This window comes from Schistocerca cancellata, chromosome 7 (genome assembly GCF_023864275.1).
Source record: "Schistocerca cancellata isolate TAMUIC-IGC-003103 chromosome 7, iqSchCanc2.1, whole genome shotgun sequence".
Classification (NCBI taxonomy): Eukaryota; Metazoa; Arthropoda; class Insecta; order Orthoptera; family Acrididae; genus Schistocerca; species Schistocerca cancellata.
In genome coordinates this window covers 42827950-42972128 of record NC_064632.1, presented here as the reverse complement: position 1 = coordinate 42972128, position 144179 = coordinate 42827950, and positions in this window count along the sequence as shown.

The window sequence follows — 144179 nt, the reverse complement described above, 5'->3', positions numbered from 1 at the left end:
CTCATCGGATTAGGGAAGGACGGGGAAGGAAGTCGGCCGTGCCCTTTGAAAGGAACCATCCCGGCATTTGCCTGGAGCGATTTAGGGAAATCACGGAAAACCTAAATCAGGATGGCCGGACGCGGGATTAAACCGTTGTCCTCCCGAATGCGAGTCCAGTGTCTAACCACTGCGCCACCTAGCTCGGTCCTGACTTAAGTCTGTCGTCTTACACGAGCGGCTTTCTGGTCTAAACCTACTATTCCGTACTTGCGTGTAAATCAGCAGCTCACCAAGTCCCAAGCGTGTCTTTCACGTCAGTGATATACAGGGTGTTCCGAGTGTGGAGTTATAAATTTCTGAGTATGCTCCACAGTGCGCATGCGTAGAAACAAGGGACTGGCAGCGTCTGTTAACATCGGCAGTTTATCTATTTTTACTGAGCTCGCTCATAGTATAGGAAGCGATTTGTTGCTATCGTATCTACTTATTTTTTATTGTGTTGTTTGCTTTGTTTTATTTATTTATTTATTAGTTTTGAATGTACATTCATGGATCAGATCAAAGGAAGTATTTGCATTTTGCTTGCCACATTGAGAAGGTTCCACGAGGGCTGGTATTTTTGTTACTAGTATTCTGCTACAAGAGAGACGAAATACCTGAAAGCAAAAGGGTATTTATTTTTACATAGAAAAAGCCTACACTATGCATAAATGGGAGCGTAAGCGAATTAACATTTTTAATTAAAATATTTAATCCGCTGAAATGTCAGAATTATTTGACGTGAAAAATAATTTTCGATTATTTTTTGTCACTTGGCAAGAAAACAAGATACAAACGATAAAGTAAAAAGGCGCTGTTTACAGCTAGTGGTGACGATGATGATGATGATGATGACGACGATATGTGGTATTTAGGGAGCTCAACTGCGCGGTTGTCAACACCCGTAAAAATTCCCAATCTTTTCACTGTTGAGTCCCGTCGCTTTCCCGAATGATGATGAAATGATGAGGAAAGCACGAACATAGTCCGCGGGTGAAGACAATCCCCGACATGGCCGGGAATCGAATCCGGGACCCCGTGGACCAGAGGCAGCAGCACTGCTGTTTACAGCGTTTTAGGCATTGTTTGATGTGTATGCAAGTACTTTTTTCTGAGTAAATAAATGTGTATGTTTTGAAATTTTAGAATGACACTTTTCCTATTCTTTCAGTTCTCGGACTTGTAGAGAATTTACCCCACGACTTCTGACAAGAACAACCACTATGAGTTCTGGTTTGGACTCTAATGAACTATCATCGCCGCTTGTTCCTACATCTTGTTAGTATACCGATGTTGTATTTGTTCTTATAATAGGGATAGTCCCTCATAACCCCACTTTCACTGTTCAGATGCCAAACGGCTCAGCAAACAACTCTCAATTTCACGCAATTTCGGCTCTGATGTGTAAACGAAAATGACCGTTCGGGACAGACGAGATTCAGTACAGGATGGAACCCTTTTACATGATCGACTTTCTGGTCTCAACTGACTGCTCGAAACGCATGCGTCTGCTGCAACGCCCCTGGTGTTTTATTACGGTACTGTGTCTTATCTGTTTTGAGTGGTCATTTTCGTATACACGTCAGCGCGAAATCTGGCGGTGTTGTGAAAGGGAGGTTATGAGGGACTACCCTTTCTACGGAAAAATCGAAATATAGTAACGAAATGTAGGAACAAGGAATGCCGGTAGAGTTTAATAATGATCGGAGCAGAATTCTTAGTGGAAGTTATTCCCAACTGTCGTGTGATTGTTCACATTCCTGATGACTGAATGAGTAGGAAAATTGTCATACAAACATTTCAGAATAGATACATTTATTTGTTCGAGAAAGAATATACTTGAAAATGCGTTAGAGAATATGTACAACGCGGTAAATAGTACCTTTCTGCTTTATCCCCTGAATATTGTTTTCTTGAAGTGCCAAATAACAACGAAAATTATTTTTCTCAATTTTGACTTAATCACTATTGAAATAATTTTCATTAAACACGTTTATCTACCTACGTTCTTATTAGGAGTAGTGTAGGCGTTTTCTCTGTAAAACGTAAAAGCTTTTAAATTTACGTATTTCGTCTCTCTTGTACACTAGAAGAACAATAGTAGGAAAAAAATAACAGGACCTTTTGCAACTTTTCAATGCGTCACGAAAACAAAACTAACAACATAATAAAATTTAAGAATACATGAAAGCACAAAACCCATTTTTATAAAAGGAGTGAGCTAGACCAGAACAGGTTATAACTTCCGATGTTAGCAGACGTAGCCTTAGTCCTTGTCTCTGCACATGCTCATTGTGCAGCATACACTTGGCAAATTTTGTACACCATTGACGTCATACATACACTCGCGACGTGGTTGGTTGCTGATTTACACGCAGCCACGAAAGGCGCACACACTTCGAGTAGTTAATCAATTGTAGAATTTTTGAACATTATTATGTTAGAGTATAATGACTTTTCAGGAGACTTAAAATCTACTCTGTAGGAATCAGCAGGGTTTCGAAACAGACGATCGTGTGAAACCCAGCTCGCGCTATTCGTCCACAAGACTCAGAGGGCCATAGACTCGGGTTCCCAGGTAGATGCCGTGTTTCTTGACTTCCGCAAGGCGTTTGATACAGTTCCCCACAGTCGTTTAATGAACAAAGTAAGAGCATATGGACTACCGGACCAATTCTGTGATTGGATTGAAGAGTACCTAGATAACAGAACGCAGCATGTCATTCTCAATGGAGAGGAGTCTTCCGAAGTAAGAGTGATTTCAGGTGTGCCGCAGGGGAGTGTCGTAGGACCGTTGCTATTCACTATATACATAAATGACCTTGTTGATGACATCGGAAGTTCACTGAGGCTTTTTGCGGATCATGCTGTAGTATGTCGAGAGGTTGTAACAATGGAAAATTGTACTGAAATAGCCGGCCGCGGTGGTCTAGCGGTTCAGGCGCTCAGTCCGGAACCGCGAGACTGCTACGGTCGCAGGTTCGAATCCTGCCTCGGGCATGGATGTGTGTGATGTCCTTAGGTTAGTTAGGTTTAAGTAGTTCTAAGTTCTAGGGGACTGATGACCACAGAATTTAAGTCCCATAGTGCTCAGAGCCATTTTTTTTTTTTTTTTTTTTTTTTTGTACTGAAATACAGGAGGATCTGCAACGAATTGAGGCATGGTGCAGGGAATGGCAATTGAATCTCAATGTAGACAAGTGTAATGTGCTGCGAATACATAGAAAGAAAGATCCTTTATCATTTAGCTACAATATAGCAGGTCAGCAACTGGAAGCAGTGAATTCCATAAATTATCTGGGAGTAGGCATTAGGAGTGATTTAAAACGAAATGATCATATGAAGTTGATCGTCGGCAAAGCAGATGCCAGACTGAGATTCATTGGAAGAATCCTAAGGAAATGCAGTCCGAAAACAAAGGAAGTAGGTTACAGTACACTTGTTCGCCCACTGCTTGAATACTGCTCACCAGTGCGGAAACCGTACCAGATAGGGTTGATAGAAGAAATAGAGAAGATCCAACGGAGAGCAGCGCGCTTCGATGCCGGATCATTTAGTAATCGCGAAAGCGTTACGGAGATTATAGATAAACTCCAGTGGAAGACTCTGCAGGAGAGACGCTCAGTAGCTCGGTACGGGCTTTTGTTGAAGTTTCGAGAACATACCTTCACGGAGGTGTCAGGCAGTATATTGCACCCTCGTACGTGTATCTCGCGAAGAGACCATGAGGATAAAATCAGAGAGATTAGAGCCCACACAGAGGCATACCGACAATCTTTCTTAACAGGAAGAATACGAGACTGGAATAGAAGTGAGAACTGATAGTCAAGGTATCCTCTGCCACATACTGTCAGGTGGCTTGCGGAGTGTAGATGTAGATGTAGTCGTTTCTGATCAATCGCTCGAGTAAAACGGGCATAAAACGCCATGAGCTCACGTGTCTCGAGTAGTCAAAAAAAAGTCGATCGTATAAAAAGAGGTTCAGTGAGCAGGTAGTTCTCTGGGAGACAGGGCGCTAATGTCACAGGGCGCAGTTATCAGATATCCGTGCAGCAGTGTCTGCCGAAAATGTCTTGATTATTGTTTTCCATTTTGACAGCACCGTCGACGGCCGCGAGTGCCTTGCTTCCGCGGCGCTCAGGATGGCCATTGACGTCCAAATGCGGGTGACTGTGTACGCACCGGGCACCCCGGTGGCGGCAGCACTGTCGGCCATTTGTAAGCGCTCCGGATGGCCCCTGGCCGCCGGCCACGGAGGGTCGGCCGGGCAGAGAGCGGAGGGGTCCCCAGGCGGCCATGGGGACGCGTTATGTGCGCCGATAACCGTGCCCTTTCAGCCTCCGCACTGCGACACTCGATAAAACGCTCTATGGCCGGAATAAATTCCCAGCACTGGCATTGGCCGCCTTCCGACACACGGCTCTCCCGGGGAGGATATGTCCACCGCCCCGGCAACGGTCGCCAGTGTCATCGGTAGCTATACCGGAGTGGTTTACGATAACCGTCAGCTTTAAGACAGCTCCACAGCACAGTGTAAGTGGGCTGTTTAGTTTTTTATGTTAGTAACGCCACGTAGGGCTCTGTATGAAAATCACTGACTGTGCTGTCTAAAGCCTGTGGCTGGTTTGCATTGTTGGAATATTTGCTATTGTAGTGGTGGGCAGTTGGATATGAACAGCGCGTAGCGTCGCGCAGTTGGAGGTGAGCCGCCAGCAGTGGTGGATGTGGGGAGAGAGATGGCAGAATTTTGAGAGCGGACGATCTGGACTTGTGTCCGCCAGAAAAAGGAAATTTGTAAGACTGGATGTCATGAACTGATATATATGTTACGACTTTTGAACACAATCAAGGTAAATACATTGTTTGTTCTCTATCTAAATCTTTCATTTGCTAACTATGCCTGTTAGCAGTTAGTGCCTTCAGTAGTTAGAATCTTGTATTTAGCTGGCAGTGTTGGCGCGCGTTGTACTGCAGTAGTCCGAGTAACGAAGATTTTTGTGAGGTAAGTGATTCATGAAAGGTATAGGTTATTGTTAGTCAGAGCCATTCTATTGTAGGGCTTATTAATAGTCAGATTGCGTTGTGCTAAACATATTGTGTGTCAGTTTAGTGATGATCAGAGTAAGTAAAGAGAGAATTGTCTGAGTACGTTCAGTTTTGCTCAGCTGTTTGAAAATCGAGTAACGTAGAGCTTTACCAGCACAGTAATTCATAAATTTTTCTAAGGGGATGTTTCATAACAGGAACAGGCTACTGACTGTTCCCCAGAATCATTTCGTCCTTCTGCAGAACAAAATCCGTAAATTTTAACATTTTTTTAATTTTTAAAGAAAAAATTCTATTCCACTATAGGTGTTTTATTTTCTTCGGCAATTCAACGCTAGCCACAAGGAAATGTCCAGACCATTGAGACCTCTTTCCGTCCATTTACAGGTACCGGACACTACCCAATAGCAGGGGCGTCACGATGTCAAACTCTTCGAAGTTAGAAAGGCAGCAGCAATGTTCAACTGGTGGTAACAGCAGCTAAATTGATGCCTTAGCTGAAGATCTGAGCAAATTACACAACAACATCAAATTTAGAGTGGAGCATGAAATAAATAATAGCATCAATTATCTGGATCTCAAAATATCAAACATAAATAACAAACACCATTTTGGTATCTTTCGAAAGCCAACAACCACAGATGTTACCATCAGTAACACATCCTGCCACCCGAATCAACATAAGATGGCTAATTTCCGGTCAATGCTACATCGTATGCATAAAGTCCCCCTCACCCCCACTGAACAGCACAAAGAAATCAGCATAATCAAATCAATTGCCCAAAATAATGGCTATGATGCTTGAATAATAGACACACTCTCTCAAAAAACTAAAGTAAAAATTGCTAGCAATAAGTCCTTGCAACAAGCAACAGCCACAATAACTATGAAAAACAAAAAATCAGTAAAATATGTAGCCCTACCATATATAGGCCCACTTTCATATAAAATTTCCAACTTATTCAAGAAGAAGAATGTCAAAATTAGTTTCTCTACCAATAACAAACTCCAACAAAGAGTCATACACTCACTCCCACACAATAGCATACCCCTTAAAAGATCTGGAATTTATAAACTAAAGTGTAACAACTGTCCTAAATTCTACATAGGCCAAACAGGTAGAGATTTTGAAACAAGATTCAAGGAACACCTTGATGCCCTACGTCTGAAAAACCTAAGCAAATCTGCTTTTGCCACCCATCTTGCAGAAAACAATCATACAGTTGAGAATATAGAAAACAACCTGCAGATATTACACCTCAAAGACAAAGGTTTCACATTGAATCTCCTAGAGAAGATTGAGATTCATACACATAAAAACAGGTTCCCTGATCTCATTTTGAATGAACAGACAGAGTCAGTTAACACCCCCTTCTTAAATAACTTTGAAGAAACTTTTACTTTTTTTAAAATAACTTAAGCCCAATATCCCATCAAACACATTCAGTATACAGGCCCCAAAAACTGTTTATATGTAATTGAAAAATTGCATAATGAAAACATGTGCATTGTATATTATGTCATATATTAGAATTTATCCCCTACTATTGTAACAACTAATTAGTAACACACAGTAACTCTGTACTACATATAATCTTTGTAACCTTATTTGTATGTAATTTTATTTATTCCGTTTTAGATTAATTTCATACAATAGCAAAGAGATATTTTACTGTACCCATATCGACTATACAGCATCTGTAAGTTAACATCGTTATGACTGTAAGCTCTTTGCAAATATTGTTTTCGTTTGTAATGTGAAGCTGGGCCACGTTTTTTAAACGTTATTCGTGTGTGCTGTGTGTGTAATTAAGATGATGAGGTTAAAAGTGACATCCATAGACTGGAATAGCACTTACATAGTGCATATTGAAAAGTGTATCAAGCTTGCGTTCGAAAACATAAATGCACGAATATTTCGTCAGGCAGAACTACACAGCTCGTAAGTACACTAACCTGCAAGTTCACTAATGTTTATAAAAACCATCTCTGAGCAATTTGATCTTGTAAAAGAAGTAAATCTGTCGTAAAAATACCATTACTGATATGAAAACAAAAATATTTCTTTTCTTTCCCAGTGCAGCAAATGAATAACATAAACAAAACTGGGTCCAACTAAGAACGCTTGTAATCTGCCATCTGAAGAAGGATTTGTAAAGATAAATCCGAAACCGGTCATGGTCTGAAGATAATAAACCTTTTTAAACCATACATGTGGCTGGTAGCTGTTTTTTATATAAATTATAAACCAAATAAGAATGTCATGATAGTTTAAAGTAGGGAACAGTCTTATCCTAACAGGTATGACAACTTTGACAGCAATATAAAACCTTAAAGTTTTGATGATCACCAATTTCAATGATTCCTGAGTATCATCATCATCATCATCATCATCTTCATTTACGACTGATTATGCCTCTCAGCGTTCAGTTTGGAGCATAGTCCCCCTTATAAAATTCCTCCATGATCCCTTATTCAGTGCTAACATTGGTGCCTCTCCTGATGTTAAGCCTATTACTTCAAAATCATTCTTAACCGAACCCAGGTACCTTCTGCTTGGTCTACCCCGACTCCTCCTACCCTCTACCGCTGAACCCATGACCTTGCTTCTCCCATGCGTGTAACATGACCCCACCATCTAAGCTCGTTCGCCCTGACTGCTACATTTATAGAGTTCATTCCCAGTTTTTCTTTGATTTCCTCATTGTGGACACCCTCCAGCCATTGTACCCATCAACTAGTACCTGCAATCATCCTAGCTACTTTCATATCCGTAACCTCCACCTTATTGATAAGGTAACCTGAATCCACCCAGCTTTCACCCTATACAACAAGTTGGTCGAAAGATTGAACGGTGCACAGATAACTTACTCTTGGTACTGACTTCCTTCTTGCAGAAGAGAGTAGATCGTAGCTGAGCGCTCACTGCATTAGCTTTGCTACACCTCGCTTCCCATTCTTTAACTATGTTGTCATCCTGTGAGAATATGCCTCCTAAGTACTTGAAACCGTCCACCTGTTCTAACTTTGTTCCTCCTATTTGGCACTCAATCCGTTTATATCTCTTTCCCACTGACATTACTTTCGTTTTGGAGATGCTAATCTTCATACCATAGTCCTTACATTTCTGATCTAGCTCTGAAATATTACTTTGCAAACTTTCAATCGAATCTGCCATCACAACTAAGTCATCCGCATATGCGAGACTGATTATTTTGTGTTCACATGTCTTAATCTCACCCAGCCAGTCTATTGTTCTCAACATATGATACATAAATAATATGAACAACAGTGGAGACAGGTTGCAGCCTTGTCTTACCCCTGAAACTACTCTGAACCATGAACTTAATTTACGTAAACTCTGACTGCTGCCTGACTATCTATGTAAAGACCCTTAATTGCTTGAAAAAGTTTGCCTCCTATTCCATAATATCGTAGAACAGACAGTAACTTCCTCCTAGGAACCCGGCCATATGCCTTTTCTAGATCTATAAATTCCCTGTTCCACTCGTAACACTTCTCCATTATTTGCCGTAAGCTAAAGATCTGGTCCTGACAACCTCTAAGAGGCCTAAACCCACACTGATTTTCATCCAATTTGTCCTCAACTAATACTCGCACTTTCCTTTCAACAATACCTGCGAAGATTTTACCCACAACGCTGATTAAAGAGATACCTCTGTAGTTGTTACAATCTTTTCTGTTTCCATTTTTAAGATTGGTGTGATTACTGCTTTCGTCCAGTCTGTGTGATTACTGAGTATGTCATGATATAAAGGTAGAAAGAAAAAAAGATTATTTTTAAGTAGCTATCAAACATTTCACTAATAACTGTAAATCAGTATGACGAAAGTTAAGTCCAAAGTAATATGTCGGTCAGAGATAACATTTATTGTGAAAGACAGTTGTAAACGCGGCGAAAAGGAAATTCAATGCATCTACAATGCTCGACCATGAAAATGTTAGTCGCTTGCTAGCTTGCTTGCTTTCAAGTCTAGAGATAGCACTGTTTGTTATAGTACTACAAACGGAAAGCTACGATATTGTTTCTATTTAAAAAAAATGGTTCAAATGGCTCTGAGCACTATGGGACTCAACTGCTGTGGTCATAAGTCCCCTAGAACTTAGAACTACTTAAACCTAACTATCCTAAGGACATCACACACATCCATGCCCGAGGCAGGATTCGAACCTGCGACCGTAGTGGTCGTGCGGTTCCAGACTGTAGCGCCTGTGACCGCTCGGCCACTCCGGCCGGCGTTTCTATTTTAAAAAAAAAGTAATATTGTGTGATAGAGATGCGCGGACGTTGTTCTCAGTTATTCTGACTTGAGAACTTGAACTGAAGTGATATTCTGATAGTGTACGACAAGTTAATGAACACTTACAACGAAGAATGGGCATAGTATCGAAGACTGCAATACCTGATTAGCCTGGAGTAGGAATTAATATGAACACACGAAGATAATACAAATACACCGATTGTAACAGTAGTCGTAATTGTCACGATCACCGAATTGAAAAGAATCGTAATTGATCTGATCCATCGGTGTGCGTGTGGTGTGCTAAGAAGGAACAATAAAATTGTTCGTCAGTAATGGAAATCTCACGTGTTGGCTCCATCATTAATTGAACTGTGTGATAGTTAATAATCAAAATTAATTCACTGTGAACATTGTAATTGAAAGAGTAACTTGATGAACATTGAGCATTGAAAGGAGTGTTTTGCCGAAATAATATCACGACACCCTAAAGCAAGATAGCATTATAGATTATCTCTGGATTTGCGTCGTGCCGTAGTGAACAATTCTGCCTAGCAACGTAACAACAACTACTGATACTGAACCGAAAATGAATTTTTCCTCGCTTATACTGAACCGCAAGTGAATTTTTCCTCGCTTCAGTGGTGTGAAACGACGCAGGTGATGAATGACTCACTCAATACTGCAATAACTAACTAACCGGGCTTAGCAAATCATCATAAAACCTTAACAGACAATTAAGATCAGCAGTTCGCATCGCTGAGAAGACTGTGCGGACTCGCAAACGGACTTTCATACATTACGCGAGGAACAATTTTCTGTAGAGATTTTCAGGTGCTGTTCCACGTTATACGATGGGGATAACCATCACTGCGCGTCGCGTCTCCATTCCACCGACCGAGCTGTAGCAGCAGCGGCTCAACATCAACAGCGACAACAAAAGGGGAGAGGGGACGTCACAAATGGCAATTGGAGGAATTCTCTGGAGGTTTAATCCAGCCAAGAAGATGTAGCTTATAAAACCCTCATTCGATTTGTACGTCAGTATCATTTGTGCGTCTGGGACCCTAACCAGATAGGACTGATAGAGAAAATAGTGAAGACCTATCGAAGAGTGGTGCCGCTATGTCAGATGGTCGTTCAGTAAGCTCGAAAAAATCATGGATATATTCAAGAGACTCAAGTGGCCGAAGCTACAAGAGGGGCATCACGGTGTACTATAGTGTTCAGAGAGTGCACGTTCCTGAGAGAATCGACAAATACAGGAGGTGGACACAGATATGGAACACAACACATAACCATGCCTAAGAGTTTATTAAAACCACTGGCTTTCACAACAGCTTCCAGTCGTCTCAGAATGGATACATACGGTTCATGTATGGTTTTCGAAGGAATCTTATGACATTATTCCTGCAAAATAGTTGCAAGTACAGGTAACGATGATGGAGATTGCGCAATTAATAACAGAAATTTTAAGTGTGCCAAATAATTCGTAATTTCAAATTTACTAAAAAAATTTAATTTTAACTGGACATTTAGAGCTAGTAGGCTACTTACCGATTGTAACATCAAAAATAAAGTTATTCCTTTTCATAAATTTTAGCTTGAAATATAATATATTGTGTACACAATTATACGAAACTTTTCACAAAAGCAGCTGAGATGATACTGACCTGACCAAAATTCGATACATGATTCTGGCATCGACAACTACTGCGAGGAAAAGTAACGCTAGAGGAGAATGTCCCGTAGCAAGGTGGATAGCGATCATGTGTCCTTCTCTCCAACGTAAACCACAAAGGCTCAGTAATGTTGAGATCTGATGACAGTAATAGCCAGGGGAGATGCTACAAATGAACATGATGCTCACAAAACTAGTTCTGGACGATGCGACCTCTGTGAACAGCGACCCTCTCGCTTGGAACAGAGTGTCACCACTGGCGAACAAACACTGTACCGAGGGATACACCAGATATCAGCCAAAATGACCACATAATTTTTGGCATTAATGCGAACTTGCAGTGTAACCATAGGGCCCATGGAATATCACGTAATGGCTGCCCTAATCATCAGCGAACCTCCGCCATGCTTCACTTTGGGGACGGAAATTCGGGCTGCAGTTGGAAACTGTGTGAAGAATGGCTCACCCGACCAGATGACTTGGGTCTACTTCTCCATCGTCCAGGTTTCATGGCTACGGTACCACGTTTCCCCGTTACGGGTATTTGCATCACTGATGAGTTTATTTGGAATTCCAGTTCGTCCTGCAGTTTTCTGTTTTTAGAGACCCGTTTGTGTGGTTTTGGTGCTAACAGCGTTCGCGAGTGTGTCTTTCAGTTCTGCAATGACTTTTGCGCTGTCGTTCTATTACTTTTCTTCTCAGCCCTCCTCAATGAGCGTCCGTCACGATAACTCGACACATACTATCCTCATCTTTGTGCCTTAGCGCATTACTTTTCTCCGCTTTCCCTCTATGTAGTATAAATCTACGATACGTTGCCTCTTGAAACACCACACACTTCGGGTAACTTCGTTACGGAAGCAAGTTCCATTCGACCACCAACAATGTGCTCACGTTCGAAGTCACTGAGCTCCGACGTAAGCTTCAAATGGCTCTAAGCACTATGGGACTTAACATCTGAGGTCATCAGTCCCCTAGACTTAGAACTACTTAAACCTAACTAACCTAAGGACAGCACACACATCCATGTCCGAGGCAGGATTCGAACCTGCGACCGTAGCAGCAGCGCGGTTCCGGACTGAGGCGCCTAGAACCGCTCACCGCGGCCGGTCCGACGTAAGCGCTCATAACTGCACAGAACACTTTCTGACCACGGCTGAGACTTGCAACGTGCCGGCCGCTGTGGTCGAGCGGTTCTAGGCGCTCCAAACCGGAACCACGCAGCTGCTACGGTCGCAGGTTCAAATCCTACCTCGGGAATGGATGTGTGTGACGTCCTTAGGTTAGTTAGGTTTAAGTAGTTCTAAGTTCTAGGGGACTGATGACCTCAGATATTAAGTCCCATAGTGCTCAGAGCCATTTTGAACCATTTGATCCGAGCACTCTTATTATTCCCTCTTGGCTCTCGTACATATTGTGCATTACGCGTCATTCCCCAATAGGCTGCCCCTATTTTTCTCAGAATTTCGAACATCTTGTACCACTTTACATTGTCGAACGCCTTTTCCAGGTCGATAAATCCTATGAACGTGTCCTGATTTTTCTTCACTCTTGCTTCTATTATCAACCCCAACGGCAGACTTGCCTCTCTGGTGCTTTTACCTTTCCTAAAGCCAAACTGATCGTCATCTAACACATCCTCAATTTTCTTTTGCGTTCGTGTCTGAAACTTGGACACATCAGCTGTTAAGCTGATTGTGCGGTAATTCCCGCAGGTGTCAGCTCTTGCAGTCTTCGGAATTGTGTGGATGATATTTTTCCGAAAGTCATATGGTATGTCGCCAGACTCATACATTCTAAATACCAACATGGTCGTTTTGCTGTCACTTCCCCCAAATACTTTAGAAATTCTTATGGAATGTTATCTACCCCTTCTGCATTATTTTATCTTAAGTCCTCCAAAGCTCTTTTAAATTCTAATTCTAATACTGGATCCTCCGTCTCTTCTAAATCGACTCCTGTTTCTTCTTCTATAACACCAGACAAATCTGCCCTCTCATAGAGGCCTCCAATGTACTCTTTCCACCTATCCTTTCTCTCCTCTGCATTTAACGGTGGAATTCCCGTACAGGGTGTAAACCACAGCTCTTTACAGGGCACAACAGTAGCTTAAGAGAAGTCGAGAGGAACAATCTGATATAGGACACTTGTGGTCTGTCAATGAGAAAACAACCTCAAACAGGTCAACAAAGGCCACGTAAGTTACAGCGCATGGGCGCTGCCTGAAATATTCAGTGTCCTCTCGATCTCTTTTATCACACTGGCTTTAGTTAACATTAGTAAGTTCACCTATCCTACTATGGCAACGAAAGTGAAAGACTTTTATACAACTTTTACTGAAACTAATTACGTTGCCAGTCCGATCCAAACGTAACCCTTAAAAGCACAACTGTCTCGTAGCAGAAAGACCAGAGAAGCAAAACGATTTAATTGTTAATTTTACGCCTCTAAAATTCGTAAATTTGTGAGCTACAATATATGCAAACATCAACTTTACAATTTGTAAGGCACGACAAAGGAGACGGCGAAAGAGGGCGAGTGTTTGTTGTTGTGGTCACTAGTCCGAAGAGTGATCTTAATGTTACTCTATTCTGCGCCAAGGATCTTCACCTCTGAATAACCACTGAAACCTTCATCCTTCTGAATATGCTTACTGCTTTCATCTCTTGGCCTCCGTCTACGTTTTTTAGCCCCCACACTTCCCACCCATACGAAATTGATGATCCCTTGATCTCTCAAAATGAGTGGTATCGACCGATCGCTTCTTTTATGCGAGTTGTGCCACAAATTTCTTTTCTCTCCCATTCTGTTCAGTACCTCCTCATTTGTTACGCTATCCACCCATCTAATCGTTAGCATTCTTCTGCAGCACCACGTCTCAAAAGCTTCTATCCTCTTCGTGACTAAACTGTTTACCGTCCATGTTTCACTTTAATACATGGCTACACTTCATACAAATATTTTCAGAAAAGATTTCCTAATACTTAAATCTATATTTGGTGTTAACAAATTCCTTTTCTTCAGAAACCCATTTCTTTCCATTACTAGTTCACATTTTATATACTCTCTGCTTCGGCCATCATGAGTTACTTTCCTGTCCGCCCTCGTAGCGTAGCAGTAGCGTTATCGCCTACCATGCAGGGGGCCAGGGTTCGATTCCCGGCAGGGGACTGGGTGTTGTGTTTCCTTCAGCATCATTTTCATCATCATTGACGCGCAAATCGCCGATGTGACGTCAACTAAAAGAACTTGCAATACGGAGGCCGAACTTCCCTGAATGGGGCCTCCCGACCAACAATGCCATACGATCATTTCATTTCAGTTACTCTGCTGCCCAAATAGCAATACTGATCTACTACTTAAGTGTCTTCCCTCGGCATAATCTGTTTTAATTCGAATACATTTCATTATCTTTGTTTTGCTTTTGTTGATGTTCATCTTATATGGCCCTTTGAAGACACTGCCCATTTCGTTTAAGTGCTCCTTTAAGTCCATTGCTGTCTCTAACAGAATCACGTCACCGGAAAACTTCAAAGTTCCTATTAGGATATTAAAAACTTCATGCGGTGCACATGGGCTATAGTGTAGTTGGCTTTTAAAGGTCAATTTAATGTTTTTTTTCCGGCTTGGTAGACCAAAAGTCTCTTATGTCAAACTGTTGGTCCCGACTTTTCCTACACCACTGTGATACGTTATAAACAGTTATCGCTTACACCCTGTATAAACAGAAGGCTTGCTGAGATTAAGGTTGAAAGATAACTGTGTCTTTACTGAATATATCTGATGAATTAGGAGACGCAATGTTAGCCATAGAAACTTTCGTTAGACCGCGGCCTGCCGCTCATAAAACAGGAATCACCAATATTCAAATACTATCCGTACAAGTCTGCACTGAACGGGGTGACTTCAACAGAAACAAGGGTAACTTCAGGTGTGTCCAGGGCAGCGTAATAGGTCCTTCCCTTTTCACGATTTACGTAAACGATTTGGTTGATGGTATTGACAACGGCCTGAGGCTGTTTGCCGATGGTGCTATAGTCTACAGGAAAGTAGTATCACACGAAAGTTGTGAACAAATCAATGAGGATTTGCAGAAAATAAATGCGTGGTGTAATGACTGGCAATTACCTCCCAATATTAGTAAGAATAACCTACTTCGTATAACAAAGCGAAAATCCCAGTTAATGTACGAGTACAAAATAATTGCCCAGTCTTTGGAAGCGGTAACATCCGTCAAGTATCTGGGTGTGACTATCCGAAATGATCTCAAATGGAATGATCAAATTACACAAGTAACGGGTAAGGCGAACTCTAGATTGCGGTTTATTGGTAGAATTCTGAAGCGATGCAGTCCTTCAACAAAGAAAATAGGTTACAATACGTTAGTTCGTCCAGTCTTGGAGTACTGTTCGTCGGTATGGGACCCTTACCAGTTGGGTCTGATTCAAGAGATTTAGAAGGTCCAAAGACGAGCGGCAAGATTCGTGACTGGTACATTTAGTCATCGCGAGAGCGTTACAAACCTCATAGAAAGTTTGAATAGGGACACACGGCGCGCTAAATAGAAGGGGCTGCTCACTAAATTCCGAAATCCGATCTGCACCGAGGATGTAGAGCATATATTATTACCACCAACATTCAAATCGCGCAATGATCACCATTCAAAGATAAGGGAAATAAGAGCTCGTACTGAGGCATTCAGACAGTCGTTTTCCCCTCGCGCGATCCGCGAGTGGAACAGGGGCGGAGGATATGATTAGCGCGAACTGTGCCCTCCACCACACACCGCTTGGTGGCTAACGGAGCATACAGGGTGTTACAAAAAGGTACGGCCAAACTTTTAGTAAACATTCCTCACACACAAAGAAAAAAAAATATGTTATGTGGACATGTGTCCGGAAACGCTTACTTTCCATGTTAGAGCTCATTTTGTTACTTCTTTTCAAATCACATTAATCATGGAATGGAAGCACACAGCAACACAACGTACCAGCGTGACTTCAAACACATTGTTACAGGAAATGTTCAAAATGTCCCCCGTTAGCGAAGATACATGCATCCATCCTCCGTCGCATGGAATCCCTGATGCGCTGATGCAGCCCTGGAGAATGGCGTATTGTATCACAGCCGTCCACAATATGAGCACGAAGAGTCTCTACATTTGGTACCTGGATTGCGTAGACAAGAGCTTTCAAATGCCCCCATAAATGAAAGTCAAGAGGGTTGAGGTCAGGAGAGCGTGGAGGCCATGGAATTAGTCAGCCTCTACCAATCCATCGGTCACCGAATCTGTTGTTGAGGAGCGTACGAACACTTCGACTGAAATGTGCAGGAGCTCCATCGTGCATGAACCACATGTTGTGTAGTACTTGTAAAGGCACACGTTCTAGCAGCACAGGTAGAGTATCCCGTATGAAATCATGATAACCTGCCCCATTGAGCGTAGGTGGAAGAACGGGGCCCAATCGAGACATCACTTACAATGCCTGCCCAAACGTTCACAGAAAATCTGTGATGATGACGTGATTGCACAATTGCGTGCGGACTCTCGTCAGCCCACACACGTTGATTGTGAAAAATTACAATTTTATCACGTTGGAATGAAGCATCATTCGTAAAGAGAACATTTGCACTGAAATGAGGATTGACACATTGTTGGATGAACCATTCGCAGAAGTGTACCCGTGGAAGCCAATCAGCTGTTGATAGTGCCTGCACACGCTGTACATGGTACGGAAACAACTGGTTCTCCGGTAGCACTCTCCATACAGTGACGCTGACATTAGGGTTATCGTCAACTGCACGAAGAATTGCCTCGTCCATTGCAGGTGTCCTCGTCGTTCTAGGTCTTCCCCAGTCGCGAGTCATAGGCTGGAGTGTTGCGTGCTCCCTAAGACGCCGATCAATTGCTTCGAACGTCTTCCTGTCAGGACTCCTTCGTTCTGGAAATCTGTCTCGATACAAACGTACCGCGCCACGGCTATTGCCCCGTGCTAATCCATACATCAAATGGGCATCTGCTAACTCCGCATTTGTAAACATTGCACTGACTGCAAAACCACGTTCGTGATGAACACTAACCTGTTGATGTTACGTACTGATGTGCTTGATGCTAGAACTGTAGAGCAATGAGTCGCATGTCAACACAAGCACCGAAGTCAACATTACCTTCCTTCAATTGGGCCAACTGGCGGTGAATCGAGGAAGTACAGTACATACTGACGAAACTAAAATGAGCTCTAACATGGAAATTAAGCGTTTCCGGACACATGTCCACAAAACATCTTTTCTTTATTTGTGTGTGAGGAATGTTTCCTGAAAGTTTGGCCGTACATTTTTGTAACACCCTGTATATGTAGATGTAGAATGCCAAAATGTCCTCAGTCGTGCCTCCCTAACGACATTTCGGTTTCATCGGAACGGAATGATAATATTGGCGGCTTTCTCTACTGCATTATCTGCAGCAGCCATAAATTCCTCTAACCTCTCAAGAACATAAGCAGTTCGTCGTTTAGTCTTCGAGCCCTACTTGGTGTGTAATGCTTCGGACTGTTATTACACAGCTGCAGGTCCACTTCAATAAACCATACGGCGGCAACGAGCCTTTTTATAAATGCAGCTGTTTCAGCTGCTATTGGAGAAGGCATAATTCCGCGTCGTTGTTGAAACCTCAGTGCTACACTTGGCGCTCGCCGCGGGCGCGATTAATGACCGGGCTCCAGAAGCTGGAAACACGAACAGAATGGGAAGGGCACGTACCAGCAGCGGCGCGGCGTCTTTGGGAGGCGAACCTCCAATCAGAGCGGCCACCGTGTCACGTTTCTGAGGAATTCCACGGCGCCGACGGGCCAGTGGCCGACGCCCCACGCACGCTACCATCAGACGCCCTCGCCTCGTAGAGCCTCTCCAGTACCACTCCAGGGATTCCAGCGACTGTTACCTGGCAAGACGGACTGGAGACCTGGCAGCGCCCTCGTATTGACGCCCGAGTAAAGGAAGGGAGTATAATATTTCTCGCTCATGGAGACATTACTACTCTATTGCCATTCAAAGCGTCTTCCGTGTTGTAGCAGGCAATGACGTCACAAGGACGTATTGATTTGTGTATGCGACTGAGGAACGCTGCCTCGTGTCGGTTTGCTCGGGGAACTAACTACATTTTGATCAGTATTTAATAGAGCAACAGCATAAACATACACCGTAAAACTTATACCTACTATGGATTATTAGAACAGGAGATATCAATTGTCGAATTTACAATGCGAATACTGTGAGTATAAATGATTTTTACACATTTTGATTATTTTAGACAGATGGTCAATGATAAGACAACAAACATTCTAGAACAGCCGGCCAGAGTGGCCAAGCGGTTCTAGGTGCTTCAGTCTGGAACCGTGCTACTGCTACGGTCGCAGGTACGAATCCTGCCTCGGGCAGGGATGTGTGTGATGTCCTTAGGTTAGTTAGGTTTAAGTAGTTATAAGTTCTAGGGGACTGATGACCTCAGATGTTAAGTCCCGTAGTGCTCAGAGCCAATGATCAGCACATCTGCCCAGTAAGCAGTAGGCACGGGTTCGAATCCCGATCCAGCACAAGATTGTAACTTTTACTACTGATTTTATACAATGCCCAGTCGCAGCCAATATCTGTAACTCCCTTATATCTCGCGAAATAACCGCGACAAGAAATTTCGAGAAATTAGAACAAATGCAAAGGCTTGCCGACAATCATTTTTCCCACGTGCCATTCGCGAGTGGAGCAGTCAGGGGGAAGGGTGGCGGGGGGAGGATCGATTAGTGGTACCAGAAGTACCCTCCGTCACACACCGTTAGATAGCTTGCGGAGTATACTGTAGTTGTAGATGCACATGTGTAACCGGCGGATCAGTGGCTCGTGCGGTACTGCAACACGGCAGCTGTAAGTTAAATAAGACATCAAATAGGAATATGTCTAAAGCTTAACGGCTCTCATCAGTGTACTCATTAGAATATACTTATAAAAAATTGCCTGATTTAACCATCTGGGAAACGAGAGACGTTATTAACAGCCTGAATTATTTTGCTCGTGCTGGGTTGTCACGAACAACTTACGAAGAAAGTGATCAGTTGATGGCAGTCGTGCAGTGCGAACCTTGCCACCAGCCTGTGAGGTTTTGTGTTGGAGCAAGTCTGCAGACCATTTACAAACACGATGATTGTTGTGTCTAGACAAGACAGTCTAGACACAAGGCGAGGAAGCCGAAATGCACGCGTCAACTCACGCAGGCTTGCTTTAGGTCTGAAACAGGATACGTAATGAATGCTATAAAGAAAAGAACGTAGCTCCTGGAATACTTAACTTTAATCTATCATTTGTATACAGCATTCTTGATGATACAAGTGAGACTCTCTCTAGAAATGGTCAATGGCGCCTTGCTAGGTCGTAGCCATGGACTTAGCTGAAGGCTATTCTAACTATCTCTCGGCAAATGAGAGAAAGGCTTCGTCAGTGTAGTCGCTAGCAAAGTCGTCCGTACAACTGGGCGAGTCCTAGTACGTCTCTCTAGACCTGCCGTGTTGTGGCGCTCGGTCTGCAATTACTGACAGTGGCGACACGCGGGTCCGACATGTACTAATGGACCGCCGCCGATTTAAAGCTACCACCTAGCAAGTGTGGTGTCTGGCGGTGACACCACAATGATTCCTCTAAATGGGAAGAAACTGCAGGAAATGATCCCATAGAGGATAAAGAGGAGAAAATGTCAGATGGACATATGGCTGGAAATGCTTTCCAAGGGAGGTATACCCACTTGAACTACACATGAGAAAACACCATGCAAGTGTGAATGTTCTGCCTCTACTAGTGTTTGAGCCCGACACGCAGGAGTTTGGTAATGTTCACGACGGCGGCGTGTTCATACATCGCCACAAAGAGGTGAAGCGGATTCCGCCTACACCGACATCTACGTGATTACTCTGCAGTTCACAGTTAAGAGCCTGGCAGAGGGTTCACCGAACCACCTTCATGCTATTTTCCCACCGCTCCACTCTCGAACGGCGCATAGGAAAAACTAACACTTTGCGAGCTCAGATTCCTCTTGTTTTATTATGAAGATCATTCATCCCCATGTAAGTGGTTACCAATAAAATATTATCACACTCTCAGAACAAAGTTGGTGAGGGAAATTCCATGAGGAGATCCTGCCGCAACGATAATCGCCTTTGCTTTAATGACTGCCACCCCAATTCGCGGATTATATCCGTGGCGCTGTCTTTCTGTAGCTGCTACCGCCCTTACATGGCCACGGTATCTCTTGTGACGTCGCTGGTGTTCGCTCCTGCGCCATATGAGGCTATGTTTCTGTAACGGACCCGTCCCACCAGCTTCAGTCAACCTCCCGATGCTATGGTAGGATCCCAGGCGGTGCGCGCCGCCGCCTTTGTTGACGGTGTTGTCACACATTTTTATCTCGATCGCTTCTTTTATTACGCTATCGCAGAAACTATTAATCCGTGTAATAACAGATGCCTCTGCGAATGCAATACAATGACCATTTCCCAGAGCTTGCTCTCAGGGTACCAAAGACATTGGAAGTGGATCTGATGTTACACGGACTAATAGTTTCTGGGATAACGATTTTAAAGAAACGATCGAGGTGAAAACTTATGACAACACCCTCAGTGAGACGGGCGGCCTGCATCTAAGCACGGATGGGACCCTGCCATCGGGAGGTTGAAGCGGGCGCGGCGGGCGAGCAAAGAAAATGTTACCTTATATGGCGCTGGAGGGAGCACCACTGACATCACAAAACAAGTAGCGCGTCTATATAAAGACAGTCATCACTTGACAACGATCGAGCAATACTCAGCCGAAAGCTAGTGGATTTTAAACCACTTCAGGCGGCTGGAAGCTCTAGAGAATTTGGTCACTACTTCTTGCTGTCGTTGCGGTCTTCAGTCCGAAGACTGGTTTAATCTACATCTACATCATACTCCGCAAGCCACATAATGGAGTGTGGTGGAGGGTACTTTCGGTACCACTATCTGATCCCTCCAACCCTGTTCCACTCGCGAATAGTGCGTGGGAAGAATGATTGTCGGTATGCCTCTGTATTGGCTCTAATTTCTCGAATTTTCTCCTCGTGGTCAATACGCGAGATGTATGTGGGGGGAAGTAATATGTTGTCTGACTCCTCCTGAAAAGTGCTGTCCCGAAATTTCAATAGTAAATCTCTCCGTGATGCACAACGTCTCTCTTGTAACGTCTGCCAGTGGAGTTTGTTTAGCATCTCCGTAACGCTCTCTCGCCAGCTAAATGATCCGGTGACGAAACGCGCCGCTCTTCGTTAGATCTTCTCTATCTCCTCTATCAGCCCTGCCTGATAGAGATCATAGATAGCTAAACAATACACAAAAATCGGGCGAACAAGCGCCTTATAGGCCACTTCTTTCGTGGATGAGTTACATTTCCTTAAGATTCTTCCTATGAATCTGAGTCTTGTGTCTGCTTTTCCCACTATCTGTTTTGTATGGTCATTCCACTTAAGGTCGCTCTGGATAGTTACGCCTAGATATTTTACGGCAGACGCTGTCTCCAGCTGCTTGTCATCAATAGTATAGCTGTACAGTAATGGAATTCTTCTCCCACGTATGCGAATTATGTTACATTTATTTACGTTCAGGGTCAACTGCCAGAGTCTGCACCACTCATCAAATATCTGCAGGTCGTTCTGCAAATTCTTACTATCTTCTGGAGTTGCTACTTTCGTATAAACAACTGTATCAACCGAGAATAGCCTTAAAAAGCATCCGACGCTTTCTACTAGATCATTTATATATATTGCGAACAGCAACGGTACTATCACACTTCCCTGCGGTACTCCGGATATTACCTTTACATCTGCCGATTTATTCCGTTAAGAGCTACGTGTTGAGTTGTATCTGCAAGAAAGTCTTGAATCCAATAGCAGGTCAGCTCCGATACTCCGTAAGCTCGTATTGTTTTCATTAAATGGAAATGCTGGAGGGTGTCAAATGCCTTACTGAAATCAAGGAACACGATATCAGCCTGAGCGCTGTTCTTCACTGCCCTGTGGATCTCATGGACGAACAGAGCGAACTTAGTTTCGCAGGATCTCTGTTTGTCGAATCCATGTTGTTTTTTCATTGAGGAGCTGTTCATTTTCCAAGAACGTCATAATTCTTGAACATAAAACATGTTCCATAGTTCTACAACAGATTAACGTCAACGATATAGGTCTATAAATGTGTCGATCTGTCTTACGGCCTTTCTTAAAAACGGGAATGACCTGCGCTTTTTTTCAGTCGCTAGATACCTTTCGTTACTCAAGTGATCTACTATAAATTACTGCTAGAAGGGGAGCAAGTTCTTTCGCATAATCTTAATAGAATCTTATAGGTCCTGAAGCCTTTCCACTACTAAGCGATTGTAGCTGTTTAAAATTCCGCGATTGGTTATCTGCAATATCTGCCACGACGATTGAAAGGAGGAACAGTGTTGCGATCTTCCGCGGTGAAACAATTTCGGAAGACAGAGTTCAGTATTTCGGCTTTCTCTCTGTTATCTTCCATTTCGGTGCCGGTGTGGTCGCTGAGGGATTGAATAGAAGATTTTGACCCACTTATTGATTTCACATACGACCAAAATCTCTTAAGGTTTGTACTCATATCTTACTTTTGAAACAATTGAACGCTGCTCTCATTGTTCTCCTTATACTAATTTTCGCTTCGTTCAGCTTTTGTTTGTCAGCTGTGTTTTTACTTCTCTGGAATTTGAGAAAAGTGTTCTTTGTTTAAGTAGCTCTCCATGCTATTCTATGCTGTGCGAGGCTCTTCATCTCCGAACAGCTACTGCAACCTATCTCTTTCTGTGTCTGCTTACGGTGTTCATCTCTTGGTCTCCCTTTACTATTTTTACCTCCCACACTTCCCTTATATACTAAACTGATGATCCCTTGATTTCTCGGAGTGTGTCCTATCACCCGATGCCTTCTTTTGGTCTAGCTGTGCCACAAATCTCTTGTCTCCCCAATTTCAGCCGCGCGGGATTAGCCGAGCTGTCAAAGGCGCTGCAGTCATGGACAGTGCGGCTGGTCCTGGCGGAGGTTCGAGTCCTCCCTCGGGCATGGGTGTGTGGGTTTGTCCTTAGGATAATTTAGGTTAAGTAGTGTGTAAGCTTAGGGACTAATGACCTTAGCAGTTAAGTCCCATAAGATTTCACAAACATTTTTTCCCCAATTTCATAAGGTACTTCCTCGTTAGTTACGTAATCGACTCATCTAATCTTCAGACTTCTTCTCTGGCACCACATTTCGAAAGCTTCAATTTTCTTTCTGACTCTTGCTGTTTATCGTCATTGTCTCACTTCCATATATGGCTATACTCCACACAAATACCGTCAGAAAATACTTCTTAACACTGAGATCTACACTCGATGTTAACAGATTTCTATTCCTCAGAAATGCTTTTCCCGATATTGTCAGTATACATTTTATATTCCCGTTACTTCGGCCATCATCAGTTACATTGCAGCCCAAATAGCAAAACTCATCAACTACTTTAAGTGTCTTGTTTCCTAATCTGATTCCCTTAGCATCCCCTGATTTAATTCGACTACATTCCATTATCCTCGTTTTCCTTTTGTTGTTCATCTTTTATCCTCCTTTCAAGACACTGTCCATTCCTTTCAACTGCTCTTCCAGGTCGTTTGCTGTCTCTGACAGAATTACAGTTTCATTAGCGAACCTCAAAGTTTTTATTTCTTCTCTCTGAATTTTAATTCCTACTCCAAATTTTTTTTTGTTTCGTTTGCTGCTTGTTCAGTGTAGATTGAATAACATCGGGTATAGGCTACAACCGTGTCTCACTCACTTCTCAACCACTGCTTCCCCTTCATGTTCCTCGACTCTTATAAATGCCATCTGGTTTCTGTACAAGTTGTAAATAGCCTTTCACTCCCTGTACTTTACCCCTGCTACCTTCAGAATTTGAAAGAGAGTATTCCAGTCAACATTGTCAAAAGCTTTCTATAAGTCTACAGATGCTATAAATGTAGGTTTGCCTTTCTTTACTTTATGTTTTAAGATATGACGTAGGGTCAGTGTTGCTTGGCGTGTTCCTACATTTCCCCGCAATCGAATTTGATCTTCCCCGAGGCCGGCTTCTACCAGTTTTCCATTCTTCTGTATAAATTCGTGTTAGTATTTTGCATCCATGAGTTATTAAACTGATAGTTCTGTAACTTGCACACCTGTCAGCAACTGCTTTCTTTGGAATTGGAATTACCACATTCTTACAGAAGTCTGAAGGTATTTCGCCTGTCTGATACATCTTGCACAGCAGATGGAAGAGTCGGGTCATGGCTGGCTCGCCATAGTTCTAACGGAATGTTGTCTATTAAAAAAAAAATGGTTCAAATGCCTCTGAGCACTATGGGACTTAACATCTGTGGTCATCAGTCCCCTAGAACTTGGAACTACTTAAACCTAACTAACCTAAGGACATCACACACATCCTTGCCCGAGGCAGGATTCGAACCTGCGACCGTAGCACTCGCGCAGTTCCGGACTGAGCGCCTAGAATCGCGAGACCACCGCGGCCGGCGTTGTCTATTCCTGGAACCTTGTTTCGACTCAGATTTTTCAGAGCTTTGTCATTTTCTTCGCGCAATATCGTATTTCCCCATTTTATATTCATCTACATCGACTCACCTTTTTATTGTATTGCTTGTATAGATCCTCTATACACTCGTTCCACGTTTCGGCTTTCCATTCTTTGCTTAGGACTGATTTAGCATCTGAGTTCTTAATATTCATCCAGTTGCTTCTCTTTTCCTGAAAGGCTTCTTTCATGTGGGGTAGGCAGCGTCTACCTTTCCCGTATTGAATATGCTTCTAAAACCTTACATGTGTCTTCTAGGCATTCCTGCTTATCAGCTTTGCGCTTCCTATCGATCTCATTTTTTTGTGTTTTTATAATCCCTTTCCCCTGCTTCATTTTCTGCATTTTTAAATTTTTGCCTTTCATCAGTTAAATTCAATGTCTCTACTGTTATCAAGGATTCCTAGTAGGCCTTATCATTTTAGCTATTTGATCCTCTGCTGCCTTCACTATATCAACTCTTAAAGGTACCCATTCGTCCTCTTTCTGCATTCCTTTCCCCTGTTCGAATCAACCTTTGCCTGATGCTCCCTCTGAAGCTCTCAATAACCTCTGGTCCTTTCAACTTATACAGGGCCCACCTCCTTAAGTTACTACCGCTTTCCAATTTATTCAGTTTTAATCTACAATTCATAACTAGTAAATTACGGTCAGAGTCCATATCTTCCCCTGTGAATGCCCTACATTTTAAAATCTTGCTCCTAAATATCTGTCTAACCATTATATCATCAATCTGAAGCCTTGACGTGTCTCCAGCACATATCGTCACGAAACCATGCATTCGTATATCGCGTGACTGAGGTTGGACGTGGGAACCACCCCAGTATTCACCTAGTCGGATGTGGGAAACCACCCAAAAAACGTTCTACCATGCCGAAAATGTTTGTAAGTTATCTGTCGCAAACGTACTAAAGACCAGTGGAGGAAACGATAGTAAACTAAGGTAGGCTCGCTGCAATAATTTGAAATTAATCCTCACAGAGATGGGGCCCCTCCACGCCCGCACCAACGTGGTGTCCAGACCAAAAGTTCTACTGTCACCTACGTCAACATGTTAGTTATCTAGTAAGTGGATCACAGGATGCTGGGCTGTAATGTTATCCGTGCGTCTGGGTAAGACTACGCATTAACACGGTCCATCACGTGATAGATAGTGAACGAAACGCGAGTGAGGGTAGCGATTTGAAGAGCAGAGGGGAAAAGGTGCCAAGGCTTGTGCCGTGGGAAAAAAACCACTGCGACAGTGGGATGGGTATTAAGAGCAGTAGTGGCTTACTAGCTGCGATAGTTTATGAAAGGTTGTATTTGTTAGTATGGGAATCATGCATCATTACCGCGGCAAGCGATGGCGATGTATCCCAGTTGCTGCGGCCGCTACATTCCTGGAACAATTAAGATCGTTATACAGGGTGTTACAAAAAGGTACGGCCAAACTTTCAGGAAACATTCCTCACACACAAAGAAAGAAAATATGTTATGTGGACATGTGTCTGGAATCGCTTACTTTCCATGTTAGAGCTCATTTTATTACTTCTCTTCAAATCACATTAATCATGGAATGGAAACACACAGCAACAGAACGTACCAGAGTCACTTAAAACACTTTGTTACAGGAAATGTTCAAAATGTCCTCCGTTAGCGAGGATACATGCATCCATCCTCCGTCGCATGGAATCCCTGATGCGCTGATGCAGCCCTGGAGAATGGCGTATTGTATCACAGCCGTCCACAATACGAGCACGAAGAGTCTCTACATTTGGTACCGGGATTGCGTAGACAAGAGCTTTCAAATGCCCCCATAAATGAAAGTCAAGAGGGTTGAGGTCAGGAGAGCGTGGAGGCCATGGAATTGGTCCGCCTTTACCAAACCATCGGTCACCGAATCTGTTGATGAGGAACGTACGAACACTTCGACTGAAATGTGCATGATCTCCATCGTGCATGAACCACATGTTGTGTCGTATTTGTAAAGGCACACTTTCTAGCAGCACAGGTAGAGTATCCCGTATGAAATCATGATAACCTGCTCCATTGAGCGTAGGTGGAAGAACGGGGCCCAATCAAGACATCACCAACAATGCCTGCCCAAACTTTCACAGAAAATCTGTGTTGATGTCGTAATTGCACAATTGCGTGCGGATTCTTGTCGGCCCACACATGTTGAATGTGAAAATTTACAATTTGATCACATTGGAATGAAGCCTCATCCGTAAAGAGAGCATTTGCACTGAAATGAGGAGTGACACATTGCTGAATGAACCATTCGCAGAAGTGTACCCGTGGAGGCCAATCAGCTGCTGATAGTGCCTGCACACGCTGTACATGGTACGGAAACAACTGGTTCTCCCGTAGCACTCTCCATACAGTGACGTGGTCAACGTTACCTTGTACAGCAGCAACTTCTCTGACGCTGACATTAGGGTTATCGTCAACTGCACGAAGAATTGCCTCGTCCATTGCAGGTGTCCTCATCGTTCTAGGTCTTCCCCAGTCGCGAGTCATAGGCTGGAGTGTTCCGTGCTCCCTAAGACGCCGATCAAATGCTTCGAACGTCTTCCTGTTGGGACACCTTCGTTCTGGAAATCTGTCTCGATACAAACGTACCGCGCCACGGCTATTGCCCCGTACTAATCCATACATCAAATGGGCATCTGCCAACTCCGCATTTGTAAACATTACACTGACTGCAAAACCACGTTCGTGATGAACACTAACCTGTTGACGTTACGTACTGATGTGCTCGATGCTAGTACTGTAGAGCAATGAGTCGCATGTCAACACAAGCACCGAAGTCAACATTAACTTCCTTCAATTGGGCCAACTGGCGGTGGATCGAGGAAGTACAGTACATACTGACGAAACTAAAATGAGCTCTAACATGGAAATTAAGCGTTTGCGGACACATGTCCACATAACATATTTTCTTTATTTGTGTGTGAGGAATGTTTCCTGGAAGTTTGGTCGTACCTTTTTGTAACACCCTGTATGGTAGTGGGAGATCGGCAGTAGATCATCTCACTGTGTGGGGGATGTGTGGAGCTTGTCAGCATGCAGTGTACGGTACGGAATCTACGCGTGGTGCCAGTTATTCGGCAGTGTGTTCCAGCTGGATATCCAGTAATGGTGTCTGATTAAGAGGGGCTCACCTGTAACGTTGTGTTTGAAATTAATCCGCTTCTGATTCAAGCAGAAGACAGCGGAAGCTGTGACTGAAATCGCGCAAAATATCCGCCTCTACTAAAACAGCTCTGTGTCTGTGTCTTTCGGAGGATGAGAGTCACGAGCGCACGGTGTTGACATTTGGGACGACCCCGCACGGTGAGCTTTCAGTCAATGTTTTCCGTTTCCGGAGTGGTATATCCTGGATATCTGGCATCCTGTTTGCCCTCCCCGTGTCCGCCACGTTCCGCAGAGGTTCGCCGGCGGTGCCAGACTCCCTCGACGCGGCAGAGGGCGAGACGCACAGGTGGCGGTCGCTGCCCTCTTTGCGTTGTCGCCCGGAGACGAGCGCAAACATTTGCCGGCCGGAGCAGATCGCAGCTCGGCGCCGGCGGGCCCACGCGTGGGCGGCCATGTTTGCTCTGGCGACTCCGGGCGCCACCGGAAGCGCGTCACCGCCGACCGGCAAATGTTCGGCGGAAGCGGCCGCCAGAGACGGACACGCCGTGATGGGTTTCTCTGCGCTCTGCGCCACTAATCTCTCGTTCCCCCTCCGGTCTGTTTCTGAGCCTCTGGACAGCGCACGGCGTTTCGGACTTCTGTGAGTGATCATTTCAGTTTGGCGACGGGCTAAACCGATATTTTCCGATTGATTTCTGTTAATTTTCCTTCTCGGTAACTAGAATTTCCAGTTGTGATTTTACACAGTCTTAAATCACGTTTTATGAATTCGCTGTCTATAGCCCTTCGTACCACCTCCAACGACAAAATGTCCCTGTTGGACGGCCGGAGTGGCCGTGCGGTTCTAGGCGCTGCAGTCTGGAACCGAGCGACCGCTACGGTCGCAGGTTCGAATCCTGCCTCGGGCATAGATGTGTGTGATGTCCTTAGGTTAGTTAGGTTTAATTAGTTCTAAGTTCTAGGCGACTGATGACCTCAGAAGTTAAGTCGCATAGCGCTCAGAGCCATTTGAACCATTTTTTTTTGTCCCTGTTGTTATTTATCACCATAACCGTTACACAGTGATTAGTCACAAGTAACAACTAACAGGCACTAGCAAGTGAACTCTGTGTGTGTGTGCGTGTGCGCTTTCTTAAGCGTTCGTGTGTTCGTCTGTGCGCGCCCACCAATGTTCGTGTAAATACAGGGTGACAATTATTGAACTGTATGAAATAAAATCGTCACAACTCCAAAAATGGTTCTGAGCACTATGGGACTTAACATCTGAGGTCATCAGTCCCCTAGAACTTAGAACTACTGAAACCTAACTAACATAAGGACATCACACACACCCATGCACGAGACAGGATTCGAACCTGCAAGCGCAGCAGTCGCGCGGTTCCGGACTGAGCGCCTAGAACCGCTGGGCCACCACGGCCGGCTCGTCACAGCTTCTGAACGGCTTGCGTTAGGACGTGCAAACTGCGCGGTTGGCCGCGGGGCGTGTAGGGAATTAGTATGCACATGCATGGTTTAGTTTGGCGACGAAGTCCACTATCATTTACGGAGCGAGGTGGCGCAGTGGTTAGCACACTGGACTCACATGACGGTTCAATCCCGCGTCCGGCCATCCTGATTTAGGTTTTCCGTTCAAATGGCTCTGAGCACTGTGGGACTCAACTGCTGTGGTCATAAGTCCCCTAGAACTTAGAACTACTTAAACCTAACTACCCGAAGGACATCACACACTTCCATGCCCGAGGCAGGATTCGAACCTGCGACCGTAGCGGTCGTGCGGTTCCAGACTGTAGTGCCTTTAACCGCTCGGCCACTCCGGCCGGCAGGTTTTCCGTGATTTCCCTAAATCGCTCCAGGCAAATGCCAGGATGGTTCCTTCGAAAGGTCACGGCCGACCTTTTTTCCCGAATCCGATGACCTCGCTGTTTGGTCTCCTCCCCCAAACAACCCAACCCAACCCAATCCACCATCATTTGGATTGGTTCTTCAATAAGCAAAACTGGCGCATTTGGGGGACTGAGAATCCACATTTAGTGATCGAGGAGTCTCTTCACCCTCAGCGGGTGGCTGTGTGATGTGCACTGTCCAGTCACGGAATAATCGGTGCGACTTTCCTTGATGAAACAGTGACTACCTATCGGTACTTGAAGGATTTGGAGGATGATTTCATCCCCATTATCTAAAGTTACCCTTATTTCGGCAAGATGTGGTTCATGCAAGGCGGAACTCGACCGTAGAAGCAGGAGAGTGACTGACGTCCTGGAGGAGAACTTTGGGGACCGCATTCTGGCTCTGGGTACCCAGAGGACACTCGCACAGACCTCGATGGACCGTCATATTCTCCGGATCTGAACAAATACGACTCATCTTTGTGGGGCCATATTGAAGACAAGGTGTACAACAATAATCCCAAAACCACTGCTGAGCTGAAAACAGACATTCTGGAGGTCATCGACAGTATCGATTTTCCGACATTTCTGCGGGTCTTGCAGAATTTCGCTATGCGCCTTTGCCGCATCATCGCTAATGGTGGTAGGCATACCGAACGTGTTCTAACCTAAGTACGAATATCTGTAGTGACGTTCACATGTAGAATGAAGTTAGTATATGCCGTCGTATTTAACTAATTTTTTTTTCACGTAGTTCAATCATTGTCATCCTGTAGCCGCAATCTTCATACAGAAGGTTAGATCTGTTTTGACTGTACGTTAGTAGCTGTAATAAACGTGATTTCAGTTCTAATGTTTGTACTCCACTGACGACATTGCCTTCGCATAGGAACTTGACTGTGGTTTCGACGTTACAGTGTTGCTAATATTTGCAATTATTCTCTCTCTCGTTGTTACATGATAAACAAAATTCACGCGAGAAGTGGACACTCTTGTGTACAGAGAAAATTTCATCGTAATAAAACAGCCTGTAGTAACTAATGTTTACAATCATTCTTCCTCTGACTTCAAATTTTGTGGAGATAAAACAAGTATAAAAATTTTAATAGTAGGATGCTGCGAATGGTAATATAAATTAACACACAGTACACTACGAGTTCTTGAATAGAATACAGATTCTACCCACTTTGCTATGCTCATAGATGCCTGAACTACAGTTTGTCACTCGATGTTGAGATAATCTAAAATACCACTATCAGGAGGAATGGAGTAGTTGCCACTGATCCTTTAGATCATCCTCGTTCGAAAAAACTACAGTTTCTAAGTTTCTGAATGAGCTTGAGTGAGATTGTTTATTGCAGTTCTGAACACTTCCCCACTCAGCTGCTTTCATTATCGGAAATATTGCCTGTTGCACACTGTGAATCACGTTGTTAGTAGTCAGCAATAATAGAAAAGTTTAATAATCGTCGTAATTTTCCAAGATGCAGTTCCCACTTCGATTACTGGTTACCCACCATGTGCATCCACATCTAGCGGAGAGCATCGTGAAGATTCGAGATATACATCGATAGTATGAGGCGCAAGATTTTAAAACGAAGTACGAACAATAGTAAACGGATGGTATATGTCGTTGAATGCTATACTTTTAGTTGTTACTTGTGATTTTTTACTATTCTTGAGTACATTGGAAGTAACAAGTGACTTCCACGATAGTGTGAATACTGTAAGCTAATGGCGCGCAGTCTATAGGTAGTTGTGACTGAAATCACAGACAATATACTCATACTTGTTATTTCGAAACTGTGACTTGTCAATAATTTTTAATTTGTAACTGTCACGTAACTTCTTGCCCACCTCTATTCGATCTGACTCCTGGCTGGTACGTGCCGATGAACATAGGAAGCAGTTGTTGACAAGGGAGTGTGACAGACGCCCCCGTTGTTTCTGGTTCTTGTTAATGTTATAAGCTCAAATGGACACAGTCTACAGTTTTCAGATGGCGCAAAGTTGTTTCCTAGTGGGAAGAGCAACATGCAGATCGTACAACAAGCAGATGATCGGCGAGCCCAAGGAGTAGTAGTGATGAAAATAAATCAAAACAAAACACAGAGCATGACATATTGCCCCAGTGATAATGGAGCACTGGGATGTGTTGAAGCTGTTAAGATTCTGCGTTTCTACTCGTACATACACAGTAAATTAACTAGGAAAGAGTACGCCATACATCTGTGTGCCAAGCTCTCAAGGTTCCTCTACGTTTTGAGGGAACAAACAGAACAATATCTAGTGACGTCAGGTACGGAATCCTGCTTCGGAGCCACTCTGCAGATTGCAGGAATGCATTGCTGCTACAGTAGAAAGTAGTGACATACTATACTTGTAGCAAAAAAGTGAACACATCCTTGCCCAACTAGGAGTTACGACTACTTACTGCTAATGTGTGCTCAGCTGCCTCATACTCGTGAAGCTGAAGCACAACACACACACACCAAGAGACAACAGATTCATCGCCACAACACTCGAAATCAGGTCAGTTTAATCAGGCCAAGATGTGAACCAAGACACAATAGCTTCCTAATGGTAGCAATGAAAATGTTTGGTGTATTACCAGTCAGTGTTCGGTTCCTACTAACGGAGCTGCTTAAAGCAAAAATGTTGATTGATTTAAAAGAACGTCCATTATATTCTGTGGATAATTTTTTTTTTCATTCTGATCGAACAATGATCTCCTAACTTGCAACTAAGTGCATTAACACCAGTACCAATTCTGATATTGTACATTTAATATTTTACTATTGTATATTAATATACTCTTGACGCAGCAATACTGTCCACACAGATCAATGATGCAGAATTGGCAATAAATGGTAGTAAATGGTTGGGCTACTCAAAACGTTACTTAATGTGTAGATTGGGCAAGCTGTGAAGGAAGCCAAGGAGAAATTTGGAAACTGAATTATACAGGGTGATTCAAAAAGAATACCACAACTTTAAAAATGTGTATTTAATGAAAGAAACATAATATAACCTTCTGTTATACATCATTACAAAGAGTATTTAAAAAGGTTTTTTTTCACTCAAAAACAAGTTCAGAGATGTTCAATATGGCGCGCTCCAGACACTCGAGCAATATCAACCCAATACTCCAACTCGTTCTGCACTCTCTGTAGCATATCAGGCGTAACAGTTTGGATAGCTGCTGTTATTTCTCGTTTCAAATCATCAATGGTGGCTGGGAGAGATGGCCGAAACACCGTATCCTTAACATACCCCCATAAGAAAAAGTCGCGGGGGGTAAGATCAGGGCTTCTTGGAGACCAGTGATGAAGTGCTCTGTCACGGGCTGCCTGGCGGCCGATCCATCGCCTCGGGTAGTTGACGTTCGGGTAATTACGGACAGATAAGTGCCAATGTGGTGGCGCTCCATCCTGCTGAAATATGAATTGTTGTGCTTCTTGTTCGAGCTGAGGGAACAGCCAATTCTCTAACATCTCCAGATACTGTAGTCCAGTTACAGTAGCACCTTCGAAGAAAAAGGGACCAAAAACTTTATTGGCTGAAATGGCACAGAAAACGTTCACCTTAGGCGAGTCACGTTCATACTGAGTTGTTTACTACACCACCTATCAGGAGGTTTAACACCATACTTCGTTCGAAATGCACGCTGAACAACTGTCGTCGATTCACTTCTGCCGTACTCAATAACACAAAAAGCTTTCTGTTGAGCGGTCGTCATCTTAGCATCAACTGACGCTGATGGCTAGACAACAGCGCCTCAAGCGAACAAATGTACAACTAAATGAAACTTTATAGCTCCCTTAATTCGCCGACAGATAGTGCTTAGCTCTGCCTTTTGTCGTTGCAGAGTTTTAAATTCCTAAAGTTGTGGTATTCTTTTTGAATCACCCTGTATAGTTCACAAAAAAGACTTTGAGGTTTGCCGATGAGATTCTAGTTCGGTCAGGGACTGCAAAGGGTGTCGAAGACAATTTAAATGGAACGGATAGTGTCTCGCAAGTAGGTTATAAGGTTAACATCAACGAAAGTATGACCAGGGGAACGAAATTTAGTCGAAATAAATCATGTCATATTGAGATAATTAGATTGGGAAAAGTAGCAGACGTGTTTTCCTATTTCAGTAGCAAAATACACTGCTCAAAACAACTATAGGGACAAGAATTTGGTACCGTGTACGTAGTCTGCGATAAATATACATATTGCTGCTCTTAGTCTTTCGACGTGTTTTAATAGTGAGAACAATCATCCACAAAGGGTTTGAAAGCCATGGCTTAGTGGCAGAGTTCAGATGATTAAGAGTGAAATGAACAAGCAATGCCGCACTCTGCCATCTAGTGAGTGTAAGTAACGAGTGCGTCTCTATACCCTTTGTGTACGTCTCATCAGTCAACATGAGGCATCTGACTGAGACAGAGGGTGTTTAGACAGTGACTTCACTGCAGGAAGGTTGGACTACCCGTGCAGTGTCTACAGAGCTTGGGGTGGCTTCGTCTGTTCTTGGGTGGAAACTGGTAGCTCCACAAGAAAGCCAGGGCAAGGGAGGAACCGGAAAGCAGCGGCCAGAGACGACCAATACGTTATTAGCTGTTCTCTCCGCCGGCCCACGGTGACTGCTCGGGACCTACAAAATGATCTAAGAGCAGCAACTGGTTGCAGTGTCAGTGAGTAAACAGTACGCAACAGACTCCGAGAGACCGGTTTAAGACCAAGAGGATCTCACCACGTCCCATATAGACACTGGCAGCTGCGTCAGTGGCGCAAGTACTGTTTGCAGAGGCGTCCCACTTTCGTCTAACACGGTGCGACGGACGTGTATGCGTGTATATCGTCGTCGTGGTGAATGGTGTAAGGAAGCAGCAGCCCAGGAAATGGACAGATATGGCTGCGGCTCATGTACGGTGTGGGGTGGCATCACAACTGGTGGCCGATCATACCTTCAGAGAGCCAATGGCCAACTTAATGCTCAGAGGCACATCAACGAGATTGTCATGCTGTGCGCATTTCTATTGTAATCCGTCTCCAGTTTATCCTGAAACAAGATAATGCGAGAGTACATACAGCAGCAGCCACTATGAAAACGTTACAGGAGCTCTCGATTCAAACATTTGACTGTCCTGCTCTGAATCCTGACCTTAGTCTTATCAAGCATTAATGGGATATGCTGGACAGACAACTTATGACCCGCCTGCAGCACCTCAGACCCTTGAACAACTTGCAGAGTTCCCTATTGAGGAATGAGAAAGAATTCCACAAAAAAATGTTTGCCGAATTATCAAGAGCATGCCTCAGAGATGTGAGGCAGTAATACGAGCACATGGAGGTACTACCGGATATTGAATTTTTTGTGTGGTTTACAACATTGTATTGACTTCTGGTCATAGAACCAACATGTGTGATGAGAAGAGGACAGGATATGTACTTTTCCTTTAAATAAAGGCCAGCCGGGGTGGCCGAGCAGCTCTAGGCGCTACAGTCTGGAACCGCCCGACCGCTACGGTCACAGGTTCGAATCCTGCCTCGGGCATGGATGTGTGTGATGTCTTTAGGTTAGTTAGGTTTAAGTAGTTCTAAGTTCTAGGGGACTGATGACCTAAGATGTTAAGTCCCATAGTGCTCAGAGCCATTTTTCTATACATATAAATGTAATATAAATGTTAACAAAAAATATATGTGAAATCTTATGGGACTTAACTGCTAAGGCCATCAGTCCCTAAGCTTACACGTTACTTAACCTAAATTATCCTAAGAACAAGCGCACACACCCATGCCCGAGGGAGGACTCGAACCTCCGCCGGGACCAGCCGCACAGTCCATGACTGCAGCGTTTTAGAAATGTTAACGACCGACTGAAAATGAACCTGTCGGTTTCAAACAGGTAACCATTTGTGTAAATAAACAGCATTATAAGATGTGGATGGTTGCTGTTTCTTTGTTTGGAAGGATCAGTTTCTATTTCGTACACTGTCACGACTCGAAAATGTCAATTTTCGACAAAATAACAGGAAGAAAGTTTTTGTTCCAATTGCCATTAACAGCGAGGTGCTCTAAGTACAAGATACTCAGACTGGGTTTATATAAATTAGTACTAATAAAATAATTCCACAAAAATATCTATTTATGGCTCATCAAGGCATAGAACAGAATATAACGTACACATGCGGACTGTACCAAAACAGGGAGTTGCTCCTACTCACTAGGCAGATGCACCACACCACCCTAACACAGCTTAGGGGGAATACCAAATACGCTGAGCTGTGAATGGGAATTTTGAAACGGAAAGGGGGTGGGTGGGCAGGCGAGATATAGGGATGTGCCAAATTGGCACAGTGATTAGTGGATCTGCCTAGTGAGCGGGACAGCTGGGTTCGAATCCCGTCCTTGTTTTCTTTCATCGCTTCAGTCTGGATATGTACATCATAAATGTCTGAGGTCTCTGGTCTCTGGAACCATATAGTTTCATCTGAATAACAATATTTCACATCACATCTCATTACTAACATTCAGTCACCCTGTATCTTAGGGGGTTTATTTCACTTTTTTTAGAAATTGTATGTTTTCTTCCTTTTTACAGTTAATTGTCCATAAAAACGAAGTGTAGACGTCTGTTAATCCGCTATACACAACTTGTAAACTACCCTCCATAAGTTTGGAAACACCTAGTATTTATAGACAATGGAAAGAAAATACAGTATAAAAATTCATTTGGTTGTTTTCCAAATGTTTATTAAGCTCAAATAATACACAGAAAGATGCTACAATTAAATTTTCGATTCCTCAAAATAGCCACCATTTGCTTTCGTCACTGCCTTGCACACTCTCGGCATGCGCTGCGTCAGTTCCCGCCCCCCTCCCCCCCAAAAGGTTACAGTTGGAATTAATCTCCGTTCTTGCTACAGGACCTCCCACAATTGTGGCCCAGTCATCATTTCCCGTTTTGGGATCCTCCTCTCCAATTCGTCCCACAGCAACCCTATTGGGTTACAATCAGGGGATTGGGGTGGCCATTCCATGTTCTTCAATATCTTACGAACCTCTAGAGACTTCACATAGTTCTGATACAAGCGAGACGTGTGTTTCGGGTCGTTGTCTTGCTGCAAGGCAAACCCTTTCCCAGTCAGACGAAAACCAGATGTCTTAGCATGTCGCCGGAGAATGACATGACTTTCCTTTTGGTTCATTTTTTCATCTTTTTTCACCAAATCTCCGACTTTAAACCCTCCAAAGGATCCCCATACCATCACAGAACCCCCTCTATACTTTACAGTTGGAATTACGCACTGAGGAGTCAAGCGTTCATGGGGTAAACGGCGTGCATATTGTCGGCGTTTACTTCCAAATATTTCGAACTTGGATTCATCAGTGAATAAGACTCTTTCCTAAGCCCACGCTGTCCAATGTTGGTGTGTCTTAACCCACTGAAACCTTTTCTTCTTGGTAACAGGGCGCAACAGTGGTCTCCTTGTTGCTACATAACCTCTGAGGTGGTTGTCGGCCAGGCGTCGTCTCACTGTTGACTCACTCACCGGTGGTGTATCAATCGTTGCGTTTAGTTCAGCAGTCAATTCACGGACAGTTTTTAATCTGTTACTTTTACTGGCCACTACCAAATACTTTTCCTGGCGTTATGATATTTTCCTGGGTGCCCTGAGCGAGGATGATCTCCATAGGAGTCTGTTTCTCGATGCCGGTGTATGGCTTTGACAACTCCACTGATGGAAATCGTCAGTTTCTTGGCTATTTGATGGACGCAAAGTGATTGTCATTACCCGTGATTCATGATGAATCTGGCGCTTTGTGGCCATTTTCAATTACTTTTGCGGTGTGTTTACCTTTATGCAAACGCAACTACAAGTGAACAGAAATCTAAACAACGCACCTCTGCATAGTCGTGCGGTCTACTCGCGCCACCTGACGTGTTTAGTAGAACTGCTTGGACAGGTGACGTCGGTTTACATAAAACAGAGCAATACTAGTATGTTCCAATATGTATGTATATGTACAATAATTAAGTGTACAATACTGTACACGGTTATTACAAATGATTGAAGCGATTTCACAGCTCTACAGTAACTTTATTATTTGAGATATTTTCAAAATGCTTTGCACACACGTACAAAAACTCAAAAAGTTTTTTTTAGGCATTCACAAATGTTCGATATGTACCCCTTTAGTGATTCGGCAGAAATCAAGCCGATAATCAAGTTCCTCCCACACTCGGCGCAGCATGTCCCCATCAATGAGTTCGAAAGCATCGTTGATGCGAGCTCGCAGTTCTGACACGTTTCTTGGTAGAGGAGGTTTAAACACTGAATCTTTCACATAACTCCACAGAAAGAAATCGCATGGGGTTAAGTCGGGAGAGCGTGGAGGCCATGACATGAATTGCTGATCATGATATCCACGACGACCGATCCATCGGTTTTCCAATTTCCTGTTTAAGAAATGCCGAACATCATGATGGAAGTGCGGTGGAACACCATCCTGTTGAAAGATGAAGTCGGCGCTGTCGGTCTCCAGTTGTGGCATGAGCCAATTTTCCGCGGGCTACGCGTGAAACTTGCCCGCACGCGTTCAACCGTTTCTTCGCTCACTGCAGGCCGACCCGTTGATTTCCCATTACAGAGGCATCCAGAAGCTTTAAACTACGCATACCATCGCCGAATGGAGTTAGCAGTTGGTGGATCGTCCTGAAGTGTCGTTGCACTGTTATGACTGACTGATGTGAGTGCATTTCAAGCACGACATACGCTTTCTCGGCTCCTGTCGCCATTTTGTCTCACTGCGCTCTCGAGCGCTCTGACGGCAGAAACCTGAAGTGCGGCTTCAGCCGAACAAAACTTTATGAGTTTTTCTACGTATCTGTAGTGTGTCGTGACCATATGTCAATGAATGGAGCTACAGTGAATTTATGAAATCGCTTCAATCATTTGTAATTGCCCTGTACGTGTCATTATTAACCGTTATTTGAGCTTGCTATTCCGTATTCTCACCATTAATTCACATAACTTCCATCTCGCTCCATTGTAATACGCAGCATGGTGTTTCCAAACTTGTGGAGGGCAGTGTACATATCAAGATTTTAAATTGCAGCCAAATCATTAGTAGCCTTACTACGAAACATGAAGCAACTAATTCTACTACGATTAGCTATTATGGCTGTGACATATTCATCCACTGCACGCCTTCTGTTACCATCAATGTGCTTTAGAGAGTAAATTTTTCGTGGGGGTTTTCCACGGAGCAGAAAAAAGCTCTATTCCTCTTAAGTGTTGCTACTTAACTGCAACACAAGTTGTCTTCGGATCGGCGCAGGACGAGGGTTACGCAGCGGCAAGAACAATCACGCGAGCCATAGAGCGCCGGCGGCGTGCCGAGCGCCCACCTCCACCTGGCGGAGGCAGAAAGCAACGCACGAATGTAATTACCTCGACCGGCTCCTTCTGGGCGATTCATCAGGCGGCGTATCATTCCGAGGTGCGGCAGAAACTGGCCGGCAATATTTACGTGTCAATTACGCTCGCCGCGAAAAAAAGATTTACCACCTGAAATCCAATTAAATGCAGTCGTCCTAGAGAGGGATGTTTTCAGTGCAAGAACGGAAATAAAGCACACGTTTACTACTATCATCGTGCTGTTTGATTTATAATAATTGCTAGTAGGTGGAAGTTGCTGCGAAAAGAAATATTTCAATGACAGTATTATTTACAACGTAACTTCTTGTTTTGTGTGAGCAAGGAATTCTTAGTATGAAGACAGCTTGTGGTAAATGAGATGCTATGTATGTCAGTTATGGAGTATCTTACGCAACAGAGATATCTCAAAAAAGAAAAGTAACTCACTTAGGTATGTCTGTTACGCAGACAAGAGCAGGATAAATGCACGAAGCTATCACAAGAATCTGACAGACTGCAGGGTTAGAAATAATAATGTCACTCACCTAAGTTGGCAATGAACCAAGCAGTTCCAGGCTTACCTGTAAATAAAGAAAAAAAAACATGTAAATGACTAATTTCACAGTTAATAACAGATGAAGTGAGCAGTTTTACATAAATTCCTTTGTGGTCACTAAACGGTCAGGTCGATCTAACGAAAGCAGGTCAGGAAAACATTGAGTATTCTGCCCATTACTACTTCAGCTGTTAACTCATTTTACATCATACACAGAAACTGATGTATAAATCTCATATAATTAAGTTTTCCTTGAGACGCTGTGTACGTAATGGGATAACCCTGCCTGTACCTCAGACATAGGTCATTTAACGGTCTTATATAACATATAATACTTATAAGCAGACGTGCTATTCGAAAACGGGATAGCCGCCGGAAATACTGACGACTTAAGAAGGGGAAAATAGGATGGAGTCATGAATACAAGTTTGTGTTAGGGAGGGCACTGGACTAGGGTAGGCCGTGCAGGGCTATTGCCTATCCTGCTACGGCAGTGTAATGGTTAACACATCTGTCTACTTAGGAGAAGATCTGGGGTCAAGTGTTTCCCGTGGCACAAATTCTGCTTCTATCACTATCTAGTGAAACTTATATGCTGCCTAAGGTGAAATGATGTTCGCCGATATGTTTGTAACTAAGCAATATCCAAAATTTAACTATTCGAACCCAGGTACCCGTATCGGTTTCAGCAAAAAGAGAAGTGCAATATTTTCTACTTCACTTCCGTCCTCCTAACATCTATCTTCTCACTCTATACCTGCCGGCAGCTGTGGCCGAGCAGTTCTACGCGCTTCAGTCTGGAACCGCGTGACGGATACGGTCGCAGGTTCGAATCCTGCCTAGGGCATGGATGTTTGTGGTGTCCTTAGCTTAGTTACGTTTAAGTAGTTCTAAGTTCTGGGGGACTGATGACCTCCGATGTTAAGTCCCATAGTGCTCAGAGCCATTTGAACTCTATACCTTCCAAGCTAGCTCGCTGCGTCCACTGTGTATCAAATGAATTTATACGAGTGTATCAAAGGCGTGCATTGACGTTATGGCTTTTATTTTGTAACTTATAAAAGCGGGATTCTCATGATTACTCAATAATTGTCTTCCTCTCAGTTTCCAATTCTATCTGTACCTTGTGTGTTTCATGGCAGTATTGGTGGTCGTCACTCCTTATCATCACGCTGCGAATATGGATCACTAAGTACTTCAGGGACGATATCCCTGTGGCAGTTCAAAACATTTAAGACTCGTGTTGGACGACACCACAAATATTTACTCTCGTGGCATAGAATTATCTAAGTAAAAATTTTTCATTATAGCTATGGGAGCGATTACAAGCATAAACAGATATCTGTCGTTAATTGGGTAAGACTTCAGGACACGGACGATGGCGAAAGGACACAGTCCTTCCAAAATAATACATTTAAAAACATTTAACCCATATTTTATCCGAATAAAGTCTTCATTTAGCCACCTAATGTAACTAATACACCCAAAAGGAGTATAGTTTTTGAAGAGAGGGAGTCAATTACTCTAAATGATATTGTGATAATATTTCGGCACCTGAAGTTATGTATGTCACCCTAGTAAGTGGCTGTGCGAGCGTGTTCCAAGGTCGCAGAAAGGCAGATGCCTTATTTCGTTGTCCACAGTGTCAAGAGTGGGCCGAAAACACAGAATTTCTGTCATTTACCTCTCACCGAGGACAACGCAGAGCCGTCGGCCTTCACCTAACGACCGAGAGCAGCGGCGTTTGCGTATAGTTGTCAGTGCTAACAGACAAGCAGCACTGCGTGGAATAACTGCAGAAGTAAAATGCTGGACGCTCGACGAACTTATCCGTTAGGACAGTGCGGTGAAATTTGGCGTTAATGAATGGTGGCAGCTGACACAGACGTGAGCGACTTTCCTAACAGCACGACATCGCTTGCAGCGCCTCTCCTGGGCTCGTGACCACATCGGTTGGTCTCTAGAAGACCTACTAAGGAGACTGCTTACGCCACGCTTGTTCGTCCTCTTTTACAATACTGGTGCGCGGTGTGGGATCCTTACCATATAGGACAGAGAGAAGGCATCGAGAAAGTTCAAAGACAGGCAGCACGTTTTGTATTATGGCGAAATATAGGAGAAAGTGTCACTGAAATGATACAGGATTTGGGCTGGACATCATTTGAAGCAAGGGTTTATCGTTTCGACGGAATCTCCTCACTAAATTCCAATCACAAAACTTCTCCTCCGAATGCGAAAATATTTTGTTGACACCGACTTAGATAGGGAGGAGCAATCACCAAGATAAAATAAGGGAAATCAGAGCTCGTACGGAAAGATATATGTGTTAATTCGTTCCTCGCGCTATACGAGACTGGAATAGTAGAGAATTGTTAACGTGGTTCGATGAACCCGCTGCCAGTCACTTAAATGTGATTTGCAGAGTATCCATGTAGATGCAGGTGAGGAAAAGGGGGTCTTAACAGTGATTGAATAACATCGGGGAGAGGCTACAACCCTGTCCCAGTCCCTTCCCAACCACTGCTTCCCTTTCATGCGCCTCGACTCTTATAACTGCCATTTGCTTCCTGTACAAATTGTAAATAGCCCTTCGGTCCCTGTATTTTACCACTGCCACCTTCAGAACTTGAAAGAGAGTATTCCAATCAACATGGTCAAAAGCTTTCTCTCTAAGTCTACAAATGCTAGAAACGTAGGTTTGCCTTTCCTTAATCTTTCTTCTAAGATAAGTCGTAGGGTCAGTATTGCCTCACCTGTAGTCTTATACAGAAGTGAAACGTGAACGATAAGCGGCCATGCTCGAACCAGCGCTATACCGGCGCCTCGTTAGAAGGCGACCAAGTCGCTGGGGTCGGAATAAAGTATCGCACGCTGCCCGGCTGAGGGAGGAGTCTCTGGGTGTCCCGTCCGTGACTGTCATTGCATGGGGGCTTAATTTATATATAAATAAAATGCAAATATTTTTTTAGTAGCTGTATGTCCGATTACGCTCTATCTCGTAAACGGCTGGCCCTGACTAGTTTTAGTACGCAATCTGACTGCTTAGAATGACAACAAAGAATGTAAGAAAATTTCTGTTAGCACAATTAATTAATTAAGTCCCCAGCAACTATAAAACCTACGAAGCCAACAAAGCACAAGTGCAGCTGTTCTGTGTGTGGAGGTGTGACTCAACGTACACATCTGGCACGGTTCTTCTTCAACAAGACAAGAATTTTTAAATACCAATTATACTGACGTGATAAAAGAAAATTAGAAATACTATAATTGCGCAAGAAAACCAGAATTACACTCTAATACAAGAACACAAGCCAGATGCTTTGTTGACTGAACCTGTAATGATGCATTATTTGAGACACACAAATAATAAAAAGAAAAAAAAAAACAGGGAATTTGTTACCTTCAGATATATTGACGAAAAGCACTCTGATCATTACAATCTCACCATTAGAACAAAATCTTCTATCTCTCCCATCAAACAACTGCATAAAACATGGAACAACATGGAACATGGAACATGGAACATGGAACATGGAACATGGAACAAACACATCTCCACTCCGACTTCACGACAAACAGTGTCCACCACAACTTCTCGGCAAGAGCTGCCTGCCGCTACTTCTCAATAATCACTGCCAGTGGAGGCGGCGGAACAAAACTCTCTGGCGCGATCTCTGGCGCTGTGGCTCAGTGTAGCCACCTTTCATCATGTCTACTAGAGCCTTGACTAACAACAATGCCTTCTCTGGCTAGACAGTTGTTGTCTCCGTTCGAGAGGAGAGCTAGTGCGGGCTGTGCGGAGTCGGTCTAGCTGACGGACGCGTAGTTGTCGTTCCACGGTCGACACAGTGCGCCTTGGTGGTGACCGGCCGTAGTGTACTGTCAGCGTTTACAGATACATGCGGTTCTGGCGCTGCAGTCCGGACCCGCGGGACTGCTACGGTCGCAGGTTCGAATCCTGCCTCGGGCACGGGTGTGTGTGATGTCCTTAGGTTAGTTAGGTTTAAGTAGTTCTAAGTTCTAGGGGACTTATGACCTAAGATGTTGAGTCCCATAGTGATCAGAGCCATTTCAACCAGACAGAGAGGCGGGCAGACGGACGAACAAACAACAAAGCGATCTTATAAGGCTTCCGTTTTTACAGTCTGAGGTACGGAACAGTATAAAAAGAGCTTTCTACCGCAGGGCGGACTGTTTGCCGCGGGCTGGTGAACTGCCAGCGGGCGCGGACGACCCCGCGATAGTCGCACAAGGCCACGGCCGCGGTGCCGGAGAATGCGATGCGATGCGATGTGTATCCCCGGTATTGTCGGAGCGCCGTGCCCGAGGCGTCCCCGGCTTCCACGCTCGACCGGCCCCGCATAACGGCGGCTGCCGGGTGGTCTCCGCCCCACGTCACTCTGTGTTCCTGCCCTGCTACCGTCTCTGTGCTGACTGGCGGGTCTGCCGTTCACGTCAGCTCGTCTGTAACGAGCACAAACTCGTCCTCCCGACTGGGCCTCTTCTTCCTCTGGAACGCCAAGTCCGACGTCTGTCTAACGCAGAGCTTTCCAAATCAGGTAGTCCGACACCGCGGGGTATCGTGTGTAAGTAGGCTGTTTAGGATTTTATATTGCTAACGCCACGTAGCGCTCTGTATGAAAATCACTGACTGTGCTGTCTATGTAAGTAGGCTGTTTGTTGTTGTTGTTGTAGTGGTCTTCAGTCCTGAGACTGGTTTGATGCAGCTCTCCATGCTATTCTATCCTGTGCAAGCTTCTTCATCTCCCAGTACCTACTGCAACCTACATCCTTCTGAATCTGCTTAGTGTATTCATCTCTTGGTCACCCCCTACGATTATTACCCTCCACGCTGCCCTCCAATACTAAATTGGTGATCCCTTGATGCCTCAGAACATGTCCTACCAACCGATCCCTTCTTCTGGTAAAGTTGTGCCACAAACTTCTCTTCTCCCCAATCCTATTCAATACCTCCTCATTAGTTATGTGGTCTACCCATCTAATCTTCAGCCTTCTTCTATAGCACCACATTTCGAAAGCTTCTATTCTCTTCTTGTCTAAACTATTTACCGTCGATGTTTCACTTCCATACATGGCTACACTCCATACAAATACTTTCAGAAATGGCTTCCTGACACTTAAATCTATACTCGATGTTAACAAATTTCTCTTCTTCAGAAACGCTATCCTTGCCATTGCCAGTCTACATTTTATATCCTCTCTACTTCGACCATCATCAGTTATTTTGCTCCCCAAATAGCAAAACTCCTTTACTACTTTAAGTGTCTCATTTCCTAATCTAATACCCTCAACATCACCCGACTTAATTCGACTATATTCCATTATCCTCGTTTTGCTTTTGTTGATGTTCATCTTATATCCTCCTTTCAAAACACCATCCATTCCGTTCAACTGCTCTTCCAAGTCCTTTGCTGTCTCTGATAGAATTACAATGTAATCGGCGAACCTCAAAGTTTTTATTTCTTCTCCATGGTAGGCTGTTTAGGTTTTTATATTGGCAACGCCACATAGCACTCTGTATGAAAATCACTAACTGTGCTGTGTGCAGTCTGTGGCTGGTCGGACTCATTGTTGGAATATTCGCCATTGTAGTGTCGGGCAGTTGGATGTGAACAGCGTGTAGCGTTGCCCAGTTGGAGGTGAGCCGCCAGCAGTGGTGGATGTGGGGAGAGAGATGCCACAATTTTAAGAGCGGACGATCTCGACGTGTGTCCGCCAGAAAGAGTAAATTTTTAATATTGGATATCATGAACTGATATATATATATATATATATATATATATATATATATATATATATATATATATATATATATATATATATAATTACTTTTGAACACTATTAAGGTAAATACATTGTTTGTTCTCTATCAAAATCTAACTATGCCTATCAGTAGCTGGTGCCTTCAGTAGTTACAATCTTTTATTTAGCTGGCAGTATTGGCGCTCGCTGTTTTGCAGTAGTTCGAGCAACGACGACTTTAGGAGGTAAGTGATTCGTGAAAGGTATAGGTTATTCTCAGTCAGGGCCATTCTTTTGTAGGGTTTATTGAAAGTCAGACTGCGTTGCGATAAAAATATTGTGTGTCAGTTTAGTGTTGATCAGAGTAAGTAAAGAGCGAAATGTCTGAGCACGTTCAGTTCTGCTCGGCTGTTTAAAAACCAAATAACGTAAGGGGTTTATCAGCACAGTTATTCATAAACTTTTCTAAGGGGGCGTTTCACGTGTAGTACAGTGGCTCCCTACCTGGGAGTAATTACCCCCTGAGGGTAAAAAGAAATTTTCTGAGGGGTAGCAACTAAACGATATGATTCTGTTTCAGTCACAAAACTATTTACAAAAGATCAAATGGTTCAAATGGCTCTGAGCACTATGGGACTCAACTGCTGAGGTCATTAGTCCCCTAGAACTTAGAACTAGTTAAACCTAACTAACCGAAGGACATCACAAACATCCATGCCCGAGGCAGGATTCGAACCTGCGACCGTAGCGGTCTTGCGGTTCCAGACTGCAGCGCCTTTAACCGCACGGCCACTTCGGCCGGCTTACAAAAGATCATTACTATTATCACAATTTTGTAAGACTCTAATATTAATTATGTGAGTTATCAATAATTACTTTCTCTTAATTAGTAGCATTAATGGGGTGGAGGTTACAGGTTCCTCACATAGTCCACCCACTACACACATATGTTGTGCTTTGTCCCGTACTTCGCTGATGATAAAAGTGAGACTACACGCAACAAATGCTAACGACCTCAATAAAATGTCTTCTCCAAGTAGTAGATAGTACTTGCAATAGTCCAGAAGCTGATTCATTACTCGCTTCAAAACGGGTAAATGAATTAATTGACAGCGTGCCACAGCAGTATCTACGTAAGGGCCACTATAGTACTGCATGCAGTTTATTATTATTATTATTATTTCTTTCCTTTCTCAAACGTTATGTCTGGTTAAAAATGGAAACAGACGCGGACCTTGATCAAGCGTGACTTCCTTTTAACGGTACGGTATATGTTACATTGAATTTAGGAACTTTCGGGTAATTGAACATGTATCAATAATTACAGATTTTTGTAGTTGTATATATAGATTTGGATGTAGCTGTATTGCGTTGATGTACTGGTGAATATTGTGTGGTATGACTCCTGTAGTTGATAGTATAATTGGTATAATGTCAACTTTATCCTGATGCCACATGTCCTTGACTTCCTCAGCCAGTTGGATGTATTTTTCAATTTTTTCTCCTCTTTTCTTCGTATATTTGTTGTATTGGCTATGGATATTTCGATTAGTTGTGTTAATTTCTTCTTTTTATTGGTGAGTATGACGTCAGGTTTGTTATGTGGTGTTGTTTTATCTGTTATGATGGTTCTGTTCCAGTATAATTTGTATTCATCATTCTCCAGTACATTTTGTGGTGTATACTTGTATGTGGGAACGTGTTGTTTTATTAGTTTATGTTGCATGGCAAGTTCTTGAAGTATTATTTTTGCTACATTGTCATGTCTTCTGGTGTATTCTGTATTTTCTAGTATTGTACATCCGCTTGTGATGTTACCTACTGTTTCTATTTGTTATTTGCAAAGTCTGCATTTATCTGTTGTGGTATAATGCTGTAATACCTGGTGTTTATTGTTTGATCCTGTATTGCAATCATGAATCCTACCGTCTCACTGTATATATTGCCTTTTCTTAGCCATGTGTTGGATGCATCTTGATCGATGTGTGGCTGTGTTAGATGATACAGGTGCTTGCCATGTAGTATTTTCTTTTTCCAATTTACTTTCTTTGTATCTGTTGATGTTATGTGATCTAAAGGGTTGTAGAAGTGGTTATTATTATTATTATTATTATTATTATTATTATTATTATTATTAGAGTGATTAGACACAAAGTTTAACAGCCTTAAGTCGTCCAATTTCTTCCACTTCAGAAGTTCCAAGTTCAGAAAATCTCCAAGACGTACACAATGCGTGCTAACCGTTGTGGTGCACGCTCGATGATTTCGGTTAAGAGTTAAGGACTTTTCAGAGACGCTAAATATTCTCCCAGTAATACAAAATGCGAAAAATAAGTGCGAGAATTCTTAGGAGCAAGACTTACCAGAGAATTGCTATTAGCGGAAGAGAAGGTATGACCGAAGGTAATTCCCGCATTAGTGCCATCTAGATCTAAATCTACACACATCGCTAGCCACCGTTCGACAGCGGGAGCGCACATTTCACCACTAATAGTCATTTCCCTTTCTGTTCCACGCGCAAATAGAAATAGGGAATAACGTCTATCTATATCCCTCCTTTTTTTGTAGACTTTTGTAGACTTAGAGAAAGCTTTTGACAATGTTGACTGGAATACTCTCTCTCAAATTCTAAAGGTGGCAGGGGTAAAATACAGGGAGCGAAAGGCTATTTACAATTTGTATAGAAACCAGATGGCAGTTATAAGAGTCGAGGGGCATGAAAGAGAAGCAGTGGTTGGGAAGGGAGTAAGACAGGGTTGTAGCCTCTCCCCGATGCTATTCAATCTGTATATTGAGCAAGCAGTACAGGAAACAAAAGAAAAGTTCGGAGTAGGTATTAAAATCCATGGAGAAGAAATAAAAATGTTGAGGTTCGCCGATGACATTGTAATTCTGTCAGAGACAGCAAAGGACTTGGAAGAGCAGTTGAACGGAATGGAAAGTGTCTTGAAGGGAGGATATAAGATGAACATCAACAAAAGCAAAACGAGGATAATGGAATGTATTCGAATTAAGTCGGGTGATGCTGAGGGTATTAGATTAGGAAATGAGACATTTAAAGTAATTAAGGAGTTTTGCTATTTGGGGAGCAAAATAACTGACGATGGTCGAAGTAGAGAGGATGTAAAATGTAGACTGGCAATGGCAAGGAAAGCGTTTCTGAAGAAGAGAAATTTGTTAACATCGAGTATAGATTTAAGAGTCAGGAAGTCATTTCTGAAAGTATTTGTATGGAGTGTAGCCATGTATGGAAGTGAAACATGGACGGTAAATAGTTTGGACAAGAAGAGAATAGAAGCTTTCGAAATGTGGTGCTACAGAAGAATGCTGAAGATTAGATGGGTAGATCACATAACTAATGAGGAAGTATTGAATAAGGTTGGGGAGAAGAGAAGTTTGTGGCACAACTTTACCAGAAGAAGGGATCGGTTGGTAGGACATGTTCTGAGGCATCAAGGGATCACCAATTTAGTATTGGAGGGCAGCGTGGAGGGTAAAAATCGTAGGGGGAGACCAAGAGATGAATACACTAAGCAGATTCAGAAGGATGTAGGTTGCAGTAGGTACTGGGAGATGATGAAGCTTGCACAGGATAGAGTAGCATGGAGAGCTGCATCAAACCAGTCTCAGGACTGAAGACCACAACAACAACTACAATATCCCTCATTACGACTCATTTCTCTTGTCTTCTTGGTCCTTACGCTGGCGGCAACACACTGTCACAATAGTCAGCTGCAAATGGGCCAGAAATCAATAATTCTACACTTAAAGCGTGGTTGGCTGAATGGCCTCAATATAAAGTCAGACTTAGTTCTTGCGAAAGCTGAGAATAGGGCGGCAGGTTTCCTGGATGTAAAAGCTGAATTGTGGGCCGTCTAGGACCAACATCATATCCGAAAGTTGGAAGTTTGCCGTTATGTTTCGTCATAACACAGATATATACTCAAACTTCTGGCAGATTAAAACTATGCTCCGAATCAGGATCCTGACTTGAGAACTTCGCTTTACCCACGCAAGTGCTGTATTGCGCGAGCCACTCAAACTCTGACCCGCCCTCAGGGCTTTCTTTCCGCCACTACATCTCTCCTATGTTTCAAAATTCACAGGACTTCTCCTGTATACATTGCTGGTGTAGGATGTTTACGTCGCCGTTGCAGACGACAGATTCGATAGCCACAGGCCACTGCGTGCGTATCTCTCTATCTCCCCACTAGGTCAAATGTCTGAGCGGAGTGAAAACAAGTTTCGCTACAAATTACTCAATGGGTTTTTGTCCGAAGTTTCACTGCCGAACGAAGAGTGACAAATGAACAACCGGTGCATCAAACAGAGCAGTTTAGCTAAGACAGTATTTAATCACTCGAAAGTAAATCAGTAAATAAGAATAACTTAATTAGTGACTTCAGTGAAAATTGAAATATTTCAGGAGCAGCTGCTGCTTGTTGTGTAAATGAAGTTAAAGTTCATCTCTTCAAGACCTAGCTATTCTGAGCATACAAAGTTGTGATATTTGAGTATCAAAAGACTTTCTTCGAATCAAGCACTGAATTTAGAGCATTTCGACAAGTGCAGATATTAAGAAGGCAAATGAACTATCAAAAAGTTTATTTTTTCAAAGTCTAGCTATTTTGCTCATAAATAGTTGCATTGGTACCATATTTAACTGTCAAATGGTTTCCTCCAAATCAAGCACTAAATTCGAGACATTCCGAGAAGAGAAGAGTTTTCGAATATCATGCTTTCTGAACAAAACCTGAAAATAAAAAGTAAAAATTTTAAAAATTATAGGTTAAACGATTTGTGGACTGTATTGTGTAAAAGTAAGAAATAAAATAGATTAGAGAGACATTTTCCATGCCTTTGAATGATGCTCGAAAACATCGAATGTTTTCCAAAATGATTTTTCCTCTCCCACTCATTCTGGAGCAGTTGCTTTTAAGCTCGTCTTTGCGAAGCTGATGCAACTGCGACAAAACAAAAACAATAACAGTAAGTGTTCTCGGCGAACGATAGATTCGACCCGTTTGTGTCATTCAGCCAGTCCTTTAAAAAACAGACACACACACACACACACACACACACACACACATGGCCTACAGCATCAATTATTTCGCCTGAGATCTTGTTCAGTTCACTTCTTGATATGAATTCGCACAGTTCCAGGCCTGTCCTGACAACAGTGGAGTAGGAGCTATTGATTAAAACTTACATTGTCTGCGATCATCCAGCAACCTGTCCAGTTCAGCCACAGAAACGTCTTGTCGTTTTAAAGGGATGACACGTAATGTCCCAATTAAACCTCTTCCACGAGTTCAGATATAAATCAAGGGAGAGAGAGAGAGAGTGTGCGTGTTTGTGCGTGCAAGTGTAGCAGAAATCAATATCCAAACGAAGTCAGTTCTAGATCTCATCAGTGTATGAATCACTGGTTAATGGAAGACTACGCTGTCTTTGTCACGATACTGCACGCCGCCGAGATCTGAACCAAAATTTCGCGTAAATGTGGTTCCCCAGCAGAAATTAACAGAGTGGAAATAATATTTTATGGATATAATAACCGAATAGACTCACAAAGAATCAAAATTTTTCCACCGTGCACTCCATTTCAAATCATTTCGCTTTTTCTGTATCACTTTACAATTTCGAAATGCCCGCTGGTTAAATCAATTACTGTAGGCAATGTTTTTCAAAGCAGGCTGCTGGAAATTAATTTCGTTACTACAAGTTCTAACACGAAGAAAATTTTCCACTTTTAAAAACTTTGTTCGCTTGACTGGACTTCTAAAAAAAAATCAGAAACGACCAAAATAAAAAAGTGGTACGGCAGCGGAGGTATAACGTTTACAAAGGAACAAATTACTTTGTGTTTAGTGTACGTTCCTTTGTTTGTCTCTCGACGTTTAAAAGAATTAAATGCTTTAGCAAATTAAATGTGAACGTTAGCATAATTACGCAGAGCTCTGAGCAGTTGCACACATCACGAATTAATTAAAAACTGGCTCTGATTGTTTCAAAAAAGTGAGCCTCAGAAATTCCTGCTGAAGATGAATTGGCGAAAAAAAGCCACAGACAAATGATTATCTGTGCCAGCTCTTTGAAGGAAAACGTGTAATTCTTTAACAGACGTTTCCAGAAAAATATATATGAATGCGCAATCACTTTTCGGAGTCACTGACCTTAGAAAGAGAACTCTAGTGGTGCTGCTTTTACTCTTGTATTTCACTTATGCTGAGAAAGCTTGTACTTGAAGGACGAAAGACTTATACATTAATTGAGAAGTAGTCTGCATGGTCTATCTATGAAACCATCAAAACCGTTGAAAGTTATAGCCACGAGTTTATTAGCCTCCTGCATCGTCAGTCAAAGTAGTTGATCGTTCCAGAGTGAGTCGTGCGAATATTTCGTTCAAAATTGCAGAACAGAGAATGGTAACAGGGTGATCTCAAATTGCCGCCTGTAGACTTGAGAGCCCTGCGTTCACTGTGGAGGACAGGAATCGTGCGAGGCACGTTGTTGAAGGCATTCTGGAAACTGAATGGTCTGAATTAATTAACGTAGTAAATATGAACGTGAAGACCTGGACCATAAATCCGTCGCACTGATTACTAACGTTAGAAAACCTACCGTCGTTTTTAAATAATTTGGTAAAAGACTAAAAAAAATGGCTCTAATCACTATGGGACTTAACATCTGAGGTCATCAGTCCCCTAGACTTAGAGCTACTTAAACCTAACTAACCTAAGGACATCACACACATCCATGCCCGAGGCAGGATTCGAACCTGCGACCGTAGCAGTCGCGCGGTTCCGAACTGAGCGCCTTAGCGCAAAAGCATTCCAAAATTTATTTAAATATTTGAGCGGCTCAAGAGGCGAAGCAGAAACACAAATGGATAATAATGGTAACAACGAAACTCGAGAAATAATGCCAAATGTTATTAAGTAATCGACGTATGTAAAAAGGAAGGGAACCTAAAGGTGGTTTAATTTCACTAGAAATCGCCGAAGATCGAGAAAAAGTAATACACAAAGACAATACAAGTTTTTGCGCAATTTCTGTAGAGAAGTTAAGTCCCTCACATTAGGACAATGCTGTAGTTTCTGCTTTGCAGGAAATGAGACAGACAAGATAGAAAAATAAAAATACTGCAGAACTACCACTCTTCTTTCGATAAAGTGCAGGACATTAATTGAAATCGTTCCAACTGTATAGAAAAAATGCTGCGTTTTAATGAATCTAAGAAATAAGAAAGGTTTACAAGTAGCTACAGCAAGGGCACAATTTGCAACTAACCACGAAATATGAGAACGGAGCAAAGAATATGACTAATTACTTCGTCTGTCTGTCGATTAAATTTCAATAAATTTCTTATCGGCACCCGTTGAGAACAAAATAGTGGTTCAATCTATGCTGGTGTACTAAAAAACATGTAGTCCAATGCTGCAACCTACCTTAAATATCATCAGGATAGTGAGAGCAGACACACAAGTAGATTACATACCATCAAAACTGCTATCAATAGTCCTACATAAAGTTTCCAGCTGCTTAAACTGAGAAATTCAAGAAGGTAATCGTCTTAATGAAACATAACTGAACCATCACAGTTTCGTTGAAAGTTGTGCAATTTGTCTTTAATATAGGAAGGCCTCAACAAAGAATGGAAGAACTTTCAGAATAAATTTGGAAAATGGCCTTAATATCAATTATAAGAACTGCGAAAGAACGTGTAATCAACACAACAAACGACAAAGAAAACAATGAAGTTATAGAACCAGTTGACAAATTTTGGTATTTTTGGGAATTGAAGACAACGATTGCCTGCAGAAAAAAGAGATATGAACGTGGCAGTAAAACTATAGTGCATTAGGTAAACTAAATAGAATTTTGGAAAAAAAGAGAATAAGAAATTTTCCACTGTGGTTTAAATGGAAAATTAACGATCAGTGTATAGTAACAGGTCTGACGTATGACAGTGATATAAGGAATTTTAACGCAAAAGGATGCCAATAGTTAGAGGGTTTTTCAGCAAGTAAATGAGAAATGTATGTTGGGAATTGCTAGCACAGACAGTGAATAAAGTAATGGGTTAGGAGAGAAACTCTGGTGGAAGACGTAGCAGTGGATGTCAAAAGTACTTATGGGAAATTAAAAAGAGATCATGTTTTAAAATGTATGACAGCTTGTTTGATATTTTTAATCAGGTGCGTATTACATGGTCAATTTATTTAAAGATTTAGGGGCGTTTTGATGCAACCTACCACATTGCACCTTTTGAAGGCATGTGTGGAGCACCATTTACTTATCGCCGATGTAAGGACGTTACAAACATGCTGCAGGATATGAAAGACATCGTCAGCCCTGTGCTGGAAAATTAAAAAATACTCCAAGATAAAAATGGCGAGATAGCGTTTTTAACGTATTTCAGGCAGTTGCATATATATATATATATATATATATATATATATATATATATATATATATATATATATATATAAGAGAGAGTGTGTTAATGCTTATACTGGTATACTGGGACATTTAATTTCTGTCTGTGCTGTGTCTTTATGAAATACTCAGATTTAGTTGTTTCGGCACGCTCAAGTGAACAACAGAAAATCATTTCGCTATAAGCTCCAAATGTAATAAACAGCGCCCTGAAAGACAATAAATAAATCGAAATCAAAATAAAAAAAGGCGTTCAACTTATTTGTTCTCTAACTACAGCTGAAATACAGTTATAAAAGATCACGGTATTAATTAGGTTTCTGACCAACTACAGACATACACAGAATTTGCGTCTGATGTTTTTTTAAAGAAATGAATGATGCATTACCTGGTTATTAGCAGAATGCTGAATTCTGCCGAACAAGATGTAAATGCATTGCAAAACACTGCAAGCTTATGCGTCGCATACGATAATGGCTTGCATTGCCTGCTGCATTTGTATCGTACCACCAGTTAATTCACCAAAGTATCATTGAAACAAGCACGACCAAATACAGGAGAGTAAAAAGAAGAAATAGGCTGAGGTTTGCGCTGGCGTGAGATGCAAATCCTACGAATGATTCTGATGTTGCGCATTTTACTTCAGTGTACAACATTAGCAGTGTCGGTCTGTATTTGGATGTGGCATCTCCAGAAACAATATTCAAAATAAGTGCTACTCAGAAAGTTGTTGTGTTCTTCAGACCGAATACCGGTTTTATGCAACTCTCTATGTTAATCTGTGCTGTGTAAACCTCTTGATCTCTGCAGAACCTTGTATATCCACTTGAACCTGCTTATTGTAGTCATTCCTTTTCTCCCTTTACAATTTTCACCCCCCCCCCCACCTTCCACCCCACCCCGACCCCTCCACACACATACACATTTACATACACACACACACACACACACACACACACATATATATATACACAAACACACACGTACACACACAACACACACAAACACAAAAATAACACACTTAAGCCACCCGCGGTGACCGAGTGGTTCTAGGCGCTTCAGTCCGGAACTGCACGACTGCTACAGTCGCAGGTTCAAATCCTGCCTCAGGTTCAAAAAAATGGTTCAAATGGCTCGGAGCACTATGGGACATAACTTCTAAGGTCATAAAAAAAATGGTTCAAATGGCTCTGAGCACTATGGGACTTAACATCTATGGTTATCAGTCCCCTAGAACTTAGTACTACTTAAACCTAACTAACCTAAGGACATCACACACATCCATGTCCGAGGCAGGATTCGAACCTGCGAATGTAGCAGTCCTGCGGTTCCAGACTGTAGGGTCTAGAACCGCTCAGTCACCCCGGCCGGCCCTGCCTCGGGCATGGACATGTGTAATGTCCTTAGATTAGTTCTAAGTTCTAGGGGACTGATGGCCTCCGATGTTAAGTCCCATAGTGCTCAGAACCATTTGAACAACACACTTCTCCCCCTCACTATGAGAATTGACTATGCAATCGCACGCATCGTAGGCACCAGACTCATTGACCGTTAGGAATTGAAGCACAGATAATCACAGAGTGCGCATTATCTTATTTGTTTCTAGCTTCACTCATGAGACGCGAGGATCTTCAGACGTTCAAAACTCAGATCTCTACCATCGTCATGACGGGACTTCGTATTGACGATAGTGCAAAAGTAGATCTGGAAAACTTTAATGTGTTTCCATCGGGACAATGAAAAGATGGCCACATCTGATGAACGGAACTACACTGGTGTGCCAAACTGAACGACTAAAGTAGCTCTGGCGTCATGTGTCACTGCGAAGTAATATGGCGTGACGAAACTTGGACCATTCATGAAAAGAACTGCTAGAGAATAGTGCAGAAGACAACTGAAAGCTATAGACAAAGAGACGAAGAGAAATGACCCTTCTATTCAAAGTCAATAACTACACTGAAGTCATCGTGATTCATGATGGTCCTCTGGGCAGTACAAAAGGTGGGAGACGTTTCTTAGTAGGCTGTGTGTTCGCCATTGACGGCACAGCACGCTCTGCAACGCGCTGCCATAGCGGCCACAGGGATGGTAAGGAGTCATTGTGGCAGGGTGCGCCATTCCTCTGCTAGTGCAGAGGTCGTTCGTGCATGTGGACGTTCTGAAATATGTCTTACCTACGCATTCTACACGTGATCGACAGAACTTATTTGTTCCCACCTCTCACCATATGAGGCTACGTAATGCATCCAGGAACACTGCCGAAAGTGATCGCTTAGTGGTCCAGGTGCCATGGTGTGGGGAGGCATAGTGTTGGATGGGGGCTACTGCTCTAAATCTATGAACACAGTGCACTAACGCATCAGCGTTATTGTGACATTGTATTCCTTTCCCATGTGCATCTGCCGGCCGGTGTGGCTGAGCGGTTCTAGGCACTTCAGTCCGGAACCGCGCGACTGCTTTGGTCGCATGTTCGAATCCTGCCTCGGGCATGGATGAGTGTGATGTCCTTAGGTTAGCTAGGTTTAACTAGTTCTAGGTTCTAGGGGACTGATGAACTCACGTGTTAAGTCCCATAGTGCTCAGAGCCATTTGAACCATTTGAACTATGTGCGTCTTTTCAGGAGTGCATTCGGCCCTAGACTCATTTTTATGGGTGTCAGCGTGCGGTCGCATTGAACAGCTCAGGTGGAGCTCTTGGAACGAAAGGATATTCGGCGAATGGACTGGCTTGCCCGTTCCCCAGGCTTAAATCTCATCGATCACGTCTGGGACGCATTGGGGAGACGTACTACACCACGTCCACACGTACCAGCAACCGTGGAGCAGCTGTCAGAGGCGTTGGTGGAGGAATGGAGGGCCAGCGACAAGAACTCCTTAGCAACACCGTGGCCAGCGTGGGACCTCGTTGCAGAGGCTACATTGGCGTCCGTGGTGATCATACACCCCATTAAGAATCATGTCCCGCCTTTTCTGATGTCTATGGGACCGTCACAAATTCGCGGTGGTTCAAATGGCTCTGAGCACTGCGGGACGTAATAGCTGAGGCCATCAGTCCCCTAGACACCTAACCAACACAAGGACATCACACACATCCATGTCCGAGGCAGGATTCGAACCTGCGACCGTAGCAGCAGCGCGGTTCCGCACTGAAGCGCCTAGAACTGCTCGGCCACAGCGGCCGGCAATCGCGTTGGCTTCATTGTAATTATTGTCGTTGAATAAAAGTGTTATTTCTGTACGTCTCATTGTGTATTTATTTCAGTTACCTTCTGTACTATAAAGTAGCAGTTCTTTCTAGATATGGTCTACGTTTCATCTAGACATGTTACTTTGCAGTGAAACATCACGCGAAAGTTACTTTCGTCCTTAAGTTTTGCACAACAGTTTAGTAATGCATCGAATAATACGGATCTCTGACGCTTCACCTGGAAATGAAAGCGACCAATAAACCCTCCCCCTCCCCCCCAACTCGATGGAGCAACTCTTTATTAGCTTTTAGATCTACACATTTCATTCTCAGCATTCTTCTGTTACACCACTTCTTCTTGTCTATACTGCTTATCGTCCACGTTTCACTTCCTTATAAGTGACAACACTCCAGGCAAATACTTTCCAAAAAATCCACTTAACACTTAAATTTGTTTATTAACTTTTACCAAGGCTAGGGTTTGAACACGGGTCTGCTGCCCGGTAGGCAGATACGCTAACCACTACTCCACCCTGGCGCAGTGTCTAAGCAGAACTGCTTGGATTATCCTTGAACACCTTCTTCCTCAATCCAAATTCCGTGCCATGCGAGGTAGACGCGCGGTCTAGGCGGCCTGTCACGATTCGCGCGGCTCCTCCCGTCGGAGGTTCGAGTCCTCCCTCGGGCATGGGTGCGTGTCTTGTCCTTAGCGTAAGTTAGTTTAAGTTACATTAAGTAGTGTGTAAGCTTAGGGACCGGTAATCTCAGCAGTTTGGTCCCGTAAGATCTTACCACAAATTTCCAAATTTTTCCAAATTCCCATTCGCGTCTTAGCCCACTTAGTATTCCTCCTTAACACAAATAGAATTGGAAAGGCTCTACAACTGCATCGAGCAAAATGGGGGATCCTACCTGAAACGCAGGGATAGGTGCTTTAAACAAATGAAACTATATGATACGGAGGCCTTTTCAATATATGCAGACTAAAGCTACGAATGAAAATTTGTACCGGATTCAAACATAGGCCTCCTGCTAACTAAGCACGTGCCGTTCGAATGTAGGGGGGATACCTTGTGAGATCTTGTCTGTGGACTGAGAAGGATGGCGTGCTAAGGCTGTCCGTGCAATTCTGCGAAGCCACTGTGCGAGGGTGAAGTAGTAGTTAATACATTTGCCTACCAAATAGCAGCCGCGTGTTCGAACCCTGGCCGCGGTACCAATTTCAGTTCATCGCTTCAGTCTACGTATATATTTATATGTATATACACATCATACATGTTTGAGACTTTAAAAGATCTCTGGAACAATATAGTTTCATTTACTTAAATTTGTGTTATACAGGGTGATTCAAAAAGAATACCACAACTTTAGGAATTTAAAACTCTGCAACGACAAAAGGCAGAGCTAAGCACTATCTGTCGGCGAATTAAGGGAGCTATAAAGTTTCATTTAGTTGTACATTTGTTCACTTGAGGCGCTGTTGACTAGGCGTCAGCGTCAGTTGATGCTAAGATGGCGACCGCTGAACAGAAAGCTTTTTGTGTTATTGAGTACGGCAGAAGTGAATCGACGGCAGTTGTTCAGCGGGCACTGAGAATCCGCGGGAAACAACTCAGTATGAACGTGACTCGCCTAAGGTGAACGTTTTCTGTGCCATTTCAGGCAATAAAGTTTTTGGTCCCTTTTTCTTCGAAGGTGCTACTGTAACTGGACTACAGTATCTGGAGATGTTAGAGAATTGGCTGTTCCCTCAGCTCGAACAAGAAGCACAACAATTCATATTTCAGCAGGATGGAGCGCCACCACATTGGCACTTATCTGTCCGTAACTACCTGAACGTCAACTACCCGAGGCGATGGATCGGCCGCCAGGCAGCCCGTGACAGAGCACTTCATCACTGGCCTCCAAGAAGCCCTGATCTTACCCCCTGCGATTTTTTCTTATGGGGGTATGTTAAGGATATGGTGTTTCGGCCACCTCTCCCAGCCACCATTGATGATTTGAAACGAGAAATAACAGCAGCTATCCAAACTGTTACGCCTGATATGCTACAGAGAGTGTGGAACGAGTTGGAGTATCGGGTTGATATTGCTCGAGTGTCTGGAGGGGTCCATATTGAACATCTCTGAACTTGTTTTTGAGTGAAGAAAAACCTTTTTAAATACTCTTTGTAATGATGTATAACAGAAGGTTATATTATGTTTCTTTCATTAAATACACATTTTTAAAGTTGTGGTATTCTTTTTGAATCACCCTGTATATTAAAATATTCCTCGTTTACAGAAATGGTTTCCTTGCTGCTGCCAATCTGCATTTTCCCTTCTCTAAAACGTTTCTTTCTCCGAGCCTTGGAGCTTCCACGGCGTCATGCAGAGACACACTCGCTGCCGCGCCCAGAATCCTCAGACCCTTGAAAATGTGCAGCGTGCGAGACAAACTTCGCAACGCTCTGCTCTGCGTATTTAATCGGAGAAGTTTAGCAGTTTTACAAGAGTCACCACCCTTGCTTTGACCCGCATGACACGGTTAGACTTCTCACTACTTCAATGTCAACAATCTAAACCCTGCCACACCCACCGTGTTCTCCTGACCTGGCTCCTTCTGATGACTACCTGTTCGGCGCTACGTAGAAACTTCTGCGCGGATGTCATGTCTCAGACTTCCAGGAACTGCAAGCAGCTGTCCTGCGGTCGGTGCTATAGGCTCAAGAAGAGTGGTTTGAGGTGGGGCTCCAGAAGAGAAAGGGGCCAAGTCTGTAGAATATGGTGGATTTGGCAGTACCCAGAACCCCATTTCAGCGATGGCAGACGTGGTTTTCCGTCTCCTATTGGCATGAGCTGTTTCGTGTTTGCAAGACCACTTTTCGTGGCAGTGCACACTCTCCACACATGCCAGCTATCGCCTGTGAATATCCACGCTTTTTATACCCCCTTGCACGGAAACCACGCTGTCCAGCGCTGTCCTTGGTGGTCACACTTCAGATTGTCCGCTCACGTAATGACAGCAGTTTGCACATTGAGCTGGACTGCGTAGGGATTACGTTTCTAGTGATTGTCCAACTCACTGCCGTTAAACCAAGATAATTGCACCTATAGCGATGAGTAAACGGCGCCCTTTGAGTGGTGTACAAAAATACGGTCAAAATCAATATGACACGCCCATCATAGTAACTCCGTCCGATAATCATCAAAACAAAAAAAAACAGGATTACAAGACCTTCACTGCGCGCTAACAAGGGTGAAGTCACTGATGTCAGTGCCACTAAAGCAGAGCTATTAAGCACGATTTTCCCAAACTCCTTCACCAAAGAAGACGAAGTAAATATTCCTGAATTCCTATCAAGAACATCTGCCAAGATGAGAAACAGAGAAATAGGTATAGTCGGGTCGCAAAGCAGCTTAAATCACTTAATAAAAGCAAGGCTTCCGGTCCAGATTGTATACCAGTCAGGTTCCTCTCAAGAGTATGTTGACACTATAGCTCCAGATTTAGCAATTATATACAAGGCTCGCTCACATAAAGGTCCGTACCTAAAGACTGGAAAATTGCTCAAGTCACACCAATACCCAAAAATGGAAGTAGGAGTAATCCGTTGAATTACAGGCCCATATCACTAACGTCGATTTGCAGTAGAGTTTTGGAACGTATACTGTATTCGAACATTATGAAGTACCTCGATTTATTGACCCGTAGTCAGCACGGAGTCAGAAAATATCGTTCTTGCGAGACACAACTAGCCCTTTATTCTCATGAAGTAAAGAGTGCTATCGACAGGGGATGTCAAATTGATTCCATATTGTTAGATTTCCAGAAGGCTTTAGACACCGTTCCTCACAAGCGTCTTCTAACCAAATTGCTTGCCTACGGAATATCGCCTCAGTTGTCGACTGGATTCGTGATTTCCTGTCAGGAAGATCACAGTTCATAGTAATACACGGAAATTCATCGAGTAAAACAGAAATAATATCCGACGTTCCCCAAGGCAGTGTTATAGGCCCTCTATTGCTCCTGATCTATGTTAACGACATCGGAGACAATCTCATTAGCCGTCTTCGATTGTTTGCAGATGACGCTGTCATTTACCGTCTTCTAAAGTCATTAGATGACCAAAACCAATTGCAAAATGATTTAGATAAGATATCTATATGGTGCGAAAAGTGGCAATTGACCCTGAATAACGAAAAGTGTGAATTTATTCACATGAGTATTAAAAGAAATCCGCGAAATTTCGATTACGCGATAAGTCACACAAATCTGAAGGCTGTAAATTCAACTAAATACTTAGGGATTACAATTACAAATATCCTAAATTGAAACGATCACATAATGTTGTGGGTAGAGCCAACCAGAGATAGCGATTCATTGGCAAAAAACTTAGAAGGTGCAACAGGTTTACTAAAAAGACTGTTCACGCCACGCTTGTCCGCCCTATTCTGCTGTGCGGTGTGGGATCCGCATCAGATGGGACTGACGGATGACATCGAAAAGGTACAAAGAAGGGCAGCTCGTTTTGTATGATCGCGAAGTAGGGGAGATAGTGCCACAGACATGATACGTGAACTGAAGTGGCTATCATTAAAACAAAGGCGTTTCTCGTTGCGATGGGATCTTCTCATGAAATTTCAATCACCAATTTTCTCCTCCGATTGCGAAAACATTCTGTTGGCACCCACCTGCACAGGGCTCGCACAGAAAAACTTAAGTGCTCGTTTTCGCCGTTCGAGAGTGGAATGGTAGAAGGACAGCTTGAATGTGGTTCATTGAACCCTCTGCAAGACACTTTATTGTGAATAGCAGAGTGATCATGTAGATGTAGACAATGCAGAGTCAATAGGGCATGATGTGTCAGTAGTTGACGAGGCCAACACATTAATAAGTTCTTTTATCAGACGTACTCTTAATATTTGAGATATATATTTCCATAACTGTAGGTTCTTCTGTGGTGCTGAATTGTAAAGGTTGATTCAGCTGCCCTTACGAGGTTTTATGCAACCCACAACACCTTTAAATACCACGTGCGAGATTTTCATATTCTCTCGCTTACAACGTGTAATACATTAGTTCTAAAGAAAAAAAGGAACAGGCTTTTTGTAGAAAATTTTTACGAAGGTAAATTTTATACTGAGATACGTTTCAGCTACCGACCGTAGTTTTCGAATTATTCAAGAAAAAAGTACAGAAGTAACCTTCAATCGCGTCTTCCTCGAATAACTTGAAAATTGTGATCTCCAATGAAAACGTATCACAGTACAAAATTTAACTGCATTAAATTTCCTGATAAAGGGACGGGTTAGTGGTCATCTGTTACTGCGTAAGAAGAGTGATTCATTGGTCGCTGGAAGTAGTAGTAGGCGCTATAGACAACGACCAGAAGATGCAAACAGTTTGGCGAGGATTCGGTTACTTAGAAGTGCAAAGATTACACACGAAAAGGTAGCATCAAACAGGACTACTGGGACAAAAACAGAAGAAAGGTGTTTCACGCTTTGTAATCAATGATAGAAGCCCTATTGCTCGCAGAGAACACTGGCCACAATCTGTTGGCCAAAGAAGTGGTCTTTATTGACGCAGGGGCACTCGCTTTAATTGGTGTAGGCGTCAGCTGGCGGTCCATGTCTCATTCTCAGTAAAAAAAAAAAAGTCAGGTGTATCGCATTCAAAACAGTGCAGGCACTTCTGAAACATTTGCGTTCACATTGCTTTTACTCGGCATTGAACAAAAGTGATTTACGCCATTTGAAAGTTAGCTTCACTGCATTCACGGCTTTTATACTAACAACCCTCCCACAACAAAGATCAAAAATTAATTATGATTGTAGTGTTGCTCACGCTGCTAAATATTGCATTTTCGGGGAACAACAAAGTTATATTATGTGGCAGGTGTCATTATAGCACAGTTAATAAAGTCATTTCTTGAAATAATGGATAAACTAGGCACTCATCTTTTCGTGTTGCCCACGCTGGTCTCGTTGTGAACTCATGGCTCAATCGTCGAAAATCTAGGTAGTGATGATTCCAAGCTCGGATGCAAAGAGGCCTAGGTGTTATTCTGCGATATTCGAAAGTTTTATAGATGTGTTTCATAAACCCTTCTTGAAGATTGAAATTTTGAAAGTTAGGACAATGGAGATGTAAAAAAAGTAATCAGCATTCCAAATCTAAGTTACACTTCTTTATTACTTTTGTTGCAATATCACCTGACTCATTCCAAAACATCACTTCACAATATAAAACATACATGAAAATATCTTCCTGGCTGTTACAGTTCACATTTCATAAACTGACTACAATTTGCGTCTTTTTAACGTGACAACCAAAGCTTGACTCCCTAATAACCGCTTACGCGCCCAAAAATCAGAGTTACAAGTACGTCAAAGATCATAGTGACAAAAGAAAGAATACACATTAGAATAATATCATTGCAATATAAACATATCGATGTATCAAAGTACCTCTACATTAATGAAATCAAATCTGAATGTTGTCACAGAAATATGTTAACTGTTTTACAGAAACACAGTTGAATATTGCTGGTGTCGAGAGGTTGAGGTGAGGTGCCGTAATGGTTACGTAATTCAAGTACCATTACAACCTACATAACTGAGTAGCAGTTTCATAACACTTAACAACACGCAGTCACGCGCCCTGCCGTTAACCTCTCCCTCCGATCCTTCTCAAAGGACTGCGAAAGGCCGGTCTCCGATGAATGCGAGGGCCGTTCAATAAGTAAGGCAACAAATGTTTTTCTCGGCCAGTTCCAGTTGAAAAAATTCGGAATTTCTTGTGGGACATCGTGGAATATTCCCGATTCAGTCCCTGTAGGTTCTTGTAGTGACGGCCCTTTACATCATCTTCAAAGTGGTGACTGTTGGAGGTGCATTCCAAGCAGAGGGCTGTCACTGAGTTTCTTGTGCCGGAAAACCCGAGCATCGTAGATATCCGTAGGCACTTACAGAATGCCTTCGGAGACCTGGCAGTGAACAAAACCGCGGTGAGTCGTTGGGCGAGGCGCCCGTCATCATCGCAACAAGGTCGCGCAAGCCTGCCCGTGTCCGATCCCCCGCGTGCCGCTCTATTAGCGTCAGCAGGAAATGTCGGTGAAAACGCCTACATTCTGCTCAGTTCCGTGGGAAATCAAGGAGTTGGCTGGCATCTCTCGTGGGGTTGAGGTGACAAATCCTGTGCCCTCTGGGGCCGACTTTGTGCTTTAAAGCAGTTATCATTTCAGTTGCTAGTGCCTCATCAGTTTATCATCCAACTGTCTGCCCAACAACTTCGAGCAGCCGAAACTTTCCAGTTTGTAACGACGACGGAATAAAAGTTATAACAGCTGATGTTGCAGATTGTTGCCATTAAAAGAAATTATTTCGACTGTGGACCACGCCACATTTCAAACATTGAAAGGGCATTGATCTGAATGGGGACTGCGTAGAAAAATAAAGGCATTTTTTCACCTATATGAGAAAAGTCTTAGCTGCTACTCGGAGGAATATTCATATCGCATTTATGGATCAGGAACTACGGTTTCCAGGTGTTCGTCTGTAGCCGGACATGACCGGTTTTTTTACGCTCGTGTCTGGACAAATATATACAAGTCTGCACTGTCCGCCTTTCGTTAGGTTTTTTAGTGATGACGTACAGAAAGCACAAATAAGGCCCGTTCCAGGCCAATGACGTAAGCGCAAGGAATAAGTTCAACTGGTTGTAAGCACTATGGGACTTGACATCTGAGGTCATTAGTCCCCTAGAACTTAGAACTACTTAAACCTAACTAACCTAAGGACGGCACACACATCCATGGTTCAAATGGTTCAAATGGCTCTGAGCACTATGGGACTCAACTGCTGTGGTCATAAGTCCCCTAGAACTTAGAACTACTTAAACCTAAGTAACCTAAGGACAGCACACAACACCCAGCCATCACGAGGCAGAGAAAATCCCTGACCCCGCCGGGAATCGAACCCGGGAACCCGGGCGTGGGAAGCGAGAACGCTACCGCACGACCACGAGATGCGGGCACACATCCATGCCCGAGGCAGGATTCGAACCTGTGACCATAACAGCAGCGCGGTTCCAGACTGAAACGCCTAGCGCCGCTCGGCCACAACGGCCGGCAAGGAAAAGTATAAGGAGGAATAAGAAGATATATCACAATAATATTTAGATTTACCAAACAATTCCATTCTTAAATGTGTGTCCTACGTTTTTCTTCGAAGGCCGAATGAGTCTAAACAACGTCAAAAGCGCAGAGTGAGAGAGGTAAAGTAGAATGTCCCGATTAGCCGTTTCCAATCCGCCCCGCCCAAACACTTGGATAACAGTAAATTTTTAATTAGCAGCAAAATTAGACGAAATTCGTGCAGCAACAGAAAAAGACAACTTTACGTCTGAAAAGCTTTTGGTACATGAAAAAATGGACAGCTTATTTCATATCACCCAGCACAATGAAAAATTTTATTTGGAATTTGTGATAACGGCTTTATATTGCTTTGCAATTCCAGACTACATGGCCAACGACCAAAGGGTGTTCTCTTTCACAAGAGCCCAGTGGACAAAGAAATGTAATAAACTACAAATCGACACAATCACAGATGAAGTTTTTGTTGGGTAACTTAAATTACTCTGTCAAGCGTTCCACGAAATCATTTCCAAGAAAGAACATCGTTCTTCATAAAGTGGGTTCGAATGAGAAACTTTAATATTTAAATTAAACATTAATGTCTAACCAAAATGACCGGAGTTATTGAATATCTTTTCATTTTCCGTCCCAGAACAATAGGTAACTGTTTATTTTGCATTATGAAGAAATTTTAGTTTATTTTGACATAAGAATGTCGTATGAAGAAGACTGAGCAATGAAGAACTTGGGGCATCAGGTGCTATCATGTCAAAGTACAAGGCTGTGTACTGACTCTTTTCCTTTTCTTTTCTTTTTGTTTTGTTTTAGTTTATGCACTTTTAAGGTTGATTTGGCAAAAAACTTACTGTGATTGATTATTAATAAACGACTGAAAATATTCACCTGATGCCACTTGCATTTAAAATAGGTATTTCGGCTTTTAGTTCAAAATGTCCGACTAGCTAAATATAATGCCTAGCCCGACTTTTCTGTATTCGGTCCTGACAACTCTATATGAAATGGAAATCGTAAGTAACTTAGGGATGATGTAGCAGAGAGACTGGTTCTCAACCTTTCTGTGACCATTCCCGCTGAAAGCAATAAAATATCCCCCCCCCTTCCTTCCCTCACTAACATTAGCTCTTAAATAGACTTTGGAATGAAGAAGAATTTCTTTGAAAATTTTTATTGTTAAAACGACGAAAGATAAATGATTTTCAGTTTTTGTTTTAGTCCATAAACTAATGAGTCAGTGAGACAATTGGCATTGCTGACAACCTTTTTTCTAGAATGATGAGGCAATTCTCACTGCGTGGTGAGTGCTACCTACAACTCCTTTTCAGACTAGAAAGCTACTGACCTCTGTGAGGGTAGACAGTTGTTACAAAACATGCTTCTTTTGCACCCACCCACTGCACCCTCATTCAGAATCAACCAAATTAAAATTTGTACTACTTTGATTTCTGGACATCCTAATTCTGAACTGACGGAAATTCGAAGGCTAGAAGCAGTCAGTCCTTTGTACCTGACCACTACTACTAATAACAATAATTGTACTGTGTACGCCTTTAGCAGGACAGAGCGAGGTGGCGCTTCAGTTAGCACACTGGACTCGCACTCAGGACGACGACAGTTCAAACTCCCATCCTGATTTAGGTTTTCCGTGATTTCCCTAAATCGCTCCGGGAAATGCCGGGGTGGTTCCCTTGAAAGGGCACGGCCGATTTCCTTCCCCATCCATCCCTAATCCGATGGGACTGGTGACCTCGCTGTTTGGTCCCCTACCCCCTTACCAACCAACCAACCATTAAGCGGGATAGCAACCATTACATAGTACCGCCCGACATTGAAAATAGGTACAACATACTCCATTATTCTTGTCAGTACAAAATATTTTTTATAATAATAACTCAATTTCAATTAATACAGCGAAGCCGGATGCCAGTGTGGGAATGAATGACAATTTATTTATTTAACTGATCACATGTGCACTCCCACAAAATAAATCCCTACATCCAGTTTGGTGAGATCTGTGAAATGAATGAATGTATGGTCGTCTGCTAACCGCAGATAGTGAATGTGAATATATTATCATCTTTCAGACGTTCTTTTGGTCACCTTTGGTGGAACCAAAGAGATGAAACTTACCGGAGCTTTGAGCGCCTGAAATGTGGCTGACCAATACGGTAGCAAGGTGCTCCCCCACTTCGGCAGAGGTACGGGAGGACCTGAAGAAAGGGCATGTTTCAGCACTCTGCCGCTGGATCTAGTGTTGGTAAGACCTGTCTTGGGTGTGCTCCGTAAAGACAAAAGAGTGGAGACATGGTATGTATGTGAAATACTTAAGAGTAGTTTGGAATAATAATTTCTCTATTTCAGGAACTTTTCTGGGGAGAATTAAATGTCAGGCAGGTAATATTAAGGGGATCGTAGTAATCTTTGGAAGTGACCAACGGTCACAATGAAACCACGTGTAGCAATAAGTTGAAATACTTCCGAGTGCTTAAGTTAAGCCGAATTACTAGCGTGTGTACTATAAGTTGGAAATATTTAAGAAATGGCGTGTGCAGGACTTGAAATTAGAGACGAGTACTTCCACGTAGTGACTACTGTGTGAGTCTCAATCTGTGTATGAGACGAAGGATAAAGAGAAGTACTCGTCCATGGTATCAGTTGAGGACTCGCATGTGGGATGAATATGTCCTTAATATTACTTTGCGTGTTATGTTTCCGTGTGACGCTTGATTCAAATTATAATACTCTGAGAGAGAAGCAAGGTGAGTCAGCCGCCTATCCAACAACGCCACTTGGCTTGCATTGCACAGGAAGATGTGCATATATCCTCCAGAGTTCATAGCAGGAAAGAAAAGTTACGAAGTGGGGCAGTGTCGTGTGAAACTGGGATGAATTTTAATTGAAGTGGGAAAGCTGAAAGTGATGTGATTATAACGCTGTGACTATTCCTTGTTTTGTATTGTATGTTGCCAATGTGATGTATTTCGTGAAATTTAAGTATGTGCGGTTGGCATGGGAGAGTAACAAGATAGTTTCAGAGGCAGTGGGTTATGCATGTTCCTTTTTGTACCGCTCGGTCTGGAGGAAATTTTCGTAATGATGGGTGTGAGAGTCGAAGTGTGAGATATAGAAAAAGATCCACCATCCTATCCAGAAAGTGCACTGTAGCGTTAAATAATTACGAGACCATAAGATAGAGAATCACCAATGTAAAGCCATGCCCACTGGGCGGAATTTCTCGTGTGTTATTGTTGTAGGTTATAGAATTTGTGTGTTTAGGTTATAGAATTTATCGGAATAAATAAGATAGTGAAAAGAAAAAGATTGGTGGCCTTTCCCTTCGAATAGTATGTTGTCATGATACCCAGAATATATAATGTGTGCGCCATTCATATTCAGTGCGATGGCCACGTGTCGATCAAAGCCGTTGAATAAGAAAGAAAATGTGGTATTGCCAGTGTGTAGTGAACAGTCAGAGTTGTGTAAATTACTAATAGTCAGATGTGCGTTATCCGTTGTGTAATATTCATACAGGAGAATAGTTTGTAACTTAATTGTGAGTGCTAGAGTTCATGTTACTCGATAAATAAGAATGAATCCACTCGCTTGGCAGACCACTCATCTGGCAGGCCTGACTGCTTGATGCCACAGTATGAGCAAGGCATGCGGGTGCCTCTCAACCTTATGCTGTCAATTAGTTCGTTTATTGTTAAGAGGTGAATAATGAAGGGATTTCTGATCCATTGCGGGAATTCCCTACAGCTTTAAGAAAGGCATTTTCATCAGATATTTATGCATATGTTACTGTCAGATGCGTTGTACATGGTAGCTCTACAAACTTTGTGTTTATTGAATACACTGTGATGAATATTTTCATAAATTCTTCTCAGAAACTGTTACCTTTACCACTTTACGTCAGGCGTTAGTGATAGTATTTGAAAAACTTTTGTAATCAGTACTAAAGCCATACGAAAATGTGATAATACTAATGATCTTTTAAAAATTATGTAGTTTTGTAAGCTAAACACAGTTTACCCTTTTAGTTTTTACTCCTCGGAAAATTTTATGTCATCCCTCAGGGGTAAATACCCACACGTTGCGAAACACTGGTGTAGGAAGTCGTTTTCTTACACTACATTCAAACAGTTAAATTGTTAACTAGTTTATTTTTTATTTTTAAGCAGTTATGTAACAACACGCATAATCAACAACCTTTTCCCACTTAGTGCGCAATTTTCAGTTCCGAATGAATAAAAATCAATTGGTTTTTGAGTAAAATATCTGGAGATGACATTTTGTCATCATCCACATTTTCACTTTTTTTGCCATTTATAAAATGTAGTAGCGATCAGAATAAACGTAAATCTAATGGCGCCATGTCGGGTGCGTATGAAGGTGAGGCAATACTTCCCATCCCACTTTATTATTTTTTTCCAGGGTTAATCTTGCGCAGTGCGGTCTCGCATTATCCTCTTGCACAATAACGCCTTTATTGTTGACAATCGCTTAGCGCTTTTCAATTAAAGATTGATTTACTTGATCCAGTTGTTCAGTTACTTGATCCAACTGTTCATAGTAAAGGTCTGCAATCACAGGTATCCAGGTTTCAGCTCTTCAAAATGAACGATACCATGAATACTCCACTAAACGCACAAAAGCGACATTCTTGGGGTGTAAACATGGCTTAGCTGCAATTCGTGGCGATTTATTCGGAGAGAGCCACTGCCTTTTGCGCTTTAGATTCTCACAGTGGACACATTTTTCATCTCCAGAAATCAACCGATCGAAAAACGCTTCTGTATTGTGCCGCTGAAGCAAAGTTGCATGTGGTACAACGGTTATCTTTATTTATCTTTACCAGTGTTCTGCAAATGTTCTTGGATTGTTGACGGAGGTTGGCAGTTCCTCGGTTGTATGTCACGGATTTGCTTCCACTTCTGGGGTTAACATTTCATTGTCTGAAGTTATTGGTCGTCCTGGTCGATACGGGCCAGGAAGATCATAATTACCGGATGTGAATTTAAAAAGAACAACCTTAGGCGTTTACGGACGTCTAATGCACTTGGCCAAACATCGCAAATGTTTATGGTAACAACTGTTGCGTTATCAGGCTTACCCTTTCGAAACACAAAACGCATATGTTGCCGGATACGTATGCGAAGGCTAAGCCGATGTGCGGGCTCTTTCGATGGGCCGACTCTATTTTTTGTGGGTACTGAGAGTAGGCGCACTCTGCTGGTCATTTAGTGTACCCCTTGTTGCCAAAGATTCGACGTCTTAGTCGAGAATTATTCCACGAATACACAAAGCAAAAGCGAAGAAAGTTAGCATTTGCACTATGTTCTTGTAACTGTCTATTATTAGTGACTGAAACGTCATACTGATATGGCAATAGCGATTAAATTTCTGCAGTCGTCATTGGACGGTACGGCCTATTAACACAACTTAGCCATACTCACAATATAAAGTCGTGTGCTGTGGACTGAGAGTAGGTACTGTCAAACGTATCAGTGCGAGTTGCCTTGAATGCCTCACCTCGAATTTAGTCTGAATTTACCGCTTAGTAGGCCACTATGATCAAACTTTAAGTAATGGTTTTCGTTATATTTTTTCTAGTAGCATGTAGGTTTTTTGGTAATCAGTCAAATGACTCTTTTGGTTTTTTTTTTTTTTTTATCTTTAAGACGACATTTATACTTCTAGCCAATTTCATTTTGAATACATGTTAGTCGGTTTCAGATGAGGAAAAAACTCCTAAAATAAAAAAATTATGTATTGACGCTTATTTAGAGGTTGACAGTATTTAACAGCTATTACACTGTTGCACGTTCACGGAAACTGCCTAGCCCAATGATCGAAACATTGGCTTTATTGCCTTGATTGGTCCGACGACACATACCTTTATGTTTCGGATATTTCATTAAGGGGCTCCGGAACGCCCTATACTTGCAATGTTAAAATAACGCTTATAAATTACATCTTTCCTCACAAAGTATTTGAGGTAGGAAGTTGAACTTTTTACAGATTATTTATTGGAATATGGGCTACAACTTAACACAGGGATTTTACAAAATTTTAGTTCAGTTGTTAAAGATGATTTTTTTTTCAATTGTAATGAAAATTCACAACATTTCTTTGCAATTTTTTATTTATATATTCAAAAATATACAGTTTTTTTGGAAAAAGGCTGTGTTAAATTATGCAGCAGGTACTGTGTAACATTTACTGAAAGTTTGAAACAAATATGTTTGGAAGATCCTTAGAAAACATGTAATTAGTATGAGAAAAAAAAAGTTTTGGGAATCGAGCGACAAAGATTGGATTAACTTTTTAGTGCATTCCAGGTCCATAGGATGGATTATCTTCATCCTCTGCAAACTCCTCCTCCAGTTGCCTCTTGTTCCTCCTCCTGTTTACTCTTGCTTGTATTTCTAGACTCTTTACAGCCCTGTCTGCAGCCCGAAGGCGTTCCTGTCTAAAGCAAGCATCGCTCGTACCATGTTAGAACCTATCTTCATTCCCATATTTCTAAATACCTTGCACCTTACAATGTTGCCATCATTGAAAGTCGCAACAGCATCATACACACCAAAGTGAAGTGTTTCTATTCCAACAAATACAGTCTTGGGGATTCTCGACCATGTAACACTATTTACACTTTCATTGGGGTTTTGAGTTTTTCCGTGAATACACTTTTTCAACAGTTCAGGTGCTGCTAAGTCTCTGAAAATAGGTTTTATCACCTCCATTATTGCATGAGGCAGACTATGCTTATGAGTGTACACTTCACCAGTTAGCAATCGTTTGTTATATTTACACCAACTGTCTTCTTCTTTGGGACACAAGCTATGTTGGGGATTTTCATCGGTTGAAGAAGTATGAAAAAAAAGAGCCCAAACAGCCTTCTTCATTTCGTCGACACTTTGTGTATTTTGCCTAATAGCCATTCCATAATAGTTCTGTATTTCGTCAATTACACTGTCAGTTAACCTTCCCTTCTCATCCAACGCTTTACCATCACTGAGTTTTTGTTTTTTTTACGAAGCTTTCAGTCGCCGAAGTCTTGTTCCCATTCGCTTCTGTACGTGTCCAATACACTCAAATTTCTGCACTACAACATCATCACCATAGGGCTTCAGTCCTTGAACATATTTGAAACTTTTAGAATCACCGTCACCAACGTAATTAACATATCGCACAGCGCCACAGTGGGTCACGCCCATGTAGAACACATTTCAAAAAAAATTTAAAAATAGTTGTAGTCTTCGGAATTGAATAAATTATATATTTATTAAAAGGTAATAGTCTGCAGATTCAGAAAACGCAAAAAAGTAAAAAATGAACTTTTCATGATTTTGAGCCTTTCCGGAGCCCCTTAATGGTGAATATTAATGACTTTTGTGTATGAGGTAGCGAAATATAAAAGATAAGGTTCAATTTACACAGGAAATAAAATATTTATTATAATATCCGAGGATTTTATTACACATTTTATTTACGTAGCCCATTGATAGCAACCGTCCCCTACCCCTTATGGTATGTGGCTGTCCATTTCAACGTAAATTGCAAAAGATATTTAAGATTCAGTTATTTACGAGTGCAGAGGTCGCACTAGCCTTAAAAAGTCGTTGGTACGACTTTGAAGTACACAATGAGTTGATAAATAACAAACGAATATCGACATGGACAAAAATGACATTACTTTCAGGTCTCGCTAATAATAATAAGGGAAGAGTGTGGTATAGCGTGACTGCGTATTATCGAGAAGAAAGAAACAGCGCAATAGGAGAGCAGCTGCGCGCGCGTCTTTGTGGAGCGGGATTATGTAAGCGGCGATGCTGCGCGCGCTATGGACCGGCCTGGGCAACGTGGCAGTGCCCCTTTAAGGCCGGCTGATCGACTTCCCCCGCCCTCACGGCGGGCGTGGCCTGCGGCGCGCGGGCCACTAGCGGCCGGCCCGGGGGCAAGCGCGCCGCTCATTGGCCCGCCCGCAAGCATGGCGCGAGGAAGCGGCGCTCCTCTTTAAAGCCGGCGACGGCGCGCACATCTTTAATACACGCCACGAGCGCGCCGCCGCCGCCGCAGTCGGCACGTAATTAGATCGGCGGCCCGCGTCTGCACAAACAGACACAGCAGCCAGCACAAGCCGTAACGGGCGCACAGCTTACGTACATCAGGCCTCGCAGTTGCCGGCGCGTCGTTTCTGCGGTTGAGCTTACACACAGTTACAGGCTTCGGAGCTCCCTTTAACTCGACTGACCTGAGCAATAAATTTTGTGTCATCACTGTATCTAAACACACGCAGAAACTACCAACAAAAGCTTGTTTGTTCGCGGAATGACAGTTAAGTTTTTTATATTTATTTAGAGAGAGTGAAATCAGTCACTTTTTGGTTACAGAGGGGTTGTAAATAAATATCGCTATTTGAGCCAGTGTAGAGAGATAACTATTTACCGTATGGGCATCCAACTTCGTAGCAATGATGTTCAGACTGTGCGCTGCGTGATTTGCGTGTCACTTTCATAACTTACGCTAGGCGCCTTTAGTCCTGGAACGGCGACGTAGGGCTGAAACACAAGCATCTGTGTGCATTAGAGTCCTGCATGACCGAGTAAGCGAGCACAAAATACGAGATGGGGCGAGCACATCCTAACTGGATAGGCTGCCCGCACTAGTTCTAGTGACCGAGCATAGAGGCCGTGACCGAATACATAGCACGTAACTTCAAACACCTTACACGTGTCATTACCCAAGAGAGATTGCAGCCAGTACGGGCTTCTTATCTGTTGAGTGTCTCTCTCTGTAATCATGCATCGCGAGGAAGCCAGTGCAGTAAGGCGTAAGACTGAAACCAATGTTTACACACTGAAAAAACGGGAAGGTCTAAAAAGCCAAGTATGGAAGTACATTTCTGTTGGTTGCGGACGAAAACAGTGCGTCTACTGGGTACGTATCGTGCATAAACTGCTCCACATTATTGTGCTTCCAGTCGGGAACCACTCATTTAAAGAAACACAATTGCAAGAAACCTCACAAAGATATTGCTTCAGGGATACCGGCAATAATAAAAAATAGTATTACAGCAAAGTGTGTTGCAATGTGTGCTAATGATATGAGACCTTTTAATGCTGTTTCTGGTGAAGGTTTAAGAGAACTAGGCCAAGAATTAATACATATAGGTGCGCATTATGGAGAAGTTAACGTGGCAGATGTCATGCCACATTCCTCTACTACAGGCAGACATGACAAAGAACAAGCTGATGCAATACGAAACAGCACAATGCCTTATGTTATTGCGGAAGTTTTTATTAATACTCCAGGTAGTTATTCTTTGGTTTCACAAACTGCAACAAATTAGCAGTGTCAATGACACTGACTGTCAGGTGAGTTATTATTGCAGTTAAAAGCACTGTTTCTTTATGATACGCGATAGATTTATAATTAACTAGGGTAATTGATGTGTACTAACATATATGTACTTTTTAACAGGAGGTACAATTTATTAATAACATGTGCTGCGACAGTTGATATGTGGACTGATTCGCATAATCAGGTACACTATTTGACGCTTACAACACATTACATTAACACAGATTGGTCTCTTGTCAACAATGTTTTATTTACAACCAAATTCCCGGACGTTAAGAAGACGAGAGTAAACATTATGAAAGAAATTGAAGAGACAGTGGCTGACTGGGACATTTCGCCAGACATGTTGCACACTTTTCTTTTTGTCTCCGACCAGGGTGCCAATGTAATAAAGACTTTGGAAAATCACGAAAGAATTCCTTGTGCTGCTCATTGTATAAACACAGCACTTACCCATACTTTCGATGAAGATAGCTTCTTGTTAAATCATGCAACAAATTTGCAGTGTCAATGACACTGACTGTCAAGTAAGTAATTACTGCAGTTAAAAGCACTGTTTCATTATGATACGCGATAAATTTATAATTAACTCGGGTAATTGATGTGTAGTAACAGATACGTATTTTTTAACAGGAGGTACAAAGGATTAAAAATCGAGCCTTGACTTTCGTTTGTGAGAAGATTGTGATAACTTCCAGACATAAAATTGCTACGTATCTTTGGCCGTCTTTTCGTGATCTTAATATGCTTGAAATAAATGAAAAGCAGGAAATTCTTAGCAATGTGCGACAAATGTGCGCTACTTACGCAGGTACAACATGCAGTCATTAACATCATCGTTTTTGCATAGTTAGTGGATAGTGTATTATAGAGAAACGGGAATGTTATAATTCGTATAATATTTCATTAACGTAAAACACCTCGTTTTTACGGGAACGTCTCGATGATTTCCACATCAGTTCTGCATTACTTGTCTCTTTTGTTTATTATCATAGATCCTTCAAGTACTGCGTCATCACTGCTCAGAAAGTGAGATCGTTTCAAGGAATGGAGGAACAACAGATCATCCGCACCAGATGAAGTGGATCTCTACATTTTAATGCACCCCGGAGATGATGATGGCATCTTAAAGTGGTGGAGGAGACATGAAACAGATCTGCCAGGCCTGGCTGCAATTTCAAGACGTATTTTATGTAACCCAGCAACAAGTGCACCTAGTGAAAGGAGCTTTAGTAAAGCCGGCGTGTTACTAACAAATCGCCGCAGCCGATTAAATCTGGAACGCGTTAGGGATTTACTGCTGATCAACAATAACTATAATTTTGTTTCTGTTCCAAACAAGTGAAAAGTATAACAAGTTACGTCTGTAAATGTTTGATGTTCTTTGTAAACTTTCTTTATGAAGATGGTTGACTTCTAGATTACCGGGACAGAGCTTATTCAATGTGTCCTATTAATAAAAGGAAAAATGTATCTTCTGTTTGGAAATGAGACTCTTCTTCTATCCGCGATTGTATTGAAATATCATTACCCTTTCAAAGTGCTTTATAAATTTAGCTTTGTCACGTACCCGTTCTTGGAAACGTTACTTTGTATTAAAAGAGAGAGAGAGAGAGAGACAAATACATTGTGTGTGTGTGTGTGTGTGTGAGAGAGAGAGAGAGAGAGAGAGAGAGAGAGAGAGAGAGGCGTTGGATTTGTACAGTACAGCTGTAGAATTTTGGAACACGTATTGTGTTCGAGTATAATGACTTTTCTGGAGACTAGAAATCTACTCTGTAGGAATCAGCATGGGTTTCGAAAAAGACGGTCATGTGAAACCCAGCTCGCGCTATTCGTCCACGAGACTGAGAGGGCCATAGACACGGGTTCCCAGGTAGATGCCGTGTTTCTTGACTTCCGCAAGGCGTTCGATACAGTTCCCCACAGTCGTTTAATGATCAAAGTAAGAGCATATGGACTATCAGACCAATTGTGTGATTGAATTGAGGAGTTCCTAGATAACAGGACGCAGCATGTCATTCTCAATGGAGAGAAGTCTTCCGAAGTAAGAGTGATTTCAGGTGTGCCGCAGGGGAGTGTCATAGGACCGTTGCTATTCACAATATACATAAATGACCTGGTGGATGACATCGGAAGTTCACTGAGGCTTTTTGCAGATGATGCTGTGGTGTATCGAGAGGTTGTAACAATGGAAAATTGTACTGAAATGGAGGAGGATCTGCAGCGAATTGACGCATGGTGCAGGGAATGGCAATTGAATCTCAATGTAGAAAAGTGTAATGTGCTGAGAATACACAGAAAGATAGATCCTTTATCATTTAGCTACAAAATAGCAGGTCAGCAACTGGAAGCAGTTAATACCATAAATTATCTGGGAGTACGCATTAGGAGTGATTTAAAATGGACTGTTCATATAAAGTTGACCGTCGGTAAAGCAGATGCCAGACTGAGATTCATTGGAAGAATCCTAAGGAAATGCAATCCGAAAACAAAAGAAGTAGGTTACAGTACGCTTGTTCGCCCACTGCTTGAATACTGCTCAGCAGTGTGGGATCCGTACCACATAGGGTTGATAGAAGATATAGAGAAGATCCAACGGAGAGCAGCGCGCTTCGTTACAGGATCATTTAGTAATCGCGAAAGCGTTACGGAGATGATAGATAAACTCCAGTGGAAGACTCTGCAGGAGAGACGCTCAGTAGCTCGGTACGGGCTTTTGTCAAAGTTTCGAGAACATACCTTCACCGAAGAGTCAAGCAGTATATTGTCCCCTCCTACGTATATCTCGCGAAGAGACCATGAGGATAAAATCAGAGAGATTAGAGCCCACACAGAGGCATACCGACAATCCTTCTTTCCACGAACAATACGAGACTGGAATAGAAGGGAGAACCGATAGAGGTACTCAAGGTACCCTCCGCCACACACCGTCAGGTGGCTTGCGGAGTATGGATGTAGATGTAGATGTAGATGTAGTGCAGCGAGCCGGGCCGAGGTGGGGTGAGGTGAGGCGTCAGCGGTGACCGGTCATGCTCGGTTATCCGCGTGTCCGGAATCCGGGCAACAGACATGGGGCGAGTACGTGACCGAGCCGAGTGGTGTGGGGCCGGACACGAGCGGCTCGGTCCCCCCGCCAACAGGCGCGCCATGACCGGTCAAACATTGAGCGTTGCAGCGCTCTAGTGTGCATTACTGTTGAAAACGGTCGAAGTGGGCCTGGACAAAGTCAGCAGGGCTTTACTCGTAAACCTGTTTTATCAGAACAACACCGATATTGCTGCTGCTCTCGCGAGTATCGACGCATTATAGTAATTCGAAGAGGTCTTCTTTGTGCACCAGGATTGAAGAACGTGATTCGGAAGTCTGGATTAACTGCGATTTGGAAACAGCTCCAGGAAGACACCGACGACCAGTTGCACTGTGAATTGTTGAAAAAGTTTTGCCAAGATTGATAATGCTGGGCGCAATCTGAGATCTTCAAGCAGTGCATAAGCTGTGTCACGACAGTTGGGACATTCCATAGCCCACCGTTCTTTCGGGTAGCAGAAGAGCATTCTCTATCACGGTTCCACGCTGTCATTGATCCAGATGGTTGTCACATTAAGTAACGTTTCACCTGGAACCTAAATATGATAAACAATTAACAAATATTACCCTTTCATGTGGAAACTAAAATGTGTTTCTTTCAATGGATTACTTGTTATTTCCCTTCCGCGTGTCCTTAAAAATGTTTCCACAAAGTTTCATTGCTCTACGATCACTTGTTTTTCACGACAGCCTTCTCAATTGGCGAATGGGTCTCAATTACGAATGGTCAATATTCAGGGATATGACAAGAACCATCATTCGAAGCAGCAAACTGGACTCTAAAATGCTTTTCTTAAGAGGCATGAGCACTTCTTCGTCTTAGAAAATGTGAAACACATCTCTTCAGCTCCAAGTTCTTTCGTTCCCATATTTTGCGAAGAACAAGGAAAAATTTTCCCGTATGCATGGGCTGTAAAATCCATTCCTTAAGAACTACGAGCAATTGCTCAGTAGAAGAGGTGTGTTTCACACTAGCGAATCCGAACAAGCACTCATAGCTTACTCTTAAGGTATGCATTTTAGAGCCCATGTTTCCTAGTATTTTTTGCTTCGAGTAACCTTTGCGTTGTATCCCTAAATATTGACCATTCTTCCTGGGTCACCTTTTACAATGCTTTTACATTTAACTGTTGTACCTGGTAATAACCAATATTTATCTTTAGCTGATCTTTCGCGATATATTAAAAATGATTCACTTTTTCAACATTTACAAAGTCTGAATACTCGTTAAGTTCAGTATCACCGTCGTCCAAAGCTTTTAATTGCGGTTATTGCATTTACTGAATCATCAAGTTAATGTACAAAATACTGAAGTTCTGACACAATATAATGAATTAACTGCATTGCTCCATAAATATGTTTCGCAATTTAATTCAATATTTCTTTATCGTGAATGGTACCCTGAAGATGATGGTAGGCTCATTTTGTACCATATCGACATTAAAAGCCCGTTCTTCTAATATATAAATCATTATATCTTTAGCACATACTAAAATATCTGCATCTGCATGACCACTCTGCAGTTCCGAGTACACGATTAATCTGCACTTACGTATCTTGTAGCGGGTTCGTTGAATCACCTTGAGACTAATTCCGCTTTCGAACAACGTGCGGGAAAAACGAAAACTTAAATCTTTCCGTCTGAGCTCCCATTTCTATTTTATTCCGTTGATCATTTCTCCCTATGTAGCTGGGTTTAACAGAGTATTTTCGCTCTCGGAGGAGGAAATTGGAGATGTAAATATCATGAAAAGATCTCGCCTCTACGAAAACGCCTTTGCTTTGATTAACACCCCAACGCGCGTATCATCAGATAGGATTGATGGGGATGTCGAAAAAGTTCAAGGTAGTTCAAATGGTTCAAATGGCTCTGAGCACTATGGGACTCAACATCTTAGGTCGTAAGTCCCCTAGAACTTAGAACTACTTAAACCTAACTAACCTAAGGATATCACACACACCCATGCCCGAGGCAGGATTCGAACCTGCGACCGTAGCAGTCCCGCGGTTCCGGACTGCAGCGCCAGAACCGCACGGCCACCGCGGCCGGCCCAAAGTTCAAGGTAGGGCACCGCGTTTTGTATTATCGCGAAGTAGGGGAGAGAATGCCACAAAACGCGGTGCCCTACCTTGAACTTTTTCCACATCCCCATCAATCCTATCTGATGCGGGTCTCACACCGCGCACCAATATTCCAGAAGACGATGAACGCGCGTAGTGTAGGTAGTCTCTCTAGTACACCTGTTGCGTCTTCCAACTGTTCTGTCAATAAATCGCAGTCTTCAGTTAGCTTTTCCCGCATCGTTATCTAGTCTCTGTCATCGTTATATTTCAGTTATTCGTAATTGTAATCCCTGATTACTTATTTGAATTCACAACCTTTAGATTTGAGTAATTTATCTCGTAACCGAAGTTTCACTAATTCACTTTAGTTCTGATGTGAAAGAACTCATCCATTTTATTATTTAGGGTCAACTGCCACTTTTCGCACCATATAAACATATTGTCTAAATCATTCTGCATTTGGTTTTGGCCTTCTGATGACGTTACTAGACGGTAAACGACAGCATCGTCTGCAAACAATCAAAGAGGGCGACTCAGATTGCCTCCTATATCGTTTATTTAGATTAGAAACAAGATAGTGCCTATAACACTTTCTTGGGGAACGCATGATATCACTGCAGTTTTACTCGACGACTTCCCGAGAATTACTACGAACCTTTCTGAGAGGAAAATACTTATTACACTCGTCCTTTCTTTCTTTTCCATAGTATTTATCCCGACCAGTCCGGGACCCGCTGTTCTCAAGGATTTGGCAAACCTTATTTTATTATTGAACTTTGTGGCTGGATGCCCTTACTTAGAGCTGTAAAACTACCGTAGCCAACCGTAGACTACCATAACTACGCTTCGGTCAGTTAAGGTCGCACCCACATTACCTGTGTGTGTTGCGTACCTGTCGGTCATTACCTCATAACGATCGCTTTCTTTACGGTTACGATTAGTAGATTCGCGTAACAACCGGAAGCGGTGAACCGGCTAGAAACTGAGCGAGGATATATAAAGGGTCGGGTAACCTACAGAACACTTTTGTACTACATACCTATCGTCCTGTATATTAGTTAAGAATAAACAGTATTTATTGCAAAACTGAGATTGTCAATGTTTAATCCAGGTTTTATCCGAAAATTGGTGATTTGTAACCTGAAACAGAGGTATTTTGTAACAAAAATAAAGAAAACGATACAGATCTACCACATAGCGCTAGAAAATGCAGTTTAAAAAATGCAAAACAAAAAATAGCACACATCGTTTCAGTACTTCGTCGAAATTATTTCCAACATGTTTCTGGTATTCATAAACAACTTTCGCATTTATCAATAACAACAGGAAACTCTTGCCCTTGCTCATAACGAAGAACATTCTGTTGAGTACAAAATAACAACAGTGTTATGTAAACTGTACTTGCATCAAAAGTAACTGCTTTGTTTTCAGAAAAGAGCAGAACTTACGCTATCCAGTGATTTGTATCATTTATAAAATGCAATTTATATTACTTATGGATAAAAAATACGCAATGGACTAACATTGAATTATGTATAGTTCTAATTATGTGAAAAAAAAGAGAATTCCTCGGCCCAAATTTTGTCTCTTACGCATTCATTTATGTTTCTTTCCATACCAATACTACGGGTTAGCCCACCATTTAGTTCGTCATTTATGTAGTGTACCAAAACTATCGAACCGTAGTTTTGGTAGAGAGCAATTCTAGCCTTACGCCAAGATAACCTAAGTGAGGGAAGCAGTCGGCGCCATTTGATTGCATATCATGTAAACTGTGTTCCATGTGTTACCGTTCATAAACTGTTTTTGTATGGTATTCTCTGACGCTGAATTTGGGGTCCAGATCAGCATCTACCTAAACGAGCTTGGGAAACCACCCAAAAACCACAATCGGGCTGGTCAGTGAACCAACACACGGTCGTCAGTCCAGCACGCAGATTTGATCCAGTTCTGGATCACCTCCGGGTCTCACTGCTGCGCGTTATACTATACGAGCAGGGCAAAATACAGACCACACTGAGCAGCATTTATGTATTCCGCAAGGCAGTCCATTGTTGTTTCATCATGAACGCACTGCTAGAGTTGATTGTATGCTCTAGACAGTTGCGGCCATACATAGGACAAAAATTAATATGTACTGTGACTAACTCGACCTTTTCATACGTACTGACTAAAGCTTTTCCTAAAATTTGGCTTTCATTTACCTACCCATTATGGCAGCTCAACTCCTATATAAATATGATAAATTCCCGCCTCCTTCGACGTGACAGCTGGCCAGGCTACGAAGAAACCAGTTTATTTCTCATCAATGAACAATTGCAGTCCGCTCGGTATTGTGGTATGACGAGCGGACGAATACATAATGTAATATTTACATACGGTTTATTCTTACGATGAACGCAGCTGCCACACCGTTGGTCCGCAATGGTAGCAACAGTCGCATTGTTCAGCATCCAGCACGAATAAGATAAACTTCATGTGTGTGTGTGTGTGTGTTCTGACAGTGAGCATCTTTACTGTCCCATTGATCAAAACAAGGATCGAGATATACATGCGTTTTATAGCTATACACTACACCCTGTGGAAAGCGTCGTACTACAGACGATTATGTAAATATTTTATAACAAATTGGAGCATTCCTTACATCTTTTTCCGTCATTATTTTAAAATTATTGTATTTGTTACTGATGACTAAGACGTGGTGTATGAATGGTTATCAGTTATGTATGCCCTCATATAAATTTTTAATGAACAGCTGTGTCCCCTATGGAATAAGGTATTGTTTCCATCGTATTTGTACCGAACACTAGCAAGTAAATACAGTTTAAAAAAAATGTTAGCGACCAGTGCACGCTTATAATGACTGTATAGTTGTAGTTGAGCATACATTCTAAGCCGAGAAAAAAGAACTAAACAAATTGATTAAAATTTGTGCCATAGTTGGGACTTAAACTTGGATCTGCATGTGTTAGCCTTGCAGCACCATAGCATGATACTTAACACAGCTGCACAGTCTGCCCTGGTCCATTGCCCTCCCTAACACAAACTCCAATTCATCCATTCAGTCCATTTTCCGCTTCTTAAATCGACTCTTTGGTATTGGAATAGCATCCCAGCTTTGTACGTAATGGGAAAACCCTGCCTGTACCTCTGGTGGGTTATTCTAGGAGAGCCTTGACAATGCTAATGATTTAAGAAGGGGAAAATAGGCTGAAGGCGAGAATTGAAGTTCGTGTTAGGGCACTGCAGTAGGGTTGTCCATGTAGGTGTGTCATCTGTAGTGCTACGACAGTGTAATGGCTAGCACATCTGCGTCGTAAGCAGGACACCGGGGTTCAAGTCCCGGTTGTGGCAAAAACTTGAATTCATTTCTCCGGCTTCTTATTAAAACATTATAGTCAATATTTTACGATACTGAGTGATTGTAGCAGCAAACGGAATTCACGTGAAATTATCTTTCAAAAACGAGCTCTTTGTCCACCACGTGAAGGCTCAGGGGATGTCGATCGGCCGCCGTGTAGTCCTCTGCCTCTCGGCCCAAAGTGGATACGGTATGGAGAGTCATGTGCTCAGCGCACCGTTTCCTCCGTGCATTTTGCCATGGAGCTGCTACTGCTTCGGCAAGCAGCTTCTCGACTGACATCACGAGGCTTAGTGCATCCCATACCAGTCCTTCCAGCAGGGAAAAATTCTTGGAAATACCAGGACTCGAACCCGGATCCTTCGCGCTGCAGTCTTATACGCTGACCAGTCCGCTTCGGAGATGGCATAGATTAGCCTTGGATGGGCTCAAAATCTCGAACCTCGAGTAATAGACTACTCAGATAGAGAAGTAGAATTGTTATATAGAGGAAGCGGCGCAAATTTTGGCAAGGTTCTAAATTTGGGCTAACTAGATATTACACTCCTGGAAATGGAAAAAAGAACACATTGACACCGGTGTGTCAGACCCACCATACTTGCTCCGGACACTGCGAGAGGGCTGTACAAGCAATGATCACACGCACGGCACAGCTGACACACCAGGAACCGCGGTGTTGGCCGTCGAATGGCGCTAGCTGCGCAGCATTTGTGCACCGCCGCCGTCAGTGTCAGCCAGTTTGCCGTGGCATACGGAGCTCCATCGCAGTCTTTAACACTGATAGCATGCCGCGACAGCGTGGACGTGAACCGTATGTGCAGTTGACGGACTTTGAACGAGGGCGTATAGTGGGCATGCTGGAGGCCGGGTGGACGTACCGCCGAATTGCTCAACACGTGGGGCGTGAGGTCTCCACAGTACATCGATGTTGTCGCCAGTGGTCGGCGGAAGGTGCACGTGCCCGTCGACCTGGGACCGGACCGCAGCGACGCACGGATGCACGCCAAGACCGTAGGATCCTACGCAGTGCCGTAGCGGACCGCACCGCCACTTCCCAGCAAATTAGGGACACTGTTGCTCCTGGGGTATCGGCGAGGACCATTCGCAACCGTCTCCATGAAGCTGGGCTACGGTCCCGCACACCGTTAGGCCGTCTTCCGCTCACGCCCCAACATCGTGCAGCCCGCCTCCAGTGGTGTCGCGGCAGGCGTGAATGGAGGGACGAATGGAGACGTGTCGTCTTGAGCGATGAGAGTCGCTTCTGCCTTGGTGCCAATGATGGTCGTATGCGTGTTTGGCGCCGTGCAGGTGAGCGCCACAATCAGGACTGCATACGACCGAGGCACACAGGGCCAACACCCGGCATCATGGTGTGGGGAGCGATCTCCTACACTGGCCGTACACCACTGGTGATCGTCGAGGGGACACTGAATAGTGCACGGTACATCCAAACCGTCATCGAACCCATCGTTCTACCATTCCTAGACCGGCAAGGGAACTTGCTGTTCCAACAGGACAATGCACGTCCGCATGTATCCCGTGCCACCCAACGTGCTCTAGAAGGTGTAAGTCAACTACCCTGGCCAGCAAGATCTCCGGATCTGTCCCCCATTGAGCATGTTTGGGACTGGATGAAGCGTCGTCTCACGCGGTCTGCACGTCCAGCACGAACGCTGGTCCAACTGAGGCGCCAGGTGGAAATGGCATGGCAAGCCGTTCCACAGGACTACATCCAGCATCTCTACGATCGTCTCCATGGGAGAATAGCAGCCTGCATTGCTGCGAAAGGTGGTTATACACTGTACTAGTGCCGATATTGTGCATGCTCTGTTGCCTGTGTCTATGTGCCTGTGGTTCTGTCAATGTGATCATGTGATGTATCTGACCCCAGGAATGTGTCAATAAAGTTTCCCCTTCCTGGGACAATTAATTCACGGTGTTCTTATTTCAATTTCGAGGAGTGTAGATACTGGGACGTGCTGCAGCCTTGGGGGAACAATGTAATACAGTGATCCAGGTCGCGTCAGTTGCTCTGTAAAACTGGAACATCACTTCGTTGGCGCAAGCGATTATAAGTCAAGATAAACTTAATGTCGACCATTCTGAATCTTTTGCAGTTATGTATTCATTATATTTTCGTACAGTTTCTGTGTTTAAGTAAAAATTTTTCTCCAGTATATCAAAGATAATCTTAGCTTTCAGAATATGTTTAGTTTTAAGAGTTGCTATGTTTCGTTGTTTTGCTGTTAACCCAACAATCACGTTGTAGTAATGGTCTAAATTCGGGCTATTACGTAAGGTCTAATTTTGGGCTATAGCTAGATTTCGGACCATTCTGACAATGTGACTAACCTGTTTTCGTGCTAGGATACCTAGAGTAAAGCCAAAATATGTCCGTTAAGGAAGAGGAAGAAATGGAACGAAACAGATGTAACCAAGGCAATGAAGCTACATGGACGCTGAACGTATTGTTGACGTTGCAAGCATTTAGCAAGACGTAAGTTTCTCCTTCACGAGAAACTGAAACCTGTTTTAGGAGCAGCAACATCATAAGAAGGCCAATGGTTGATAAAGGTACTTATATTTGTGATTTTTGTCAGTAAAATAGAATGTTTCACATTAAATGACCATATTTTTTGATAAACCACAGTGATTTTAAAGGAAAAACTCACCATATTATTTTCCAAATACTTTATGCAATGTTTCTTACATATTTTCTTAAATATACTGTTTTTAATTCTTATTACAGAATTTTTCAATGATATCTCAATATTTTTAGGACTAGCCAGAATTTAGACCACATCTCTCCGTTGATTCAATCTGACAATATCTTTTTAAATCAAAAATAAGAAAAGATAATGAGAGTATGTTTCGTTTAACCATAATTGCTTAAAGCAGGACACTTGAAAGTATTGTTTACTGCAACTTTCATTAATTTATTTTCAACAGAATGTGAGTTACGTCTTAAAAAGTAAATGGTAGCCAAACTTTAGACCACTTAACTCAAATTCGACGTGTGTCACTGCGAGCGGAAAGGCATAAACGACTGTTTGAAAATAAACTATAACAACAGTGAAATTCAGTGTTAAAACTGGCTTCCTTTCACGTTTTCCTTTGATTCATAATATGTAATATTCAGGGAAATGTAACCATGGGAGTGTTTGTTAAGACGCATGGTAGAGGACTGAAAACAGATTGGCAGAAATTTGGCAGTGTCCTTTTAAAAGGAACCACCTCGGGAATTCTTTTAGGCGATTTACACAGTCTAGTCGCATTAATGTAACCACCGCCTGTGTTCGATGTCGACTTGCAGTAACCACTCACAGAAGGCCGATGGCTGCGCTAGTACTGGCGGGTCCGTAAAGCGTGTCGGGCGAATGCGGAAAACAGGGCAATCGTTGTCGTAATGGGAAATGGAGCAGTTTATCTGACGTCCGAAAGGGCACATATCATCTGTTTGGGGCCAAGGGTGGCAGCATTTCCGAAACTGCTAGGTTTGTGAACTGTTCGCGTGCTGCCGTGGTTAAAGTAAACCGTGCTTGGCAAACTGGAGCTAACCAAAACCAGCACGAGGCAACTGTGATGCACAACTCGCCATAGATAAAAGGGGTGAACGACTGCTGCGGAGACGTGTAGAGCCGAAGAGATGTGCAGCTGCTGAGCAACTGACCGCCCAGATGAATCAAGGAGCTACGAACAGTGTCTCCTCAACTATCGTTCTTTGGAACGGTCCTACGTTTGGGCCTCCACAATAGGCGCCTGTTCATGCACCCTTGCTGGCTCTGAGCACTATGGGACTCAACTGCTGAGGTCATTAGTCCCCTAGAACTTAGAACTAGTTAAACCTAACTAACCTAAGGACATCACAAACATCCATGCCCGAGGCAGGATTCGAACCTGCGACCGTAGCGGTCTTGCGGGCACCCTTGCTGAATCATGCACCCTTGCTGACTGCTGTAGCCGGCCGGAGTGGCCGTGCAGTTCTAGGCGCTACAGTCTGGAACCGAGCGACCGCTACGGTCACAGGTTCGAATCCTGCCTCGGGCATGGATATGTGTGATGTCCTTAGGTTAGTTAGGTTTAATTAGTTCTAAGTTCTAGGGGACTGATGACCTCAGAAGTTAAGTCGCATAGTGCTCAGAACCATTTGAATTTGACTGCTGTACATCGGCAACGAATGCTGTAATCTGCACGCCAATACTGCAACTGGATGTCCACTCAGATGAATCATGTTTTATGCTCCATCGACGTAAACATCTGAAAGCAACAACCTGCAACAATTTTCTTGGATCCATCATCGACTCGTGACAGTAGCTGATCAAACAGTACGTAGAGCAAAAACAAACCACAGTCGTATCTCAATCAGTGCTTATTTATTTTTCTTTAATCTACCAATTTTTGTGCTAGTACAGAATCGAACCTTGTAGCTTAAAGAAGAATAAATAACAACTGATTGAAATACGACTATGGTTTGTTTTTGCTCTACGTCCTGCACCAATAGCTGAAAGGATCCAGGCCAGACGAAGGAGCGCTATGGTCTCGGGAATGTTTTCGTGGCATACTCTGGGTGATCTTGTTATCTGGAAGGCAAAATTGGTTCAACACAAGTATGCATCTATTCTTGAGACCCACCATGTTGTTGTTGTTGTGGTCTTCAGTTCTGAGACTGGTTTGATGCAGCTCTCAATGCTACTCTATCCTGTGCAAGCTTCTTCATCTCCCAGTACCTACTGCAACCTACATCCTTCTGAATCTGCTTAGTGTATTCATCTCTTGGTCTCCCTCTACGATTTTTATCCTCCACACTGCCCTCCAATACTAAATTGGTGATCCCTTGATGCCTCAGAACATGTCCTACCAACCGATCCATTCTTCTAGTCAAGTTGTGCCACAAACTCCTCTTCTCCCCAATTCTATTCAATACCTCCTCATTAGTTAAGTGATCTACCCATCGAATCTTCAGCATTCTTCTGTAGCATCACATTTCGAAAGCTTCTATTCTCTTCTTGTCTAAACTATTTATCGTCCATGTTTCACTTCCATACATGGCTACACTCCATACAAATACTTTCAGAAACGACTTCCTGACACTTAAATCTATACTCGATGTTAACAAATTTCTCTTCTTGAGAAATGCCTTCCTTGCCATTGCCAGTCTACATTTTATATCCTCTCTACTTCGACCATTATCAGTTATTTTGCTCCCCAAATAGCAAAACTCCTTTACTACTTTAAGTGTCTCATTTCCTGATGTAATTCCCTCAGCATCATTCGACTTAATTCGACTATATTCCATTATCCTCGTTTTGCTTTTGTTGATGTTCATCTGATACCCTCCTTTCAAGACACTGTCCATTCCGTTCAACTGCTCTTCCACGTCCTTTGCTGTCTCTGACAGAATTGCAATGTCAGCGGCAAACCTCAAAGTTTTTATTTCTTCTCCATCGATTTTAATTCCTACTCCGAATTTTTCTTTCGTTTCCTTTACTGCTTGCTCAATATACAGATTGAATAGCATCGGGGAGAGGCTACAACCCTGCCTCACTCCCCATACAGTTCGCTTTTCCTCGGCACGATGGCATCTACCAGCAGGACGGTTCAACATATCCCACAAATGGTTCAAATGGCTCTGAGCACTATGGGACTTAACATCTACGGTCATCAGTCCCCTAGAACTTAGAACTACTTAAACCTAACTGACCTAAGGACAGCACACAACACCCAGCCATCACGAGGCAGAGAAAATCCCTGACCCCGCCGGGATTCGAACCCGGGAACCCGCATATCCCACAGCTCGCAGTGTTCGTGCGTGATTCTAAGAGCACCAGGATGAGTTAACTGTACTTCCGTGGCCAACAAATACCCTGGATTTCAACCCAATCAAGAATCTGCGGGACTACCTCGATCAGGCTTTACGCGCCATGCATCCTTAGTCGAGAAACCTAGCGCATCTGGCCACTGCACTGGAGTCGCCATTGTTCCACATCCCTCTCGATACCTTCCAGAACCTCACTGACTCTGTTCCTGCATTTCTCGCAGCGGCTGGCGCGCTTTCAGGCTTTTGACAGGGAGTCACATCAATGTCACTGGACAGTATACTTCACCTCAGAAAATCTACTCCTAGATTCCCGAAGGAGAATCTGAGCCGACTCACTCCCTATTTCAAGTCACGTGTAGTAACCACCGTATCTCCGAGCCCGGTCCAATGACTTCGTCAATGATGGCATATTAAACTCTCACCTTTCTCTTTGATCCTTCCAGAATAGTAGACCAGGGGTCGACAGAAGCTTCCGATCCCACGCGTCGGCTTTGACCCGTAATGTAAGGGTGTTGTGGTGTGTGACGTCATGACGGCGCGGAGTTTGGTTTGTGATTGTGGCGTGTTTGTAGATATAGTCGTGTTGTGGTTTGTTGTGCCCTCTGGTGGTATATTCAGGGTTTTCGTTTGTGCTGTGTAATGGACTCAGTTTGCTCTTGCTCATTATCCAGAACTGTTCGAGTGCCGGCTGTGTTTGTAGTGGAATTTTTTCAGTGTGTTGACGATTTTGTGGTTTTGTGTGAAGGTTAATTTAGTGTTGTTCGCTGTACGTCGTGTGGTAATTTTAGTAAAATTAATCGGTTGTTGTTTTTTGTTTAGGAATGGATATGACAGACAAAATTGTGCGCGTCTCAGGAATATGATGGGGAACACTCCTTTGGAACTGATAAAGCCCGCATCTCGTGGTCGTGCGGTAGCGTTCTCGCTTCCCACGCCCGGGTTCCCGGGTTCGATTCCCGGCGGGGTCAGGGATTTTCTCTGCGTCGTGATGGCTGGGTGTTGTGTGCTGTCCTTAGGTTAGTTAGGTTTAAGTAGTTCTAAGTTCTAGGGGACTGATGACCATAGATGTTAAGTCCCATAGTGCTCAGAGCCATTTGAACCATTTTTTGAACTGATAAAGCTCTTGCAGCTATTCGGTTTAATTGCCGAGGTTGTGAAATGCTCTATTTATGGCGAAGAAATGAAGTTGGTTAAAGTTCCGGCGTCTCGGACCAGTGACGGTTATATGTGTGTCCGATTCCAGATGATATTGTGTTTAGTGGTATTTGGGGAGTTATGTGATGTCTGTTTTTTTCGTCGTTTTGTGTGGTTTTGTAGGGTGTGGGTGTCTAAATTTGTTTATACTTAGATTGTCGCCACCCAAAACCCCACATTTCCCGCGCGTGTCCCGTTAGTGTCATTAGGCCTTTTGTGGAAAGTGTGTGTGTTTGTTTTTCGATGTATTGTCGTCCTCATAATGTGTACGTAACGACTTTATATGCGCCATATTGGAATCGTGGTTTATGGTCGTTTCCGCCATATTTGTGACGTCATGGGTCAAAGCTGACGGGCGGGATCGGACGCTTCCGTATTTCCGTAGACCAGTTTACAGCGGTCTCATTTGCAGGTCCGCTGCGCTGTTGGCTGGTGCAGCCAGACGTCAGTGGAGCCGGCGCTAGGGACGCGGCGTGAGTCAGCAGAGCCGGCTGCTGGTTGCCTAGCAACGCCATGCAGCCCGCCGGCGCCCGGGGCACTGGCTGGCTGCCGCCTGCTGGCTGCGGAAGGCGAAGGAGGGCCCCGACTGCTTCGCTTCCCTGGCCGCCTACCACCGCCATGCAGTACCGTCCTCTTACCACCGCGCAGCATAGCACCGGTTTCCATAAAATGCAGAAAAAAGGCGAAATATCTCGAGAAAAGAAAGGCAGCTGGAACAAAAGTCTAGTAAGGGAGAGTCGTGCGCATATAGAGATGGTGGTAGTATCGCGTACACAAGGTATAAAAGAAAAGTGCGTTGGCTGAGCAGTCATCTGCACTTACATGATTTATGCGAAAAGGTTTCCGACGTGATTATGGCAGCACGACGGGAATTAACAAACTTCGAACGCGGAATAGTAACTAGAGCTATACACAGAATTGTCACAGAATTCAGTGTTTTGATGAAAGGTATCTGTGCGTGAAGGATGTGGTTGGGGATCGGTGTTCGTGATGGTGTCCATAAAAATGAGATACCTATTAACATGGAAGGTGGGAAGATCTGGATATACATGAAAGAAAAACCTTTGATGTTTAAATGAACTGAACTGCTGAATATGCACATTTTTTGATAGTTGAATAAATATTAAATAAATAACTTGACCATATTTATCTGTTTCACAACGGATAGCAGTAAGATGTAAAAATGGAAGTTTGCGAAAGCACGTGCTCTGGTAAAAATATCACGTTTTTTGAAGACACGATTGAACGAACTAATAAACTAAACAACTAATAAATGGGTGATGGTTGCTGTTTTTCATAACAGTCTCGGCTGAGTTACAAAATTACATTTACAACTGCGTCTTGGAGACCACAGCACGATTTATAATTAATTATGCATTATGGAAAGGTCAGTGGAATCTTTCAATGGCAACATTCACGCACATACACACTTTAATAGATATTCAGTACTAATAAAAGAATAAACAAAACTTCACCAATATGCACGTGGTTGGCAAACAGTCGTTCTCTTGGCTTGAGTGTACGAAATAAACGAACTGTAAGGTGGCTATAATTTCGCACCTTACAAGCACTCATCTGCATACTTTGCCATATTTACAACTAGAATTAGGCATCATCTGATAGGTTGTACATCGTACATCTGAATATTTGAAGAAGACTGACATTGTAACGTTGTTGTTGTTGTTGTTCATGTGGTCTTCAGTCCTGAGACTGGTTTGATGCAGCTCTCCATGCTACTCTATCCTGTGCAAGCTTCTTCATCTCCCAGTACCTACTGCAACCTACATCCTTCAGAATCTGCTTAGTGTATTCATCTCTTGGTCTCCCCCTACGATTTTTACCCTCCACGCTGCCCTCCAATACTAAATTGGTGATCCCTTGATGCCTCAGAACATGTCCTACCAACCGATCCCTTCTTCTGGTCAAGTTGTGCCACAAACTTCTCTTCTCCCCAATCCTATTCAATACTTCCTCATTATTTATGTGATCTACCCATCTAATCTTCAGCATTCTTCTGTAGCACCACATTTCGAAAGCTTCTATTCTCTTCTTGTCCAAACTATTTACTGTCCATGTTTCACTTCCATACATGGCTACACTCCATACAAATACTTTCAGAAATGACTTCCTGACACTTAAATCTATACTCGATGTTAACAAATTTCTCTTCTTCAGAAACGCTTTCCTTGCCATTGCCAGTCTACATTTTATATCCTCTCTACTTCGACCATCATCAGTTATTTTGCTCCCCAAATAGCAAAACACCTTTACTACTTTAATTGTCTCATTTCCTAATCTAATTCCCTCAGCATCACCTGACTTAATTCGACTACATTCCATTATCCTCGTTTTGCTTTTGTTGATGTTCATCGTATATCCTCCCTTCAAGATACCATCCATTCCGTTCAACTGCTCTTCCAAGTCCTTTGCTGTCTCTGACAGAATTACAATGTCATCGGCGAACCTCAAAGTTTTTATTTCTTCTCCATGGATTTTAATACCTACTCCGAATTTTTCTTTTGTTTCCTTTACTGCTTGCTCAATATACAGATTGAATAACATCGGGGAGAGGCTACAACCCTGTCTTACTCCCTTCCCAACCGCTGCTTCACTTTCATGTCCCTCGACTCTTATCACTGCCATCTGCTTTCTGTACAAATTGTAAATAGCCTTTCGCTCCCTGTATTTTACCCCTGCCACCTTTAGAATTTGAAAGAGAGTATTCCAGCCAACATTGTCAAAAGCTTTCTCTAAGTCTACAAATGCTAGAAACGTAGGTTTGCCTTTCCTTAATCTTTCTTCTAAGATAAGTCGTAAGGTCAGTATTGCCTCACGTGTTCCAGTATTTCTACGGAATCCAAACTGATCTTCCCCGAGGTCGGCTTCTACTAGTTTTTCCATTCGTCTGTAAAGAATTCGGGTTAGTATTTTGCAGCTGTGGCTTATTAAACTGATTGTTCGGTAATTTTCACATCTGTCAACGTGCTTTTGTTGATTTACACCTAGTAAATAGTTGTTAATGCATATTGCATGAAAGGTGAAAGATCGTTTTTTATTATCAAAACGGCGTAATGAATGATTGAGTATACTAGCAGAGGCTGGAAAGCAAGTGTAAATGAAAAGGCAGGCGTAACTCAAGCCCTGGGTAAAGAAGCCCGTACAGGTGTGTTAGTCCTGTTAAAAACAGGAAGTAGCCCAAGGCGGACTGTTCGGGCTCCTCAGTGCTGAAGCACAGCAGAGTGGCAGCTAGCCAGTATTGTAGCTAGGCCGGAAGGATAACAGGAAACCCTGAAAATCTTAGACTCAGCAGAGAGAAACAGGCCGGCCGTTGTGGCCGAGCGGTTCTAGGCGCTTCAGTCTGGAACCGCGCGACCGCTACGGTCACAGGTTCGAATCCTGCCTCGGGCATGGATGTTTATGATTTTCTTAGGTTAGTTAGGTTTAAGTAGTTCTAAGTTCTAGGGGACTGATGACCTCAGAAGTTAAGTCCCATAGTGCTCCGAACCATTTGAACGGTGTCATTTAGGTGCGGTCGGACGTGCTTAGAGAATTTCTCCACACCATCAATGAAGTACGGAGGAGATTATATTATGGCATGGAGATGTCTCTCATGATTAGGGTATGATCCACTTATTGTGCCTACGAAAGCGCCAAACGCGACAGAACATGAATACATTTGACAGCACTGTATGATGTGTACAGTAGAGGAACACTTCAGATACGATGGTTGTTTCTACGGTTGTAACAATGCACCATGTGAAAATCAGCATCTGAGAGAAAATGATTTGTGGGAAAGAACACTTCTGAATTCGACTGGCCTGGTCAGAGACTAGACCTGAAACCAATGGAATACTTTCAAGGTGAGTCAAACCTCGACTTCGCTTTAGACTTCAACCTTCTCTTGAGGAACAATGAGCTGCCATTCACCCGCAGACGATTAGACACTTCTCTGAAAGTGTCCCCAGCAGACATCAAGCTATCATAAAAGCGACGTATAGACGTACGCCATATTAACGTCCATTAGAAGGATTCGAGCTACTTTTGATCAGATAGTGCAAATGCGAATCTTAGGCAAGCAGTCACACGAGTTCAGTAAGGTCACTGTTGAGCATAATTTTGATCGGGGCATCATCATATAAATTAATTGTCCATCATCCCAACAGTCAACATTTGGTCGATGGGCTGGTCCTACAAGACACAAATACACGAGTGCAGAACTCGTGAAAAACTTTCCCTATAGGCAGAAACCAACCGATTCGAATCTTCCGTCATGAACCCAAAAGACGTTGCGTGTGTCCAGTTGAAACTTGCTGTTCGTCGGTGCGCCTAACCGACCTTACGCACTGGATGTCCCTCAGGAGGGCGCCATAGAACAGTCAAAGAGGCTTGACCAGCAACATCTAAACAACCTTTGAAAGTATCATGTCGAAAATTATCTTTAGAAGTGAAAGTATCTAACCAAAATTGTTTCCTTTTTAATTAGTGAAAGTATCAAATGGTTCAAATGGCTCTGAGCACTATGGGACTCAACATCTTAGGTCATAAGTCCCCTAGAACTTAGAACTACTTAAACCTAACTAACCTAAGGACATCACACACACCCATGCCCGAGGCAGGATTCGAACCTGCGACCGTAGCAGTCCCGCGGTTCCGGACTGCAGCGCCAGAACCGCTAGACCACCGCGGCCGGCGAAAGTATCAAAGATAAAATTATTCCAAAATAATTATTCAACAAACCTGCATCTGACTGCGTCTGCGAACTTGTTTCGTGCGCTCCTCCATTTTGCCAGTAATGAAACATGTATTTGAGTCAGCAATCAAGTTTAAGAGAATAATGCCGTTTGTGAAATGGCATTAAGATGGTACTGAAAAATTAACTTTTGGCCCTAATGTTTACTTAATGAAATTATATCTTGACTTGAATAATGCCAGTTGTGCAATGGCATAAAATTAGTTATTTGAAATAACTTTGCTCTGATAACTTTAGTTATACCAAAATCGATTTCAAACCATGAACTGCACATATATATTCCATAGAGGCCTCGTTTTCTTTACGTTCTTTCATTTGGTGGGTAACTTTACTTTACTACTCATTTTCATATTCAATACAAGCAAAGGATGTGGATTATGATTCAGGCTATTAGATTTAAACAATGTTGATCTCAATATATATATATATTTATAAAGTTAGCAGACATTCTGTAATCACACTCCGTAGTTTCTGTGTTTCCCTCTAAGGACCACATCCTCTTTTCTTCACTGTATATATATATATATATATATATATATATATATATATATATATATATATATATAAGTCATGTACAAAAACTACCATTTCCAACATTTTTGTAGCACGAATCACCCTTACACCCTGCGTCAAAACTTGGACATAAAAATCCTAACTCTGAACATTACCTAACAAAAACCATTTTTAAATCATTTTATGGCTTCTCCCATTAACGTGCTAAAGTTTACTCAGTGTACAACCTGAAAACTGCATATCGCGAATCCCGCCTTCTAGCTATTACCACACGTCTGCTTCTTCCGGGCACCTAGCTGTGACGACGGAGTTTTTTACTGCACGCGCCCGTCTCTCTTAACCATCAAAGAACCTCCTATTCAAAGATATGATACTCATTCCACCTTGCAGTTGGCAACCACCGACTTCATTTTCTGGATCTACCCTGATCAGACGCTAGCATATTCCTTTCACCTCCTGAGAAGATGCCAAGGAGGATCCAAGCATTTTACAATGCACTGGGTGGAGCTAAACTGTACCGAATGTTACCTAGCAGCAGATTTTGATTTTGCAGTAATGTACAGAAGTGCACTTGTTTTTAGTTTTATAACGCTTCAATTTTTTATTCCCTACTGTCCTTGAATCTAAATCAACACACGTTCGCAGATGACCAGGTGGTGCAAAACTGTCTTTGAGCAGTTTTTAGGTAAACGTTGTCACGCTACGACGTTAATAACGGACTGTTTCTATTAGAGTCTTCTGTGTAGGCCTAACGGTTTGGCACAATTTTAAGTTAGCAGACATTCTGTAATCACACTCCGTAGTTTCTGTGTTTCCCTATAAGGACCACATCCTCCTTTCTTCATTACAGAAGAGCGGTCCTCCGTGTGTGGCGAGGCTGGAGTGTGGCGGAGGGTGCTGTGGGCCCGGCTCGCTAATCGATCCCGGAGAGAGGGGCAGGTAGTAGCGGAGCAGCGGCGCCGCCTCCGCCACTGAGATGCGAGCGCCGGCGTTAATGCCGTCGCCGGCCCCGCTGATGGAGCACCCACTGATTTATCGCTCGTAGCCCCTGCTGTCACCCGGGCCGGCCCAGTCCGCCTTTATTAAATGCCGCCGAGGAAAATATTATTCGCGAAGCGTCAGCTTCATTAGCCACAGGTCACCTCGGGCGGAGCGTGAAATTATTTCTTCTAACTAAATCAGGCGGTTTTTATTTTACCTTTTTTTTAACGCGCGTCATTTCGCTCGCTCCGACCATGAAATCTGTTCAGATGCTGCGATAGGGGAACGTACGCGTTTGGTAAAGCAGATATATCATACGCCTACTTTGCTTAACGCAAAGATACAAATCTGTATCTGCATCTCCATACGTTTCTGCAAGGCACCTTATGGCGCACGGTGTAGAGTTCCTTGTTTTGGTCTCTGAAGCGTCAAACTTGAGTTCCAATAACACAACAGTAAAATGAATTGAAATAGTATTTTTCCAGAAAATGTAAGATCTGGCAAGAATGCAGGCTGAAAGTAATGAATATTTTTGCAGTAATAGAGTAACAGCAGAATATTCGGCTAGGTAACAATTTCAGTTACTATGGTAATGACTTGTCTCACGACTGTGGAAACACTGCACAAAATGATGTGAACACATTGAAAGTGGTTCGTGCGCGTAAATCGACTTGCACCCAAAACCTAAAATACGTAGAGAACACGAATACTCATTTGTAATACTCTTGCTTTCCCCACAGCGTTAAACCTAAGGAAGCTGTGAACACTAAATAAGGGACAAGAACGGCACACTGAAATTTTTTATTGAAAAGTCATGGTTCCACACACCTATAGGCTATTACACAGTTTTTACCACACAATAGTTTCACTCACTAACAGACCGTCTTCAGGTACCTATATCCAACGGAAAAACAAAATAATACACAATGAGTCATTACAAAAACAATCGTAAATATGTGTGACTTTCGGTTTTCCCAGTGTAGGAAAATCTTGAGTAGTTCTCGTGTGTTCAGCCTGATGGTGTTGTCTAAAATGCGCGATGTTTTGGCAACTCGACTTGCTGTAATCTCCAGGTGTTCATCAGCAACGCCTGAAGATGACAATAAATCGGCTTCCCGAAATATCGCGCCTTTCAGACGACGCCACCCGGCTGAAAACCCGGGAATTACTTAAGAAAATCGTAAATATAGTGCTCAACATTTATAAAATTTTGCTTTTTCGTTCGTTCTGGACACCCGAAGATGGTCTGTTACCGCCTGGAACTGGATGTGTAATAAAAACTGAGTAACACAGCTGTGTGCAAGTATGATTGAGCGAGGTGGTGCAGCGGTTAGCACACTGGACTCGCATTCGGGAGAACGACGGTTCAAACCGGCGTACGGCCATCTTGGTTTATGTTTTCCAAGAGTTACCTAAATCTCTTCAGGCAAATGTTGAGATAGTTCCTTTCAAAGGGCAGGACCGACTCCCTTCAAAATCCTTTCCTAATCCGATGGTACCGATTAACTCACTGTTCCCCCCCCCCCCCCCCCCAAAAAAAAAAAAAGAAAAATCAACCAACAATGATTTTTCAACAAATTTTACAAGCTGTTAATCACCGTCTCTTGAAAATAATGTTAAAATTTTTACGTATTTCCAAAAGATGCAAAACTGCTGAGTCACAAATGAAGACATTAGGAAGGAACTTTGGATTCTAGTGAACAAGATGGGTTACAGCCGTCGTGGTAGCTGCGCGGTCAGCGTAGCGAATTTCTAACGAAGGGGCCTTGGTTCGATTCCGGCCACGTCAGAGAATTTCTCCGCTCGAGGATTGGGCGCTGTGTTCTCCTTTCGACCGTATGGTCAGAAACAACATTCCACTGTTCAGATGGCTATATGGGCATGTCCTAAAAGCCAATTAAAATCAGTTTAAAAAAAAGAAAGGTTAGGAAACACGAGACTATGGAATGGACGCAGGCGGAAAGTAGTAGGTGAGGCATTCGCCTTTAGTGCTGTACGTTCACCAGTCGACTGGTCAGATCACTGAATCTTTGTAAATTCTGTTAGACTACTAATCAGCATTATCATGTTATTGTAGTGGCTATTTTCAGCTTGTCACCACTATGTTACCAGTCCTTATTAAGACTGGTTTGTAATTGCAGCAGAGTCGAAAACTGAACCGGATTCACCGATGAATGTTTCCTTCTCCGCTCAGTAGTGTAATACGTCACATAATTTGCCTCTTGGAGAGCGCACTCGTAGGATCTCAGCTAATGCCACGCCATCATGATGGACCGGTTTTTGGTGTTGAGTGACCATTGTGAAGGAGACAGAGATGCTCCATACTCGTGGGAGACACGGGTCTCCACTGGGCTAGCTGGTCAGATCGTGCAGTGGGGAGTTCCGGATATGACAGGGGCCCGATGCTGGACTGCATGGGAATGTGAGGGCAGGCACACTCGCTGTCAAGGTTTCGGTCGACCAAGACTGACAACCAAGTGGTAGTGTCACCATATTGTGCACAAAGCACACCCGTTCATATCTGGGCCTGCTAGCAGAGAAAGTGTAACGGAGTCCTCGCAACATTCTGTCTTCCCACACCATTGATGGGAGACTAGCAGCAGTCGGACTAGGGAATAACCGTCCCTTATGTAGGCTGTCGTTAACACCACGCCATAAGTGGCAGCAACTGGACTACAGCCGTGACGAAGAAGCATGGAATGCTGATGAATGAGGTCGCATTGGGTTTAGTGACGTATCACAGTTATGCATTGCCTCATTCTGCTACTCTGGCGGAGACTTGGGGAGAGGTCCCATCTTTCCAGCAGTGTTGCTCCTGTTGTCATGGTGTGGAGAGAAATCGGGTATGCCTGTAAGTCACGTTAGGCAGTGACTGAGCGAATTCCGATGGCACAACGGTGCTTCGCAAACATTCTGCGTCCTCGTGTGTTATCCCTCTTGCGACAGTACCGCTGTGGCATGTTTAAGCATGACCAGCTTGCCTCAGGAGCAGATACAACGCATGTATGGCACCCTTCCCAAACGCATCGGCACATACATCAAGAAGTGGGTGCAACATCATGCTGATAAGTAGGCTCATACTGCCAAGTTCTTTGTAAATTAGCTCGACATCGTGGTCACTGAAGTAACATCACGTATCCTCTCAACGCATTAATTGCTCGGAGAGCCTCAGCAATAGTGACGATCTAAGAAGGGGAATGTAAGCTGAAGATGTGAATTGAAGTTTGTGTTGGGATTGCCTTGGACTTAAGTAGTCCGTGCAGCAATGTTAGCTATAGTGCTGCGGTGGTATTTTAATTCATTTCTTCAGCATCCATCATTACTGTAGATAAAGATCAGATTCAAATGTCTCAAGAAAAATTTAATTGTAAGATCTACAGATCACCTACACGTGAGGTATAGGACGTCCTCATCACAGCCAATGCTACCGTGCTATTCCAAAGCCTGAGAGCCTCAGAAATAGTGACGACCTAAGAAGGGGAAAATAAGCTGAAGATGTGAATTGAAGTTTATGTTGGAGAGGACATAAGACTTGGGCGGTCCATGCAGTAATGTTAGCTATAGTGCCGCGGTGGTGTCATGGCTGGCATTCCTGTCTAGCAAGGAAAGCGCCCCAGGTTGAAGTGACGGCTGTGACACATATTTTAATTCATTTCTTTAACTTCCATCATCACCATGAATTTTCTTTTCGTTTCTTCCTTCTGTTCTGGGTTTTTATCAGGTGTGCATTTTTCCTAAAGGAACCACTCCAACATTTTCCTTGAAAGGTCTCTGTTGGATTCCTTTCATGTTAATTTCTTAAATCTGTTGTCATTTACGGCATAAATTCCTCGTCTAAATTTACTGTGGCGTTTCTGACTATCTGGGAGGAGACTGAGTAGTGGAACGTGTTACTTTTACACATAAACAAGAACGATCTGTCACACTACTAAACTTTAAAACACAGTTTATATGTAATTCATGTCACACAGTCTCATACGGAACCTACATCCGCTTTCTTTTATATACTGTATATGTTAAGATACTGTCATCCCCCTTCCCTTCTGTGTGAGAGGATGAATGAGCAAATGTATTTCTAGTTGCATGCTTGAGGGTAGCAGACAAGCCTGTCTGCTAGAGAACAGTAGGACCAACGTCGGAACAGGTAGCTACGCTTTCTAAAAGCAAAGAGGTTTCTATCCTCAGTATGGTCCTGTCCGTCTCTTGTCATGTTGGTATAGGAAGCTGCCCCTCTGCCCACTTCCGTTTGTATTTGTGAGCCACCCTCAGAAAGGGACCAAGCCAGTCTGTCCGTGGCGAGCGTCTGAAGTGGTAAGATCTCCGGCTAAGCGCGTCTCTGCTAAGTCCGTAGGACAATGGATTTCTTAAGTTCAGCCTAACTGAAAATTTAATCACCTTTATTTCAGGTTTAGCTCTAAAATATCTAATGTTATCTTAAATTGCAGCGCAGTGTAATTCGAGTGTGAAGTTCAGAATATCTTCCGGTAGTTGCTTTGTCACTACTTTGTGAGTAAAGTGTAACCACGTGTTGATCAGTAACTCTAACTAAGTTCATCAATCTTAAATGCGAATGTGCGTGAGATTATAACGTCTCGTCTTGACAATATTTTTCAATATAGCAACTTTTCTTTATGTTCAACCCGCGTGGGGTGTACTTTGTGAGACCAGTACCACGTGCTTATACAATTGTTTGACCCATCAGGTTAATAGTATGACGATAGTAACCAGTTCGAGGATTTTCTTTTGTAATTTGTGTTTCGATGTAATTTATTTTAATTATCAAAATTATTGTGGAGTTACACTCTTTGTGTAAACCAAGTTGACCACGTGAAGCATGTAGTGTAATCATCAAAGTAACCCTCAGCTATTCTTTTCGGGAAGATTTCACAGAGAGTTAATATGAATTTAGTATACCAGTGTGTGGTAATTACATGACGGACAGGATTGTGCTACGAACGTAACTTCTTTGGGTGAAAATTGAATCGGTTGGTAGTGGTTAATTTTCTCTTGCATATGTTTCAACGTTCTTTGTGTGTTGTTTTATGAATGCAGTGTTGTATGCAGTCTCCCAATCTTGGCTCCATATTTGATGTGTTCCGTAAGATTACAATCTCACATTTTCACAATCCTAAATAAGGCACCTGTTTAGTTAGGAATCAAGTTTAATATGCTGAAATTTCAATGATCAATGTTAAAATAAATTTCCAAATATAAACTGATTTATTTCTTTTTATCTAAATTCTCTTTTATATATACATCACCGGTTGTCGTATGACTATTAAAAGATTATAATTAACGTTAGTCTGGTTGGGAATTTGGTAAGCTAGACTGGATACCTGGTGAAACAGTTGCTCAGTAATGCAAGGTTAACTTCCCCAGACAGCTCACAGCTTTTAAACCGCTTTTATTGGCTATCAGCACCGCTTACACCACAAATTAAAGTAACAATGTTACATCCTAATGAGTTGCAGTTAACTATTGGGGACCTGCATCTTAATGACTGAACTAAGATTTGAGATCCACTCCTCACAAAAATGAGTCCAGTGTATTGATTTTTGCTCCACCTCGCTGCATACTTCTTCTCAAGCAACCATTAAGAACATAACCAAATACCTGTAATACGAATGGCGAGAGAAGATCGCAACTTTCGTCAGCGATGCCCGTACGGTTGCAGCAACACTGCCTGAAAACAACGCATAGCTGCTTACCACTGTAGCAACGCCGAGACGTTGCTACAGAAACGTAAAACCGAGCGATGTGGTGCAATGGTTAGTACACTGGACTCGCCTTCGGGAGGACCACGGCTTAAACCCGCGTCTGGCCATCCTGAATTAGGTTTACCATGATTTCCCTAAATCGCTTCAGGAAATGCCGGGATGGTCCCACGGCCGATTTCCTTCTCCATCCTCGACACATTCCGACCTTGTACTCCGTCTCTAATGACCTCGCCGCGCGGGATTAGCCGAGCTGTCTAGGGCGTTGTAGTCATAGACTGTGCCAAGCGCAGGTGACGCCTGTATATAAGAAGGGTAGAAGGACGGATCCTCAAAATTACAGACCAATATCCTTAACATCGGTTTGTTGCAGGATTTTCGAACATATTCTCAGTTCGAATATAAAAAATTTCCTTGAGAGAGAGAAGTTGCTGTCCATGCATCAGCACGGCTTTAGAAAGCATCGCTCCTGCGAAACGCAACTCGCCCTTTTTTCACATGATATCTTGCGAACCATGGATGAAGGGTATCAGACGGATGCCATATTCCTTGACTTCCGGAAAGCGTCTGATTCGGTGCCCCACTGCAGTCTCCTAACTAAGGTACGAGCATATGGGATTGATTCCCAAATATGTGAGTGGCTCGAAGACTTCTTAAGTAATAGAACCCAGTACGTTGTTCTCGATGGTGAGCGTTCATCGGAGGTGAGGGTATCATCTGGAAGGCCCCAGAGAAGTGTGGTAGGTCCGCTGTTGTTTTCTATCTACATAAATGATCTTTTGGATAGGATGGATAGCAATGTGCCGCTGTTTGCTGATGATGCTGTGGTGTACGGGAAGGTGTCGTCGTTGAGTGACTGTAAGACGGTACAAGATGACTTGGACAGGATTTGTGATTGGTGTAAAGAATGTCAGCTAACTCTAAATATAGATAAATGTAAATTAATGCAGATGAATAGGAAAAAGAATCTCGTCATGTTTGAATACTACATTAGTAGTGTAGCGCTTGACACAGTCACGTCGATTAAATATTTGGGCGTAACATTGCAGAGCGGTATGAAGTGGGGCAAGCATGTAATGACAGTTGTGGGGAAGGTGGATAGTCGTCTTCGGTTCATTGGTAGAATTTTGGGAAGATGTGGTTCATCTGTAAAGGAGACCGCTTATAAAACACAAATACGACCTATTCTTGAGTACTGCTCGAGCGTTTGGGATCCCTATCAGGTCGGATTGAGGGAGGACAAAGAAGCAATTCAGAGGCGGGCTGCTAGATTTGTTACTAGTAGGTTTGATCATCAGGCGAGTGTTACTGAAATGCTTCAGGAACTCGGCTGGGAGTCTCTAGAGGAAAGGAGGCGTTCGTTTCGTGAATCGCTACTGAGGAAATTTAGAGAACCAGCATCTGAGGCCGACTGCAGTACAATTTTACTGCCGCCAACTTACATTTCGCGGAAAGACCACAAAGATAAGAAAAGAGAAATTAGGGCTCGTACAGAGGCATATAGAGTCATTTTTCCCTCGTTCTTTCGGGAGTGGAACAGGGAGAGAAGATGCTTGTTGTGGTACGAGGTACCCTCCGCCTCGCACCTTATGGTGAATTGCGGAGTATGTAGGTAGATGTAGATGTAGCTGTGCAGCTGGTCCCGGCGGAGGTTCGAGTCCTCCCTCGGGCATGGGTTTGTGGGTCCGTCCTTAGGATAATTTAGGTTAGTTAGTGTGTAAGCTTAGGGACTGACGACCTTAGCAGTTAAGTCCCATAAGATTTCACACACATTTGAACATTGTTTCTAATGACCTCGATCTCTGCGGGCCGTTAAAACCATTCTTCCTCATTCCTAGAAACGTAAACAAAAGCGCTTTACGTAACTGGTCGTAGTAGAAGTTCGAAACAGCCTTGTAAAGTACACTTTCCTTGTGGCACTGGCTATAGGCAAGCAATTTTCAATAACACGGTGGTAACGTGACCTCTGTCGAACTGTTGTGTAACATCCCACCCGTCACTTATCTGGTTTTGGTGTGTGTTCACCCCAGGTAATTGACTAACAGATCAACAGACAGTGCAAAACTGCCGCAATGTCGGATAACGCAAAGAAAGTAATAAGGCCCTGTGACGTCTGATTGAACTGCGGTGGCAGTGTTGACATTAATTGGTTCAGAATTTATCCCTTTTAATTAAAAAGGGGTGCACAGTGATGTTATATTCAGCTATTGAACACCAGATGCAAATGTTGAACATAAAATTAATTAAGAAAGTGACTTGGAATTTCAACTACCTGATTGAAAACAGATGCAGTCGATTAGCACAGATTTATTTTAACTCACGACCTTCAGTCATCACATTACATGACGCTCCTAACAGGCAGTGGTAATAAATTGTGTTTGTGTGGAGTAAAGCGCGATAAATCAAAAGTAATTCCTATCGACTGACCCAGGCAATATGCGAAGTGCGAGAAGAATTCTACAATACACGGCCCATGAAACCCTCGTGGGAACTTTGCCGACGTGATCCAACAAATTAATCAGTGGCCGGAGCGGGCGCAATATCACCGAATGCAGCGTGGCGGAGCGGCGTCGTTGTGCGGACGTCGGCCGACCTCGTGGTGCTGCAAGGCTGCGCTCGTCTATTCACTCCTGGCTGTCTTGCTCAGTACATAGCTGAACCAAAGCTTCCTATCTCCAAGCTCAATCGTTCCATTTGCTAAGTCCTAAACTGCAGAGATGCTCACTCTTTCTCAGGCAAGCTGAGTAAAGAACGCCACGTCCGCACTCTAGGCAAGCTGGGAACGGAAGACCACTACGGGGTCTTCTCCCAGTCTGCTCTTCGCCTCGGTTTCCCCTCCAGCAAAATCACTTACGCCAATTTCAGCGCAAGTCTCGTTAATTATGCGTCGCTTCCCAGCGCCGACCAATGGCTGCTCTGGGAAGTGAACAAATTCCCACAAAATTTCCCTTCCTCTCAACTTCTGCTATTTAGCTCCTCCCAGGCCACCCGTCAAGGCTAGCGTCTGTACAAAACACCAATTTTTCCGGAATTCTGACTCCCAGGAGAGTACTTCAAATTCCTCAGTCCTACGTTCCAATCGGAGGCCGGCGTATTTCATTCTGTCGCTCTTCACCTGATTTACTTCAGACTCTGCGGATCCTGAATTCAGCGTGAAGTTGCTATAGTCACGAACACGCATATTTTGACCTCTGTTGACCGCTCCACCATAGCTTTGCGCGGCTTTCTCGCATGTTTCACTGAAAACGGCACGACGGACGTTTATCAACAGGCGTACAAGTTCTCCGTCTGCTTCCCGGTACACCAGTATGGGGTCAACCACCCACTCACTGTCACTCATCTTAAGGCAGCTGGAGGCCGCGCCCCGTTACCGCTTTCTCAGAGGTTGAGCCGTCCTAAGCTGCCTATTGTCGCTTCCCTTCACCGCTCCCAGCCGGCATCGGTCAACTCTTGAACACTTCCCTGGGATAAACTAGCCTCCAGTAAATCGACGCGTTTCCACAAAGTTTTCATGTCGTGTGAATTACTTTAAAACCATCACCCCGCATTAATTATTCCAATACGTCCATACTATACCCGCTACAACATGCATTGTGCCTTGTCAGTCATTTTTTGTTCAGCCCTACTGTTCACTCAACGTGAGTTAGGTGATCTTTAATGACTTCATGTAAGGGACATAGTTCTTGCCGGCTTACAGTTGTGTTACTGTGACAGTATTCTGCAGTTTTGTTATTATTTCGATGATTTCTAATTACATATTTTATACACAGTCGTATGCCGTGTGTCTCGTGATTGGTATTTACTCGTTGTATATAGCTCCTACCAATTTATTGCTCTGGAAATACGTACTTGATTGACGCTTATCTTCAGTGAGTGTAAGAAATCAACAAGTGCGTGGCACGTGGGGGGCGTTACGTGCTGGCGACACGCAAGTGGGCGGCGCGTGCGCTGGCAGGTGGCGCGTCATCAATCATTCAGGCGCGGCGCGATCAACAGGCGGCGACATGTGGCGGGCGGAGCACCGCCCTTCTGGTGGCATTCATCGGCGGTCTTAACTGGCTCGTGCTCCGCTCCTGCGAGCCGTGCTGCTGTGCGCTGGCGAGTTGCGGCGACAGTTTAAATGCACGACACAGCCTTAACGACCGTCCTATTGTAGCAAGCCGCTTTTTTCGAGCTGTCGGCGTCAGCGAGACATAAGCACAACTACACTCTCTATTACAGCACGCTTGATTCTAAGAAGACTTTTTACAGAAATGAGATAGATGGCATTGTACATTCCCGCTTACTAAAACAGGAGCACCGGGAAGGACATTCGAATTTTTTAATTTGATTTATTGCTAATTTGGAGACCTGTGTAAGTGGGCTATGTAAGTAGGCTGTTTAGGTTCTTATATTGGTAACGCCGCCGCCACGTAGCGCTCTCTGTATGAAAATCACTGGCTGTGCTGTGTGCAGTCTGTTGTTAGTTTGCATTGTTGTCTGCCATTGTAGTGCTGGGCAGCGGCAGCTGGATGTGAACAGCGCGTAGCGTTGCGCAGTTGGAGGTGAGCCGCCAGCAGTGGTGGATGTGGGGAGAGAAATGGCGAAGTTTTGAAATTTGTAAAAATGGATGTCATGAACTGCTGTATATATTATGACTTTTGATGACTATTAAGGTAAATACATTGTTTGTTCTCGATTAAAATCTTTCATTTGCTAACTATGCCTATCAGTAGTTAGTGCCTTCAGTAGTTTGAATCTTTTATTTAACTGGCAGTAGTGGCGCTCGCCGTATTGCAGTAGTTCGAGTAACGAAGGTTTTTGTGAGGTAAGTGATTTGTGAAAGTTATAGGTTAATGTTAGTCAGGGCCATTCTTTTGTAGGGATTTTTGAAAGTCAGATTGCGTTGCGCTAAAAAATATTGTGTGTCAGTTTAAGCACAGTCGTGTATAATTCTTCTAAGGGGACGTTTCACCTGTTGCCTTACATTTTATAACATATCGTACTTTTTACACATTTTCAAGTAGATTACGAAATATATTCCGTATTACACACAGAAATTATTATTTTCAGCAATTACAATGGAAGTAATAATAAATTAAAAGTAACTTAGCAATTGAAAGAAAAACACAAAAGTATTCAGATTTTAAGAAGATATTATGACAGATGATAGGAAAGACTTGCAAAGAGAGAGAGAAAAATGTTACCCTATCTGAGACAGCCTGATCTGAAAGCTTCGGAACTACTTCGATCTTTGCAGTCCCGGTTCGCTATCCTTTAATTTACGGGTTAATATTTCTAAACACTATTTACAACCGTCTGACTGATTTTGAGAAATCCTCCCCGTAAAGTCCTCTGATCATAGAATGAAGGCTTTCACGACCGAATGACATAGCTGCTGGTAAACCTTTCGGGATGTGAGGTCGTGGTCCAAGAAACTCTTCCGTTCCTGACTTTTCGTCCAGGACTGCGTTGGACAAATTCAGAGGCGCTCCTCCACTGAGTCTTGCCGACTCACTGGTCGGACGTCCGAGAGCGACATATATTCGGTAGGAAATGGGGCGTGGTCGAAGTAACACGTAATGAGCAGAGATAATCCTTGTCAGAGATGAAATTTAACTATCGATTGTTGTCTTGTCAAAGATAAAGTTGGCTAGCGTTTCTGCAGAGCTACTGTCCATATGTCGCAAAGTTTCATTGCCTCCTCTTTTCTATTAAAATTATCCTGATGCTTATAAATTTCAATGGCTTCTCTAAATAGTCGTGGATAATAATCTGACGTTGTAGCCGGCCGTTGTGACCGAGCGGTTCTAGGCGCTTCAGTCCGGAACCGCGCTGCTGCTACGGTCACTGGTTCGAATCCTGCCTCGGGCATGGATGCGTGTGATGTCCTTAGGTTAGTTAGGTTTAAGTAAAGTCTAGGGAACTGATGACCTCAGATGTTAAGTCCCATAGTGCTTAGAGCCATTTGAACCAATTTGACGTTGTAGATAAAATTTCAGTTTCAGAAAACTTCACATCGTGGTTTCCTGACTGAAGAGCATGCTCAGTTAGAGAAATCAGCTGTACCAGAGCATGCTCACCCACTCGTATTTGTCTCTCATTGCACGTTTCACATTATTGTCATACTGCGGTGGTGTCTGGCGTGCTCCTCTGTATCGGTGATAATGATAAAGTATGTCTTCTAGGGATCAATGTTCCCCACATGTACAAGTAGCACTCTGGCTGCGGTCTACGCGGAGTACGTGCGCAGTGTAAGAGCCGTGACGTGTCAGAAAATGAACCATACCCCGGCTGGGATTGATATGACTCATTTTCAGACGTTCCCTGATGCTTCTAAATGGTTCGAATGGCTCTGAGCACTATGGGACTTAACATCTGAGGTCATCAGTCCCCTAAAACTTAGAACTACTTAAACCTAACTAACCTACGGACATCACAGACATCCATGCCCGAGGCAGGATTCGAACCTGCGACCGTAGCAGTCGCGCGACTGCGGACTGAAGCGCCTAGAACTGCTCGGCCACCACGGCCGGCGTTACCTGGCGTCCGGAAGGAAATTATATACCCTACGGCCCTTACCCCACGACTCCCATTCCCTTTACCAAGTATCCTTCCAGCATTTAACGAGTTTTTGCTTCTGGGTGATGTCCTGTCCGGTGATCTCTATTACCTTATCCTCTCTCTCCCTCTACAGCCAGTAAATTGCAGCCCGAAACCTAATGGTTATGTCGATAGGGAAGGTTTCAAGCACCACGCAGAGTGATTACACTGACGCAGTGTTGAAAGCTCCTGACAGCCTCACCAGGGCACTTCTCTGCCCCCGCACGATCTTCCCATTCGTCACCATACGTACTGGGTGCGCCCAAGCACAGACTACAAAACAGGCCACAGACTCAAAGAGCGATCAGTGGTAAGTTCTCAATGTGTGTAATGGTACCCTAAAGTGTGCTAAGTTGAGGCTCGCCAGCTTGTGCATGATCTTGGCAGCACTGTCAGTCAATAAACACCACTGGCCGTTAAGATTCCAACACCAGGAAGTATACAAATAAGGAAACGGTAAATCATCGAGCAGAACAGAAGTGATGGCGTTCCGCAAGGTAGTGTCATAGGCCCTCTGCTGTTCCTGATTTACATAAATGATCTACGTGATAATTTGAGCAGCCTCCTTAGATTGTATGCAGATGAAGCTGTTCAAAAATGGTTCAAATGGCTCTGAGCACTATGGGACTTAACTTCTGAGGTCATCAGTCCCCTAGAACTTAGAACTACATAAACCTAAATAACCTAAGGACCTCACACACATCCATGCCCGAGGCAGGATTCGAACGTGCGACCGCAGCGGTCGCTCGGTTCTAGACTGTAGCGCCTAGAACCGCTCGGCCACTCCGGCCGGCCGACCACGTTGTAATTTACCGTCTAGTAAAATCATCAGACGATCAATTTCAATTACAAAATGATCTAGAGAGAATTTTTATTGTGCGAAAAGTGGAAATCGGCACCAAAAAAAAAAAAAAAGTGCGAGGTCATCCATATGGGTACTAAAAGAAATCCGATAATTTTTGGGCCTACGACAAATCGCACAAGTCTAAGGACTGTCAATTCGACTAAATACCTAGGAATTACAATTACGAGCAACTTCAATTGGAAAGATCATATAGATAATATTGTGGGGAAGGCGAAACGAAGACTGCGTTTTTTGGCAGAACACTTAGAAGATGCGACAAACCCGCTAAAGAAACAGCCTACGTTACACTTGTCCGTCCTTTGCTGGAATATTGCTGCGCTGTGTGGCATCCTTACCAGATAGGATTGACGGAGTACATCGAAAAAGTGCATAGAAGGGCAGCTCGTTTCCTGTTATCGCACAATAGGATGAGAGTGTTACTGATATGATACGCCAGTTGGGGAGGCAGTCACTGAAACAAAGGCTGTCTTCTTAGAGACGAGATCCATTTACGAAATTTCAATCACCAACTTTCTCTTCCGAAATCGAAAATATTTTGTTGACACCCACCTACGCAGGGAGAAATGATCATCGTAATGAAATAAGAGAAATCGGAGCTCGAACCGAAAGACTTAGGTGTTCCTTTTTCCCACGCGCCATTCGAGAGTGGAATGGTAGAGAAGTAGTATGAAAATGGTTCGATGAACCCTCTGCCAGGCACTTAAGCGTGAATTGAAGAGTAACCATGTAGATGTAGATGTAGACTGTGCTCATGCGAGTATAGTACGAGTACAGAATAATGGACACGGTCCATGATACAATTTCTCCGTTATTGAGAGTCTACATCGTGTGAAATTTAATACTCAAAACTACCAACTCTGCCAGAGAAAACGGCTCTAACCCAACTAGTGCATCGATTCACACTGAGCTCGGAAGACTAGTATGGGTACGACTTTCCATGCTGCTTCATCTCTATGTGAGTTCATCAGTCGAATTGGCTTCCGCGGGATGTTTTGCCAGTCTATGGGTTAGACATCCGTGGAGGACGTCATGACCAGGAAGCAGTGGAGCCGTCTCTCTGTCGGGGTAAGTCAGGACAGCACGGAAAACATGCGGTCTTGTGTTATCTTGATTAAAGACAGCGTGTGAGATTCTCATATGTTTTCTGCTTTTTGTAAATAGTTCACCTTTACTGTACTGATAAATGAGCCCACTGCATGATTAGTGAATAATATCCTTGACTTTGTATTTAGTTTTATCTGTGATGGGCTTGTTAGTTAGTCAGTTACGCAACACCGGGGCATTCTTATTTGAGGATTTGTAGCGAAGATTTGAGTTTTTCAGAGAAAGAGATTTTTTTTGTGTACCTTAGAGAAACTATCTTGAATACTTCAGTATGGAGATGAAAACTCATTCATATTACTTTCTCGTTCTTGATATTGATGGATAAGATTTCGGAGGAATTTTAAACCTAATGAAGGCATCCGCAAGAATGAAATGTTTGTTTGTCGAACTACTGATTGAAGGAAATCTTTGTCCCTCACGTAACTAGTAACTTTCATGGTTAATATTAATTTGATCTCTTCGTTTTTCATTATGTCGCAAATAACTCAGCTGTTTGAAATGTTTCTAGTCTTTATTACGAGAGAGTCTTCCTATGTTGTGCAGTCTTTTTGTCAATAATCATAGTCTGATTTCTCGAGACCGATATTCCCTAAAATAAAACCCACCTTCACGGTGCATAGCAAAGTTATGAATATTTTGTAGTGTGTTAATTGCACCTTACGCCACACGAAGTCACAGATTGTTTCTGACAAGCAAATAGAAAGATATTAGTACTAAGCAGTTTATTTATCTTTACCTGCTGCATCTGCTGATTTGTATTCGATTTTGAGGACGTCTGTACTCCAGACACAAAAACAGCATGATGAGCAAGCGGCAAGTCACTTTTATTTCAGGGCAGATCTCACCTTGTATTTTTGAGCAAACAGTGTGTAGTTCGGATTGTAAGGTGTTGTGCAGACTAATTTTGACTGAACAGTATTGCTAATTTCATACAGGTATTTTCTTCCGAGTACAGCAGTGATTTATTTTTGCGGATATTCCAAGTCAAACATTGGACGTCATATCACACAACTCTCATTATGTACTTCGGTACTGAGTTTTATTTATGTAGTTTTCATTGAGCAAGCATTTTCTTTATTTCAAATGTTCCATATCATGAAGTTCAAAGGTTTTTTTACACGACACTGTTCACTTGCGAAAGCAGGACAAACCAACAGTCAGTTTCTCTCAGCGATTGAATACGATATCTAAAGTACGCGTTACATGACGAGAAAGTTCTTGGAATCAATATATTCAGTCTTCTCACATGTAGACATTTTTTTGTACAAAGCTTACAAACGTTCTGGTGACCTCGAAGATACAGCACAACCGCCGGACTATGTATCGTCTGTTATCTATACTAAAGCTATCCGAAACACAGGTGATAGTGTTGTATACCAAGTTGTACTGCCTACGACAGGTGCTGGACGTGCATGAAAATGACGGATGCAGTTTACTAACTTTTGCTCTCCTAGGAGGCTCGACACACGGCTACGTTCATCGTGATGCCATTGTATAACCAAGACTCGTCTGTAAAGACGACGTGGGGCCACTCCCATGTCCAGCCGGCCGCGGTGGTCTAGCGGTTCTAGGCGCTCAGTACGGAACCGCGCGACTGCTACGGTCTCAGATTCGAATCCTGCCTCGGGCATGGATGTGTGTGATGTCCTTAGGTTAGTTAGGTTTAAGTAGTTCTAAGTTCTAGGGGACTGCTGACCACAGATGTTGAGTCCCATAGTGCTCAGAGCCATTTGAACCCACTCCGATGACCAGCGTTGTCGTTTGGCTCGTCATCTCCGATGTCGAACGAAGCCGCTATGTTGGTCACCGTCCTAAAAGTCTGTCGCGTTCAAACGTCATTGTAGCATCCGTGTGGACACTTGTCTTTCTGGAAACAGCCCCATTTCTTGACTCAAGTAAAAGACGTAACTGTAAGATCCTGCATGGCTGAGTGAGTCATATGTTGATGATCTCGGGTTTCAGTCGCGTGGGGCCACTGCGATGCTACGTGGCGGGAATATGGCGCTGCTATTGTTTCTGTTACAGGCGTGGAATTCCGACCATCGCCAGCAGCAGTATTGTGTAACGGTAAAACGCAGCATCGATAAGCCGCGATCCTTCCGCTGTCGAATTCCGACAAATGTTCGTAGACGTTTTTCCTTCTTAGATGGAGCGTAACAAAACGATCTCCTGACGAACAATATGATCTTACAAACAGCCGTCATTCAAATGAGATTTGTGAATAAGGAAACCGCTGTGTAATGTTTCCTTATATACAACATTTAGATGGAATTACTCCTACATAATGTGTGAGGTTGCGCCGGAATGCTAATCAGTTACATATCCAGGTATGTGGTACACCTCATGCAAATTGGACATTTGTTGCTAACTCTCTTCGCGGTGTTACAGTTTTAATGGCCAGTAGTGTGCTTCGCTGAACTACTTTGCAGAGGTGCAATGTGATCTGAAGGGGGACTTAAACCATTTTAATACGCATTCTAGATGAACAGAGCTCCAACAGAACTCGAGCTATCGTGATACAAGTTTACTGCGTATTGCAAATACAGCTGATAAAATATCACTATCCTGATTTTCTCCTCTGTGCTTGTCCAACTGAGCAGCCAAAATTCTCTAATAATCTCAACAATGACAGAAGGTTGGTCTCTAGCATTCCTTCCTCCCTGTTGATAGTAGTACAAGTGCAGAAAGGACATCTTTAAACATCTATTTTATTTATTTATTTTATTTTACACGTATAGTTCAGTAGGACCAAATTGAGGAGCAAATCTCCAAGGTCATGGAACGTGTCAGTACATAAAAGTAATAACACATAAAAATAAATCTTCATGAACCTGAAAAGGTCTGTGCATAAGATTAAGTAAACGCTTTCAGCAATACAAAAGAATTAGCTTAATTTTTCAAGGAACTCCTCGACAGAATAGAAGGAGTGACCCATGAGGAATCTCTTCAGTTTCGATCTGAAAGCGCGTGTTGTACTGCTAAGATTTTTTAATTCGAGTGGCAGCTTATTGAAAATGGATGCAGCAGTATACTGCACACCTTTTTGCACTAGAGTTAAGGAAGTCCTATCCAAATGGAGGTTTGATTTCTGCTGAGTATTAAGCGAGTGAAAGCTGCTTATTCTTGGGAATAAACTAATATTGGTAACAAGAAACGACAATAAGGAATATACATATTGATAGGCCAATGTCAAATTACCCAGACTCGTGAACAGAGGACGACAAGAGGTTCGTGAACTCACACCACTTATTGCCCGAACCGTCCGTTTCTGAGCCAAAAATATCCTTCTACACACCTGGAAATTGAAATAAGAACACCGTGAATTCATTATCCCAGGAAGGGGAAACTTTATTGACACATTCCTGGGGTCAGATACATCACATGATCACACTGACAGAACCACAGGCACATAGACACAGGCAACAGAGCATGCACAATGTCGGCACTAGTACAGTGTATATCGACCTTTCGCAGCAATGCAGGCTGCTATTCTCCCATGGAGACGATCGTAGAGATGCTGGATGTAGTCCTGTGGAACGGCTTGCCATGCCATTTCCACCTGGCGCCTCAGTTGTACCAGCGTTCGTGCTGGACGTGCAGACCGCGTGAGACGACGCTTCATCCAGTCCCAAACATGCTCAATGGGGGACAGATCCGGAGATCTTGCTGGCCAGGATAGTTGACTTACACCTTCTAGAGCACGTTGGGTGGCACGGGATACATGCGGACGTGCATTGTCCTGTTGGAACAGCAAGTTCCCTTGCCGGTCTAGGAATGGTACAACGATGGGTTCGATGACGGTTTGGATGTACCGTGCACTATTCAGTGTCCCCTCGACGATCACCAGTGGTGTACGGCCAGTGTAGGAGATCGCTCCCCACACCATGATGCCGGGTGTTGGCCCTGTGTGCCTCGGTCGTATGCAGTCCTGATTGTGGCGCTCACCTGCACGGCGCCAAAGACGCATACGACCATCATTGGCACCAAGGCAGAAGCGACTCTCATCGCTGAAGACGACACGTCTCCATTCGTCCCTCCATTCACGCCTGTCGCGACACCACTGGAGGCGGGCTGCACGATGTTGGGGCGTGAGCGGAAGACGGCCTAACGGTGTGCGGGACAGTAGCCCAGCTTCATGGAGACGGTTGCGAATGGTCCTCGCCGATACCCCAGGGGCAACAGTGTCCCTAATTTGCTGGGAAGTGGCGGTGCGGTCCCCTACGGCACTGCGTAGGATCCTACGGTCTTGGCGTGCATCCGTGCGTCGCTGCGGTCCGGTTCCAGGTCGACGGGCACGTGCACCTTCCGCCGACCACTGGCGACAACATCGATGTACTGTGGAGACCTCACGCCCCACGTGTTGAGCAATTCGGCGGTACGTCCACCCGGCCTCCCGCATGCCCACTATACGCCCTCGCTCAAAGTCCGTCAACTGCACATACGGTTCACGTCCACGCTGTCGCGGCATGCTACCAGTGTTAAAGACTGCGATGGAGCTCCGTATGCCACGGCAAACTGGCAGACACTGACGGCGGCGGTGCACAAATGCTGCGCAGCTAGCGCCATTCGACGGCCAACACCGCGGTTCCTGGTGTGTCCGCTGTGCCGTGCGTGTGATCATTGCTTGTACAGCCCTCTCGCAGTGTCCGGAGCAAGTATGGTGGGTCTGACACACCGGTGTCAATGTGTTCTTTTTTCCATTTCCAGGAGTGTATTTTTCAGCGCCTCACTGTAGACAGTTAGGTGTTGTGGGGACCTTTTTTTCTTCGTGACGACATCGCCTGCTGTTTAGCGAATGCCAGCACTCTTCCTTTCATTAGCATTAGCATTTTAAACATGGAACGATGTCTCCTGCAGCCTTGATAAAAACCAACGCATATGTATGAGGTGTAATCATAAACTCTTAACTATCACTCCAAAACAATTGATTTTTTATTTCATCACTTAACACTTGCGGGCTGAGATGCCGTGCCGGCCGCGGTGGTCTAGCGGTTCTGGCGCTGCAGTCCGGAACCGCGGGACTGCTACGGTCGCAGGTTCGAATCCTGCCTCGGGCATGGGTGTGTGTGATGTCCTTAGGTTAGTTAGGTTTAAGTAGTTCTAAGTTCTAGGGGACTTATGACCTAAGATGTTGAGTCCCATAGTGCTCAGAGCCATTTGAACCATTTTTTTGTTGTTTTTTTTTTTTTTTTTGAGATGCCGTGCTCCATACATAAAACTCTCTCCTAACGTTTCGCCTTCGACGGCGGAAGGCATCCTCCGAGGGCAATGGGCGAACTGCAACGAGAGCGCGAGTGAGCGCCGTATATATAAGCCATCCAGAGGGCGCCGCTGTCAATGAAGTGACGTCGGCTGTGCTATGATCTCTGATATTGCTAACTTTCTCAATTGAAATTAATTGATTCTCACGCTGTTGCTGCAATGTTGACATCTTTATCTTATCCAGCTTAATGCCTTCATCCTTCCTGTCAAAATAGTTGCAGTGTTTGGCAATCTCAATAGCCTCTCTGCACATTCGCGCATAATAATGCGATGTCTTTTCTATGACGCTCGTCTCACTAAACTTTATTTCACGATCACCTTCCTGAAACACACGTTCCGCTACAGCCGATTTATCAACATGTCCGAGGCGGCAGTTCTTTTTATGTTCACCCAGACGGGTGTTGACGCGAAACCTCAGGGGAAGGTTTTCTGTACGGACCACGGCATCTCAGTCCGGAAGTGTTAAGTGATGACAACAGCTGCCGTGAAAGCCTTCATTCTATGATTTTTTATTTGTTTGCAGGTTTCTGTCTATGGTCTTGGTACACCCCGAAATTCCCGCTCGACTGTACCGTGGATCCAAAACAATGCGCTGCAACCCACTGAAAAAGTGAAGTATCATGCGGTAATTCGTTTTCCGGATGTGAAGAAAAACAAAGCTGTCAGATTGGATGACGTGAGTTAGTAGAAGTGCGCTGCAACAATATACAATTATATGAACAGACAATTCCAGTGCGATCACGTGAATATGGATGACGAAGTGGCAGACCATCTCTCTGTATAGAACTCGTAATCGCAACAGAAGTCGAGCCCAAGTGCACGAAGGTCGCCCTATTACAATAGAGGAGACAGAGCAAAAAGTCATGGATCCATTTTTAGAATGTTGCAAGACACTTTAAAGACGACAAAGGTTACCATCCCTGTTCATTCTGGAAAGGGCACAGCTGCACACTGTCGTATCAAAAGAAAACAGCCAAATATTGTAGAAAAATATCAACAAATGAAGAATAACGTTACACCTTAGAAGTCTAACCGTGTGGCAAGGAAAAGTCACAGGGCAGCCAGCGGGCCAGCCAGGTGCCAGCATGTCGGGCGGTCGTATGAACACAGAGAGATCCAAGGACACGAGAGTGTGCCACTGGCAGGCATAGCTCCAAGTGGGATAAGTACACATATCGACAATAATAGTGTGGTAGTGTGGCCAGTATTTCCTGGCTAGACAGAGAGCGTGGGACGAGAGGGATAAAGAGAGAATGACTTTGGTAGGGACACCGATACGTCGTAAAAAGCTAATGGCTGCCGCAGGACGCAGCGCGTGAACATTACAGAAGGGCAGTGCACAGTTAAGAGTCAGCGAGGTGGTGTAACGTCTCTTAGCAAAAGTCATATTATGTAATAAAGAGAAAACATTGTGTGTCATGTTTTGTTCTTGTATAAAATTATGTACTTTTTTTTTATTTATTTTAGATAATATCTGTGTCGGCGAGTACTGAAACCGCCACAGACGATACTTATTAAATATCAAACAAAGATGAGAATATGTGACTAGTATAAATAATACAGAACCAACATTAATTTCTCTGTCGTCTTCGTGGAGTTACGGGAGTAGAATAGCCTGTGACGTGATAGTGTACGCTAGGGTAGCATTCTTTTGTCAAGATCGAGAGATGTACGCCATTACGTACTCATTGTAAAGGTGTGTAATAATTAATATATTTAAATGTTTTGAATAGAGTTACTTAGTGAAACCTTGCATTATGATTTATGATAAGCTTCCCTGGTATTTTATCCCATCCCCTTAAGACATTTTCAGTGATTTAAATATTATTCGTGGTGCAGAGCTGCGCTACGAACGAACGAGCGGTTGCCGCGGCGCATTCAAATTTCATTAAATGAAATCTATCATACCGCAAAGAAGCGGGCAGGTAATAGTGAAGTAAAAATTATTTCTTTCAGCTTTCGAAGTTGCAGAGCAGAGCAGCAGATTTTATGATGTGTTTTACAGGTTGACGCGGGCTGCTGATAATATATTACTAACAGTGCAAAAAGATAATTTACTTTCATCACATAAAAGAAATCTTGCTGTGCGTAGTTCTGGTCTGGCAACCTTATACTAAAACATCTTTTTTCTCCGATAATAGTCTCATGTTCTCGTGTCAGTCGTGGTACTTATTGTTGTTTTACTGTTAACAAAAATCCACTGCAAAATTATGATGTTGAACAATCATTGCGTACTGTAACATCAGTATTGATAACGAAGTAATTTTCATTAACCTTTTCAATAACTATAAAGTAAGGAAGATAGGTTGAACTTCATGGCGAGTTACAGTAACGAAAAAATGTTCCTTTAATAGAAATCCAGATCCAGAACAATAAGAACATAATATATTTTGTTTTGTTGAAAATTAATGATCCAAAGAAAGGCATAGCACAGCATCACTAAAAGGTATTTCGGGTCTCTTTTCGTAGTAACATATTTTATCTCATACATTAGTTGTTACGCGAATAATAATAATAAAACAAAACAAATAGAAAAGAGACGAAGCGAAAGTGGCGAGAAGCCATTGGCGTCCTGTCACATCACGTACAGGCAGAGGCGAAGGGGAAAGCCGAACAGAACTCTGAGAGAGGACGCTCCGAGCAGAAGAAATAAGGAAGTCAGTGAAGCAGTGAAGTCAGAGAGACAGAGACAAGAAGGAGAGTAGCCAGGCAGGGCTGGGCATGAAGTAGCTGCGGTAGTGTCGGCGAAGTTAATGAAATCACCGACGTACAGCCGGGGAGCTCTGTGAGTCGAATAGCGAGTGAGAATTCAGTTGATATTGACACTCTCATTTCAAAGCAAAGGAACACTGATAGCCAGTCACCGACTATGAACTAAGACTTGGTCTCTCCAAGGTAAGTAGAGCATAAGCTGAAACTGTTTTCTGAATAAGTTTAGAAGTTCCGTAACACGTCTAGTTGAGCCTATTTCAAGTCATTTTCCAATCCTTACCTTCTCAGTAAGGGATTCAATATTATGCCCAGGTCAAGACTCTCTCTTACGTAGGCCAACCAGGCTAATTCCATTCTTACGAATCCTGTCGACCAGTATGAGGCCATACTCACGCTTGGGACGCAACAACATGCTGCTCATTTCGGCTATCAAATTTTGCCTCAACCCCCATCCCCTACATTACCTTGACAGAAATGCTCGGGAAGCCTAAATGGGAATCTTTCGAAGAATCTACGTACGATACCCCTTTTCGGTAAATTTGGAGAAACTCACTTTTCGCGTAGTGAGCATGAGAATAAGGTAGAAGAGATTAGGACGCGCACAGAGGCAAACACTCATTGTGCGAAATGAATAGGACAGGGTATAAGTAATAATGGATGTCATATTGACCGAGGGATCCCGCAGTTACTGGAATACTTTAATTAACATGTATTACCACAGTCTGTGTCGCACAAATTCACACTTCAGTACTAATTTCGATCATGAGCAACTATATTCTTGAGATATCAAAATAAAATTAATAAAATAGTGGATCAAAAATAAAATAATGTATCAAAACTATTTTCTTTAACTTTATTTGTACGTGTAAAGATGATCATTGCTTACGATCTGAACTCGTAATCAAGTGTAAATTTGTGCAACTTAGCTGTGATAAAAAATCTTTTTAAATATCAGTAATATCGATATGATGTACCCTCTACAATTCGCTGCGAAGTGTTGAAACGTCCCCTTAAAAATTTAAGGAATTACTGTGCTGATAAACCTCTTACATTATTTGATTTTCAAACAGCTGAGCAGAACTAAACGTACTCAGACATTTCGCTCTTTACCTATTCTGATCAACACTAAACTGACACACAATATTTTTAGCGCAACGCAATCTGACTTTCAATAATCCCTACAAAAGAATGGCCCTGACTACCATTAACCTATGCCTTTCACAAATCACTTACCTCACAAAAACCTTCGTTACTCGAACTACTGCAATGCAGCGAGCGCCAACACTGCCAGCTAAATAAAAGATTCTAACTACTGAAGGCACTAACTACTGACAGGCATAGTTAGCAAATGAAAGATTTTGATTGAGAACAAACAATGTATTTACCTTAATAGTGTTCAAAAGTCATAATATATATAGCAGTTCATGACATACAGTCTTACAAATTGACCGTCTCTGATGGACACACGTCCAGATCATCTGCTCTCAAAACTCCGCCATTTCTCTCCCCACATCCACCACTGCTGGCGGCTCACCCCCAACTGCGCAACGCTATGCACTGTTAACAGCCAACTGCCCAACACTACAATAGCAAATTCCAACAATGCCACCCAGCCACAGACTGAACACAGCACAGCCAGTGATTTTCATACACAGCGGTACGTGGCGGTGGCGTTACGAATATAAGAACCTAAACAGCCTACTTACAGTGTCTTCCAGAATATATATGTTAATGGAGACATGACGCCCAGTAACTTCTTTCTCATGTCTCTGATGAAGGAATGTTGCGTGGCAGCTATTTCCAGAAAGACGAGGAAGTGATTTTCGAAGCAGAAGCTTTCCCGAGCGGCCAAAACGCAGTACTCTACAACCAAGATCTTCCGGCACGTCATCCATCTTCGGGGGAAAATGTGTCGCATTGAAACGTGAATATGTACAAAGGCACTAACAGTATGACCATGTTCGATGGTCACAGATTCCGTGTTCGAGGTGATAAATAAAATTTTATGGCTATCCTTCGTACCGTTAAGTAATGGTAACTTGCCAGTATCTCGGTGATAGGATTACCGCACAAATGTCCTGCTGTGCGGGGAAAATAATAGTCGCCACATGGGTCTTGGAAGGATTGGGACCGCCGACACACACACACACACACACACACACACACACACACACATACACATAAATGTAAATATCGTGTGACTAGGGCCTCCCGTCTGGTAGACCGTTGGCCGGGTGCAAGTCTTTCGATTTGTCGCCACTTCGGCGACTTGCGCGTCGATGGGGATGAAATGATGATGATTAGGACAACACAACACCTAGTCCCTGAGCGGAGAAAATCTGCGACCCATCCGGGAATCGTACCCGGGCCCTTAGGATTGACATTCAGTCGCGCTGAACACTCAGCTACCGGGGGCGGACGCACACACACACCCACATATACCAAGAAGCAAGTAACTACCGACCCATGCCACATAGCGTGCCAAGTGTCCAAGCAGAAGCACTGCGACTAAACAGGCAGACACTGACTCTCTGCTTGGTTTCTCAGTAACGCCTCGGCCTTTCCACTGTACTACGAGCGGCCTGCGCCGACCAGCCACACGACGTGAGCTCGTCGCAGCACGCGCCCGCCGCCCACGCGCTCCAGATGGTGGCGGGCGCGCACTGGCGCTCCCCTCCCTTGGCCGGGCGCAGTGATTGCGGCGGTGCAGCGGCTTATATTAAGAAGCCACCTCAAAAACCAACAAGCGGCACAGCGCAGCGTGGGGGAGGATGCCGCCTCGGGCCCCGCGTGACTCACGGCCGGGGAGCCGCCACAACCTCCTCCACTACCCCGCCGCCCACGTAACTGCTACTCTTCTGCATTTAGCCAAGTGTAGCACCAGCCAATACACTCGTTTCCATAAATCATGGGGAGTTGCGGGTGGGGTTGGTGGTAGGCACCGAAATAACACAGTATTTCCGTGGCTCCGCAAACCGAGACAAAGTTGAGTATATCTTACCAGTCTCTGTATCTCAGTTGAATGAGGCACAATATTTCACTGACAGCTGTTAAGGGGCTCCGGAAAGGCTCAAAAACATGAAAAGTACAAGTTTTTCCTTTTTTGCGTTTTCGGAATCTGCAGACTATTAATTTTTAATAGATATACACTCCTGGAAATTGAAATAAGAACACCGTGAATTCATTTTCCCAGGAAGGGGAAACTTTATTGACACATTCCTGGGGTCAGATACATCACATGATCACACTGACAGAACCACAGGCACATAGACACAGGCAACAGAGCATGCACAATGTCGGCACTAGTACAGTGTATATCCACCTTTCGCAGCAATGCAGGCTGCTATTCTCCCATGGAGACGATCGTAGAGATGCTGGATGTAGTCCTGTGGAACGGCTTGCCATGCCATTTCCACCTGGCGCCTCAGTTGGACCAGCGTTCGTGCTGGACGTGCAGACCGCGTGAGACGACGCTTCATCCAGTCCCAAACATGCTCAATGGGGGACAGATCCGGAGATCTTGCTGGCCAGGGTAGTTGACTTACACCTTCTAGAGCACGTTGGGTGGCACGGGATACATGCGGACGTGCATTGTCCTGTTGGAACAGCAAGTTCCCTTGCCGGTCTAGGAATGGTAGAACGATGGGTTCGGTGACGGTTTGGATGTACCGTGCGCTATTCAGTGTCCCCTCGACGATCACCAGTGGTGTACGGCCAGTGTAGGAGATCGCTCCCCACACCATGATGCCGGGTGTTGGCCCTGTGTGCCTCGGTCGTATGCAGTCCTGATTGTGGCGCTCACCTGCACGGCGCCAAAGACGCATACGACCATCATTGGCACCAAGGCAGAAGCGACTCTCATCGCTGAAGACGACACGTCTCCATTCGTCCCTCCATTCACGCCTGTCGCGACACCACTGGAGGCGGGCTGCACGATGTTGGGGCGTGAGCGGAAGACGGCCTAACGGTGTGCGGGACCGTAGCCCAGCTTCATGGAGACGGTTGCGAATGGTCCTCGCCGATACCCCAGGAGCAACAGTGTCCCTAATTTGCTGGGAAGTGGCAGTGCGGTCCCCTACGGCACTGCGTAGGATCCTACGGTCTTGGCGTGCATCCGTGCGTCGCTGCGGTCCGGTCCCAGGTCGACGGGCACGTGCACCTTCCGCCGACCACTGGCGACAACATCGATGTACTGTGGAGACCTCACGCCCCACGTGTTGAGCAATTCGGCGGTACGTCCACCCGGCCTCCCGCATGCCCACTATACGCCCTCGCTCAAAGTCCGTCAACTGCACATACGGTTCACGTCCACGCTGTCACGGCATGCTACCAGTGTTAAAGACTGCGATGGAGCTCCGTATGCCACGGCAAACTGGCTGACACTGACGGCGGCGGTGCACAAATGCTGCGCAGCTAGCGCCATTCGACGGCCAACACCGCGGTTCCTGGTGTGTCCGCTGTGCCGTGCGTGTGATCATTGCTTGTACAGCCCTCTCGCAGTGTCCGGAGCAAGTATGGTGGGTCTGACACACCGGTGTCAATGTGTTCTTTTTTCCATTTCCAGGTGTGTATAATTTATTCAATTCCGAAGACTACAACTATTTTTTTTTAAATGTGTTCTACATGGGCGTGACCCACTGTGGCGCTGTTAAACTGCTGTCAAATGGTGTTGTTATTAACGTCCGTGTTCATCAGGTACATTTTAGTGATGTGAGATAAAGTATGTGTTGTGGCTAACCTGTGATGGTTCAATATATATCGCTGGTGTGATTGTCGATTGTTTCATGTTTATTTACTCTGTCGTTATCTCGAAAATATTCGTAATTAATTCTGTTTCTTGAGTCTCTGTTTTGTTGAAGTATAATAATGAGTAAAAGTAAAGTTATCAGAAATCCTCTGAAGGATTTTAAGAAAAGGAGAAATGTTGGAAAGCCAAAGGTATGTGCTATTATGGGAATGAAGAAAGGTGCAAGGTATTTAGAAATATGGGAATGAAGATAGGTTCTAACATGGTACGAGCGATGCTTGCTTTAGACAAGGAATGCCTTCGGGCTGCAGACACGGCTGTAAAGAGTCTAGAAATACAGGCAAGAGTAAACAGGAGGAGGAACAAGAGGAAGCTGGAGGAGGAGTTTGCAGAGGATGAAGATAATCCATCCTATGGACCTGGAATGCACTAAAAAGTTAATTCAATCTTTGTCGCTCGATTCCCAAAACTTTTATTTTCTCATACTAATTACATGTTTTCTAAGGATCTTCCAAACATATTTGTTTCAAAATTTCAGTAAATGTTACACAGTGCCTTCTGCATAATTTAACACAGCCTTTTTCCAAAAAACTGTATATTTTTGAATATATAAATAAAAAATTGCAAAAAAATGTTGTGAATTTTCATTACAATTGAAAAAAAAATCGTCTTTAATAACTGAACTAAAATTTTGTAAAATCCCTGTGTTAAGTTGTAGCCCATATTCCAATAAATAATCTGTAAAAAGTTCAACTTCCTACCTCAAATACTTTGTGAGGAAAGATGTAATTTATAAGCGTTATTTTAACATTGCAAGTATAGGGCGTTCCGGAGCCCCTTAATGTGTATCGTAATACGAGGGCTGTTCGGAAACTACATTCCACTCAATGGAAACCACTGTGAAAATCCTCTGAAGCTTTCACAGATCTGTTGAGCAGTGCGTCTAGTATGCCTGTCGATAGAGTCAGTCGCTCTCTTCAGTTCTGAGTGCACAGTGAGCACGTAAAGATGCCTAGGAAACGGCGCTCCCGCCAGTAGAGGGCCAGGTGAGATATTTCGCCTAATAGCATGCAGCCCACATAACGCAACTGTCATGCGGTTCCTTCTTCATGACAATGCGGCCGCACTCTCCAGGGGGAATGAAGATGCACCTGCAAAGTTTTCGACGTGAAGTGTTTGACCACCCTAAGTTCCATTTCGGCTCACACGAATCGCTGGCTTTGAAGGCAACATTTTGGCACAGCCAACGAGCTGTAGACCAGCGTAGAGTACTGACTGAAAGCAAAGGCGGCTGCATTCTCTGACGAGAGTATTGTAAAGCTGCAACAACGTTACGACAAATGTTGGAGCGGGATTAGCCGAGCGGTCTCAGGCGCTGCAGTCATGGGCTGTGCGGCTGGTCCCGGCGGAGATTCGAGTCCTCCCTCGGGCATGGGTGTGTGTGTTTGTCCTTAGGATAATTTAGGTTAAGTAGTGTGTAAGCTTAGGTTCGCGTGGTTTCCGAGGGGGTGCTTCTTCGTTTCACCTGCGTCCAAAATTTGCAGAGCTCGGAAGTATTATCCGGTTATCCTTCCGGCCCTACTACAATAGCGGCCGGCCGTCACCCTATTGTGCTCCAGAGCTCAGGTGCCACGACGTCTGTCTAGCTACAGGGTGTTTCAAAAATGACCGGTATATTTGAAACGGCAATAAAAACTAAACAAGCAGCGATAGAAATACACCGTTTGTTGCAGTATGCTTGGGACAACAGTACATTTTCAGGCAGACAAACTTTCGAAATTACAGTAGTTACAATTTTCAACAACAGATGGCGCTGCGGTCTGGGAAACTCTATAGTACGATATTTTCCACATATCCACCATGCGTAGCAATAATACGGCGTAGTCTCTGAATGAAATTACCCGAAACATTTGACAACGTGTCTGGCGGAATGGCTTCACATGCAGATGAGACGTACTGCTTCAGCTGTTCAATTGTTTCTGGATTCTGGCGGTACACCTGGTCTTTCAAGTGTCCCCACAGAAAGAAGTCACAGGGGTTCATGTCTGGCGAATAGGGAGGCCAATCCACGCCGCCTCCTGTATGTTTCGGATAGCCCAAAGCAATCACACGATCATCGAAATATTCATTCAGGAAATTAAAGACGTCGGCCGTGTCCGCAGTGTCGTCTAAGGCAGTTTGTACCGCCACAAATTCACGAAGAATGTTCAGATAGCGTGATGCAGTAATCGTTTCGGATCTGAAAAATGGGCCAATGATTCCTTTGGAAGAAATGGCGGCCCAGACCAGTACTTTTTGAGGATGCAGGGATGATGGGACTGCAACATGGGGCTTTTCGGTTCCCCATATGCGCCAGTTCTGTTTATTGACGAAGCCGTCCAGGTAAAAATAAGCTTCGTCAGTAAACCAAATGCTGCCCACATGCATATCGCCGTCATCAATTCTGTGCACTATATCGTTAGCGAATGTCTCTCATGCAGCAATGGTAGTGGCGCTGAGGGGTTGCCGCGTTTGAATTTTGTACGGATAGAGGTGTAAACTCTAGCGCATGAGACGATACGTGGACGTTGGCGTCATTTGGACCGCAGCTGCAACACGGCGAACGGAAACCCGAGGCCGCTGTTGGATCACTAGCTGCGCGTTGCCCTCTGTGGTTGCCGTACGCGGTCGCCCTACCTTTTCAGCACGTTCATCCGTCACGTTCCCAGTCCGTTGAAATTTTTCAAACAGATCCTTCATTGTATCGCTTTTCGGTCCTTTGGTTACATTACACCTCCGTTGAAAACTTCGTCTTGTTGCAACAACACTGTGTTCTAGGCGGTGGAATTCCAACACCAGAAAAATCCTCTGTTCTAAGGAATAAACCATGTTGTCTATAGCACACATGCACGTTGTGAACAGCACACGCTTACAGCAGAAAGACGACGTACAGAATGGCGCACCCACAGACTGCGTTGTCTTCTATATCTTTCACATCACTTGCAGCGCCATCTGTTGTTGAAAATTGTAACTACTGTAATTTCGAACGTTTGTCCGCCTGAAAATGTTTTGTTGTCCCGAGCATATTGCAACAAACGGTGTATTTCTATCGCTGCTCGTTTAGTTTTTATTGCCGTTCCAAATATACCGGTCATTTTTTAAACACCCCGTATTTACAAGGCGCACGTGACAATGTCAGTCTCCTTTATATATGTACAACTTATCACATGATACCTAATTGTGTTTGTAGATCAAGGCAAAGTATGTGGATGAGTTCTTGTAAGGTGTGAAATTATAGCCACCTTCCAAGGGACGCGGAGATGCCATGTGAGACAGCATCGTCAGCATCTGACAGTCAGAACAGTGTGTCATTCTAGGTTTGCATTTCACCCGCTCGTCGAATTGTGCAACGTCTATATTTGTGGAGCATTCGGATGTAATCAGTGTTCCGACGTTCGACTGAGTAGGAGCGTGAGGGCAAAGCTGTGGTTGGAACATTCGACCACTACAAGGGAGGACTCTCATATTGAACACCAAGCACATCGTAGACTTCCACATCCGCGCCTGCCATCGAGAATAAGGACAGGACTGCCTGCAACATTATGTGTCATCTCGTACCGCTGGTCGGGACTAGGCAGCAGAGCTATGCTGCCCTTAACACAATAACACAAACGTCTGCATATGGGATAATGTTGTGATTGGGAGTCATGGACTGCTGATGGCGCCGCACTGTGGGTTCAGCGATAAGTCTCGGTTCTTTACAGTCCCTGAGTGTGAGTATGGCGGCTACCTGGGGAGAGGTCTCATTTTTCCAATATATTGGAGAGGCACCGCGTTGTTACGCCTTCCATCATGGTGCAGGGTATGATTTCAGGTCACGGCAGGTATTGACTGGGGGACCTCTGACGGCATAAAGGTGCGTCACGGGCGTTCTGCGTCCTTCAGTGTTACGTCTCATACGACAGTATCGTGATGCTACTTTTCAACAGGACAATACTCGTCCACACAGGGAACGTCTCTTCATGATCTGTCTACGGGTCAACAGGTCTATCACCAGTGGACGGTGTGTGGGACCACCTGGGACGTCAACTCCAAATCCAGTGCCAGTATTCCAGCTATCAAGGATCAGGTAGTAGGCCATCTTGCCTCAGGAGAGGATGCAACGGCGTTACGACACCCTCCCCAACCGAATTAGTGCATGCGCCCAAACCAGAAAGAGTTCATTATTGTATTGATATGTGGGCTCATACAGACAAGTTGTTTGTAAAGTTGACACGATTTTCTAATGGGTGAACAAATCACATACCCTCTCAACCCGTGAAGTTTCATTTCGTTTCTGTCTCCTCCTCAAGGTGCTTCACTTTGTCTGGCAGTCAGTGTACTTTGGCCCAATTTTGCGAAGATTCCTTTCCACATTACTACACGGTTCTAGCTAGTGATTTGTCTCGAACGATTCTCTGCTGACAGTACATTAAAAACTAACGTTCAGCCCTGCCTTCTTCCCATAAGATGCTCCACATTTGTGGTTCGAGTTACACAACGGACGCTTCGTGTACGCTGAGACGCGCATTAGCGCTCCCTCTAGAAGAAGGATCCGGCGGTGTACGCACGCGCGGCCCTCGAGCTCTGCAGGTGGGGTGGGGTGGGCGGCGTCGGCGGCTGCGCGACTCGAGTGCCGGGGTCCGCGCGTCGAGAGCCGGGCTGCCGCCCATTGTCGGCGGGAGGGCCGTGTTGTTAAACAACGGCCGCTGATCACCGGACGAGTGCACTAAGCCGGGCCTCGAGAGACGCGCCAGCACCGCCCAGCTGGTCGTTATCTCAGCCCAGTGCCGCCAAAGTGCTCCAATTCACGGCAGTCTCTATGGTAGTAGCTGTGTCATACGAATCCCAGTAACATCAACGTCATCCATTCCATTTTCTTTTTCCTTTCCTCTTAGTACTTCCTTCCGTTTCTGCTTTTCTTTCCTATCCATGTTCCTCCCACTTTTTCTTTTCCTGTCTATGTTTCCTTCCCTTTCTCTTCTTTTAATCTTAGTCTATCCTTCCTTTTGCTTTCCTCTTCGGGTTCCCTCCCGTTTCCTCTTTTATTTCAAATCCATATTTCCCTCGCTTTTCCCTTCCCTTTTCTCTCTCTGTTTCCTTCCACTTTCTCTCTTCTTTACTCCATGTGTTTCTTTTACTTTCTCTTTTCTATTCCTTTCCTCTCTGTGTTTCTTCCCATTTTTACTTTCCTTTCCTCTCCTCTCCGTGTTTTTCTTTCCCTTTCTACTTTTCTTTCCTTTTTCATATCCTTTCCTATCCATTTTGTAACCTTTTCTGCACTTTCTTTCTATCCTTGTCGTGTTTCCTTTCCTATCAGTCTTTCCTTTCCCCATATTCTTCCATTCTTTCAATTTTTTCCCTTTCCCGTTTTACTTTCCTTTTATTTGTTTGCCTTTCCTTTCCATTATTTCCTTTTCATTTCCATTTCTCCTTTTCCTTTTCTCTTTTGCTACTTTTTCCTTTTCCTTTCCTTTTCTTCCCTCTGTCCCATTTTGTTTTGGTTACGAAATTCTCAGTTATACCTAATATCCACAGAATCCCTTAGCACTGCTTACATTCCAGAAATCCAAAAACTGTTACATTAAGGCTAGTGTTATTTACATACCGATTGTCTCTCTTAAGAGTCACCAGGCACATTTTTCCACGCGTTTCGGTAGATATTTGCAATGTTGCTTTTATATTCTGTATAGGAGTCAGCCCAAACAATTACTGCTCGTTATATCTTTCACGAGAGGCCGAGTGTCAACAGAAAGCGTCCATTTGTTTCCTGTTACAAACAAAATTATTTTTAATCGGAATTTTACTTGCCCATTCGGTAGAGCACTTCCAGAGTCTTCCAGTCTGACATTCGTTTTACCCATATATATTCAAAAAATGGTTCAAATGGCATCGAGCGCTATGTGACTTAACATCTGAGGTCATCAGTCCCCTATAACTTAGAACTACTTAAACCTAACTAACCCAAGGACATCACACATATCCATGCCCGAGGCAGGATTCGAACCTCCGACCGCAGCGGTCACGCGTTTCCAGACTGAAGCGCCTAGATCCGCTCGGCCACAGCAGCCGGCTGATATATATTCACAGGGACAGTAAAACACGAAGAAAAGACAGGAAACCAGCAGTGACTCAGTACTCTTGCAAGCTTAGCGATAGCACTCAGGGCGGGACAGGGCGATGCTGTCTCTGCAGGAGTACTGGTTATTCTTCGTGTTTTACTGTGCCTCTTGATACGAATCGATAAAACAAATATCGCACTCACCTGGTTGGGGACCACTCTATCTATTCGACACGTAAATACCGTTTTAACCATCACTTTTTTTTTGTAACGGAAAACAAACCAATGCTTTCCATCAACTCTGGGCGTCACATGAAAGATATGATGCCAAAATGAAATTGAAAATATCTGATGAAACACCAGAGGAAATGCGCCTGACGACTCCCGTATACATACAGATGAGAAAGATACTTAAAATATAATGAATCGGCGTAAATATCATTTTCTTAAAACTGGTAGGACTGAAATTTTTGCAGAAATTTATTCTCTCTGTGCATAGTAGTATTTGTAGTAGACTGCATCCTTCATTCGCAGTCATAAAACAGAGATAAGTGGATTCATATAAACATGCAATTACCGAAACAGGTTGTGTTAATATTCGTATCAGCAATTGAAATAATTACATAATGCACTGGCAGTTTTAATGCCGCATAAATTCATTTTTGGCTGTTCGACATTGGAATTAATTTACTGAATTAAAATTATTATTATAAATATTCGTTATCTTAAATTGCGGAACGTACATTTGAAGCAATCCGAGATACACCAACAAATTACAGGCATGCTGTACTAATAGGACATCAATAGGAAGGTGTCACCAAAGCTCAGACGGTGAAACTGTTGCGTTTCGTGCAACAGTTTGTTTTTATAAGGGTGTAAGAAGTAATTCCGACGAGAAAAGTGATAAAGTAATACACTGTGTCGAATCATCCCGAATTATTCTGCTCATTGCATTGCTTTACAGCAACCTTAATTTAATTTCGTATTCCTTGCTGCAAATAAGTATCACATTTCAAGGTGGAAGTCTCTGCAAGGCACATGCACTAATCCGTGTCAAAGCTTACACCGCAGAACCTAATCGGTACGAGTCACTCAATCCCATGGTTGTCGGCACTGGAAGATGAACAATAGAACATTATCCTTCTCACATTCTCTACACCCGCAGTGGCCGCGCTACTTACGCCTCTGTCCTGGAGGTAAAAGGCCAACTTAATATCAGGACCGAATTAATCAACTTCAAAAAAATCAAGAAGCACTTCTTTAAATATTACTGTCTCTGTATTTTTTATGTTACTGAACAAAAAAAAAAAAGAACTACATCCCCAAGAAGGTCTTGTTGTTGTTGTGGTCTTCAGTTTGATGCAGCTCTCCATGCTACTCTATCCTGTGCAAGCTTCTTCATCTCCCAGTACTTACTGCAACCTACATCCTTTTGAATCTGTTTAGTGTATTCATCTCTTGGTCTCCCTCTACGATTTTTACCCTCCACTCTGCCTTCCAATACTAAATTTGTGATCCCTTGATGCCTCAGAACATGTCCTACCAACCAGTCCCTTCTTCTTATCAAGTTGTGCCACAAACTGCTCTTCTCCCCAATCCTATTCAATACCTCCTCATTAGTTATGTGATCTACCCATCTAATCTTCAGCATTCTTCTGTAGCATCACATTTCGAAAGCTTCTATTCTCTTCTTGTCCAAACTATTTATCGTCCATGTTTCACATACATAGATGGCTACGCTCCATACAAATACTTTCAGAAAGGATTTCCAGACACTTAAATCTATACTCGATGTTAACAAATTTCTCTTCTTCAGAAACGCTTTCCTTGCCATTGCCAGTCTACATTTTATATCCTCTCTACTTCGACCATCATCAGTTATTTTGCTCCCCAAATAGCAAAACTCCTCTTAAGTGTCTCATTTCCTAATCTACTTCCGTCAGCATCACCCGACTTAATCCGACTACATTCCATTATCCTCGTTTTGCTTTTGTTGATGTTCATCTTATATCCTCCTTTCAAGACACTGTCCATTCCTTTCAGCTGTCTCTGACAGAATTACAATGTCATCGGCGAACCTCAAAGTTTTTATTTCTTCTCCATGAATTTTGATTCGAACTCCGAACTTTTCTTTTGTTTCCTTTACTGCTTGTTCAATATACAGATTGAATAACATCGGGGATAGGCTACAACCCTGTCTCACTCCCTTCCCAACCACTGCTTCCCTTTCATGCCCCTCGACTCTTATAACTGCCACCTGGTTCCTGTACAAATTGTAAATAGCCTTTCGCTCCCTGTATTGTACCCCTGACACCTTCAGAATTTGAAAGAGTATTCCAGTCAATATTGTGAAAAGCTTTCTCTAAGTCTACAAATGCTAGAAACGTAGGTTTGCCTTTCCTTAATCTATTTTCTAAGGTAAGTCGTAGAGTCAGTATTGCCTCATGTGTTCCAACATTTCTACGGAATCCAAACTGATCTTCCCCGAGGTCGGCTTCTACCAGTTTTTCCATTCGTCTGTAAAGAATTCGTGTTAGTATTTGGCAATCATGGCTTATTAAACTGATACTTCGGTAATTTTCACATCTGTCAACGCCTGCTCTCTTTGGGATTGGAATTATTATATTCTTCTTGAAGTCTGTGGGTATTTCGCCTGTCTCATACATCTTGCTCACCAGATGGTAGAGTTTTGTTAGGCCTGGTTCTCCCATGGCCGTCTGTAGTTCTAATGGTATGTTGTCTACTCCCGGGGCCTTGTTTCGGCTTAGGTCTTTCAGTGCTCTGTCGAACTCTTCATGCAGTATCATATCTCCTATTTCATCTTCATCTACATTCTCTCCAATTTCTATAATATTGTCCTCAAGAACAACGCACTTGTATATACCCTCTATATACTCCTTCCACCTTTCTGCTTTCCCTTCTTTGCTTAGTACTGGGCTTCCAAGGAAGGTCTTAACGTTAGCTGAATATTTTGGATTCGGTTGATCGTTGCTAGGTGCGTATGAAGGAGTGTACATATTGGGCTCTGCGATCTAACAAAAAACAAATCTATAAAATATCGGGAGGATGTGCTCCGAATAGGTATGCATTACCTCTGGCAAATTTTCAGTGGGAATAGGAGAAGGTAGAGAGCGTGCTCGGGATGAAAGCTGACGCCGGACACTAGAAAGGAGCCCCCGCCGCCATCGAGTGTCTGCACAGTGCTGAAAGCCGGCACGTGCTGCCTGCATTAGCCTCAGTGCAAAACGCTGTCGGCGGGTCGCAGTGATTCACAGCGCAGCGCCGTGTTTTACCCTCTTACGGGCTGGCCGGGTCGTCACAAAAGAAAACACTCGGCAGCATTAAGGCGGTGGGCGTGCGCCCATTATAGGGAGCCTCTGCCGGTGTCGGTAATTACTGTAACGAAATACAGGCGGCGCGGCGGAGGAGCAGGCGCGCCTTTTTTAGGCGGGCGTGTGTTGTGCGGCGCGTGCCGCAGCCGGAAACAAAGCAGCGACGCGTGGCGGAGCCAGGCGTGGCTGGGTACCGTGGGGGACGCTGCGACGGCGCCCGCACCTCGCCTTCGATCCCAGATACTGCTGCACCGGGACTCCAGGTCCAGCTACCGCTGCTGGACCAGCCATTCATCCTTACGCTCTGGAGTGCCCTGCCCTGCGAGAACTTAGCCATTTCCTTGGATAAAGTCGTGGTAATGCTAAAACTAGGGGTAAGATAGATACTGCCTACAGGAAAATTAAAGAGACCTTTGGAGAGAAGAGAACCACTTGTATGAATATCAAGAGCTCAGATGGCAACCCAGTTCTAAGCAAAGAAGGGAAGGCAGAAAGGTGGAAGGAGTATATAGAGGGTTCATACAAGGGCGATGTACTTGAGGACAATATTATGGAAATGGAAGAGGATGTAGAGGAAGACGAAATGGGAGATAAGATACTGCGTGAAGAGTTTGACAGAGCACTGAAAGACCTGAGTCGAAACAAGGCCCCGGGAGTAGACAACATTCCATTAGAACTACTGATGGCCTCGGGAGAGCCAGTCATGACAAAACTCTACCATCCGGTGAGCACGATGTATGAGACAGGCGAAATACCCTCAGACTTAAAGAAGAATATAATAATTCCAATCGCAAAGAAAGCAGGTGTTGACAGATGTGAAAATTACCGAACTATCAGTTTAATAAGCTACAGCTGCAAAATACTAACGCTAATTCTTTACAGACGAATGGAAAAACTGGTAGAAGCCGACCTCGGGGAAGATCAGTTTGGATTCCGAAGAAATGTTGGAACACGTGAGGCAATACTGACCTTACGACTTATCTTAGAAGAAAGATTAAGGAAACGCAAACGTACGTTTCTAGCATTTGTAGACTTAGAGAAAGCTTTTGACAATGTTAACTGGAATACTCTCTTTCAAATTCTGAAGGTGGCAGGGGTAAAATACAGGGAGCGAAAGGCTATTTACAGTTTCTACAGAAACCAGATGGCAGTTATAAGAGTCGAGGGGCATGAAAGGGAAGCAGTGGTTGGGAAAGGAGTAAGACAGGGTTGTAGCCTCTCCCCGATGTTATTCAATCTGTATATTGAGCAAGCAGTAAAGGAAACAAAAGAAAAATTCGGAGTAGGTATTAAAATTCATGGAGAAGAAGTAAGAACTTCGAGGTTTGCCGATGACATTGTAATTCTGTCAGAGACAGCAAAGGACTTGGAAGAGCAGTTGAACGCAATGGACAGTGTCTTGAAAGGAGGATATAAGATGAACATCAACAAAAGCAAAACGAGGATAATGGAATGTAGTCAGATTAAGTCGGGTGATGCTGAGGGAATTAGATTAGGAAATGAGACACTTAAAGTAGTAAAGGAGTTTTGCTATTTAGGGAGTAAGATAACCGATGATGGTCGAAGTAGAGAGGATATAAAATGTAGACTGGCAATGGCAAGGAAAGCGTTTCTGAAGAAGAGAAATTTGTTAACATCGAGTATAGATTTAAGTGTCAGGAAGTCGTTTCTGAAAGTATTTGTATGGAGCGTAGCCATGTATGGAAGTGAAACATGGACGATAACTAGTTTGGACAAGAAGAGAATAGAAGCTTTCGAAATGTGGTGCTACAGAAGAATGCTGAAGATAAGGTGGGTAGATCACGTAACTAATGAGGAGTTATTGAATAGGATTGGGGAGAAGAGAAGTTTGTGGCACAACTTGACTAGAAGAAGGGATCGGCTGGTAGGACATGTTTTGAGGCATCAAGGGATCACAAATTTAGCATTGGAGGGCAGTGTGGAGGGTAAAAATCGTAGAGGGAGACCAAGAGATGAATACACTAAGCAGTTTCAGAAGGATGTAGGTTGCAGTAGATACTAGGAGATGAAGAAGCTTGCACAGGATAGAGTAGCATGGAGAGCTGCATCAAACCAGTCTCAGGACTGAAGACCACAACAACAATGCCTGATTCTTTCCGGTATACGCTGACTTAGCTGCACGTGGGGTAGACTCATAAAAATTCATTTACCATATCCAATTTTACTGCGACTGGAAGACCAAGAAGGGCAAAAAGGGGAGTAAGACAGGTATGTAATCTTTCGCGCCTAGTGTTCAGTCTGCGCATCGAAAAAGCAATAACAAAAGTAAAAGAAGCGTTCAAGAGTGACAAGAAAATTCAAGGTGAGGGACATCAATGATATGATTTGCTGATGACATTGTATCCTAAGTGAAAGTGAAGAACAGTTACAGGACGTGCTGAATGAACTGAGCAGTCGCATTAGTGCAGAACATGAACTGAGAGTAAGACGAGGAAAGACGGAAGTGTGACGGACAGTCAAACGAATATGAGACCGATGGAAAATCGTAAGTAAACTGTTTATTATTTCAAAAGTAATTTACGCAACTCTTAATACATTTATCTGACTGTGAGACAAGACGGTCGGTGCCTTCATGGAAAAATGTTTGCGACTGGCTGCTATAATATTTCTGGCTTTGTCAGCCATCATATTAGGCTCCAAGAAGCTGTTCCCAGAGCAGTGGAGATGCAAAAAGTATATAGATGACGAAATGTGGTGTGAGGTACCTGTGACAGATTCGGTACCATTCCCGTGAGAAAGACCGCCTGCATAATGCTAATGCTCTGTGATCGGCTGCTGTGTTCGGAGCAAGGGCGTCAAAACGTTAAAGTATAGTTATTATTATTAGTTAAACTACTCATTGGAATGACTTAACTTTTTAATATAAATATCTCTCAACATCTGACTATCAATCAGTAATTTTAGAATTATTAAAAACAATTTAAGTCAAAAACAAAAGACTGACGAAATTGCAGACGAAGCACTTCGGAAGCGATCGAGTCACGCCTTTTCTGGTATGGCGCGCGAAGTGTTTCGGGCTGTTCGTCACTCTGGATTAGGCAGTCGAGAAGAACAGACATGTTGTCTGTAGCAGTATGTGTTTGCCAGTATTCAGTATTAAAAGATTCACTCCGACAGTCATGAGGCACAGACACTTGCCACAAATAGTGTAAAGATACATTTTCGTAAACATTGTGTTTGATCATGTACTCTGCTGTGTCAGAGGGTGTTGTATTAATACCAAGTAGTCTTCTCGTGTGGCAATATTAAAATACGCGAGTGGCATCCCAAAGAAGTAATACATTATTTCAGAGCAGAACCTCACTAAAAGTCAGTTTCAGCCTCAAGATACAGAACCTACGACCTGCGTGCTGTTTTCTGCGCTGGGAACATCAACTTGAAGACAGCAAGTTAGTGAACTATTTAACAGAACCTTCGTATTCCACACAGTGCAGTGGAAACAACTAGGCACCTCACGTGTACTGCATGCACAGAACAAATGTGCTCAGTGACACGTCATCTGCAGTAATGCAGAGGAGGTAAAGGAGGATGACCTTTATTAACACCAACAGTCAATTCATTCATCCTTTCTCGCCGTACTACGGAAACGTAATTGTACACAGGCGTCCATCCCCTCGTCCGAAGCAGATCAATGGCCACGAATGTCTTTCTTCAGGGCTCCAAAAATGTGTAAATCACATGGAGGGAGTTGGAAACTGAACGGAGGATATGTAGGAGATTTGAAGCAGAACTGCTGCAGCGTATTCGAGACACCAGGCACGCGAGCTCCGGGAAAGTCGTTATGAATTTTTTTCTTTGACTGAAGAGGCCCACATTCTGGAACATGGCGACACTATTAACGCACAGCGATACGTGGACACTAGAGTTTCTCTCTACCAAAATTACGAATCTGTAGTTTTGATACACTACGAAAGTGACGTAGTAAATGATAGGATTACCATTGGTATTGGTATCATCGGTAGGGAAAACAACAAACATGAATGTGTCAGAGAGAAACTGGGAGCCTACAGTTTCTCTTGGTTTGTTTATTTTGCACATAATCAGAACCGCAAATCATTCAGCGTTAGCGTATTGCGTATTTCCTCTTCTTATAGAATATAAATTCATCTTATAAGTAAGAAAAATTAGTTGGTAGCGTAACTGCTGCGCTTTTACACTGATGAGCCGAAACATTATGACCATTGCTCACCGCGAGGTGGATTGCCTCCTGGGGGTGTTAAGGGCACGTGACGCAGTAACGAAAGAATATAAGTGGAAGATACACGAATGGGTAGTCACTATAGCGAAGATACGGGCTACAGACGAGGAAATCCACTGACACAAACGGTTTTGACAAAGGGTACATTCCAGAATGAGATTTTCACTCTGCAGCGGAGTGTGCGCTGATATGAAACTTCCTGGCAGATTAAAACTGTGTGCCCGACCGAGACTCGAACTCGGGACCTTTGCCTTTCGCGGGCAAGTGCTCTACCATCTGAGCTACCGAAGCACGACTCACGCCCGGTACTCACAGCTCTACTTCTGCCAGTATCTGCAAGGTTCGCAGGAGAGCTTCTGTAACGTTTGGAAGGTAGGAGACGAGATACTGGCAGAAGTAAAGCTGTGAGTACCGGGCGTGAGTCGTGCTTCGGTAGCTCAGATGGTAGAGCACTTGCCCGCGAAAGGCAAAGGTCCCGAGTTCGAGTCTCGGTCGGGCACACAGTTTTAATCTGCCAGGAAGTTTCAAAGGGTACATTGTTGTGACGCTGCAGATGGAAACGACAATCTCTCAAAACGGCGAAGCTGGTCGCCTGTTGGTGTACTACTGTCGTGAACATCTGTGGAAAGTGCTTGAAGGATGGTGAAATAAAGAGTAAGCCGCATGGTATCGGACGATCACGTCTCATCACAAAATGCAGACGTCGGAGGATCCCCAGGATAGGCAGCGATGTGTGGCAGATCTGACGGCAGAATACAGTGCTGGTGCAGGCACAAGTGTTTCGGAGCACGCTGCCCAAATGCTATTGTTGAAGCCGGGCGCGGTGGTCTAGCGGTGCTAGGCGCTCAGTCCGGAACCGCGCGACTGCTGCGGTCGCAGGCTCGAATCCTGCCAGGGGCATGGATTTGTGTGATGTCCTTAGGTTAGTTAGGTTTAAGTACTTATAAGTTCTAGGGGACTTATGACCACAGATGTTGAGTCCCATAGTGCTCAGAGCCATTTGAACCATTTTTTGCTATTGTTGAATATAGTGCTCCACATCACACGACCCCTACATACTCCTTTGCTGACCCAGCGACATCTTCAGTTGTGATTGCAGCGGGCACAGCATCACTGAGTTTTCACCATGGATCAACAACGTGTCGCCTGTCAAATGAATCACATTTCACGTTTCAGCGCGACGGTGGTTGAATCCTTATATGGACGTTATCCAAGTGAACGGCAGCATGAAACATGCACCGCACCACACCACAGATGCAGACCGATGAGGGCAGAATTATGCTGTGGGGTACATTGAGTTGGGCGTCCATGGGATCTGTAGTGGTAATCGAAGGCATCATGGCAGCAGTGCGGACCACCTGTATCGCTCCATGCTTGAAGTCTTCCCCCTATGGCAGTGACATCTTCCAGCAGGATAACTGTCCGTGTTTCAAGGTCAGTGCTACAGTGATTTGAGGGGCATTATAGTGAACTTACATTGATGTCTAGGCCACCAGATGTGTCTGGTCTGTACACATTAAAACATTTATCAGGCGCCAGCTGTGTGCCAGTAAACCACCATCCCATAATTTACAGGTATCACTTGACCAGCGCATAAACATCTGGTGCTACAAACTCCTGGATCCCATTAAGGGCAGTTACTTTTCAAGCAAGTACAGTTCACATGTACAAACATAAAAAATGATATCATGAAACGACTGACGCAGCGCTACTACACCGAATTTTGCCACAAACTGGGCGACAGCCATATGGAAACCATTCAAAATATTCAGACCGCTTTCGATGGCGATGCTATGGACATCACACATATTAAGGAGTAGTACAACCGTTTTGAAGACGGCTGCACATCGGTGGAGAGCGAGCCATGCTCTGGTCAGGAAACAACATGTTAAAATGACCAGATCATCGCCAAAGCGAACGCTGCGGTGGCATGAGACAGTCGTGTGACTATCAGAGAAATTCCAGAAGAGTTGAGCGTCAGCACTTTTTCGGCACATTCCATTTCGACCGAAGACTTGGCTGGCCATGAAGAGAGTGTCGGCGAAATTTGTCCCGAAGCTGCTGATGGCGAAGCAAAAGCAACTTCGTGTAAGTCATTTAGGACATGCTGGATTCCACAAACAGTGAAACGACTTTGCGAACACCGTAATCACTGGTTATGAGTCCTGGGAGTACGGGTACGACCTGGAAGCCAAATCCCAGTGGTCTGGAAGTATTCTTCGTCACCAAGACCAAAGAAGGTCCGTCAAGTGCACATGAACGTCAGAGTTATTCTGACTGTTTCTTTGACTCCCACGGTGTGGCACACCACAAGTACGCAACACAGGATCATACACTCACCAAAGAGTACTACACTGATGCCCTCTATCGCCACGTGATGCTTTGCAGCGTAAGAGATAGGCTTGCGGTCAACAAGAAATTGGTGCCTGCATCACAACAGCACATTCCTCGCACTTGATTCAGACTTTATTGACAAATAACCAGATTCCTGTGCTACAACACGCTCCTTACTCTCCTGATTTGGGCCCCTGCACCTTTTGGCTATTCCCCAAACTCAAGAGGCCATTAAAAGAAACGCGATTTCAGGGAAGAGAGGACTTTATGGCAGCAATGACAGCCGAGCTAAACTCCATTTCCCAAGAGACTTTTAGGAATGCATCCAACATTGGTGGCAGCGCTGGGAGAAGGGTGGGCAGCCCCAAGAAAACTTAACTACTTTGAAGGAGATTAGGTGTCCAAAGCTTTTCTCCCGGCCATAGAGAGTAGTTCGTGTATCCGAAAATTTTTGTGCAGTAAAAGGAGGGCGTGCCACGGACAGTATACGAGAAATCCCGACTGATGAGGGATGAGTATCGGTGGAGGTGCGTTGGAAGGTCAGTTTTGTACGTTCGTCTTCAATAAGACGAAAACAAGGCCTCCAGTGGAAACGTATCTCCTACAGAATCTAACTAAATTAAATTTCCTACAAAAAGGTATGCTTCATTTTTTTCTGTAGGACTAATAGTTTGCGTCTAGCGAGCGAGAACAAATGAAAAAATGGCACCTGGTTTAAGAAGGCCAGAGATAATATTGCGGATTGCATAAAACTGCAGCTGAATCACCTTGTTTATACAGTATGTTCCTTTTAAGAGTCGTCAGGCTCATTTTCTCTATGTTCCGGCAGACATTTGCAGCTTCGTTTTTGCACTGTATAGCTTGAGTCAGACCAAACCAATGGTTCTCATTACGTATTAATGCGATTCCCAATGCTGACGGAAAGCGTCGGTTTGTTTCCCATGGAATTTTACATGCCCATTGGATAGAACGTTACCGAATTAGTCTAGTACGATATTCGTTGTATCGATATGTATTAACAGGAAAATTAAAATGCGAAGAATAACCAGACTTCAGCAGCGACAGTACCGCCCTGGCCCACAAAGACTTCCAACGCCATGCAGCAGCGATGCTCTGGCTCTGCTGGAGTACCCGTTATTCTTCGTATGTGAACGTCCCTGTTAATACATATCGATAAAACATATATCGCACTAGACTAATTTGCAACTGCTTTGTCGAATGGGCTCGTAAAATTCCGCTTTAAAAATAATTTTGTTTGAAACGGTAAACAAACCGACGCTTTTCGTCGTCACTGCGCGTCGCATAAAAGATGTGATGAGCAGTATTTCTTTGGGCGGACTCCATCTATACATTGCAAAAACGAAACTGGATATATCTGTCTGACGAAACATCAAAGAAAATGCGTCTGGCGACACTTAGGTCGATCTCTCTCTCTCTCCTAAACTCCACTGACAAACCTTCAGATGTTATTCTGGGATACCTTCTCACAAGGGAACCTCCCCATCGCACCCCCCTCAGATTTAGTTATAAGTTGGCACAGCGGATAGGCCTTGAAAAACTGAACACAGATTAATCCAGAAAACAGGAAGAAGTTGTGTCGAACTATGAAAAAAATAAGCAAAATATACAAACTGAGTAGTCCATGCGCAAGATAAGCAACTTAAAGGAGTGGGTGAGCTCAGGAGCGCCGTGGTCCCGTGGTTTGCGTGAATAGCTACGGAACGAAACGTCCTTGGTTCAAGACTTCCCTCGAGTCAAAAATTTACTTCTTTTTTTTCGCAAAGTTATGATCTGTCCGTTCGTTCATTGACGTCTCTGTTCACTGTAATAAGTTTAGTGTCTGTGTTTTGCGACCGCTCCGCAAAACCGTGCGATTAGTAGACGAAAGGACGTGCCTCTCCAATGGGAACCGATAACATTTCATCGCAAGGTCATACGTCAACCGATTCCTCCACAGGAAAACACTTCTGATATATTCTATACGACACTGGTGACGGCATGTGCGTCACATAATTGTCTGAAAATAAAAAAATTAAAATATTCACTCGAGGGAAGACTTGAACCAAGGACTTTTCGGTCTGCAACTGCTCATGCTAACCACAAGACCACGCCGCTCCTGACCTCAGGTCGTCCTTGATGTGGCAGATCTTGCACATGGACTACTCAGTTTGTACATTTTGCTTATTTTTTTCATAGTTCCACACAACTTCTTCCTGTTTTCTCGATTGATCTGTGTTCAGCTTTTCAAGGTCTATCCACTGTGCCAACTTATAACTAAATCTGAGGGGGATGTGATGGGGAGGTTCCCTTGTCAGTATTTTTGGTGTAATGGACCCACTACCTCTCACGACACGTTACAGAGTTATTGTATTTAGTTCGGTTTCTTTCCCCACTCATCGTTCTATGTGTGTGGCAGTACGGATAGTGAAAAGCTGATCGATGTGATCTTCGTTTAAGGGTTCACTGAATGCAGTGGAAGAAAGGCACAACGACACCTGAGCCATTCCCTCAGTAGCCACAACCACACCACAAGTCTTTTGCATCTGTACATAGGCATCTACGGGAAACCATATGTTTTACGAAACTTTCTGGTAGCTTACAACTGTATGCTGGACAGAGATTCGAGCTCGGGACCTTTGCCAAGGTCCCGCGTTCGAGTCTCGGTCCGGGACACAGTTTTAACCTGCCAGGAAGTTTCATATCAGCGCACACTCCACTGAAGAGCGAAAATTTCATTCATATGTTTTACGTTCAGATAATTGCATTGTAAGTAGGCTGTTTACATTTTTTTATGTTGGTAACCCCACGTAGCTCTCTGTATGAAAATCACTGACTGTACTGTGTGAAGTCTGTGGCTGTTTGGCATTGTTGGAATATTCACTATTGTAGTGTTCGGCAGTTGGTCGTGAACAGCGCGTAGCGTTGTGCAGTTGGAGGTGAGCCGCCAGCAGTGGTGGATGTGGGGAGAGAGATGGCAGAGTTTTGAGAGCGGACGATATGGACGTGTGCCCGTCAGAAAGAGGAAATTTGTAAGACTGGATATCATGAACTGATACATATATGATGACTTTTGAACATTATTAAGGTAAATACATTGTTTGTTCTCTATCAAAATCTTTCATTTGGTAACTATGCCTATCAGTAGTTAGTGCCATCCGTAGTTAGAATCTTTTATTTAGCTGGCAGTATTGGCACGCGGTATTGCAGTAGTTCGAGTAACGAAGATTTTTGTGAGGTGAGTGATTCATGAAAGGTATAGGTTATTGTTAGTCAGGGCCATTCTTTTGTAGGGATTATTGAAAGTCAGACTGCGTTGCGCTAAAAATATTGTGTGTCAGTTTAGTGATGATCAGAATTAAGTAAAGAGAGAAATGTCTGAGGACGTTCAGTTATACTCAGCTGTCTCTGTATCAAAAAAAGTAAGAGTTTTTCCCGCACTGTCATTCATAAATTTTGCAAGGGAACGTTTCAGCATATTACAGTATTTTTCACTGTTGTGGCAGTATTTGTACAGAAACTGAAGTAAATGATGTAACAAACTGATTAAACTATAAAATTTTGTATTCAGAATTCATCCTCCAGTCGAGACAACACTAAGGAAACGAGGAAAAAGAAAACTTGGCGTCCAGCATCTGCCGCAGATATTTTATGTGGGGTCAAAGGTAGGCTCTGCATAGCCCCTCGATGACTGTAACACTGATCGACATCATTGTTGCTTGAGAACTTTTAATTTAAAAATTAATGATCCATGCTCTCATTCACTTAAAGTGATGTAGATAATCCACTAAAAATCTAAATTAATATGCCGCAATTGTTGTGTAAGACCAAGTTGCGAGTGTTGTGCCATCTCTCTCGATCCTGAACATGGAACGTTAGTCAGTCGAACGAAACTGTCGTGGGCGCGAGTAACCCTTCCGCTGACCCTTACACGCAAATCACGGTGTGTCTCCATCGCAGCTGGCCGGACATTGTAACAGCCGATACGGCGGCCCTCCCCCGGGGCCTATTGTTCCACGTGGACCTGGCAGCGCCCGTTCCCCGCCACTAGCCCCGGACGTGACCGGTGGCCGGTAAATTGTGAGCACCGACCGCGGGAATTTCCGCCGGATTGCTGCGATCTCTCCGGACAGCCTCGAGCTCTCTGGAAGCAGGCGACTCTGGTGGTCGGCCAGCAGAACTGCAATTACCGCGGAAGGAGCTCTGCAAACGGCCATCAATTAAGCTTTACGCTCCACTTGCTCGCCGGCCGCGCTCGTAAGTTTCCGCAGTAGCTCTCGTAAGCGCAGGAGAGAGGTCACTAGCCTCGTCTAACGTTCCAGCACTTCCTTAACCCACAAAACAAGAAACCAACGCACCCTACGTCTGACATGCGAATAAGGAATCATCGGTTCAGGAAGGTCATAGTGCTAGGTGAGATCTCAATGGCTCCAAGTGCCAAGCGCCCGAGAGGACACATATGTTCTGCTCTCTATAGTACAGGATGGTACACCACGTCACCCACACTGAGTCACAAAAACACTTGTTTGCAGAAAGACAAGCATCGACACGGGCAGTCCGATGACGTCTGAAGCATCGCAGACTGTCAGCATGACCACCGTTGTTGAGGCTTACTTTGATGCAGCACCAGGGAGAAGCGCATCGACAGTGTTGCGCCCAGCTACCACCCTGGCTAATGAAAGCTGCCACATTGCATTCGTCATCATCTTACGTGCTCAGCACTTGCCATGATCGTATTGGGTGCAATTTGGAACACAAGACCACCACCTCTAATTCGCATAGTCTGTAATCTGGTCAGATGTCGTTACATTTCTGATGTGATAAAGCCGATATCTATGTCCTTTTCCGAGGTTACAGTTCCGTAGCCTTTCAACAAGATAAAGCAAGACCCCACTTGGCCGATCCTCTCCTCGGTTGCTTCGA